Below are 144,179 nucleotides of genomic sequence, written 5' to 3' on the forward strand. Positions count from 1 at the left end.
GCAGAGCAAAGGAAACAGCCAACAAAACAAAGAGGCAACCCACGGAATGGGAGAAGATATTCGCAAATGACAGCACAGACAAAGGGCTGATATCCAAGATCTATAAAGAACTCCTCCAACTCAACACACACAAAAAAGGTAGCTTTTTTTTTTTAGATTTTATTTATTTATTTGACAGAGAGAGAGAGAGAGTGCGTGCACAAGCAGAGGGAGCAGCAGAGGCAGAGGGAGAAGCAGGAAATCTGCTGAGCAGGGAGCCTGATGTGGGACTCGATCCCAGGACTCTGGGATCATGACCTGAGCTGAAGGCAGATTCCTAATGAACTGAGCCACCCAGGTGCCCTGGTAGCTTTATTTTAACTAGCTTTATTGAGGTATAATTTATAAACAATAAAATTCACAAATTATAATGTGATGAGTCTTGACAATTGAATACAGTTGAGTAATTGTCATTACATTCAAGACCTAGAACACTTCCACCACTCCAGAAAGTTTCCTCATGCCCCTTGAAGTGAGTCTCTTACACCCACACTGGGTCCTTGGCAACCACTGACATGTATCTTGTCACAATAATATAACTTCTAGAATTTCATATAGGTGGAATTGTATAGTATATAGTCTTTTATGATTTTTACTCAGCTTAATGTTTTTGAAATTACCCATGTTTTTGTTTGTTTCAGTAGTGTTCTTTTGTATAGATGTACAAGTTTGTTCATCCATTCACCAGCTCATGGCTGTTTCCAGGTTTTGGCTGTAATAAAGGAAGCTATTATAAACATTCACATGACAAGTCTTTGTGTGAACATGTTTTCATTTCTCTTGGGCAAATTCCAAGAGTAGAATTGCTGGGTCATGTTGTAAATATATGTTTAACTTTATAAAATTTTGCCCATCTGTTTTATAAAGTGGTTATACCATTTTGCATTCCCACCAGCAATGTATTCAAGTTTTAGTAGTTGTCACACATCCTCAACAACACTCGACATTATACATTTTTAAAATTTTAGCCAGTGAATGGTAACTTGTAAAAATTACATCTTCTAATTGATTTTGCTACCACATAGGACTATTTTTTAAAGATTTATTTATTTGAGAAATAGAGAGAGAGAAAGAGAGAGAGAGAGAGAGAGTATGCATGCATGGGAGGGGCAGAAGGAGAGGAAAACAATCTCAAGCAGACTCCCTGCTGAGTGCAAAGTTCAGAGCTGGACCTTATGACCCTGAGATCAGACTTGAGCCAAAACGAAGTGTCAGACATTAAACTGACTGAGCCACCCAGGCACCCCAACTACTTTATAGGACTATTAGTGATTTTTTTAATTTAAAATCAATTAGCCAACATATAGTACATTAGTCTCAGTGTTCAACAATTTATCAGTTGCTTATAACACCAAGTGCTCATCATGTCATATTACCAGTTTTTGAAAAACATCTTCTATGCAGCAACCTTGATTAACTCCTAAAATAGTTAAAATTATTTGTCTGAAAATTCTCTTTTGTTTTCTGTGTAGCCAGTTAGATAACACATGAATAATGATACTTTCTTTCTTTCCAATACTTAAATATATTTCTATTCCTTGTCTTATTGAATTGATAATGATCTTTCCAATGCAATGTTAAATAGTAATTTTGAGAGGGGGTACCTTCTCCAGTACGAAAATGCTTCTGAAGTTTCTGCATTAAGTGTACTGTTTATTGTGAGTTTTAGTAAATGTCCTTTGTCAGAATAAACTTTTCCCTTTATTCTTGAGTTGTTTAGGGGTGTTTTTTGTCCATAGAGAGATGCTGAATTTCATTTAATTTTTTAAATCCACTGAGATGAGTACATATTGTTTTTCTTTGATCAGCTTAAGTAGTGACTTGTAGTAATGGATTTTCTAAAATTAGACTATCCCTTAATTACTAAAATTAAGCCTATTTGATCATATTGTACTTTTTAAATATATTTGTTAAGTTCAATGAACTGGTATTTTAATTAGGCCTTTTGAGACTTATCAAAAGTGATATTGTAGTATAATATTTCATCTTTGTAACAAGCTTGCCTGGCTTTTGTATCAAGGTTTTACTAAATTCATAAAATGAATTGGACAGCTTTTCTTCTTTTTCTGTTCTCCAGAATATTTTATATAATGGAGAGATTATCTGTTCTTTAGTAGTCTGATAAAACCTACCTCCCTGGGATTGGTGACTTTGATGGCAGAGATGTTGGTTACTAATTTCTTCTTGAATAAAATTGTTGATTTGTATTTTTCTATGGAATTGTACATGTCATCAGAGTTTTCACATTGATCAGCATAAAATATTTTATAGCATACTCTTATTATTTTAAAAATATGAATATTTATTTAATAATGCCTCCATTTTCATTGCTAATAATGGTTATTCAGGTCTTGATTCTTTTTTCACTTACTTAATCTTATCAGAGTATTGCTTATTTATTAAGCTTTTCTAAAAAATTAGGTTTTGGTTTTATTAAGCATTTTTAATTTTTGTTTCCTATTTTATTAATTTTTCTTTTGATATTTATTTCCTTTCTTGTACTTTCTTCTGGTTTGCTTCATGGTTCTTTTCTAACTTCTTGCATCGAATTCTTAATACATTAATATTCAGTTATTTTGTTTCATATGGCACACATTGTGTCACATCAGTTGAAATATCATATCAGTTACACTCTACAATTTGATATATGTCATTAATAATTGTCTGTAGTTAATTTTTTATTCCATTTAGAAGAAATTTTTGTCCAAATACATGGAGATTTTTAAAATAATGCTGCAATAAACATGGAGATGTGTGCATCTTTTCAAATTAGTGTTTTCATTTTCTTTGGGTAAATACTTAGTAGTGAAATTGTTGGATCATATGGGATTTTTTTTTTTTTTTTTTTTTAGAGAGAGAGAGAGAAAAAGAGAGAGAGGAGGGGCAGAGAGAAAGGGAAAGGGAGAATCTTGAGCAGGCTTCATGCCCTGCACAGGGCTCGATCTCATGACCCCGAGATCATGACCTGAGTGACAATCAAGAGTCAGGCACTTATCCAATGAGCCATGCAGGCAACCCTGGATTATATGATATTTCCATTTCTAATTTGGGGGGAAACTCCATACTGTTTTTCACAATGGCTGTATGAGTTTATATTCCCACCAACAATGCACAAGGGTTCCTTTTCCTGTACATCCACTTTTTGGATATTTTTTAGTAACTTTTTTTTATTGCATCTTTACAAGAATGTTATTAATATTATACTGCTTATTTGGAATTTATTGAGACTTCCTTTGATACTTGTGTCCTAGTTTTGTAAATATGATTGAAAATAATATATATTCTATATTTTGGGGCCCAAGATTAGATATGTATTGTGTACGTGTATTAACTCAAACTTCATAATTGTGCTGAAGAGATACTGGGATTGTAACCACCCAATCAGCCAAAGGTGCTCTTTTTTGGTCATTATTACTATTATACATATTATTAGTAAGTCAAAGCCCTGCCCTCAAGATGGCTTAGTTTTGGAGTGTGAAGCATATCAGCCAAAATAAACCCCAAGCAAGAAATACTACAAGTTGAATAGGTCATATTACCTAGGCAAGACCAGTGATACTTAGGAGTCATCCTATTCACCAAGAAAAGCAGTTGCTTCTAGAATGAGCATGTCTTAGTAGCTTTCTTCAGGTCATCTAAGGGAGAATGGTTTGGGGGTAGTGTGAGCAATAATAAAACAAGGCAGGGGTCAGACCTCAGAATCCTTGTTTTAGCTAAGTGGGGCTCTAGGGCCCTAGAGCCTCATGAATTTGAAGAACACATGGCTACTGTTAAAATATTTAAAAATTCTAGACACTACCAAGGGACATTTTCTTAAAATATGTTCCCAGAGATTTTGGTACTTTTCCTATGTGGAATGGTATTTTCTGAAGTATCTGAGCAAGAGGTTGTTGGAAAAGCTCTCTTTCTCCTTCCTGGGTCATTTCAGAAAAGACTCCTAAGAAGAAACCAGATGATACAGTGACCTTCCACTTCCACCTGTACATTTTCTGAAAGAATGAGATGGCAAGACTTTTCAGGGTATTTTCTTTCTTCCTTCCTACCTTCCATTCTCCCTCCCTACTTCCCTCCTTCCCTCCCTCCCTCCCTCCTTCCCTCTTTCTTTCTTCCTTTCCTTTCCTGCTTAAACCTTTTCTTCCCTCCTTCTCTCTTTCTCCAAACCTCACACCCTTTCTTCCTGCCTGCCCGAGTTCCTTATTATTCTTTCTGTTGTGCTTCAGATATGTTTTGTGAGAACTTAATCTAAACAAAATATGTTGCTATTCACTCACTTCAGTGTTCTTCGTACAGTGTCTTGATGTCAGAGAGTACATGAGAAGTCTAGGATTTAAGGAAAGTGAAGTGATCACCCTGATGCAGACTGGTAAAGTAGTTAAAAACACAGGCTCTGGATTCAGTCTTGAGTTTGAAATTCTGACTCTACCCCATCCATATAGGCTGTGTATGAATGACTGAGCTCATCACCACTTCTCTGATACTCCTTTTCCTCATATATAAAATCAATATAAAATTAGGTTGTTGTACCCATAGAATGTGCAATACTAAGAGTGAAACTTCATGTAAACTATGGATTTTGGATTATGATGTGTCAATGTAGGTTCTACAATTGTAACAAATGTACCATTCTGCGGGTGGATGTTGGTAATGTGGAATGCATATGTAGGACCAGAGAGAATATGGGAACCTTCTGTACCTTCCCCTCAGTTTTGCTATGGACCTATAAGTGCTCTAAACACAAAGTCTTAATCTAAAAAAAAAAAACATATATCAGGTTGTTGTGATAACCAAATGAGATAATCTGAGGACTTATTATAGTGTCTGGCATTTAGTAAGCTCACAATAAATGCTAGCTCCCGTCTTCTTTCTTAAAATCATACCTAGTTAGCTCTGCCCTGTTTGAGCTCCACACAAACCCTCTTCAATTCTGCATCAACTATGTACTACAGGCCCTTATTTTTTGTTTAATGTACACTTATTTTTCATGGCTCACTAGTACTGGGAAAGACAAATATAGATGTGACCCACTACCTCAAGGAATTTTAATTTAGTTAGGAATATAACACATGTACACATACATCAAATCAATAGAAAGCAATGGATTTGCAAATGTTGAGTTATAATTCTGGGGGCAGAGGCATCGGAAAAGATCAGATTGGAAATTAATATTGAAGAGGAGGTAGAATATTGACAAAGGAAAGGGGATAGATTACTAACACACTTCTGGACTTTTTGGAGGGTTCAAAAGTAGACATATATGCCCATGGAAAAGTCCAAAGATGTAGTACACACAAATCCATTATTCTTCCCATAAACGTTTATTAAATGCCAACTTGGTCCCAGATACAAGGTTACATAGTTCTGAGACACCTTGATTTTCCCCTCTAAGGCATACAATCTAGTAGAGGAAGAAAGATATGATTGTAAGAAAAGTGGAATAGAATAAGGCAGTTTAGGAGTATAGGATGATTGCATGTTGCAATCATTTGTCCTAAAATTCCAAGGAAAGAGTGATTTTTGATTTTGATTTTGATTTTGATTAGAAATATGAGGAGGAGGATTCTTCACTGATGAAAATTGACAGACTTGTAAATGAGGAAAGTTGTAAGTCTAAAAGGGAGGATATGATATGCAGGGAAGGGAAGAGGAGCTGTAAAAGGTAAGGTCTGAGAGGTTAGATTCTAACTGTAGAGGCCTTGTAGGTTAAGGGATTTGGACTTTATTCTCAGGACAATTAAGAGCTATTGAAGAGTTTGAAGTAGAACAGTCATGTGGTCAGATTTCTGTTTAGACTAATCATAAGGTAGCAGTGTGGAGAATAAACCAGTCAGGGACAAGCCTGGGGACAGTAAGAACAATTAGGAGGATACTGCAATTGTCCAGGCAAATGATAAAATGGAAAAAAGCCTGCTCTAAGACAGAGGAATTCCCAGTATGGTGTCAACATGCAAAATTCTTCTCTATGTCTGGCTGCCTTTAGACTCAAAGCGACTTCACTAGGTTGCACTTGCTTAGATCTTACCCAAACTAACTTGAACATAAGTTTTCCATCAGGAAATAATTCCTCAATGACCCCTTGTGGCCAAGGACTCAAAATTTTTTAGCTGTCTAGGCAATCTGAGGTATGTGAACTGGAGACACAGAACAGAGTAAGGTTTTATGGAGGCCTTAGCCTCCATAAAATATGACTTTTACCACAACTCCAAGCAACCATATGCTCAAAGCCATCTGGGGTCAAATTAGGGAAACCAAAGCTCTGTTTGAAACTTACCCACCTATGGTAACAAGGGATTGACTAGACATTAATAAGACCTTCAAAGAAGGTATATAAGCCCTTCCCAACCATCTCCACATTTTCTTAATATCTTTTGTGTTTACCCAACTACCTCCCCAATTTAATCAATATCTTTTGCTTAAAACTTTGCCCATTCTGCCAAACCTCGATTCTTCTTAGTCTTTGATCTCCAGTTCTCCCCATTCCCTTCATTACTCAGCCATTCCTACCACTCCTTACTCTTTATAGACTTTATTCAAACTACCCACCTCTTTCTAGATACTCTCTTGTGAACCCACTCATCTTGATTCCATTGACTTGAGTCCTAGCCTCACAACTTATATTTCTTGCTGCTTGCTGATAAGCATCCTAGTAATCCAGGGGGTGATATAGTAAAGTGGAAAGAATATAAGCTCTTTGGACAAGTAGACCTGATTCAAGTCCTGTATCCCTCATTCCTTAGCTGTGTGACCTTGAGTGGGTTACTTACCCATTTTTAATTACAATATTATTATCCATAAAATGGGAGCAACAATTATACCGACATTACAGAGTTCTTGTCAGGTTTATGAAACAACAGATTTAGCATTTAGCACATGGAAAAAACTCAATAAATGTCAATTAATTTTTTATGTTATTTTATTTTATTTTATTTCTCCAGTGTTCCAAGATTCATTGTTTATGCACCAGACCCAGTGCTCCATGCAATATGCTCCCTCCTTAATACCCACAACCAGGCTTACCCAACCCCCCACACTCCTTCCCTCTAAAACCCTCAGTTTCTGAGTCTCTCATATTTTGTTCCCCCCTCTGATTTCCCCCAACTCACTTCTCCGCTCCAACTCAATGTCCTCAGTGTTATTCCTTATATTCCACAAGTAAGTGAAACCATATGACAGTTGACTTTCTCTACTTGATTTATTTCACTGAGCATAATCTCCTCCAGTCCTGTCATTGTTGATACAAAAGTTGGGTAGTCATCCTTTCTGATGGGGGCATATTATTCTGTTGTATATATGGGCCATAGCTTCTTTATCCATTCATCTGTTGAAGGGCATCTTGGCTCTTTCCACAGTTTGGTGACTGTGGCCATTGCTGCTATGAACTTTGGGGTACAGATGGCCCTTCTTTTCCCTGCATCTGTATCTTTGGGGTAAACACCCAGTAGTGCAATTGCAGAATTGCTCTATTCTTATTTTTTTATTTTTTAAAAGATTTTATTTATTTATTTGACACAGAGAGAGAGAGAGAGATCACAAGTAGGCAGAGAGGCAGACAAAGAGAGAGGGGGAAGCAGGCTCCCTGCTGAGCAGAGAGCCCGATGCGGGGCTCAATCCCAGGATCCTGAGGTCATGACCTGAACCGAAGGCAGAGGCTTTTCCCACTGAGCTACCCAGGGGCCCCAATGAAGCTCTATTTTTAATTTCTTAAGGGACCTTCACACTGTTTTCCAATATGGCTGCACCAACTTGCATTCCCACCAACAGTGTAAGAGGGTTCCCCTTAATCTACATCCTCTCTAACAACTTGTTGTTTTCTGTCCTGTTAATTCTTGCCATTTTAACTGGTGTAAGGTGGTATCTCAGTGTGGTTTTGATTTGAATTTCCTTGATGGCTAATGAGGATGAATATTTTTTCATGTGTCTGTTAGCCATTTGTATGTCTTCTTTGCAGAAGTGTCTGCTCATGTCTTCTGCCCATTTTTTGACGTGATTATCTGTTTTTTGGGTGTTGAGTTTGAGGAGTTCTTTATAGATCTTGGATATCGGCCCTTTGTCTATACTGTCATTTGCGAATATCTTCTCCCATTCCGTGGGTTGCCTCTTTGTTTTGTTGACTGTTTCCTTTGCTCTGCAGAAGATTTTGATCTTGAAGTCCCAAAAGTTCATTTTTGCTTTTGTTTCCTTTGCCTTTGGAGACGTGTCCTTTTTTTTTTTTTTTAAGATTTTATTTATTTATTTCACAGACAGAGATCACGAGTAGGCAGAGAGCCAGGCAGAGAGAGAGGGAGAAGCAGTCTCCCTGCCAAGCCAAGAGCCTGATGCGGGGCTCAATCCCAAGACCCTGGGATCATGACCTGAGCCAAAGGCAGAGGCTTTAACCCACTGAGCCACCCAGGCCCCTGGAGACGTGTCTTGAAAGAAGTTGCTGTGGCCGATGTCGAAGAGGTTACTGCCTATGTTCTCCTCTAGGATTCTCATGGATTCCTTCCTCACATGGAGGTCTTTTATGCATTTTGAGTTTATCTTTATGTATGGTGTAAGAGAATGGTTGAGTTTCATTCTTCTACACATAGCTGTCCAATTTTCCCAGCACCATTTATTGAAGAGACTTTTTTCCACTGTATGTTTTTTCCTGATTTGTTGAAGATTATTTGACCATAGAGTTGTATGTCCATATCTGGACTCTCTCTACTCTGTTCTACTGGTCTATGTGTCTGGGATGCAAGGGTAGTTCAACATCCACAAGTCAATCAATGTTATAGAACAAATCAATAATAGACAAGAGAAGAACCACATGGTCCTCCCAATTGATTCAGAAAAAGCATTTGACAAAATACAGCATCCGTTCCTGATTAAAACTCTTAAGAGTATAGGGATGGAGGGAACATTCCTCAACTTCATAAAATCTATGAAAAACCCACAGTGAATATCATTCTCAATGGGGAAAAGCTGACAGCCTTCCCTTTGAGATCAGGAACATGACAAGGATGCCCACTCTCACAACTCTTGTCCAACATGGTATTAGAAGTCCTAGCAACATCAATCAGAAAACAAAAAGAAAGAAAAAGTATTCAAATTGGTAAAGAAGAAGTCAAACTCTCTCTCTTTGCAGATGACATGATACTTTATATGGAAAACCCAAAAGACTCCACCTCCATACTACTAGAACTCATACAGCAATTCAGTAATATGGTAGGATACAAAATCAATGTACAGAAATCAGTTGCTTTCTTATACACTAACAAAGAAAATACAGAAAGGGAAATTAGAGAATCAATTCCATTTACTATAGCACCAAGAACCATAAGATACTTTGGAATAAACCTTACCAAAGAGGTAAATGATCTGTACTTGGGGAACTATAGAACACTCATGAAAGAAATTGAAGAAGACAGAAAATGATGGAAAAGCTTCCCATGCTCATGGACGGGAAGAATAAACATTGTTAAAATGTCTATACTGCCTAGAGCAATCTATACTTTCAACGCCATCCCGATCAAAATTCCACCAGCATTTTTCAAATTGCTGGAACAAACAATCCTAAAATTTGTATGGAACCAGAAAAGACCCTGAATTGCTAAGGAAATGCTGAAAAAGAAAAACAAAGCTGGGAGCATCACGTTGCCTGATTTCAAACTTTACTACAAAGCTGTGATCACCAAGACAGCATAGTACTGGCACAAAAATGAATGTCAATTTAAGTAAAAAGTCATAATTTGTTTCCTTTTTGAATGGGATCTTCTGTCTTCCTTAAGTGAGTTGGAAGCTGACAAAAGATAAATAGCCATAGCTTTCTTCTTGTGATTTGTCTCCACCCTACATCTGGTATAGGACTCTGTATGCAATAGGCATTCAATTAATTTAGTGACCTGATTAAACATGATCCAAAGCCAGAAGTAGAAAATTGGCTATGGGAAAAGAAGTAGGTCTTAGGGGACTGAATCTGTTACAAATTTTAGGGACCAGATTTGCCAGAAAGGGAAAAAAAATTGGAAGCCCTGGACTCAGGATAAAGAGAGAGGGTGGCATCTTGGGGTATCTGGGTGGCTCAGTAGGCTAAGTGTCTGACTTTTGCTTTGGCTAGGGTCATGATCTCATAGATTGTGAGAGCTAGGGTCATGATCTCATGGATTGTGAGAGCAAGCCCCAAGTCTGGCTCCAGCTCAGCTGGGAGTCAGCTTGAAGATTTTCTCCCTCTGCCCTTCCCCCTACTCACTCACATGTGTTCTCTCTCTCCCAAATAAATAAATCTTTAAAAGGGGGGACAACTTGCCTTAAAGTGAAAGAGTGTAATGTAATAGAAAGGGAGTTTCAGAGTCAGTGCTGAATTGAAATTCAAGTTCCACTGCATACAAGCTATGTGACCTTGGGCAAATAACCAAAGCTCTCAGGGTCTCAGAGTCCTCATCTATAAGATGAAGATAATAATACTTGACTTCCAGAGTTATGAAGAGGATTCAAGGCATAATCTATTTAAAATTCCTAGAATAATGCCTGAGATATGATGAGTGGCCAAATAGATGTCTCCTCCCTCTCCTTCTCTTTATTACCTTTTCTTTACCACATTTGATATCATGTAAATCTGAGTGTGGGGAGGGAGAATTGTGAGCCCTTCTTGAGAACACCCCCAAATGTTTCCTTTACATCTTTATTCCTCAGACTGTAGATCATGGGGTTAAGCATGGGGATGACCACTGTGTAGAATATAGAGACCAGCCTGTCTCTGCCTAGTAAGTACTCAGAGGATGGGCGCAAGTAAATGAATGCTGTGGTTCCATAGTACAGGCTGACAGCGGTCAGGTGGGAAGCACAAGTAGAGAATGTCTTGTGTTTTCCCTGGGCTGAGGGTATTCTGATGATAGCCAAGAAGACACATGCATAGGAGACTAGGATGATTATCAGGGACACAGACACATTGAAGGAACCACAGGCAAAGAGGAGAAGTTGGAGGATCCGTGTGTCAGAGCAAGAGAGTTTTAAAAGGGGAGGGATATCGCAGAAATAGTGAGTGATGACATGGGATTTACAGAAGGTCAGAGAAAAGATTGTGCTTGTGAGAAGCACCATGTTCATCAGGCCCACTGCATAGCTGGCAGCCACTAGCTGCAAACAGAACCTTGGGGACATAATGATATGGTAGAGCAGAGGGTTGCAGATGGCCACATAGCGGTCATAGGCCATGGAAGCCAAGAGGAAGAACTCAGTGACAGCAAAGATCACAAAGCAGCTTGTCTGTATTGCACAACCAGAGAAGGAGATTGTCTGGCAACCAGAGAAAAACCCCATCAACATTTTTGGAACTGTGACTGAAGAATAACAGAAGTCAATAAAAGATAGGTTGCTGAGGAAGAAATACATGGGAGTGTGGAGTCGAAGGCTGACCACAATGAGGGCAAGGAGGCCCAGATTTCCCACAGTTGTGATTACATAGATCAGGAAGAAGAGGGCAAAGAATATAGGCTGAAGCTGAGGATCATCAGTGAGGCCCACGAGGAAGAATTCACTCAACTTGCTGTCATTGCCTGCACCTGTTAGGCCACTACAGATCTGTAAAGGGAACGCACATGACAATAGTGAGACATGTATGGCTCAAGTCCTTAAACAGAGACCAGTGGGGTCTGGTCCTGGCTACCTAGGACATAAACATGCTGGATGTGTCGACTATGGCTTCATTCTGCCTTACTCATCTCTTGCCATCCTCCAATCTATTGGATATAAGGTTTAAAGGCAAGAAGATGGAATCTGGAGCCAGAAAAATGGGTCTGAATCTCAACCTGGCTGCTATCATCTCTGTGATCTTGGGCTAGTATCTTAACCGGAGTTTTCTCTGTAAGTGGGATAAAACATCAACCTTGTAAGACTGGTTGTAAAAACTAAAAGTGATGGTGGATGTATGTACAATGTCTAGCAAGGCATGAAAAGAGTAAGTACTTAATGAATTCTAATTTCCTTCCTCCTTCTACACCCTTCTTTTTAACACTGAACCTGTTCTCAGCCAAAGCTTAACTTGAGCATAAAGTCCAGGACAGAAATCTTAAACATGGGAACAACTCTAAAAACTTATTATTTTTTTCATTATCAGTTGTGTGTTTGAGGAACAGCAGGGGATGACTGGAGTGGGGATATCAAACAATGTAATATAAAGGTAAGAGGGCTCTAGGGTCAATTATATTGGTTAGAATCCAATTCTATGACATGCTAGCTGTGTGACCTTGGGTTTAACCTATCTGAGACTCAGTTTCCTTATCTTTAAGATGAGAGTACCAAATACTTCTTACTTCATTAATTCACTGTGAAGATTAAATAAGATAATTCATGTAAAGCACCTAGCTCACAATAAGCATATGGTAAATATTAGCTATTATTATGATTGGAGGAATCTCCTGGTAGGACTGTTCGAACCACACACAAGCCTCTTTCAGATTGTCCCACTTGCACCCTCCAAAGTATCCCTTCCTAACTGAGCTCCTATTACTAATCATTGTATTGAATTCTCCAGTGTGTGTGTTGCAGCAGTAAAAAGGGTAAGAGCTACCACTTTTATCTAATGATTTAAAGATGGAGAAACCCAGAAACCAGGGTCTCTAAAGGGAAAGCAAATTGCCAATAGTTTCCCAGAGATTTGGTATAAATGCTAGAACTGGGACCCAGGTGAACTGTTTACATTATTCCTCCCACTTGGGAGAGATAACAGCCTCTGACCCCTCCTTTTTCAGAAATATGGCATCCATGTCCTTATCAGAACATAGAGGGCTGTTTCGACCATAGCTCTTTGAGAAATCAGAATGTTGAATTCTTTTTAGGGCCATTTCTATCTTTTCTCTTAATCAGGGAGATTGCCAATGTCTAGGTGTATTTTTTTTTTTCATTTAATTGATTGATTATGTTCAGTTTGCCAGCATATAGCAGATCATAAGTTTTTGATGTAGTGTTCAACAATTCATTAGCTGCATATAACACCCAGTGTTGATCACAACACATCCTCCTTAATCCCCATCACCCAGTTATTCCATCTCCCCACCTCCTTCCCTTCTGTAAACCTCAGTTTGCCTAACTGTATTTTAATACTGTTTTTCTTAAGAGCTGGGATAGTGAAGGACCATATTTAGCACTGCACAGAGGATTTACATGATTGGATTTAGAGTCAGAACTCATGGGTTTGAATTCTGACTTGGTATTATTTTAGCTCTACAGGCTTAAGCAAGTCCTTTCTGAATCACAAGAATTTTATCTATAAAATGGGAACAATGGCACTTGTTTTAATGATTCTCACAGGATTGCTGCAAAGATCCAATGAGAGTATGTAGGAAAATACTTGTAAAGTGTGAATATAGTCAGGGTCAATACTCAGAAAGCATGCAATGGGAAAACCAAATCAAGTTTTTAAAACTTGTTTGACAATTATTAAATTGCTCCTCTGGAGCCTGCTCCTCCCTGAAACTTGCCCTGGCACCTTGGTTTTCACAACACTGACCTCCATCTTCTTGTGAGCTCCAAGTCAGACCCTGAAAGAGAAAACTAGATTAACCTCTGGCAACTTGTAAGTAAATGTCTAATGCCCTTCTGCCACTCTCAGGCTGTGCCTGCCTGCTTATAACTGGTGTTCCACTAGAGTCACCTTTATGGCCATCTTTGGGAACTGAAGTTTCCACAATATATAGTATTGGTTGTTAAGTTTTTATATTAATAAAATTTATGTAATATTTTATATTATTATTTTTATATGATAATGACTATATTAATAGCTACCAATAATAAAGCACCTAATAAGTGTCACACATTATACTGGATGATTAATATGAGTTATTTTACTTAATCTTCTCAAAAACCCTAGGAAATAACTATTATCATTCCCATCTTACAAACCAGGCAACAGAGGCTGGGAGCACTGCAATGCTTTGTTCAAGATCTCATATCGGGTTAAATGGCAGAATCTATATTTAAATATATGTCTACAATATTCTAATGCTGTATCAATATATCTAATGTTGTATCAATTCTGTTTTCTCAAAATGTACAGCCATACAATTAAATATTATTGAAGTTTTTTCAGGGGATTTATAAACCTATTCTTTCTTTGTTATTATGCTAATCTTTGAAATAATGAAAATGATTTCTCTTAATTTTACAAATGACGAATCCAAGCTACAAAGAAGTTAGGCAGATTGTTCTTGGGCATGCATGCATTTATTTATTCAACTAATATTCATTGGGTGCTTGGTGTGTTCCAGGCAACGTGATAGGCGCTAGGGGTAATCTCATGGACTTTACAACCTAAAGGAAGATGTGAGCAGTAAACAAACTAATTAAAAATATTAATAAAATTATGAAGAAACTACTACAAGCTAATGAAATAGAAAGAGCTCGGGTGGGGCGCCTGGGTGGCTCAGTGGGTTAAAGCCTCTGCCTTCGGCTCGGGTCATGATCCCAGGGTCCTGGGATCGAGCTCCGCATCGGGCTCTCCGCTCCGTGGAGAGCCTGCTTTCTCCTCGCTCTCTGCCTGCCTCTCTGCCTACTTGTGATCTGTCAAATAAATAAATAAAATCTTAAAAAAAAAAAAAAGAAAGAAAGAGCTCAGGGTTTGGAGGGGCAACATTAGGTAGAGTGGAAGGGAAAGCTTCTCTAAGGAGCTGACTTTAAATCCTGGAATCTGAGTGAAGTGGAGCTAGCCGTACAAAGATCCAGAGTACACACACAGACAGTTAGTGATATCGTCAGGAACAGAGCCAATTTCCCCGAAATTCTACCCAGGGCTACTCTCCCCAGTTCGAAGTAAGAACCAAGTAGAAGCTGATTAGGAATGACGAGTAAACTTTTATCAAACTTTTATCTACAAGCATCCCTGTCCTTTACCACCCACCTTTTTCTTTGTATGCCTCTAGAAGTCACACGTTTTCACCACTTTTCTGTTTCCGTACTCATCCAAAGTGCTTCAGGCCAGCATCAGTTGTTGGGCTCTTTCCAGATGTTCCCTGAACAGGCACAGAAAAACTCATGTGCCCACAACAGTAAAGCCTCTGGAACTAAGCTTCAAGTTATACTCCCTTTCCCAACTCCCTTTTCAAGCTTGGCCATTTCTGTGTAATTGGCAGAATCATTAATATAGCAAAGTTTCAGCCTTCTTGACTGTTCTCCTGAGATGCTGAGAAAAGTAAGCCAAGGGGCTGAGAAGCTGTGACGTCCAAAATGGCCATTCCCAATGGGTTATTTTCACTGACTCACACTGAGAGTTTGGGGACCTTTAGTCACCACTGAGAAGCTTTGGGAACAATTGGAAGAGTTAAATTGACGATGAGATACATTGTGTTACAAACTTTTTAATGTAAAATATATGCTTAGTCATATTAAAAAGTCTTGGCCACAATTAAAATACCAGTTTTTTCCCCAAACATAGGGATTCTAGGAACTATGGATAAATGACCAATACAGAAGATGTTAGTAAGAATGTATTTCTTATTTTATGATCTGTCATATCATCTTGTTTAATCAATCTTTATCCTGATTATAAACTATAAATCACTTTTAAACATCAACAAATTACTTAATTAGTTTTTACACGGTCAATAAAGCCTCTGATTGCCATTCAGTGTTCTAATAAAATACTCTTGTACTTAAGATGTATGTGGTGGTCAGCTGCCTTGTACCATACTTTTTCACTTTTTATTAAACCATGCTTGAGTTGTGAAAGACTGGTTTCTATGCATTTGTCTTATTTTTTCCATTCAATAAATGTTTATCAAACATCTATCATGTCCTGTCATTGTGTTAGGAATTAGAAATACAAAATCAATTGCAAATTAATAATATCCCTAGATACACTTCCTCCTCACTCCCCAGTACATCACACCTGTGAGTGTGTTCACACACACACAAATATAGTCTCTCATTTGGAAAGCAAAAACAGCCTCAATCTCCTTTGGTGCTGGGTCATTAGCAGCTTTTATAGAAAATACAAGTTATTATGCATTTTAAGGCATAAAGCTATTGATTTTAAAGCAAGGAAATTGTTTAAAAAGTAGACTTTATAAAGTCTTTCATGGGCAGATTCATTTAATTCTGTTGCTTGGCTATACAGAATTTTGTAATGACTTTAAATAGAGAAATTATTCCTTTTTTTCAAGTTAGGTTGTAGTACATTAGGTGATATTGGAACCAGTTTATGAGCTTCTGCTATGGTATGATGGGCTGACTCTACGTATTGAAGAACACCATCCCCAAATTTAATTATCCCGGGGCACCATCACTGCATAGGATAAAATGAGTCATTTTGTTCATCACAACTGCAGCCTTTGCGGAAATGTAGGTTATAGGATATCAACTTACTACTCATTAATGCTCAGGGATGGATAAGGTATTGTGCCAGCAGACCAAAGTGGTGCCCAAATGTTTTCATCTAGAAACCTGTATCTCTTTCCCATGTTGTGATATATTAATGGGGATGTCTTTATCCATTGTCACTGCCTGTAGACATTTGAATAACCCAGATGCAATGCCTGTCTCATCCACTACTGATTCCTCAAGCTCTGAGGAGCAATCAGAGGTTTGGAGCAAAATTCTGATGGTGCCATAAAGTGTCTACTTCATAAGGATTCAAATGATGTAATCAGTGCAGTCCCTGCTTTTATTCTCATAGGTATTTACTAGTGAGTAATATGTCATCCCAAACTATTTGATGGGGCAATGAAGTAAAATAGTCCTCCAAATTGTGAGGGTTGTGGATTTATGCCTAGCTGAAAGGATTCCCATCTTCATAATATCAAAGCAGGTGACCTTTCTGACGGTAATTTGTTTATCCATCTGTGCTATGCATTTTGAAAGGACGTGAGGAACAGGCTTGATGATACCCAAATGTGTTTCCCCCTTTTGTATTATGGTATTTATGGCTTGATGGAGGAGTCATCTATCCTGGTGACAGATCCTGGGGGATGTTCTTTCACTGGTCTACAGTGAATGAAGGCAGAAGATCCATCTTCATGGAGCCTGGAATATGGTGAGTTTCACTATTCTCCTTAAAATGAGTGTCCCCCGACCCCACCTTAGTTATGATGTCATCCTGGCCATTTGTTGTCCCAAATGAAAATTTCTCTAACTTCTCCCTGGTTTCTGAATGTGTACTGTGTAGCTCAAAAGTTAGTTTCATGCTACATATTTTTAAAATTTCTTTTCAGTGTTCCAGAATTCATTGTTTATGCACCATACCCAGTGCTCCATGCAATAGTGCCCTCCATAATACCCACCACCAGGCTTACCCAACCGCCCCTCCCCTCCAAAACCCTCAGTTTGTTTCTCAGAGTCCACAGTCTCTGATGGTTCATCTCCCCCTCCAATTTCCCCCAACTCACTTCTCTCGATCTCCCAATGTCCTCCATGTTACTCCTTATGTTCCACAAATAAGCAAAACCATATGATAATTGACTCTCTCAGCTTGACTTATTTCACGTAGCATAAGTTCTTCCAGTCCTGTCCATGTTGATACAAAAGTTGGGTATTCATCCTTTCTGATGGGGGCATAATGTTCTGTTGTATATATGGGCCATAACTTCTTTATCCATTCGTCTGTTGAAGGGCAACTTGGCTCTTTCCACAGTTTGGTGACTGTGGCCATTGCTACTACGAACTTTGGGGTACAAATGGCCCTTCTTTTCACTATATCTGTATCTTTGGGGTAAATACCCAAATAGTGAAATTGCAGGGTCATAGGGAAGCTCTATTTTTAATTTCTTAAGGAATCTCCACACTGTTTTCCGAGGTGGCTGCACCAACTTGCATTTCCACCAACAGTGTAAGAGGGTTCCCCTTTCTCCACATCCTCTCCAACACTTGTTTTCTGTCCTGTAGATTTTGGCCATTCTGACTGGTGTAAGGTGGTATCTCAATATGGTTTTGATTTGAATTTCCCTGATGACTAGTGATGATGAACATTTTCATGTGTCTGTTAGCCATTTGTATGTCTTCATTGGAGAAGTGTCTGCTCATGTCTTTTGCCCATTTTTTGATATGATTATCCGTTTTTTGAGTGTTGAGTTTGAGGATTTCTTTATAGATCTTGGATATCAGCCCTTTGTCTGTGGTGTCATTTGCAAATATCTTCTCCCATTCCGTGGGTTGCCTCTTTGTTTTGTTGACTGTTTCCTTTGCTATGCAGAAGATTTTGATCTTGATGAGGTCCCAAAAGTTCATTTTTGCTTTTGTTTCCTTTGCCTTTGGAGACATGTCTTGAAAGAAGTTGCTGTGGCTGATGTCGAAGAGGTTACTATGTTCTCCTCTAGGATTTTGATAGATTTCTGCCTCATGTGGAGGTCTTTTATGCATTTTGAGTTTATCTTTATGTATGGTGTAAGAGAATGGTCGAGTTTCATTCTTCTATACATAGCTGTCCAATTTTCCCAGCACCATTTATTGAAGAGACTGTCTTTTTTCCACTGTATATTTTTTCCTGCTTTGTCAAAGATTATTTGACCATAAAATTGAGGGCCCATATCTGGGCTCTCTACTCTGTTCCACTGGTCTATGTGTCTGTTTTTGTACCACTACCATGCTACATATTTTTAAAGGAGTAATTGAGTCAGTTAGTATAAGGAAATGTGCTAAATTCAATCACAAAATTTCATGTTATTACAAGTCTATAGGGTAGCTACTATATTTATTTCTATTTTACAGATGGAGAAAGTGAAGCTCAGAGAAAGGAAATGCTCTTCTCAGAATCACATAGATGATATGTACTAATATTACCCAGGTCCTTCTGACTCTACAGTCTAGAAATCAATTTCTGCCATAGCACCTTGAAATCATCTTTTAAAATCCTTATTTGATAATCTGCTCATCCCTTTACTTAAAATCTAATGTTTTTCAATATTAGTTGCACATTAAAATCACCTGGGAGCTTAAAATGTATCATACCCAGATGTCATTCTCAGATTCTGATTTAACTGGTCTGAGGTGGGGCATGTGTAATCGTATTTTTAAAAAACTTCCCAAGTGACTGCAATTTATTACTAGCGTTGAAAACTACAAATTTAGAACTTTGTGCTGTGTTCCTTCTCCTGTTTCCTGATTATAAAGAGCATACTCAACCCTAGTTGATTCTTCACAGGGTCTGAGAAAGACTTCAGAGATTTCACTCAATACAAAAATTAGGGAAAGCTCTTTACACAGTGGTCAGAGACCACTGCCTTCAGATCTTCATAATTTTTTCCTTATCTATAGAATCTTGACTGCCACTGAAACAGTGAGCTGCGATCTTGGATAAACCCAAGGAATCTTATGAAGGCATTTCAGGAGCAACTGCAGACACCATTTGCATCCCTTCCCCACCAGGAGATCTAGACAGACACATCCTTGATCATAATTCTCAAAGCTATGGAGTACTTTTACTGAGGGGTGCTCTTTCTCTTTTATACAACAAACTTTCACTGAACACCTGTATGTTGCAAGAACTGTTAGTGGCTCTCAATTAGAGTGATACTTCCCTTTTAAAGAGCACTTGGAATTATGTGGAAAAAATTTTTAAAGATTTTATTCATTTATTCGACAGAGACTGAGAGCACACAGAGGGAGAGTGAGAGGGAGAAGCAGACTCTTTGCCAATCAGGGATCCTGATGTGGGGCTCAATCCCACATGACCCAAGCCGAAGACAGCTGCCCAACTGAATGAGCCACCCAGGCACCCTATGTGGAAGATTTTTTGATTGTGAAAATAATTAAGAAATAGATATTAAGTCATAGGTAGCGAGGGATGCTAAATGTTCTATTATAATTAAAAGAGTCTTGTGTGATTCTCATAACAAGAATCTTCAAACTCCAAATACACCTTTGTTGAGAAATAACATATAATCCAGGTCTGAGATCCAACTTCTTGCCCTTTTGATGTCAGTGGCTATGATCACCATCATCCTGTTCCTACTGAGACTTTTTAAAGGACTTACAGTCAATTTGTCTGTCAGCAACAATCAAGCCCTTAAGGTACACTGAAGCTTCAACAGGCACTATGTAAAAAGAAAAGAAGACAATCTTCAACAACAGAAAACTCATAATCTTGTTAGAGAGACAAAATATATATTTTTGAATAAGATTTACAGACATTCTTCCAAACAACATGCTAATCAGTAAATATATCAAGCCAAAAGTAGGATGGCGCAATGAAAAGGATATGATCTTCAGAGTCACACAGAATTTGTTTCAAATTCTATTCTCAAAGTTTTATTTTTTATTATTTATTTATTTATTTATTTGACAGACAGAGATCACAAGTAGGCAGAGAGGCAGGCAGAGAGAGAGGAGGAAGCAGGCTCCCTGCTGAGCAGAGAGCCTGATGCAGGGCTCCATCCCAGGATGCTGGGATCATGACCTGAGCTGAAGGCAGAGGCTTTAACCCACTGAGCCACCCAGGCGCCCCTCAAAGTTTTATTTTTGTATGATATTGGGCATGGTACTCAACATCTCTGAGTATCAGTTTTCTAACCCTTAAACTGGGCTTTTTTACCTTGCAGTGTTTAAATCAGTATTATAAATAATTGTCTATACAGCACTTGTAACATAGAAAGTGCTCAGTAAACAGCATTCTCTATCATCAAGAACATTATATAATGAAAAGTATTTGAACAATATTATCAGCCAACTGGAACTAACTGTATTAATAGAACACTCCCCTCAACAATAGCAGAATACATTTAGCAAGACAGACCACACCTTGGGTCATCCAGCAAACCATAACACATTTGAAAATAATTGAAGTCATATAAAGTATGGTCTCTGACCATAACTGATTTAAACTAGAAGGGAATAACAAAAAAATAACCAAAAAAAATCCAATCACTTGGAAATTGAACCACCTAAATAATTCATGGATCATGGAAAAAATCTCAAAGAAAATGAGAAATTATTTGAAATGGAATGAAAATGAAAATGCAACATAAAATTTGTGGATTTCAGTTAAAGTAGTTTTAGAAAGAAAAGTTATAGCATTAAAAGCACGTATAAGAAAATAAGAAAGGTCTCAAATCAATTATGTAAGTATTTGACTTAGGAAATTACTAAAAGAATAACAAATTAGGCCAAAAGCAAGTAAAGGGAAGGAAATAATAAAAAGCATAAATCAATGATTTTTTTAAAGAGAGGAAGAAAATAAATGAAACCAAAGCTTGTTCTTTGAAAATAAGTAATAAAATTGATAATTGCCTAGCAATATTGAAAGGAAAAAGAAGAGAAAATACAAATTGCCAATATCAGTAATGAGAGGATGTTACTATAAACCCTGCAGATATTAAAAAGAAAATAAGGAAATACATTAGGCAATTCTACACATAGAAATTCGACAACTTAGATGAAGTCAGCAACACCTCAAAATCCAAATTAACAGAACTCACTGAAGATTAGATGACCTGAATAGTTCTACAGAATTTGATTTTGTAGTTAAAAATCTGAAAAATACACCTTGAGGCCCAGATCAATTTTACCAAATAATTAAAGAAGTTACAATACCAATCTATTCCAGATTATAGCAGTAAAGTCTTTCTGACTTACTTTATGATACCAACATTACCCGAATACCAAAACCAAAGATAGTGCAAAAAATAAATAAAGAAAGAAAAATAAAAAAGGAAAATAGAAGATAACTCCAAACCAATATCTCTCACGAACATAGAGGCAAAAAACCCTAGCATAATATTTAAAAATTGAAACCAGCAATGTAAATAAAGCAACACAACCAATAGGGATTAATCCAGGAATGCTAAACCGGTTCAATATTCAAAAATCAACCAAATTGATCAATATAATCCATTTTAACTGTCTAAAGAAGAAAAAAACCTACATGATGATATCAATAGATACAGAAATTACTTGAAAAAATAAAACATCCATTCATGATTTTTTAATTTTTTTTCTCCCCATAGCACATACCCTCCCCAATGTCCATCACCCAGCCACCCCATTCCTCCCACCACCCTCCCCTCCAGCAACCTTCTGTTTGTTTCCTGAGATTAAGAGTCTCTTATGGTTTGTCTCTCTCTCTCTGGTTTCACCTTTTTTTTCATTTTCCCCTCCCTTCCCCTATGATGTCTTGTTTCTCAAATTCTTTGTACCAGTGAGATTATATGATAATTGCCTTTCTCGGATTGACTTACTTCACTTAGCATAATACCCTCTAGTCCCATCCACATCGTTGCTAATGGCAATATTGCATTTTTTGATGGCTGCATAGTATTCCATTGTATATATATACCACATCTTCTTTAACTATTCATCTGTTGATGGACATCTAGGCTCTTTCCATAGTTTGGCTATTGTGGACATTGCTGCTATAAACATTTGGGTGCACATGTCCCTTCAGATCACTACATTTGTATCTTTAGGGTAAATACCCAGTAGTGTGATTGCTGGGTTGTAGAGTAGCTCTATTTTCAACTTTTTGAGGAACCTCCATACTGTTTTCCAGGGTGACTGCACCAGCTTGCATTCCCACCAACAATGTAAGATGGTTCCCCTTTCTCCACATCCTCGCCAACACCTGTCTTTTCCTGACTGATTAATTTTAGACATTCTGACTTGTGTCAGGTGGTATCTCACTGTGCTTTTGATTTGTATTTCCCTGATGCCAAGTGATGTTGAGCACTTTTTCATGTGTCTGTTGGGCATCTGGATGTCTTCTTTGCAGAAATGTCTGTTCATGTCCTCTGCCCATTTCTTGATTGGATTATTTGTTCTTTGGGTGTTGAGTTTGATAAGTTCTTTATAGATTTTGGATACTAGCCCTTTATCTGATATGTCATTTGCAAATATCTTCTCCCATTCTTTCAGTTGCTTTTGGTTTTATTGATTATTGTCTTTGCTGTGCAAAAGCTTTTGATCTTGATGAAGTCCCAATAATTCATTTTTTGCCCTTGCTTCCCTTGCCTTTGGCGATGTTTCTAGGAAGAAGTTGCTGTGGCTGAGGTCCAAGAGGCTGCTGCCTGTGTTCTCCTCAAGGATTTTGATGGATTCCTTTCTCACATTGAGGTCTTTCATCCATTTTGAGTCTATTTTTGTGTATGGTGTAAGGAAATGGTCCAGTTTCATTCTTCTGCATGTGGCTGTCCAATTTTCCCAACACCATTTGTTGAAGAGACTGTCTTTTTTTTATTGGACATTCTTTCCTGCTTTGTCAAAAATTAGTTGACCATAGAGTTGAGGATCCATTTCTGGGCTCTCTATTCTGTTCCATTGATCTATGTGTCTGTTTTTGTGCCAGTACCATACTGTCTTGATGATTATAGCTTTGTAATAGAGCTCAAAGTCTGGAATTGTGATTCTGCCAACTTTGGCTTTCTTCTCCAACATTCCTCTGGCTATTTCCATTCATGGTGTAAAAAAAAAAAAAATACTCTAGGGACACCTGGGTGGCTTGGTTGGTTAAGTGTCTGCCTTCACATCAGGTCATGATCCCAGGGTCCTGGGATCTAGTCCCTGATTGGGTTCCTTGCTCAGCAGGGAGCCTCCTTCTCCCTCTGCCTACTGCTCCCTCTGCTTGTGCTCTCTCTCTCTCTCCCTCTCTCTCTCTGGCAAATAAATAAATAAAAGGAAATTTCTTAACCTGATAAGAAGCATCTATGAAAAAATCTATGGCTAATATCATTATGGTGAAGAATTGAATGCTTTCCCTCTAAAATCAGGAACAAGGCAAGGATATCTACTTTCACAACTCCTATTCAACATCGTATTAAAAGTTCTAGTTGACAGAGTAAGATAAGAAATATAAGGAACTCATATTGGAAAGGGAGAAATAGTCCCCACTTATAGACAGTATGATTATCTACTTATAAAATCTCAGGAATGTACAATGAAGACTTCTTAGAACTAATAAATGAGTTTAGCAAGGTCACTGGATTTGGGTCGGTACCCAAGACGTAATTGTATTTTTAAATTCGAGCAATGAAGGGCACCTGGGTGGCGCATTTGGCTGAGTGACTGAGTCTTGATTTTGACTCAGGTCATGATCTCAGTGTCCTAAGATTGAGCCCTGTGTAGGATTCCATGCACAACATGGAATCTGCTGGAGATTCTCTTTCCCTCTCTCTCTTCCCCTCCATCTCATGTTCTCTCTCTCATGCACATGGGAGATAATACATTAAATAAATAAATAATAAATCTTTAAAAAGTAAATTCAAGAAGTGTAGGAGCAACGGAGCACAAAATCGGGACTTTTAAAAAGTCTGCTCCACTGGGAGACATCGATCCAGGGGCTAAACCGGGGGGAAACCCAGGCGGGGTCAGCATAACCCCAGGCCCTGCGGGTCACAGAAGGACCGGGGGTGTCTGAGGGCCATGGAGCTCGCAGGTATTGGAGCGGGGAAGCCGGCTACAGCGACAGAGCCGAGGACTGAGCTCTCATCCCAGTGTTACCTTGTGCCGGTTGCAGGCTGGGTGGGCTCGGAGTGCGGCCGGAGGCCACGGAGAAGAAAGCGACCGGGCGCTTTTCTCCAGGTTCCAGCAATTGACTGCTTTCCTCAAGGCGCGACCGCAGGCCAGGGAGGTGGGGCGGTTGGGCGCTTTTCTCTGGGGGCGCACTGAGGAGCGGAACCCCAAGCTCTCGGCTCCTCCGGGCCAAGAGATTGGGAGGCCGCCATCTTCATTCCCGTCCTCCGGAACTCTACGGAAAGCGCTCAGGGAACAAAAGCTCCCGAAAGCAAACCCGAGCGGATTACTTAGCCCGGCCCCTGGCAAGGGCGGTGCAATTCCGCCTGCGGCAAAGACACTTGAGAATCACTACAACAGGCCCCTCCCCAGAAGATCAACAAGAAACCCATCCAAAACCAACTTCAGTCACCAAGAACAGCGGAATTCCACAGCAGGAGAAAGCAAATCTTATCTGGACAAAATGACAAGGCGGAAAAACTCACCTCAAAAAAAAGAACAAGAGGCCGTACCGAAGGCTGGAGACCTAATCAATACGGACATTGGTAACATGACAGATCTAGAGTTCAGAATGACAATTCTCAAGGTTCTAGCCAGGCTCAAAAAAGGCATAGAAGATATTAGAGAAACCCTCTCCGGAGAGATAAAAGCCCTTTCTGGAGAAATAAAAGAACTAAAATCTAACCAAGTTGAAATTAAAAAAAGCTATTAATGAGGTGCAATCAAAAATGGAAACTCTCACCGCTAGGATAAATGAGGCAGAAGAAAGAATTAGTGACATAGAAGACCAAATGACAGAGAATAAAGAAGCTAAGCAAAAGAGAGACAAACAAATACTGGACCACGAGGAGAGAATTTGAGAGATAAGCGACACCATAAGATGACACAACATTAGAATAATTGGGATTCCAGAAGAAGAAGAAAAAGAGAGGGGAGCAGAAGGTATATTGGAGACAATTATTGGAGAGAATTTCCCTAATATGGCAAAGTAAACAAACATCAAAATCCAGGAGATGCTAAGAACGCCCCTCAAAATCAATAAAAATAGGTCCACACCTCGTCACCTGATAGTAAAATTTACAAGTCTTAGTGACAAAGAGAAAATCCTGAAAGCAGCCCGGGAAAAGAAGTCTGTAACATACAAGGGTAAAAACATTAGATTGGCAGTGGACCTATCCACAGAGACCTGGCAGGCCAGAAAGAACTGGCATGATATATTCAGAGCACTAAACGCGAAAAACATGCAGCCAAGAATACTATATCCGGCTAGGCTATCACTGAAAATAGAAGGAGAGATAAAGAGCTTCCAAGACAAACAAAAGCTGAAAGAATTTGCAAACACCAAACCAGCTCTACAGGAAATATTGAAAGGGGTCCTCTAAGCAAAGAGAGACCCTAAAAGTAGTAGATCAGAAAAAAACAGAGACAATATACAGTAACAGTCACCTTACAGGCAATAAAATGGCAATAAATTCATATCTCTCAATAGTTACCCTGAAGGTTAATGGGCTAAGTGCCCCAATCAAAAGACACAGGGTATCAGAATGGATAAAAAAACAAAACCCATCAATATGCTGCCTATAAGAAATTCATTTTAGACCCGAAGACACCTCCAGATTTAAAGTGAGGCGCTGGAAAACAATGTACCATGCTAATGGACATCAGAAGGAAGCTGGGGTGGCAATCCTTATATCAGATCAATTAGATTTTAAGCCAAAGACTATAATAAGAGATGAGGAAGGACACTATATCATACTCAAAGGGTCTGTCCAACAAGAAGACCTAACAATCTTAAATATCTATGCCCCTAACATGGGAGCAGCCAAATATATAAACCAATTAATAACAAAATCAAAGAAATACATCGACAGTAATACAATAATAGCAGGGGACTTTAATACTCCTCTCACTGAAATGGACAGATCATCTAAGCAAAAGATCAACAAAGAAATAAAGGCCTTAAATGACACACTGGACCAGATGGACATCACAGATATCTTCAGAACATTCCATCCCAAAGCAACAGAATATACATTCCTCTCTAGTGCACATGGAACATTCTCCAGAATAGACCACATCCTGGGTCATAAATCAGGTCTCAATCGGTACCAAAAGATTGAGATCATTCCCTGCATATTTTCAGACCACAATGCTCTGAAGCTAGAACTCAATCACAGGAGGAAATTTGGAAAGAACGCAAATACATGGAGACTAAACAGCATCCTTCTAAAAAATGAATGGGTCAACCAGGAAATTAAAGAAGAATTGAAAAAATTCATGGAAACAAATGATAATGAAAACACAACGTTTCAAAATCTGTGGGACACAACAAAGGCAGTCCTGAGAGGAAAATATATAGCGGTGCAAGCCTTTCTCAAGAAACAAGAAAGGTCTCAAATACACAACCTAACCCTACACCTGAAGGAGCTGGAGAGAGAACAACAAAGAAAGCCTAAACCCAGGAGGAGAAGAGAAATCAGAAAGATCAGAGCAGAAATCAATGAAATGACCCTGCAATTGCACTGCTGGGTATTTACCCCAAAGATACAGATGTAGTGAAAAGAAGGGCCATCTGTACCCCAATGTTTATAGCAGCAATGGCCACGGTCGCCAAACTGTGGAAAGAACCAAGATGCCCTTCAACGGATGAATGGATAAGGAAGATGTGGTCCATATACACTATGGAGTATTATGCCTCCATCAGAAAGGACGAATACCCAACTTTTGTAGCAACATGGACAGGACTGGAAGAGATTATGCTGAGTGAAATAAGTCAAACAGAGAAAGTCAAGTATCATATGGTTTCACTTATTGGTGGAGCATAACAAATAATATAGAGGACAAGGGTAGATGGAGAGGAGAAGGGAATTGAGGGAAATTGGAAGGGGAGGTGAACCATGAGAGACTATGGTCTCTGAAAAACAACCTGAGGGTTTTGAAGGGGCAGGGTGGGAGGGTGGGGGAACCAGGTGGTGGGTATTAGGGAGGGCACAGATTGCATGGAGCACTGGGTGTGGTGAAAAAACAATGAATACTGTTACGCTGAAAATAAATAAAAAATTAAAAAAAAAAAGAAAAAAAGAAAATTCAAAAAAAAAAACAAAAAAAACAAACAAACAAAAAAAAAGAAACTAAAAAAACAATAGAACAAATCAACAAAACTAGGATCTGGTTCTTTGAAAGAATTAACAAGATTGACAAACCCCTGGCCAGACTTATCAAAAAGAAAAGAGAAAGGACCCAAAAAAATAAAATCATGAATGAAAGAGGAGAGATCACAACCAACACCAAAGAAATACAAACAATTATAAGAACATACTATGAGCAACTCTACGCCAACAAATTTGACAATCTGGAAGAAATGGATACATTTCTAGAGACATATAAACTACCACAACTGAACCAGGAAGAAATAGATAACCTGAACAGACCCATAACCAGTAAGGAGATTGAAACAGTCATCAAAAATCTCCAAACAAACAAAAGCCCAGGACCAGATGGCTTCCCAGGGGAATTCTACCAAACACTTAAAGAAGAATTAGTTCCTATTCTCCTGAAACTGTTCCAAAAAATAGAAATGGAAGGAAAACTTCCAAACTCATTCTATGAGGCCAGCATCACCTTGATCCCAAAACCAGACAAGGATCCCATCAAAAAAGAGAATTACAGACCAATATCCTTGATGAACACAGATGCGAAAATTCTCACCAAAATACTGGCCAATAGGATCCAACAGTACATTAAAAGGATTATTCACCAAGACCAAGTGGGATATTCCAGGGCTGCAAGGTTGGTTCAACATCCGCAAATCCATCAATGTGATACAATACATTAATAAAAGAAAGAGTAAGAACCATATGATACTCTCAATAGATGCTGAAAAAGCATTTGACAAAGTGCAGCATCCCTTCCTGATTAAAACTCTTCAAAGTGTAGGGACAGAAGGCACATACCTCAATATTATCAAAGCCATCTATGAAAAACCGACCGCAAATATCATTCTCAAAGGAGAAAAACTGAAATCTTTTCCACTAAGGTCAGGAACACGGCAGGGATGTCCGTTATCACCACTGCTGTTCAACATAGTACTAGAAGTCCTAGCTTCAGCAATCAGACAACAAAAAGAAATTAAAGGCATCCAAATCGGCAAAGAAGAAGTCAAACTATCACTCTTTGCAGATGATATGATACTATATGTGGAAAACCCAAAAGGCTCCACTCCAAAACTGCTAGAACTTATACAGGAATTCAGTAAAGTGTCAGGATATAAAGTCAATGCACAGAAATCAGTCGCATTTCTTTACACTAACAACAAGACAGAAGAAAGAGAAATTGAGGAGTCAGTCCCATTTACAATCGCACCCAAAACCATAAGATACCTAGGAATAAATCTAACCAAAGAGGCAAAGAATCTATACTCAGAAAACTATAAAGTACTCATGAAAGAAATTGAGGAAGACACAAAGAAATGGAAAAATATTCCATGCTCATGGATTAGAAGAACAAATATTGTGAAAATGTCCATTCTACCTAAAGCAATCTACACATTTAATGCAATCCCTATCAAAATCCCATCCATTTTTTTTAAAGAAATAGAACAAATAATCCTAAAATTTATATGGAACCAGATAAGACCTCGAATAGCCAAAGAAATATTGAAAAAGAAAGCCAAAGTCGGTGGCATCACAATTCTGGACTTCAAGCTCTATTACAAAGCTGTCATCATCAAGACAGTATGGTACTGGCACAAAAACAGACATATAGACCAATGGAACAGAATAGAGAGCCCAGAAATAGACCCTCAACTCTATGGTCAACTAATCTTCGACAAAGCAGGAAAGAATATCCAATAGAAAAAAGACAGCCTCTTCAACAAATGGTGCTGGGAAAATTGGACAGCCACATGCAGAAAAATGAAATTGGACTATTTCCTTACACCACACACGAAAATAGACTCAAAATGGATGAAGGACCTCAATGTGAGAAAGGAATCTATCAAAATCCTTGAGGAGAATGCAGGCAGCAACCTCTTTGACCTCAACCGTAGCAACTTCTTTCTAGGAACATCGCCAAAGGCAACAGAAGCAAGGGCAAAAATGAACTATTGGGATTTCATCAAGATCAAAAGCTTTTGCACAGCAAAGGAAACAGTTAACAAAACCAAAAGACAACTGACAGAATGGGAGAAGATATTTGCAAACGACATATCAGATAAAGGGCTAGTATCCAAAATCTATAAAGAGCTTGTCAAACTCAATACCCAAAGAACAAATAAACCAGTCAAGAAATGGGCAGAGGACATGAACAGACATTTCTGCAAAGAAGACATCCAGATGGCCCACAGACACATGAAAAAATGCTCCACATCACTCAGCATCAGGGAAATACAAATCAAAACCACAATGAGATACCACCTCACACCAGTCAGAATGGCTAAAATTAACAAGTCAGGAAATGACAGATGCTGGCGAGGATGCGGAGAGAGGGGAACCCTCCTACACTGCTGGTGGGAATGCAAGCTGGTGCAACCACTCTGGAAAACAGTGTGGAGGTTCCTCAAAAAACTGAAAATAGAGCTACCCTATGACCCAGCAATTGCACTACTGGGTATATATCCTAAAGATACAAACGTGGTGCTCCGAAGGGACATGTGCACCCGAATGTTTATAGCAGCAATGTCCACAATAGCCAAACTGTGGAAAGAGCCTAGATGTCCATCAACAGATGAATGGATAAAGAAGATGTGGTATATATACAGAATGGAATACTATGCAGCCATCAAAAGACATGAAATCTTGCCATTTGTGACGACGTGGATGGAACTAGAGGGTATCATGCTTAGCGAAATAAGTCAATCGGAGAAAGACAACTATCATCTGATCTCTTTTATATGAGGAAGTGGAGATGCAAGGCGGGGGGGGTTGGGGGGAGGTAGGAAAAGAAAAAATGAAAAGATGGGATTGGGAGGGAGACAAACCATAAAAGACTCAATCTCAAAAAACAGTCTGAGGGTTGCTGGGGGGAGGGGGGACGGGAGAGAGTGGTGGGGAAATGGACATTGGGGAGGGTATGTGCTATGATGAGTGCTGTGAAATGTGGAAACCTGGCGATTCACAGACCTGTACCCCTGGGGATAAAAATACATTATATGTTTATTAAAATAAAAAAAGTTTTTAAAAAAGTAAATTCAAGCAATGAACAATGGAAGTCAAAATTACAAATATATATATATATATATATGTATAATAAGATTAAAATAGAGAGGGAGACACACCATAAGAGACTCTTAACTCTAAGAAACAAACTGAAGGTTGTTGGAGGGGAGGTAGATGGGGGGGAGGGGGTACCTGGGTGATGGGCATTAAGGAGGGTACATAATGCGATGAGCACTGGGTGTTATATGCAGCTTATGAATCACTGAAACTAATAATACACTATATGTTAATTAAATTCAATTTAAATAAAAAATATATACATATGTCAATTAAAATACCTCCAAAAATGAAATAGTTAAGTATTAACATTAAAAAACTTGCACAAGATTTGTATGCTAAAAACTACAAAATGCTAAGGAAAGATATCAAAGAAGAGAGAAATAAATTGTGAGACATACCACAAGCATGGATTGGAGGATTCAGTGTAGTAAAGAGACCAAATCTTCCCAAAGTGCAATAGCAATGAAAATCCCAGAATGTTTCCTGTGGTTATCATCAGTATAGACAACAGGAATTTCTAAAACTCTACATGCTAAAATTTATATGAAAGGCCAAAAAAAAAGAGCTAAAACAAGTTTGAGGGCATAAAACAAAGTTAGAGGATTCACACTACTAAGTTTTAAGACTTACTATAAAGCTACAATAGTGAATATGGTGTACATTGGCAAAGAAATGAACACTTGGATGAATGGATAAGAATAGAGTTCAGAAATAGACTCACACAAATGTGACCATTTGATCTTTAACAAAGATGTAAAAGCAGTTCCTTGGAGAAATAAATGGTAGTCTTTTCAACAAATGGAACAAGTGGTCATCCATGTGAAAAGAAAATGAAAAATAGAAATGAATCCTGACCTCAACCTCACAACATATGCAAAGGTTAAATCAAAATAGTGTAAGATGTAAATATAAAACATAAAACTTTCAGAAAACATAGGAGAAAACCTATATAATCTGAGTTTAGGCAAATAGTTCTTAGAAGGGAAACCAAAAGCATGATGTACAAAAAGAAAAAAATAGATGAATAAGTTCTTATTAAAATTAAGAACATTTTCTCTGTCAAAGACCCTGTTATGAAGATGAAAAGACAAACTGAAAATGGGAGAAAATATTTGCACGTCACGTATGCAACAAAGGACTTGTACCCAGGATATAGAAATAATTCTCAAAACTTGATAAGAAACAACCTAATTAGAAAATAGGGAAAAAGCATGAGCAGACATTTCACTGAAGAGAACACGCAGATGGCAAATAAGTATAAGAAATATATTTAACATCATTAGCCCATTAGTCCAATGCAAATTAAAACCAAGATAAAATAACACTACACACCTATCAGAATGTCTTTAAAAATCCTGGAATACAAGTTCTGGTGATGATATGGAGCAACCAAAATTCTTATACATTGCTCTTGGGAATGCAAAATGGTACAGCCACTCTAGAAAACAGATGGGAAGTTTCTTATCATGTTAAACATACACTTACCACGCAACCAAGCAATTGCATTCTTGGTAATTTTTCTTTAAAAAAAAAAGGAAACTTATATTCAGAGAAAAGACCTGTATATGATTGCTTATAGTAGTTTTATTCATAATAATGAAAACCTGGAAACAACCTAAATGTCTTTCAATGGATGAGTGGTGAAACAAACTTTGGTACAAACATACAATGGAATATTATTCAGCCAGAAAAAATGGAAAAAAGGAGGGAGGGAGAGAGGGAGGGAGGGAGGCAGGAAGGAAATAAGGAAGGAAGGAAGGAAGGAAATAAGGAAGGAAGGAAGGAAGGAAGGAAGGAAGGAAGGAAAAGGAAAGGAAAGAAGTGAGGGAGCGAGGAAAGGAAGGAGGAAGGGAAGAAAGAAGGGAAACCTCTGCCTTGGAGGCTTTTACAATCTCAGACAAATGCATATGGAGGTCAAGATGATTCTGATTACCATATTGTTGATGAGACTTTCTAGTGGCAGCATGAAAGGACATGGGAAATAGAGAAACATGAACCAGGGAAACAGTCATTGGATATTTATGGAATGCCATCTGAGCCCAGGCAGTGCATTATTATCCTAGTAATGGGGACTGGTGAACTAAAAATGCATTGCACAACAAAGAAATGTATAAGTGATTGCAGGAGGAAACCAGCCACACAGGGCTTATAGATTAAGTGCATTCATAATAAGTTGAATGTAAAGCAAATAGTCTACCATACATAAAATCATGCTTTCTTTCTGACATCCATTATGACTGGAGAAATGTAGGATTTTTATTTACCTCAGCTAAAACAACATCACATTTCAGTCTCCAAATGGTTGATTCAAAAAGCATGCTGCCTTTATCACTATATGTGAGGTTTAAGTCTCTCACAATCTGTCAGAAGCAAGTTCCAAATGGTCAATCAAGCTACTTTAAATTTCAAGATCTTTTAAAGCACCCTATGATGTTATACCTCCAAGTTAATCCCCATTTGATGGGCATTCTCTCTGATCTCAAGTCAGAAATATTTAGTGCAAAGAGTACAAACTCTGAAAATAGACATAAGAAGATTATAATCCCAGTGGTATCATTATACCATCTGTGTGACCTCGAGATTTAACCTATTTGAGCCTTCTTTTCTTGTATAATGGACTTTGTTTCACGGAATCATGATATATAAGGAACCAGCTATGCTATTGAAGTAGATAGTACAAATTTGTACTTCCACAAATCATGCAGAAATTTCTGAGACTCAGCAGAGACAACAAACCAAGCCCTTACCTGCACATTAATATTTTAATAACAAATATTTGACCAGATCCTTCACCTTCAAGCAAATCTTTCATTAATGGTAGTGTATTAAAAGCAGTGCCTCTGATATGAAATGTGTTACTTCACTGAACTTTATAAAATCTATTAATAGTCTGAAGTAAGGGAATATGTGCAAGCCATTGTTTACTTTTAACAAACTAGTCTAGTGTTACCTCAAAACTTTTAATGAATGTTTCATCTGAACAAGTGGAAAAGAATGATAGATGGAATTTTTTTTCTAAACTTTGTTCTCCAGATATTTTGATTTGATGTCCTTGGTTTTTATTGTCTGCATTTATAAAACCTGCAGTGGAGATTTCAACCAGTAAGAATCACATTCTTTCTCTGGCTGAGGTGTAAACATTAAAACATGAGGGAAAAGAGATACCACCTTCCTGACCCTGTTACATAGTCCCTAGGGTAAATGTAGGGGAGCAGAGCCTGAGGGGAGAAGAGACGACCAGGATGCTGACCATTAATGCATTCTCTTGGTGATCAAACTGGGACATCGGGCATATGCAGTTCAAGGTGGTGACCCAATGGTGCCACAAGGAGTATGCATGGGTGTATGTGTGTTTTCTTAACCCAATATATTGTGGATATTCCAACTTCATACTCTCTTTGAGTTCATTCCAGTCTCTGTGTCTTCATGCTGACCAATTTGCTTATGTGCATTTCCCTTTCCTCTCCTGTCAGTAGTCCAAAATTCTCTTCCTTTAAGCTCCAGCTCAAAATGTTATTCAGAAAAAGTGTCTCTGATTGATCGCTGCTTTCTATGTATACCTATTTTCCTTTCTTTGTCATTTCTGGGATTTATTAACAATCACGGATCTATTTCTACCACAAGTAACTGAATTCAGGACCCTGACTAGATCCTAAGCCCCTCAAGACAATTTCCCATGGCCTTTTTAGTCCTCTCCGTCCAGTTCCACTCTCAAAATTTTATTCACTCTTGGTGTGCACAACTCCATTTCCTCTAGGAGGCTATACTTCTCTCACCAGTATTCTTCAGTCTTTTGGTGGTTCCTCTTCTTCTTCCCAAATTGTAATTTTGGGGGTGCTTTCATTCACTCATTTATATATTAATTTAATTCATAATTACACTTATTATGCACCTACTATGTAACATGGCACAGTCTGTGCATATTATTTATGACTCCCCTCTCTTTCTTTCCCTTCCCTTTGCCCTTTCTTCCTCCCTCCCCTTTCTCTTGCCCTCCACTTCCTTCTTCGCTTCTCCTCTCTTCTACACTTTCCGAAACAGACTCATTCTTAGTCTTTTCTTATAGCTTCAACCAACTTAAAAGAACTAATGATCCCAAATACATAACATCAACTCAAAAGTTTCTCTTCATCTTCAGTCCTGTTTCTGACTGTTTACCTAACATTCTCTCCTGGATATCATAGAGTCATCATAAGATCAAAGTGTCTCAAACCAAATATCTTCTACCTCCTTTAACCTTCTACCAGCCTTCTTCCTGTATCTCCCATTACCATTGTCTAATATTTTGCCAATTCAGTATCATTATTGGCTTCCTTGTGATTACCCCCCATGTATAGTTAGTCACAAAATTTTATTGACTCAAACTTTCAAAAAGCTCTCACATCTGTTTATCCACATCTTTGTCTGTCTCTACTGTTATTGTCTTAGTTCCAGCCTTCATCTTCTCTTATGTGGTGAGTTTAATTATTTTTCTTCCCAGCTCCCTCAAATCTATTCTCCACCTGCTCCTAGAGTTATCTTGCTAAATGGAGTTAACCATGTCATTCTTCTGTTTTGGAAATGCTTAGGATTATCCACTGTATATAATATAAGGTCCACCCAATTGGGCACAACATTTTCAGACCAATACAATCTAGACCCAAATCAGTTTTCCCATTGAACTTCCCATCATTCTCTCCATGTACCTTACACACCAGCTCCACTTAAGCTACAATTCTCCAGCACATGAATATATAATGTAACATGAAATACTCTAATCCTGACTGCATTGTTTTAAGGTATATACAAGCATTTTGAGGGCAAGGACTATGTATTGTTTACCTTTTTTTAAAAATTTTTATTTTTTTATTTCTTTTCAGCGTAACAGTATTCATTGTTTTTGCACCACACCCAGTGCTCCATGCAATCCGTGCCCTCCCTAATACCCACCACCTGGCTCCCCCAACCTCCCACCCCCCGCCCCTTCAAAACCCTCAGGTTGTTTTTCAGAGTCCATAGTCTCTCATGGTTCATCTCCCCTTCCAATTTCCCTCAACTCCCTTCTCCTCTCCATCTACCCTTGTCCTCCATATTATTTGTTATGCTCCACAAATAAGTGAAACCATATGATACTTGACTCTCTCTGCTTGACTTATTTCACTCAGCATTGTTTACCTTTGTAGACCTAGTGTTTGCCATAAGCAGATCTCAGGAAATATTACATAAAGTCATGAGTGAATGATAACCTGAGTTTGAATTCTATTTCTGCCATTCCTTAGCAATGTGACTATTGGCCAGTTACCTAAACTTTTTAAGTTCTAGTTTCCTCATCTGTAAACTGGGCATAGTAATAATTGCCACTCAGTCCGATAGATTTTGAAAGGAGTTCTCGTGTCCCTTTTATGTCTTTTAATCTCTAGATTCTTAGGTCCTCCTCAGGCTTTGGCAGACAGTGGGAGAACCAAGAGAGGGCTGTAGGGCCAAAACCTGAGTAGCAGCTGCAGTGGGCCTGCCTCACAACTGCTACCCAGGCTCTTGAGAACTTTGTATTGTTAACCCTTTGGGCCTGGTTCTTGAGAACCCTATGGATTATTCAACCTCTAACTCTTACCTTCTTGGTTTCTGGGTAAGCAACACAGATTATTCCCCTACCCACCTGTTTCATCTTCTCTGGGCAACCCTTCTTAAGTAGACCACTGATTAGACATAATACACTCACCCATGTCTCAGATGAAATGAGTTTTTAAAGCTTTCCCCATATTGATGGCTCTCTGGTAGACATGTTTCTCTTTTTCAGTTAACACAATGTTTGGCTTGGCACATATAAAGAACTGTTGGACACACGCCTCTATTCTTAGACATTTATATTCTATTCTTGAGGGTTCAACTTGTATGATTTTATTTAGCAACTGTGTCCCCACCCTTGCCTCACATCATCCTATGAGCAAGTGAAAAACCCAGGGACATTTCACACCAATTGCTGTCATGACAAATCATCTTGTATATGTATTGTTGATATTCTGAGTTTCCAAGAAGTACTATGAAATTATTAATTTCCACTCATCATTCCATTCTCTTGATAATAGTTACTGTCATGATTTTATTATCCATCTTTTCAGCTCCTATCCATTTACTCCTGTTTTCTTATACCCAAGCTTGAGTTGTCTGTCTACTTGATTATTTTTCTTTGTCCTCATCCATGTAAACTGTATATTTTTTCTTTAATTTTTTATTCTGGAGTATATACATAACTTAATATTTGCCATTTTAACCATTTCTATGTATACAATTTGGGGCAATTACCAACTCTTTATGTTGAAAATTTTTAAGCCTTTCCAGAAGTACAATAAATGCCTATACACTCTTCACCTACAGTCACTCTTTGCTAACATTTTACCACATTTGCTTACTCCTTCCCTCCCTCCCTCCCTGTTGATATAGATATGGATATAGATATAGATGGATATACTGAATGTTTGTGCCCCCCCATTCATATGTTGAAATCTAACACCCAGTGTGATGATATTAGGAGTGGAGCCTTTGAGAGGCCATTAGGTCATGAGAACAAAGTTATCATGGATGGAATTAGTGCCCTTTATAAGAAGAAACAGGAGACCTTTCTCTCTTTCTGTTTGCTTTCCACCATGTGGGTATACAAACCAGGAAGAGGGCTCTTGCAGAAGCCAACTACGCTGGCACCCTAATCTTGGACTTTCAAGCTTCCAGTACTATGAGAAATTAATTTCCATTGTTTAAGCCACCCAGTTTATGGTATCTTTTTATAGCAGCTGGAAGTGACTAAGACAGAAATACATATTATATGTATGTGTATATGTATTTATGTTGATTACTTACTGCCATTACATGCCCAACACTGTAAAATTATGAAACACGATCCACATCTTTATGCAGTTTTGAAGATCCCTAGATGATTCCGATGCATAATGAGAGTTGACAACCACTGCTATAGAGTATTATTCCTCTCCTCTATTTGAAACCCTAATCTTTTGTGGTCCCCTCTACCCAAACCTGTTTTCATGGCTATGGTGAATTCCATGATCTAGCCTAGGATTCATCTCCTAACACTTTTCATGTCACTCTTCGTAATCTTGTAATGTATTCTCTAAATAAGCAGTGCTGCTTCATAACTTTCTACCTCTTCATGCACTGTATCTTCTGCATGGAATATCCTTCCCTTCAGTATCTGTTAAAGTATTATTCACCATTCAAAATGTAAATGACACCTTTTTCAAGAAATTTTTCCTGAACTTATTGTCTCGGTAGCTGGTAAAAATTTTTACGATTACTTATGAAAAAAATGAACAGTAAACATTTGTTTACACATCTCTCCCCTACTCAAATGTGAAATTATTGATGTTGGGAATGTGCCTTACTTACCTTTGTATCCTCAAAACTTAAACACTAGATCTGACATACAGTAGATGCCTAATACATATTTGTAAACTGAGTTAAATGAATGAATAAATTTTAAAAATGTTTCAACCCTTCTAAGACAGAAAAATGAGGAAGAAAGAATGAGAGATTTTTTTAAAAGGAGCGTTTGTTAGTTGGAAATACTCAGTGAGGGGATCTCTGTCTTTGGAAAGAAGGGATTTTGCCTGGAGAAAACTAGACTGTGCTAAGAAGACTAATTCCATACAGGCAGGCAACCAAGAACAGTCTAGCCAAAGTGTTGATGGATGACAGCTGGAAATATGGCTTGTGAACCAACTAGAAATAACACATCAATCTGAGGTGCAAAATAAATCACTGGGACTCCAAAGGATTTATTCACTTTAGAATCTCACTCTACATGAACATTTAATAAGAACACTTCAAGTTGTTAGAGCATTTTACTACTTTACATTTCACACATTCACATGTATCATATAATCTCATTTAAATATCCCAACGACCCTCTAAGGACAGCATTATCAACCCTGTTTTAGGAAGGGAAAACTGGGGCTATAAAAATTCAACACCTAGCCCAATATCACACAAATGATGAGTGGTAGAGTCAGAACACAAACAGGACTTGAGATAATAAAGGGAGAAGAAATAAGATAAGAAAACAAAAACAGACAAAGTAAAGAAAGAAATCCACAACATACAATTTAAATTTCATTCTGGGGTTTATTAACCCCAAGTTTGTTGGCCTTTTCTCAGTGATAGTAAAGGAAATGTGTCAGAGAAGAGGATGCTCCTAAGCTAAGAGTAATTGATCAATTATCTAATGATGTACCAGTTATAGTGCAAGTCATTTTACATTTCATACCAATGATATCCATGTATGGTAGATATTATTATCCACAATTTTTCAATTAAAAATTTTTATTGACGTGTAGGTGATGCACAATGTTACACTAGTTTCATAGTGATTTGACAGTTTGATACATTATGCTATGCTCACTACAAGTGCAGCTAACCATCTGTCACCATAAAATGCTATTACAATACCACTGACCATATTCCCTATGCTGTACCTTTCATGCCTGTGACTTATTCATTCCATGACTGGAAACCTATACCTCCTACTCCCCTTCACCCATTTTGCACATTCCCCACCTCCCTCCCCTCTGGCAACCATCAGTTTGTTCTCTGTATTCATGAGTATGCTTCTGCCTTATTGTTTGTTTATTTTCTAGAATCCACATATAAGATAAATTATATGGTATTTGTCTGACTTATTTCACTTAAACTAATGCTAAGTCCATCTATGCTGTGATAGATGGCAAGATCTCATCCTTTTTATGTCTGAGTAATATTCCATTGCATATATATACCACATCTTCTTGTATCCATTCATCTATTGAGGGACACTTGGGTTGCTTCCATATCTTGTCTATTGTAAACAATGCTGCAATAAACATAGGGATGTATGTATCTTTTCAAATTAGTGTTTTCATTTTCTTTGGGTAAATACTCAGTAGTGAAATGACTAGATCATATAGTCTTTGTAGTCTTAATTTTTTTGAGGACTCTCCATACTCTTTTCCACAGTGGCTCTTCCAATTTACATTTCCACCAACAGTGCTTGAGAGTTCCTTTTTTTTTAATTTCTTTTTTTTAAGATTTTATTTATTTATTTGATGGACAGAGATCACAAGTGGGCAGAGAGGCAGGCAGAGAGAGAGGAGGAAGCAGGCTCTCTGCTGAGCAGAGAGCCCGATGCGGGACTAGATCCCAGGACACTGGGATCATGACCTGAGCCAAAGGCAGAGGCCTAACCCACTGAGCCACCCAGGTGCCTGAGTGTTCCTTTTTTGCTCATCTTCACCAACACTCACTATTTCTTGTCTTTGATTCTAGCCATTCTGACAGGTGTGAGATGATATCTCATTGTGGCTTTGATTTGCATTTCCCTGATGGTGAGTATTGCTGAGAATCTTTATCCACAGTTTTAAAATGGAGAAAGTGAGACACAGAAAGTTTAAGTAATTTTTGTAAAGGTTTATAAAAGTTAGAGAAAAAAATTTGAACCTGTTCTGTTTAACTCTAAAACCAGTGCCATTTAGATACCATAATATAGTTAATTCCTATTTATTGGTTATATTTAAGAAAATGTTTTATGAAGTGTTGCTTGGATTATGCATTATCTTTTTTATGAAAGTAGGACAGAAAGTTAGAGAAAGAAGGGAACAGTGTTCTTAGCAGGGCTGATGTAATCATGAAAATCAACCTTTTTCAGTCATGAAAAAATGGGACTTGAGTCTTGAGGAATGGGTAAAATTTGTAGCATCAGCTAAGCCAGGGAGAGCATTTCAGGAAAGGGTAACAACCTTGATGAAGGTACTGAGGACAGCAGCACCTGCTGGAGAGTCAGTAAAAAGAGCCCAAGAGTCATGGATGTAATTGATTGTTACTATCTAAGAAATGCAGTATAAACTTCATGGTTTGAGGAGTATGGTCTGCCCCTCGGGATTTTGGGGTTTTGGGAAAATTACTTTCCGGGATGCTAATATCAAGTGAGGGCCTTTCTGGTACAAGGAAATTGAAGTGCTGATTGCTGGACTGTATTATGAAAGGGAGCAAGCCACCAATTAGCCTGGAACAACAGTGATAACTGGTAAATAGGCCTTGAGATAAGAACAAGAGAAGAAATGAGAGATGAGATAAGCGAGCTCTAAAAAAAAAAAAAAAAAAAAAGGACCCCAAATAGGTATATTTTATAGATTTGGGATTTTATTGAAAAAGTAATACATGCACTTTATACAAAAAGTTTCAAAGAGTACAAAATGTATATAACAATGGAAGACAGTCTACCCCCGCACGTAAAACATACGTACATATATACATCTTTCTTTATCATAAAAAGAAGGATATCATATACTCTGTTGTACTTTTTCTTTAATCTCAACAAGTTAAACTTGGAAAGTATTCTATCTTAGCACATGTAAATTGCTTTTATTTCTTGACTGAGTATTATGTCAACATATGAATATACATTATTTAATTATTTCATCCTACAATAATAGGCATTTAGCTCAATCCTAATTTTCCATTGATACAATGTTGTGGTGAATGTTGTATATATATACTTTTACATACTTGTGCAAGTATTTTCATAAAATAAATTTCTAATATGGGAGTTTTTGAGTCAAGAATAAATGCTATTTTCATATTCATATATATTGCAAAATTACACCCTCCAAAGAGTTTGCACCAATTTATAATCCTGTGTACAAGCTACAAATGCCCATCTCTTTATTCTTACCAACACCAGGTGTTACTTAAGTTTCGATCTTTTCCAACCTGATGGAGGAAAACAATGTTTCATTATTGTTTTCATTTACATTGCCTTAATTATTCATAAAGTTAAACACCTTTTTCTGTGTATTTCTTGGCCGTGTGTTGTTGTTGTCTTTTTAGTAAACTGTGCGTTTATGGCCTTTATTCATCTTTCTATGTATGCCTTTTCTTTTTTATCTATTGATTTGTGAGAGATCTTTACAGATTAACAATCCATTGTGAGTCAGATGCATTGAAGATGTTTTTCTAAATTGCTTTTTAACTTGGTTTATTGTATTTCTATGCCAAAAATTTTTTTCATTTTGTATGTAGTCAGATTTATCAAACTTTTTCTTTTTGTTTTCTGGGCTTTGCATCTTCCTTAGAAAGATCTTTTCCACTTCAAGATTGCATATAATTTTTCCATGTTTTCTCCTGGTACCTTTACAATCACTTCTTCCATTTCAGTCCTTAATACTTCTAGAATTTATTTTGTGATAAGTTGGGCAATCTCAATTCCATGGCATTAATTTATTTACTCACACACCAAACTTTTTATTTATTTATTTATTTTTTAAAAGATTTTATCTATTTATCTGACAGACAGATCACAAGTAGGCAGAGAGGCAGGCAGAGAGAGAAGGAAGGAAGCAGGCTCCCCGCCGAGCAGAGAGCCCGATGCGGGGCTCGATCCCAGGACGCCGGGATCATGACCTGAGCCGAAGGCAGCGGCCTTAACCCACCAAGCCACCCAGGTGCCCCATACCAAACTTTTTAAATCGGTATGGATTTATAATGCATTTTAATAGATGGCATATGAAAGTTTTCCTCACACTCCCTCTACCTCCAGCCACTTACTTTTCTCTTTTACTTTGTCTTGTCTAGGGGCACTTGGGTGGCTTAGTTCATTAAGGTGGTTAGTCTGCCTTTCCCTCTCCCTCTGTGTACTCTCTCTCTCAAGTAAATAAATAAAATCTTAAAAAAATGAATTGTCTTGGGTAGTCTCACACTAAACTATATATATATAGTTTATTTATATATATATAATTACAAATTATATATAAGCATATATATTTTAACAGTTAAAAGATACATTGTTACAGTGATTGTTTACTGCTGTTTCAAGATTGAGAATACTCTAGAACCTTTATTTTGAGAGGCATTCACATATACACATCATCCCACAAAAAAAATTAATGCATTTTAAAAGTATAATAGTTTATACATGAAATCCTGGGGATACTTATAATAAATCAAGAGTAAGCTTACCATATTTAATAAATAAAAATACAGGAAGTCTTATTAAATTTTAATTTCAAATAAACAGTGAATTTTGTCCTAATCACTGCACAGGACATATTTACCTAAAGGTTATTTGTTGTTTATCTGAAATTTAAATTTTACTGGGCATGTTCTGTTGGTTTTTTTTTTTTAAGATTTTATTTATTTGCTTGACACAGAGAGAGCACAAGCAGGAGGAGTGGCAGGCAGAGGGAGAGGGAGAAGCGGTCTCCCCGCTGAGCAGAGAGCCTAATGTGGGGCTCAATCTCAGGACCCTAGGATCATGACCTGAGCTGAAAGCAGACACTTAACTGACTGAGCCACCCAGGTATCCTAAATTTGGAAAATTTTTAGCCACCCAGGCACCCCTGGGCATGTTCTGTTCTATAGGCAACCCTAACCAAGAGGAAGATGAGCAGCAGCTTAAAAGTACAAAAGAAAGTTCCATGGATTGATGAATTAACACTTTCTGGTCAGTGGGAATCCCTTAATACAGGCACTTAGACATTGGCTTGAGCAGAGCAATTACAGTTCTGGGGTGTGAATTAAATGAGCTTGTTTTGTCTTCTGGGCTTTGGCTTGAAAAATGAAACTTCTTAAATAAGATGCAAGAGGCTCAATGGATTTGAAGGGCTTTTAGCTTTCTGACTCTGTTTTAGAAGAAAAATCAGTTTAATAGAAATTGAAAATTAGGAGTCAGTTATATGTGTCACACTACAATGAGTTTTGATATATAGGCTTTCTCTTAAGATTAGTGTTTTGAGTTCAAATTATTGGGAAAGTTCCCAAATTGATTTTATTATTTGGAGTTGGTAGGGAAATGCCATTCTTACTAATCACTTCAGATAATAAGTTTAAGTGTAATTCTTTTGATTAATTAAGTCCTTTATTTTTTAGGTGGCCAAGTGATTTGGATCCAAAATTTGGATGTTCTCTAATTCACAAATATTTGCTTACTAAGTTCTTTTCTAAAAATTAACTTTACTTTTGGATCAAACTCCTGTACTTACTGTGTTGTATATTAAGAAAAGCATTGGTTCTGGAGTGAGAAGACCTGGATTAAAGACCCAGATCTGCCTCTTAGTAGCTCTGTACTGTAAATGTGTGGTAAATGGCTTACCATCTTTGACCCCTAGTTTCCTCACTGATGAAACGGGCATAATAATCCCTCCTTCATCAGTATGGGGAATTAAATGAGGTATATAAGCAATGTACATGGCACTTTGTAGATGCTCAATAAATGTCAATTTATTAATAGATACCCAGATATTAAAAATTATATATATTTGGGAAATTATTTCCATTGATATTTTTGTAGAAGGTGTTTTTTTTCTTGTTTTGTTTTGTTTTTTTTTTCCAAAAGGCGGGGAGGAGAGGCAGAGGGAGAGGTAGAGAGAGAATCCCAGGCGGGTTCTATGTCCAGTGCAGAGCCAGAGACAGGGCTTAATCTTACAACCATAAGATCATGACCTGAGCCAAAATCAGAAGTTGGTTGCTTAAAGGACTGAACCACCCAGGCACCCTGAGAATGTGGAATTTTGTTTGATATTTGATTTCTCTTTATTTTTTTTAAAGATTTTATTTATTTATTTGACAGAGGGAGATCACAAGTAGGCAGAGAGGCAGGCAGAGAGAGAGGAGGAAGCAGGCTTCCTGCTGAGCAGAGAGCCCGATGTGGGGCTCGATCCCAGGACCCTGGGATCATGACCTGAGCCGAAGGCAGAGGCTTTAACCCACTGAGCCACCCAGGCACCCCTTGATTTCTCTTTAAAGGCTAATGGGGGGACATGGGGGGACAGTGCCTGGGTATGACTCAGTTGGTTAAGTGTCTGCTTTCAGTTCAGGTCATGATCCCACGGTCCTGGGATCAAACCCCCATTGAGCTCTCTGCTCAGCAGAAAACCTACTTCTCCCTCTGCCTCTACATGCCACTCCCACTGCTTGTGCTCTCTCTCTCTGTGTGTCAAATAAATAAATAAAATCTTTTTTTATTTTTAAAATTTTATTTATTTATTTGTCACAGAGATAGAATGCAAGCAGGAGAAATGGCAGGCAGAGGGAGAAGCAGGCTCCCTGCTGAGCAGAGGCCAGAAGCGGGACTCGATCCCAGGACGCTGGGATCATGACCTGAGCTGAAAGCAGACAATTAACTGACTGACCCACTCAGGTGTCCCAATACATAAAATCTTTAAAAAAATAAAAGTAAAAGCTGATGAGTTCTATAGTCTCACAAATATGGGGAAAAACCAGATAAATATAGTAACCTAATGCTGGTATGCTCAGTATGAAACAAACAAAAAAACTCAAATATATAACAACATGTATCAGTGGGGTTTCTTCTGTAAGGAACTGAATTGTAATAATGATGTTTTCCTTTGCTCGAAAAAAGATTCTAAGAAGATTGTCTTAACTATGGCGGGAAAAAAAAGACCAGATGGACTTGGGGTGAGGGTTGGGGGCGTTGAGCCTCATGACTGTTCTAAGGTGCAACCTTTGAAATGAGCTTATGCTTGGCCACATCAAGTCACAGATGGAGGGCATTTGGTTTTTGCTAGTTTTTTTCTCATTGGAAATTTGTCAAGAACTTGTTATATGCTGTGGAATGGTTAGATGTGGCAAAAAAGCCCAAACACTGTCCCTGGCCCCAGGATTTTTGGATGATTGTTGATGATCTTTAGGAGTAGGAAGGCTACTGGTAAGAATGTATAATATCTGAGAGATGTCCAGGGAAGGATGATGAGGAACAATGCTTCCCAGAGGCAGAAGTTTGAACATCTCATAGATGATCCCTAGTCACTTTCTCCTACATAGGCTCTACTTCCAATTACAGACAATGCTAGGCCTCATTTTCTTCATCTATAGAATGGAGGTGGCATGTGGGGGTGAGAGTGGGGATTGTTAATTAACTCCATGTCTAGTGTGAGAAGAAAATGAGAGAACAGATTTTAGTGTTCTTTGAAAAGGCAAGAAGTACTATGTAAATTCAAGTGCAGTTATTTATCATCATTTACAGTGATAACAATGACAAGGTGATAATCAAGAACCATCAGACATTCTCCTTGATTTAGATGGAAAGTAAAGATGGCTTTGGGGGTCATGCAAGCCTGGGATTTCTTGGGAACTGAAGAAGCAGCAACCTATTCTTTCATCACCTCTTCCTCACCACCCACTGCCTTTTTTTTTTTTTTTTTTCAGTCAAGCTCATGGCCCAGTCCAGGTCAAGGAGTCTTTCTCTGTTAGTGTGTCTGAGAAGGGTATAGTTGTCCTCATATCAATAGCTCTCCTGAGAGGGAACTTCCTAGAAGTTTGAAACCATTCACTTTTTCATTTAAATTGAAAATAAAATTTTATTTCACAGTGAAAAAAGTCCTCTGACTTAGAAACAATGAAGGAAAGATATGTCATCAATCAAATGAAGAGCCTGGACCATCAGATTATTTCTAAAGTTCTCTTCCAGCTCTGACATTTTAACCGAGAGTTCTTGTGACAAAAATCTCAGCTATCTTTCCATTCCAATTGTCCCTTACTCCAAGCCTCTTACTCTGAACTAACTTCCGTTGCCTTCCCTTCCCAGTCTGTCCCAGTTGCCCTAGGTATTTTGATGTACTTCTTTCCAAATGGCAATTCCATCCTTTTCTTCTTCACCTAGCTGAAGCCTATCGAGCCTTTGAGACTGAGTTACCAATGAAAAGAGGAAATGTTGGTCAGGCAGTGTACTAAGTACTTTATCTGTATAATTTTTAACCTTTACATAAGCCTTTTGAGGTGGGCTTCAGTCTTCCCCATTTATAGAAAAGGAAACTGAAGTTCAGAAAGTTTAAGTAACTTGCCAGACATGACAGCTAGTGGCAAAGTTAGAGTTTGATTTCAAGTCTGTCAGTCTCCATAGCTGGGCTTTCAAGCTCAGGAACCGCCTTCCCCAGCCCCAGAGACATTCACCTTCCTCAGATATCCTCAGGTCTTCAAACCAAGCGTCATATTTAATACTATCTTGTAGTAGACTTATTTTAGTTCATATCCTTTCTTTCCAGTTTCTTTTTGAGTTCCCCAAGAGTAAGGACCACAGCTGATTTAACTTTGTATAGCCAGTGGCCAGTGCTGTGATTTGCATGCAAAAGAAACTTGATAAATATTTGTTGATGAGTGGACATCAGATTAATTTTTGTTTGAAACCTGTGTTTGAATATTGTTGAATATGTTTTTATCAGTAGAAGAAAACTGTAGCTAAGATAATTTGTGGGCTGAAGCCATTGTTACCTCTGTTGCTAAGGGAAGTCAGTTACCCTGGGATACTAATTAACTGCAGCTATTGTGGAAATTAAGCCAGCAGCCCCCAGCGGGTTCAGAGAACTGATGGGAGGAGGGAATCTAGAAGGTGTCAAGTAAGAAAGTATCTTTTCTGATTTAAGGAAAAGAGACTAGAGAAGGGGTAGTTTGTACCCTTTCAACACCATCACACCTCTGTGAAGCTCATTTTTCTTCCTTAGTGGGCAAAGAGTTTGTTCCTTATAATTAGCTCAAACAGTGGAGGCAAAGTGAATAGACAGCCTGTGGCTGAGATCAACAGTTTGGTCTTTGCTAGCCATTGAGGGATAAGCGTGTGGGGGACTTTGACGTCAAAGCAGTTCCAAGTCTGAATGGAAAGTACCTGTTGGAAGAGACTTTGACTTTAAGATTCCAGTTGAGCTGATGAAAGGAAAGGAAGAGATCAATAAAGAAAGTAACAGACTCTGGGCATCTATTGCATTTAAAAGAATTATCTATTCTGTTGTCTTAATTGGAGTTCAGCAGTTTTAAGAAAGGTTATTTATTACAGTTTAAGAAAGTTTAACAACAGTTTAAAAAAGATTATTTAAGAAAGAAAGATTTATGATTCCAGAAAAAGTCTGAACAGTGTACTTATTTATCTGCAACATACCCAGAGCTCAAATTTTTGGACTTGACCTCAAGTTGTTCTAACAGACTAGTTCCATCTAGTGATAGTGTACCTAAATTGCAGTTTTTCTGAGAAAACGAAAACGTGGCATTTTTTTTTTCAGCCTAACAGTATTCATTGTTTTTGCACCACACCCAGTGGTCCATGCAATCCGTGCCCTCCCTAATACCCACCACCTGGCTCCCCCAACCTCCCACCCGCCGCCCCTTCAAAACCCTCAGGCTGTTTTTCAGACTCCATAGTCTCTCATGGTTCACCTCCCCTTCCAATTGGAAAACGTGGCTTTTACAAGTGGCCACTGTAGCACTGAAGTCAAGAAATTAAACAGCTGAGCACCAGCTTCGGATATGGCCCTGAACTAGGGAAGTGACACGTGTCTGGGGACGGAAGAGTGAGTGCTTTGCATATTGGCTAAGTGAGAAGATAATAAAATTTTTGATTAACAGCAGGAGGTGAGAGCACCAGGCCTACAGGAAGCATATAAAATAATATTTAAAGACCACAGCAAGTGGGGTTAACTCTCTCCCTACTGACTCATGCTGTTGAAAGTTCTGTACAAGAGCCCTGCTGCATGATAGAGAGCCATGAGAAGGTAAGGGGAAAAATTCCAGAGAGGATTCTGACTGAAATGACAGGAGGACACAATGAAATCTAGCAGCAACATAGCACCCCTCTCTATTAATGAAATAATTTGATAAAGTAATTGTTCAAGTTCATGAGGGTGACACATGATCTTCTTAGCTCCAGATTCACATATTTAAATGCCTGCTGGATTAAGCACTTTACACTCTGAGCATCCAAAACTAAAAAAAGCATCAGGTGAGCCAAGGTACATGTCTGGCAGTCCCCAGCCAGAACTATCTGAGCTAGGAATCAGAGCAACCACACCTTTCAATGAGAGAGAACGCACCAAGTATTGAGCCCAAAATGTCCAGGGTAGATAAGGCCTTCTGTATTTCAGATAGAGGCAAGCTTGAAAGTTCATCCCATACACCGGTTTCATTAAGATTATTGACCTGCAGGTGTAGGCTTTGGGCTGCTGTACCACATTTGGGGAACTAGATCCTGAAAACGCTCTTCAGACATCACAGACATTTTCCTTTCCCATGAATGGATGTAGCTCCACTAGAAGCACAGATTTTTAAACACCTAGTATTTCCTACCTCCACATTCTTCTCCTTAGAGCCACAGCTTCCTGCTCATGCCTGAACTCCACCTCCAACCCATCTCTGGGACAGCCCGTGAGCACCTATGGCCCTCCTGCTGTGACCCAGGCATTCAGCCAATTTTCAAACCCAAGCTTCTAGTGAACACACAGATTTAAAAGTGGATCTTAATTCAGGTTACTCCTAAGTTGCTTGGAGGGAGGGGAGGAGTAGATTGTAGAGGAGTAAGGCTCGCGAATCTGTATCTTAAAAAATTCCTCCAGTTTGTTCGGTTTCAGACAAGATTCTGGACTGGATTATGCTCCAGCACTTCCAGCTCTACGTCACTTAAGAATTTTTCCCAGTTTTATCAGCCTTCACTGATGTTCTACTCCTTTTGAATTCTTGTAATATAAAATCAAGAATTGTGGGCTTTTAAAAGACTCTAGAAACCAATCAGTAAAAGTTACCTGGCACAGAAATCCCCTCCACAGGACATCAATATATGCTCAATACAGACACCTGCCTAACCACCCCTCTTCACTCCTTATGTACCATGGAACCTACCATCTCTTCAGGCAGCTATTCTGGCCTCCATTAATAACCCTAATAGCCAGAAGATCTCCTCTATCCCACTGATCTCAAATCTTCTCACATTACAGCCTGAACCCAAAGGGGAATTGGTAACATTGAAATAAGAACTGTTTAAAATGTTTTCACTTTCTCTGTTTAAGAAGTACTTTGCTGGGATGCCTGGGTAGCTCAGTTGGGTAAGCATCTGCCTTCAGCTCAGGTCATGATTCCAGGGGCCTGGAATCAAGTTCCTGATCGGGCTCCTTGCTCTGCGGGGAACCTGCTTCTCCCTCTGCCTGCTGCTCCCCTTGCTTGTGCTCTCTCTCTCTGACAAATAAATAAAATATTTTTTAAAAAGTACTTTGCTTTGAAAGCAATGCTGTCTCTTAAGAAAAACATTTTGTAGAAATTCTTTTGCTAAAGGAGTTTTATAGTCAGTCTCCTGGGTGTGTGTCCTCTATTAAGGCAATGATCTCAGAATCCTTGCTACCAAAGCCCAAACAAAATGCTAAATTTCTTCAAGTGTCCCTGGACAGGCAGATATATTGGTGGTCAGCTGCAGAGGGCAGCTTGGAAATTGAAATCAATCTGTTTTAGCCTCTGCGCTTTAGCAGCATTTTCTTAAATTTCTCTGTTGCTAGTTGCTAAGGCCCCTTCTGTTGAAAGGGAAATTTGTGCACGTAAACCCCAAGAAACACCTGTCTAGCACAGACCTCTGGAATCATAAATTCACATCAAAGGCGGGAACAGAAAAAAGAGAAATTTGTGGATGGAAAGAATTATCCTTTTACCTTGCAAAAGTCATCAGGAAGGACCCTTGCTTACGCTGGTATAAAATAACGATCCATTTATGAGGATTGAATTGAAAGTTCTTGAGAACCAGAAAGAGTTCCTTGGGGGAAGGAAGGGATGGTTACTGTCATGTTTCATAACTCCAGGGTTATCACTTAACAATTAGAAGGATGTGGAGAAGAAAAAAGAACGGTCCCCTGGTAGTAAATTTTAAAAGGTGTCATGGAGGAGGTCTAGGAAACAGGCTGATACCAGAGCAAGACAAGGAGTGGCTTAGGATAATGAAGTTAGCATGAGGTGGGTGTCTGTATAGAGCTCCACCTCCACAAAAGTCTAGGCAAAGGAATCCAGCAGATTCCAGAAAATGCCAGTGCAGTCCAAGGTACTGGTGTGTTGCCAGGGAAGGTGGAGGTAGTGCTACAGAGTTGACATAGGAACTCAGGGCACCAGGTTATAAGACAAATGTGTAACTGGAGAGGAAAGCAAATCTGGAATGGAAGAACTGAAATTGCTGCTAGGATTTCTGCTCTAAGCAACAACAGTTCAGAAAAGAGTGAAACAGAGCTTGCAGGTGAGGGATTTAGTTGCCTCCTCTGGAGGAACTATAAACAGCCCAGGAATTGAGTTGGGAGCTTATGGGGCTGACCCTGACAGCATTCCTCAGAATCCTTTTGTGCTCCATACAAACTTGAAAACTTGTAATTTTGAATTTTATTAACTACAATAAAAGTTACCAAAATTAACTCCCACAACGCAAAGATAAAATACATAACCAAACCAATTACCACATAAGACAATGAGAAAATTGTCAAAGATCAATTCTGCCCCCCAGAAGCCCCAGACCCAAATTGTTTCATGAGTAAATTCACTGCGATTTTTAAAAATCTTTTTTTCTTTACATCTTAGGACACTTATAAATTTACAAAAATTGCAGATAGTAGAGTTCTCAAATAATCCACACCAGTCTTCTCCTATTTTTAACATGTTACATTATTACTGTGTATTTGTTCAATTAAAGAACCAATATTGATATGTTATTAACTAAAGCCCATATTTTATTCAAAGTTTCTAGTTTTAATTTAATATTATTTTCCTGTTCCATGATATCCCAGCAAAGATACCATATTGCATCTAGTCATCATGTCTCCTTAACCTCTTCCTGGCTGTAATGGTTTCTTAGACTTTCCTCATTTCAGATGATCTTGGCAGTTTTGAGGGATATAGGTCAGGTATTTTGTAGATTGTCTCCGAATTGAAATTTTTCTATACAGTTTTTCTCATGAGTAAACTGGGATTATAGGCTATTAGGAGTGCCATTCACATCACATCACAGTAAGTGTACACACTACCCCATTAATTATCACTGTAGGTATTAACCTTGATTACCTGGCTGCAGTAGTATTTGTCAGGTTTCTCTGCTGCAAACTCACTCTCCCCACTCCCATCTTTTCATACTGTACTCATTGGAAGAAAGTCCCTATGTGCAGCCCGTGCTTAATGGGAAGTAATTTGAAAGTGAAGCATCTATATAAGTTATTTGAAATTCTGTACAGATCTGTCATGTCTTTCTCATATCATGATTCATTCCATCATTTATTTATATGAGTACAAACTCATGGGTATTTTATATTCTGGGTTGTAATCTAATACTACTTTATTTTATAGCTAAAGCATTCCAGCTTTCGACATTGGGAACTCTTATAGTTGGCTCCTATATCCCTTTGACATACCTCCATCATTGTAGGGATTGTTTTTAGTATTTTCCTACTTTCTGACACTACAAGATTCTTCAGGCTCATTTTGTATAATTTCTGTTCCATGTCCTAAAATCAGCAATTTTCCCAGGGAACCCTGATTCCTTTTATTAGAAAATAGTATTAGAAACCAATGTTTGGGTGCTAGGTGTGCTGATGCTACTGGGGTGTCATTGATTGCAGGCCCTCTCACATAAAATAGAAAGTAAATATATGTATTTATACAAACCTGTATCTATCTACACATATCTACACATATCTACAAATATTTCTATATGTAACCATCTGTGTCTAAATTAAACATGAGTTTAGGGAACCTGGGTGGCTCAGTGGGTTAAAGCCTCTGCTTTCGGCTCAGGTCATGATCCCAGGGTCCTGGGATCGAGTCCCGCATCGGGCTCTCTGCTCAGCAGGGAGCCTGCTTCCTCCTCTCTCTCTGCCTGCCTCTCTGCCTACTTGTGATCTCTGTCTGTCAAATAAATAAATAAAATCTTTAAAAAAAAACAAAAAAACATGAGTTTATACCCATGTCTCTGACTCTAATTCATTTGTACATGGATCATTCTGGTCTCTTTTCCTTGCTTATCTGTAAATTCCCACTTCAATGGTGAGAAATGTGGTTCCCACTATGCACCATCCATTTAGTTAATTCATTGTTCAATGCCAGTATACATGTATGGCAGTATCAGAATTGTTAATCTGTATGCCCATGGGACAAAAATTTACTAACTAGAATACAGTGCTTATGTACATTTCATTTTGTTTTAGTGTTACAGACTTTGCCAAAGTTAACTTATGTCAGCCTCTTTTTCCCACACTCCCTTCAGTGGTTTCATATATTGTTAATACAGTTAGATTCCCTTGCCACAGTCTGCATTCTTTTCTGTGATCCCCTGACTTCCTAAATGATTTTTTATCTGCATATATTAAGATTCACTCTATGTCATAAAGTTTTATAGGTTTAGACAAATGCATAGTGTCATGTATCCACCATCACAGTATCACATAGAAGACGTTCATCATTCTAACAAATCCCCTGTGCTTCCCTTACTCAACACTCTCCACCCTCCTGCCCTTCCCTCTCTAGAAACCCTGCCAAACATCTTTCAAACATCTTTTTTTTTTTTGCCTTTTCCAGAATATTACATAACTTTGGAATCATATAATGGGCAGACTTTCCAGGTTGGTTTCTCTCATTTAGGAAACATGCATTTTTAAATTTTTTTTTATTTTTTTATAAACATATAATATATTTTTAGCCCCAGGGGTATAAGTCTGTGAATCGCAGAAACATGCATTTTTAAGATTCATTCATGTGTTTTGTAGTTTGATTTTTTCAATTGCTGAATAATATCCCATTGTATTAATGTACCGTTACTTATCCATTCACTATTGAAGGACATGTAGGTGTTTTCTGGTTTTTAGAAATTGGGAATAATCTGATTTCTTTCAAGGTTTTTTTGTCTTTGGTTTTTCTAAAGTTTTAATATGATACGTCTAGGTGTAATTGTGAGTGTTTTTGTGGGGAGTGTTTCACCTGCTTTGTATTCTCTGATTTTTTAGGTATGTGGTTTGTGTCTGTCATATATTTTGTAAAGGTCTCTGTGTTTATCACTTCAAATGTTTCTTCTGTTCTATTCTCTTTCTTCTCCTCCTGGTATCCCACCTGTGCCAGTGTTACACCCTTTGAAATGGTCCCATAGTTCTTGAGTGTTCTGTTCTATTTTATTAAATTCTTTTCTTTCATTTTAGTTTAGGAAGTTTTTAGTGACTTGTTTTCAAACTAACTGATTTTTCCCCTCAGGCTTATCCAGTCTACTAATGAAACCGTCAAAGTTATTATTCCTGCTACAATATTTTTAACTTCTAGAATTTCCCATTTATTCTTTTATAGAATTTCTATCTTTCTGATTATATTACCCATCTCTTTTTGTATGTTATTTATTTTTTCCCTTTTGAATCCTTAACATATTAATTTATAGTTGTTTTAAATTCCCTTCCTGGTACAAAGGAAACAAAGGCAAAAATGAACTATTGGGACTACATCAAGATAAAAAGCTTCTGCACAGCAAAGGAAACAATCAACAAAACTGAAAGGTAACTTTCGGAATGGGAGAAGATATTTGTAAATGTCATATCTAATAGAGGGTTAGTTTCCAAAATCCATAAAGAACTTATAAAACTCAACACCCATAAAAACCAAATAACCCAGTTAAAAAATGGGCAGAAGTCATGAAAGAAGACATATAGATGGTATTTTATTTCCATATTTCCAAAGAAGACATATAGATGGTTAACAAACACATGAAAAGATCCTTAACATCATTCATCAGGGAAATACAAATCAAAACTACAATGAGATATCACCTCACACATGTGAGAAAGGCTAAAATTCACAACATAGCAAGGAACAGATGTTGAAAAAGATGTAGAGAAAGGGGAACTCTCTTGCACTGTTGGTAGGGATGCAAACTGGTGTAGACACTGTGGAAAACAGTATGGAGGTTTCTCAAAAAGTTAACAATAGATCCAGCAATTGCACTACTAGGTGTTTTCACAAAGGATACAAAAATACCAATTCAAAGGTATACATGCACCTCAAGTTTATAGCAACATTATCAACAATAGCCAAATTATAGAAAAGAACCCAAATGTCTATTGGCTGATGAATGGATAAAGAAGTGTGGTATATGTATACAGTGGAATATTACACAGCCATAAAAAAACAATGAAATCTTGCCATTGCAATGACATGGATGGAGCTCGAGACTTATGCTAAGGGATAAGTCAGTCAGAGAAAGACAAATACTATATGATTTCACTCATATGTGGAATTTAAGAAATAAAACAGGATCATAGAGGAAGGGAGGGAAAAATAAAATAACATGAAATCAGAGAGAGAGAGAGAGACAAACCATAAGATACTCTTAACTATAAGAAACAAACTGGACTGCAGGAGGGGAGATGGGTAGGGGATGGGGTAAATGGCTGATGGGCATTAAGGAGGGCATGAGATGTAATGAGCATTGAGTGTTATATGCAGTTGTCGAATCACTGAACTCTATCTCTGAAACTAGTAATACACTATATGTTAATTAATTGAATTTAAATAAAATAAATATTAAAAATAAAATACCAGAATTACCAGGAAAAAAAGAAACAAAACAAATAAACACAGGGGAAAAAGAGAGCAGCAAACTATAAAATGAACTCTTAACTATAGGGAACAAACTGAAGGTTGCTGGAAGGAGGTGGTTAAATGGGCAATGGGTATTAAGGAGGGCACTGGTTATGATGAGCACTGGGTGCTGTATGTAAGTGATGAATCACTAAATTTTACACTTGAAACTAATGTTGCACTGTGTATTAACTAACTGGATTTTTTAAAACTAACTGGAATTTAAATAAAAACTAAATTAACTATTAAAAAATTTATTCCCTGCCTAGTAACTCTAACATGTGTACCATATCTAAGTTTGGTTCTAGTGCTTGATCTGTCTCTTCGGACTCTGTATTTCCTTGTGTTTCAGCTTGTCATGCAATTTTTTGTTTAAAGTCAGACATGTTGTAGCAGGTAATAGGAGCTGCAGTATGAGACCAGTGAAGTGATTTATATTAATCCTGCTAGGAGTTAGGCTGAAGTTTTTGTTTGCTGTGGGTATAGGTGCCAGAGACCTCAACTTCTTCTGGCATCCTTGTTTTTGTATTGATTTTGGGTTTCCTTAGGTACTGCTATTCAGAGTCTATTTTGCAGCTTTTTAAGATGTAACCCACTGTTATTATACTGACACCTTGTTGGTGTGGTGGTAAGGTGTAGAGGATTGATAAGGTTGTGTTATCTTGCTGTTAAATTTTAGTCTTCTAGTGGGTCCATTCTCCAGATTGTAACATTCATAAGTGTATTTTCAGTGGTATTGTTTCCCTCTTTTTGGTGAGACAAGAAGGCTAGAAGGGACTGGAGTAACAAGATTGCCCTTCATCCAACTGGTATAAGGCTCTGGTAAAGTTGCATGCCCTGCATAATAAACACTTGTTACAGAGAATACTCAGGACATATTTCATAAGGATTAGTGTTCTCAGTCAGAGCCACAAAGAGATCTTTCTTAGCTCTTCACCAGAGGAACGAAGGTTCCTGGAAGTAAAATCCATAAAAGAGTGCCCCCCAAGAGTTTTTTACTATCACACGAATCCATACATAACCTCAAGCAATTTGTCAAAATTACCATTTAAGTGTTCCTATCACTTATGGCTCCAGCAGCTTCTGTTCCAGATAAGTAGATCTGGGCTTTGACTTTCAATTCACCTGTTTCTTCAGATTTGGGGGTGATAGTTTGCCCAGAAATGTCAGTTTTCTGATGAGTCTACAAAAAGTCATTGGTTTTTCACTTTATTCAGCTATTTCTTGTTAGGACAAAAGGGATGACTTCTAAGCTCCGAGGAGTCAGTGAGTTGGGGAAATGACAATAGGGCCATTGGCTACAGAGGTCTCCAGCATAGCACACACACACACGCACACACACACATACAAACAAATATTCCTAGTTTTGTCTGCCAGAGGGCACTGAACACACAGATCTTGGTTTCTAAATATCATTCCCTTCTAAAAGGAACCAGGGCTCCTTGGAAAAATGACTAATTCTAGGACTGGAGCAGAAAAAGTACAAGATTATCCTGGAACACCTAGTTGTGTTTGACAAGCAAAGAGGTGATCAAAGAAACGAAGGGAATACGTCCAAAGGACATTGGAGCAAGCCTGAAAGGGCTCCCACTGGACAAACATGGGATAATTTGAGTATCAAAATAAATAAGAATAGTAAAGGATTAAAACCAGTTGAAGAATATAAGAATCTATCTGTAAGTCCATACTGGTGAAACAAAAATGAATTAGTAAAAGTTAAATGGAGGAGAAACAAAAGTTCTTCCTTGGAGTAGAATAAACTAATGAATGTAGAATTAATGATGTAAAGAGAAAATTACCATTTGATTGAAACAGGAATCATTAAGGCAAGTGAGGAGGTGTTCAACTGAAGAGCAGGGTGGTGAAATTGTCTGAGTATCTCCTTACAAAATACATAATGATTACAAAGGGGTAAATGATGACTCCATGTTGGAGAAACTTGGCAGACCCCACCTCACACAAGTAATGAAGATTACCAAGACCACTGGTGGAACAGGGTTGCCATCATATGTTCCCTGATGCTCTGCTTGAAGTACAACATCATTTTGGTGGTTTTACTCCCAAGATTGCATTGCTTGAGTTTGGACAGGAGTGATTACCAAATAGACCAGGTTGAAGGACATCATACAAAATGGAAAATATGCACTTCTTAAACTCTCAAGGTCATAAAAAATGGGAAAAGATTGAGAAAATGTTCTAGACTGAGGGAGAATAAAAATAAATGAAGACTAAATGTAACATGTGATCCTCAACCAGAAAATTAAAAGAGACATTGTTGGACACTTGGACAATTCTTAATAGAATCTATAAATTTTATGGTAGTGGTGTATCAAGGTTGATTTGCCAATTTGGATGGTTCTATTTGTGACTATGAAAAAGAACATACTTGGTTTTGGGAAGTACATGCAGGAGTATTTGGGGATGATTGGGCACAATATCTGAACCATGTTATCAAATCAACTGGTTCATAAAAAGATTAATCATGGTGTGTGTTGTGTGTGTGTATGTGTGTGTGTCTACAGAGAAAGAGAGAAATGGAGCAAATATGCTAAAATGTTAACCATTGGGTAATATAGGTGAAGGGAATACAGGAGTTCTTTGTTCTTTCAACTTTTTAGTAAGGTTGAAGTATTTTAAAATGAATTGTAAAAAAATAAACCTACCACAAAACTTTCTAAGTTAAACCTAAGATCATTAAAATAAATATACTGTAAGATAGAAAAGAATAAGAACTACAAGTTTTGTGAAATCACCTTTTCTATAGCAGAAAAAATGCTATCATGTATTCTGTATTAAGAACTATAATATCATCAAAAATTAATCCAAACTTGTAATTTATTTACCTAAGAATAAACAGACTTTATACTTCAAAATATAGCAGAAATGAGTAAGATGGAGGACACAAAAATGCAAGGTTCATATATAAACATATTTTTATTAACATATAATGTATTATTTGTTTAAACACATTTTTTAAATGTCATGAAGGACAACATTTACAATTGCAACTATAAGAGCAAACAAACAAAAATAGAATCAAGGAATAGACTTAACTAGAAATGTACGGGGAGTCTATAAAGATAATTTAAAACATTGTATTGAGAGGTGCCTGGGTTGCTCAGCCAGGTAAGCATCTGCCTTCAGCTCAGGTCATGATCCCAGGGTCCCGGAATAGAGTCACATGTTAAGCTACCTGCTCAGAGGAGAGCTTGCTTCTCCCTCTCCCTCAGCAGCTCCCCCTGCTTGTGCTCTCTTGCTCTTTATTTCTTTCTCTGTCAAATAAACAAATAAAATCTTTAAAATAAATAAATAAGATAAAATAAAATAAGCCAGTAACAGAAAGACAAATGTTGCTTGATTCCACTTACATGAGGCATCTAAAGTAGTTAAAATAATAGAGGCAGGGGCACCTGGGTGGCTCAGTGGGTTAAAACCTCTGCCTTTGGCTCAGGTCATGATCTCAGGGTCCTGGGATCAAGCCCCACATCGGGCTCTCTGCTCAGCAGGTAGCCTGCTTCCCCCTCTCTCTCTGCCTGCCTCTCTGCCTACTTGTGATCTCTGTCTGTCAAATAAATAAATAAATCTTAAAAAAAATAATAGAGGCATAAAATAGAATGGTAGTTTCCAGGGTCTGGGAATTAGGAGAAATGGGGAGCTGCTGCTCAATATGTATAAAATTTTAGTTAGGGGCACCTAGATGGCTCAGTGGGTTAAGCCTCTGCCTTTGGCCCAGGTCATGATCTCAGGGTCCTGGGATTGAGCCCTGCATCGGGCTTTCTGCTCAGCAGGAAGTCTGCTTCCCTTCCTCTCTCTCTGCCTGCCTCTCCACTTACTTGTGATCTCTCTCTCTGTCAAATAAATAAATCTTTAAAAAATAATAAAAAAATAAAATTTAGGTAGATTAGAAAAAAACACTGTAATAAATCAAAATGGAATTCTAAAAAATGTTCAAGTAACAGAAAGGAAATCAGGGAGAAATAAACAAAAAGTATAAATAAAATGTCATAATCCTTAACGTAATGGTAATTACATTAAATGTAAATGGTAAAGCACAGAAATTAAAAGACAGATTTGCAGACTGAAGTAAAAAAAAATGACCCAAATGTATGGTATTTATAAGAAACTTCCTTCAACTATAAGAAACTTCATTTAACTATAACAGTATAAGGTAGGTTGAAAGTAAAAAGATGGAAAAAGTTACACTATGCTAAATGAATCAAAAGAAAGCAGAGATGCTGTTATTATAACTTCAGAGCTAAGAAAGTTACCAGTGACAGAAAGTGACATTACATAATGATAAAAAGGTCATTCACAAAATATAGTAACCCTACATATATACACCCCAAATAAAGAGGTACAAAATATGTAAAGCCAAAGCTGTAGAATAGAAAGGAGAAATAGACAGATCCACAAGTATAGCTGGAGACTTCAATACCTCTGTCAGTAATTGATAGAACAAGCAGGCAGAAAACCACTAAGGACATAGATGACCTGAATAGCACTCTAACTGACATTTATAGAATACTCTGCCCAACAGACATTCACCAAAATAGACCATATCATGGGCCATAAAAGTGATATCAACAAATTTAAAATAATTGAAATCATACAGATATGTACTTTAACCATAATGGAATCAATATAGGAAAAAATCATAAAAGTAACACAAAATTACTCAAACACTGGAAAACTAAACAATACCCTTCTAAATAATTCATTGGTCAAAGAGGTACATTGAAATGAATGAAATAAAATATCCTATATCAAAATTTGTAGGAGCCAGCTAATAGAGTATTAGGTGGAAATTTATAGCATAAATGTTAATTTTTACACAATGGAAAAGTCTCAAATCAATAATATAAGCTCCCACCACAAGAAACTAAAAACAGAAGAGTAAAATAAATCTAAAGCAAGCATAAAGATAGAAATAGTAAAGACACAAGCAAAAGCCAACAAAATTGAAAACAGAAAAAACATTACAAAAAATCAATGAAACAAAAACTTATTTCAAAAATAATAATATAATAAAATTATAATATTAAACATTTTATATTTATATAATAAAACAACAGAAAAACTTATAAGATTTCTATACAGAGAAAAACTCTACTCTAATCAAACTTTAAAATAAAAAACTGAGGGAAATATTTGCAACACCTATCACAGGGCTGATTTCCTTAACATTTAAAAAGTTTCTATCTGTCCTCAAGAAAAGGAAAAACAACCTAATTTAAAAATGGGAAAAAGAAAACAAATAACAATTCACAGAAAAGGAAAAATGTCTTTAAATATGACAACTGTAAAACCAAGATTAAGAGGCTTGATAATACAGTACATGGACAAAAACATGTGAAAAATAACCCACATATATTGTTGGTAGAGGTGTAAATTCTTTGAAGTTTTTTTTTTGTTATCTTCTGGGTTTTTTTTTTTTTGCTCAGGAACTCTGGTTTGATGAATTAATCTTGCGGATATACTACACATATTTTCAAAGGTTTATGTGCAAAAGTATTTATTGCAGTAGCAAAAGATGGAAAACAACTTAAATATCTATTAATAGGGAACTGATTCTATTATTGTGCATTCATGCTACAAAATACCATGTAGTCATTAATCAAAGAATGAGATATCGCTACATCATTTGATGTGGTGGATTGAATACATGTTCAAAAATTCTTGTCACTCCAGACAAAAGACTCAAAATGTGTGCTACCACCTTTTCAACCTAGCTGGGATTTGGGGACTGCTTTGATGAATAGAATGCAGTGGAAATGATGATGCATCTACTGGGTGTTTACCCCAAAGATACAGATGTAGTGAAAAGAAGGGCCATATGCACCTCAATGTTCATAGCAGCAATGTCCACAATAGCCAAACTGTGGAAAGAGCCAAGATGCCCTTCAACAGACAAATGGATAAAGAAGATATGGTCCATATATATAATGGAATATTACTCAGCCATCAGAAAGGATGAATACCCAACTTTTTCATCAACTTGGATGGGACTGGAGGAGATTATATTGATTGAAATAAGTCAAGCAGAGAATGTCAATTATCATATGGTTTCACTTACTTGTGGAGCATAGGAATAGCATGAAGGACATTAGAAGAAGGAAGGGAAAAATGAAGAGGGGGAAATCGGAGGGGGAGACGAATGATCAGAGACTGTAGACTCTGAGAAACAAACTGAAGGTTTTAGAGGGTAGGGAGTGGAGGGATGGGTCGGCCTGATGGTGGGTATTAAGGAGGGCATGTATTGCATGGAGCACTGGGTGTTATATGTAAACAGTGAATCTTGGAACAATACATCAAAAACTAATGACATACTGTATGGTAACTAAAATAATAAAAAATTAAAAAAAAAAAAGAAATGATGGCTCATGACTTCAGAAGCTAGGTTAGAAAAGGTCATATAGCTTCTGCTGGTTTTCCTCAAAACAATTGCTCTAGGAGCATTCAGTCACCATGCATGAAGTCTGTCTGCCATGAAGCCAACATAATGGTGGGGGGTGGAGGAGAAGGAAGAGAAGAGTGGAAAAAAAGGGACAGAGACAGAGACACAAACAGACAGAGAGGGAAGGACATATACCTGAAGAGGAATCAGTCTTTGTCCCCCCATGTCAGGCTTAGAAATGATGAAGCCTTGAGATAGAAAACTATTCTACCACAAATCACCATCTCATAGCAACCATATAAGGGATCTTGAGTGCAGACTGCCTATTGGAGTCCAGTCAGCCCCAAATCCATGATCATGATAAGTTGTTGTTATTATTTTATGTCACTCTTTTGAAATTTTCTCCTATGCCTGTACAGATAACTGAAATAGCTGATAAAGAACATTCTCAAAAGTATAATTTTAAGTGAAAAAATTAAGGTGCAGAACAGTGTGTACAGTGAAGTTTTTATGTTTTTCCAAAGGCATGTTTTTATGTATTTATAACATACAAGGCTGAACAAAGTGCATAAGAATAGCTAGTTGCCTCTTTGAAGGGAAAATGGAGGACTAGAGACAGGTGGGTGAGAGAGAAATGTTTAACTGTATAACACTACCATTTAAAAATTCTTTATCATATGCATGTGGTATTTAAAAATAATTTTTAAATTTACTTTGTATCATATGAAGCAAAGATAGAATTTGTTTAAAAGTAGAACTCACTCAGGATGCCTGGGTGGCTCAGTTGGTTAAGCAGCTGCCTTCGGCTCAGGTCATGATCCCAGCGTCCTGGGATCGAGTCCCACATCGGGCTCCTTGCTCGGCAGGGAGCCTGCTTCTCCCTCTGCCTGCCACTCTGTCTGCTTGTGCTCACTCTCACTCCTCTCTCTCTCTCTGACAAATAAATAAATCTTTAAAAAAAAAAAAGTAGAACTCACTTTTATGAAGCAAACATTCCATTATTTCTTTCTGGTTAGAAATGTCAGTCTCAGGGAGTCTTCCCATGGTTTCTAAAAGGACACTGTAATAACATCTAGTCAGAACTAGAGAGACTGCTCCTTTTTAAAAATAACAATGTTAATTTTTAAGATTTTATTTATTTATTTCAGAGAGAGAGAGTGCATGTGTAAGCATGAGTGGGGGGAGGGGCAGAGGGAAAGGGAAAAGCAGACTCCCTGCTGAACAGTGCCCCCCTTCCCAATACCAGGGCTCAATCCCAGGACTCAGGTCATGAACTGAGCCAAAAGCAGATGCTTAACCAACTGAACCACCCAGGTTCCCCCCAAATAAACAACTTTAAATAGATAAAATTCACATATTTAGATACAACTCAGCTATTTAAATTGTACAATTCAATGATTTTTACTATATTATCAGAGTTATGCAACCATCATCACAAAGAGTTTTTAGAATATTTTCATCATCCCTCCCCAAAATCCTTGTAGCCATTAGCAGTTACTCCTGATTCTACTCTCCCCAGCCCCAGAAAACCACTAATATAATTTTTGTCTCTATAGATTTACCTATTCTGGACATTTCATTTAAATGGAATCATAGAAATACATTGTCTTCTGTGATTGGCTTCTTTTGTTTAGTATAATGATTTCAAGATTCATCTATGTTATAGCACATAACAGTACTTCATTTTTGGGGCACCTGGGTGGCTCAGTGGGTTAAAGCCGCTGCCTTCGGCTCAGGTCATGATCCCATCGTCCTGGGATCGAGCCCCGCATCAGGCTCTCTGCTCAGCAGGGAGCCTGCTTCCTCCCTTCTCTCTCTGCCTGCCTCTATGCCTACTTGTGATCTGTCTGTCAAATAAATAAATAAAATCTTTAAAAAAAAAAAAAACAAAAAAACAGTACTTCATTTTTTATTACCAAATAATATTCTATTATATGGATATTCCATATTTTGTTTATCTATCCATCATTTGATTGACATTTGAACTATTTCTGCATTTTGGCTATTATGCCCATGAATAAAACTGCTTTGAACTTTCATGAACAAGTTTATGTGCAGATGTATGTTTTGAATTATCTTAGATATATACCTAGGAGTAGAATTCCTGGTTTATATCATAATTCTGTTGAAACTTTTGAGAGACTGCCAGACTGTTTTCCAAAGTGGATATAAAATGGAACCATTTTATATCCCATTAGCAAGGTATGAGAATTCCAATGTCTCCATATTCTTACCATTACTCATTATTTTATGTCTGTTTAATTATAAACAACCTAGTGAGTGTAGAGTGATACATCTCATATATCTTTATATATTCTGGATATTTATTTATTTATTTATTTATTTTTTTAAGATTTTATTTATTTATTTGTCAGAGAGAGTGAGCACAGGCAGACAGAGAGGCAGGCAGAGGCAGAGGGAGAAGCAGGCTCCCTGCTGAGCAAGGAGCCCGATGTGGGACTCGATCCCAGGACCCTGGGATCATGACCTGAGCCGAAGGCAGCCGCTTAACCAACTGAGCCACCCAGGTGTCCCTATATTCTGGATATTTAGATGAGACCCTTATCAGACATATAATTTGCAATTTTTTTCTCTCATTCTATGGATTGCCTTTTCGTTTTTTTCCTCTTTTTTTCCAAGTCTTTATTTAAATTCCAGTTAGTTAACATAAAGTGTAATATTTGATTCTGGAGCAGAATGTAGTGATTCATCACTTACATACAACACCCAGTGTTCATCACAAGTGCCTTTTCAACTTCAATTTCAATTTCAATTTACTGATTGATTTCTAAATTAATTTTAATGATTTATTTGATAATTGTGCTTGTTAAAAGTTAGAGTTAAGAGTATAAGAGATAAGGAGTGCAGACTATGAACTCATACATACCTGAATTTGGTTCGTGATATTAATTGATTCTTTTCTACCAACAAACTAGAAAGTAATTTTGTGTAGATATCTATCCTTCTGAAATGCTCACCCAACCATAGTTTTAAGGAAAAATCTTTATTATTCCAGTCATAGTGACTTGATACATATTGTCACTGACTGATGAGAGTGATAATGAGACAGTTCTTATTATTTTAACAGATTTATTAAGGCATAACTCAAATGTCATATAATGCACTCATTTAAAGTGTACAATTAATTGATTTTTAGTATATTCACTGTTGTGCAACTATCACCACAATATGCTTTTAGTACATTCTTATCACCCCAAAAAGAAAACTTGTATACATATGTCAATCCCAATTCCATCTCTCCCACTGGCAACAATGAATCTACTTTCTGTCTCTATAGATATACCTATTGTGGACATTTCATATAAGTGGAATTATACAATATGCATCCTTTTGTATCTGGCTCCTTTCATTTAGTATGATGCTTTCAGGATTCATCTATACTGTAACAGGTATCAGTACATATTTTTATGTACTGATGGAGATTTAGATTTTTGTCTTTTGTCTATTATAGATAATGTTTCTATGAAACTACATTTACAAGTTTTTGTGTGGACATATATTTTCATTTTTCTGCGTGACTTAGAAGTGCAAATGCTGGGTCATATGGTAACTCTATGTTTAACCTACCAAGAAACTATTTTTCACAATGACTACACCATTTTTACATTTGCACCAGAAGTTTATGAAGTTTTCAATTTCTTCACATCCTTGCCAATAAACTGATCATTAAAGGAATTAACATGGACCTTGACACAAAGGAAATTTATGAGAAAGAGAAGTGATGAAGGGATCAGGAAACAGACAAAAAGGATTGGAAGGCAGTTAGCTTCAAAAAAAACAAGACTTCAAGAAGTTTAGATATTAAGTCTGTCTAGATTCAAAACCCCTGCTCTTTCCACTATATTATTTCTATATGAGAAACAGAAGACAGAAATAAGGGAAAAGTGACGTTAGAGAAAAAAAGATAAGAAAATGACTAGTGAAATTATCCTTTCTCTATTGAAGCAGAAATAACAAAGTCCCCATTTAGCCACTGGACATGGGAAATCATATGTGACCTTTGAAGAAAGAATGATTCATTCTTTTTCCTGGTTTGAAGCTATGCTCTCGCTTCAGCTACTACCTTGCTACTATCACCTCCAATCAGGTACAAAGGAGTAGCAACATCTTATCCAAGACCTTGCTTCTCCCTGCTTGGGATTTCCCACTCACATGAGCTGTATGGTTTGGAAAATGCCTTGCTTGTATTCCTGGAGCCTGAGACTAGAACATCACAGGCTTAATGTTGAAAGATATTACACGTGGTATTTGTGTCTTGTGAGTAAGGAAGTGGAGGTCATATCCTCCAGTTAAGAAGTATTTTAATTCCTCTACCCACTGGATCTTTTTAATAAAACTGAGTTGCAAAGTTTCCCAAAGTTTTCTCCTGTTAGTGGTCATTGTTATTGCTTCTTATTTACTCCACTGGGTAAATAAAGACCTACTGCCTGGCATTAAGTGTAAGTTTTACTAGTAGCGGCAATTTTTTTTCATGAAATATCTTTTTGTGTAACATTATATTATTGAGTTCCCACAACGATCCAGAAAGAAACTGTGATTACCTCTGGGTTATGTACGAGGAAACTGAGGCAATTTTGTCTTTGGCTTGATCATAAGATCAAGTTAAAAATAAGTATATATTGTTGGACAAACCAAAGAACTCTCAACACTTAAGAGAATACCTATTGGAGGTAGGTGGAAGGGAGGGTAGGTAGATGTAGGGTTTTCAAAGCTGGCAACTATCAAGTAGAATGGAAATAGCCACTTATACAAATGGTTTAGACTAATGATTCCCAGCATGTTCCATGTTATGACACATTATTTTTTTCTAATTTTACTAATTCCCTAAAACAATATATGGGTTCTTAAAAGTAATTAAAGTAGAATTAAATGCTATGTTAATTAAACATTGCTTTAAATGAATTTTAAATGATGTGAATTGGTCTTACTCCTTGGGATAACTGTAAATTGTCTATCCTGATTTTATGACAACCCAGATTATTATTAGGAGTTGAAACTAGAAGGCTGAACCAAAATATGTATCAGATCCCTGAGTTTGTATCTTAGGAAGTCTGTCCCAGATGACTTTTGGGAGTTATGGAAAGAAATTCCAGTGTGCTGGCAAAGTTCCTTCTAAGAATAACTGACACTCCTCAGATTTACCTTTATTTTTAGCCCTTTTCTTTGGACTACTCATACTCTTCTGTATTATTGCTGTAGTAGGGAAACTGGCTAGTCATCTTCATTGGGGTCATCCCCATTTATCTCTCTGTCCTGCTTAGGTTTCTCCATTCACTGTGCACATGGCCAGGGTCTTGTCCAACCTGTTCTCCAAGCACCAGGGGGACCATCAACTCCAGTGTCTTTACCAGTCCGTACATTCTACCTTCTGTCCTGCAACTTCCACTACGGACTACTTTTGTGATATTCCTCCTTTGGTGGAGCTGGTATGCTTTCCTCCTCTGTGACTTGAAAGCCTTTAATTACCTGCACTGCATCCATAAATATTCATCATCCTCATCATCCTCAGAAGGCTCTTGGCTCCAGGGCAAGCACAAGTCCTTCTTACTCTGGTCTCCCTCTTGATTGCTCTCAGCCTAGGTTACAGAACTAGGACTCTTTTTTGCTTTCCCACCTCTGTCTATGGGATGGACACTCACTGAGTTGGCACAGGATAGTTTTATTGCTCTACACCAAGATATTATGCACATTAAACTCCAAAATCTGAGGGAAAATGTCTGGTAAATTCTTTCAGAACATCAGCCCTTTCTTTTCTCTACCCGTTCAAATGGAAGTTTCATTTAAGGCCTTTGTGTTCACATGAGATTTGATCATAGGAGTTAATTTTTCCTGGTAACTTCATTTAGTCTGGCCTCCTATTTATGCATTTAACAAAATCCAGTCAGATTCCAAGTTATGTATTTTATTTCTTTCTTTAAGCACATTGATAGAAGCTATTGTTAGCTATATGCTCTTTCTATCAGTCCTTTCAAATTTCTTTGTTAACCTGAAACTGAAAAATCCTAGAAGAGAACACAGACAATAACCTCTTTGACATCAGGCACAGCAACTTCTTTCTAGATATGTCTCCTGAGGGGAGGGAAACAAAAGCAAAAATAAACTATTGGGACTACATCAAAGCAAAAAGCTTCTGCACAGTGAAGGAAACAATCAACAAAACTAAAAGGCAACCTTCCAAATGGGAGAAGATATTAGCAAATGACATATTAATACAGGGTTAGTATCCAAAATATATAAAGAACTTATAAAACAACATACAAAAGAGGAATAATTCAATTTAAAAATGGGCTGAAGACATGAACAGAAATTTTTCCAAAGAACATATCTAGATGGCAAACAGACATGTGAGAAGATGTTCAATATTACTTATCCTCAGAGAAATGGAAATCAAAACTACAATGAGATATCACCTCACACCTGTCAGAATGGCCAAAATAAAAAAAAAAAAAGAAATAACAGGTGTTGGCAAGGATTCAGAGAAAGGGGGAACCCTCTTGCACTGTTGGTGGGGATGCAAACTGTTGCAGCCACTGTGGTAAAGAGGATGGAAGTTCCTCAAAAACTTAAAAGTAGAACTACCCACCATGATCTTTCTAGGTATTTACCCGAAGAATATGAAAGTACCAGTTCAAGGGGATATATGCACCCCAGTGCTTATAGCAGCAGTATCTATAATAGCCAAATTATGGAAAGTGTCCATTGACTGATGAATAGATAAAGAGGGATGGGTGAAATAGGTAATGGGGATTAAGGAGGGTACCCAGCGATGAGCACTAGGTGATGTATGGAAGTGTTGAATCCTTATATTATATACCTGAAAAGAATATTATACTTTATGTTAACTAACTGGAATTTAAATAAAAACTTAAAAAAACAATTAATCATAAGAGTTCATCCATACACTAAAGTATATTTATGGAACCATTAGACTTGAGGAAGAATGCTTTTTGACATGCATATTTTTTCTAACATAGTTTTACGTGAAAAGAATATGGTAGAAAATAGTATTACATTATTATTTTACTACAAATACAATTATACACACATGTGCATAGACACATACGCATGTATTAAAAAGCATGAGACCAAAAGTATGTACACGAAAGTGTTTGTAGTTATCTCTAGGTGCTGATATGTATTTCTGTAGCTTCTTCATATTTTCTAATTTCTCAATACTTAGCATGTAATTCTTTTATAATTAGGAAAAAAGTAATTTTAGATAATTGAATTAGTTATCCAGCATATGTGGAAAAGGTGGCAATTCTTAATGAAGACAAATCAACATCTTTATTGTTGGTTTGAATTGAGGTTACATTTTTTTAAGTAGGAACTTATCTCTAATGCTAAAACACGAGTCAGTGGGACCTTACTGAGTTTGAAATTCATTTTACATATCACTTTTCAGGAAAATATCATAGAGTAAAACCCATTTCTATTTGACTTTTTCTTTAAGTGCTTAAGCATTTTCTTCTCTGAGGCCTATATTTTATGCTCCCCAAGAGAAGGGCTTTTATTTCCTTTGGCACATCTCACCTCTCTCCCCATTCTCTTCTCTATGCTTCTATACTGCCTCGAATCAGTTTGTACACAGCATGTGGACTCATAAAACATTTATTGATGGACTTGCTTATTTCTATTCTCCATTAATCCCAGACTAGCCCTGTTCTTAGTATTGTACAAAATAGATTCAGCCTCTCTGCTGTCACTGCTTAATGCTCTGAGTCCCTGTACTCTACTCGTGCAATGTGAGATGGGCCTCAGCTAGTTCCAGCTTCCAGGACTGCCCCTGACCAGGTCTCTGCAAGAATAGCTGGAGAAGCCCACTCACCAAGTGAAACTGACTGCAACCCATCCTGAGTGTAGGCTGAGGATGACGGGTGTGAAGATGTGCTGAGAGCTCCCTGGGTAGCAAGGCTCAGCTTCTCTAGCAACTTTGAGTGGCAGATGCAGAAAGAGGTCAATGATTATCTTCTTATAACACCTGAGGAGACAGAGTCACTTCCTTAACTTATAGGTTCTCCTGAGCTTACGATCCCTCATCCTCCCACTGGTAGAAGTCTTGCTCCCTTTAGAAGGACTGGCCTAGGTTCCACTGGCTTCAAATCTTGTTCTGAATCCAAGTCCCCATTGAACATCCATGACCCCAATAGGTGGCCTTAGGGCAGCAGGATTGAGATGGGGACACCAGAAATTACCCTGGATAGTCTTTCTCATTAACCCAATAACCAGGAATGACTATTTATAAGACAAGGAGGATATCCCCTTCTTGAAAGCTTGTGGGAGAAGCAGCAGAACTAGATGTGAGGTCCCCAATGCTGAATTTGATAGTCCTGAGACTGTGTGTTAAGACCTAATACTGATTTCAATGGGTCCTGAGTCTGTGAAAGTAAAAACTGTAAATTCTGCCAGTGACAACTGACTGGGCTCTCTCAGTTTGTGCAAATCTAGTGGAGTTCCCCTTAAGCTAGAAAGGTCATTTGAGACTCAAATCTGATTACATGCTGTGCAAGCTGGGTAAATACCATTTGGAACACAGCCCTGCAGAAGATCCAGGGAAAACAAAACCCAATGCCTATACTGGATATCTGAAAAATGTGGGATCCTAGGAGCAAAAAATGATAATAAAAAAACTTACTGGGGTGCCTGGGTGGCTCAGTGGGTTAAAGTCTCTGCCTTCAGCTCAGGTCATGATCCCAGGGTCCTGGGATTGAGCCCCATGTTGGGCTCCCTGCTTAGCGGAGAGCCTGCTTCTCCCTCTCCCTCTGCCTGCCTCTCTGCCTACTTGTGCTCTATCTCTCTGTCAAATAAATAAATAAAATTTTTAAAAATAAAAACTTACTGGATATATACTATGTCTGAACACCATTCTGACCAATGCACAAGCCATTACCTCATATAAACCTCACAACAACCTTGGGAGATAGATAATCTTATCATTCCCATTGTATAGGTGAGGAAATTGAGATATAGAAAACTTAAGTAACTTGTCTATGGTCAAAGAGTTCAGAAGTGAGAGAGGTGGGTCTCAGAGTATGGCAGTCTGATTCAGAGCTTGTATTCATGGACATGTGTTCAGTATGATGGTACAGGACAGTGCTCAGAATGACCTTGTACTTGGGGGTTAATGTCACTGTATTAAATTTTTAATAATTTAATAATTTGCCCAGTGGTTGCTACAAACCTTCACTCTCAGTAACCTGAGCAAGAGCCTTAGGAGTACTGGGGTTAGACAGCATGCACTACAACATTTCAAGGTTGTTTGCTTTAATAGCCATCCTGACCCCAGGGTAGTATTGCCATGGTGCATTTGACATATGACTCAGTAGAGCTGATCCATTGTCCACCCTGACCCAGGTACCTAGCACATCCTGCTACAGAGGTTGCCCTACCCATGGTGGCCATTTGTCCACCATGGGTTGGAGCAGCTGGCCCATGGGAAGGGGATATGACTAGCTTAACTTACTCACTATCTGTCCAGCAGTTGGTGGGAGGAGGAAACTGGCCAGGGGACCATGCACGTGTGCTTTGAGTCACAGGATAGAATCACCGGGCACCTGTGTAGGGCTGCACTTGCCCTGCAAGTATCCCTGTGCCTGAGAGGGTGTGATATTACATAGCAAATTGAAAGCATCATGACAGATTGAGAGAGAGACTGCAATAGAAAGGGGAAAACTCTATATTTGAGTACCTTAAATGGGACTCCTTTTTGCTTTTTGAATACAGGACTTCACATTTACATTTTGCCATGGACCTACAAATTATTTGGCCAGTCCTAACTGCAAGGACTGTCTATTAAAGTATTTTAGTATTCCCTGGGGTCCACCACCTCTCACATAGAAATTATGAAGATGATGAGGTTGTAGCTCTCTCTACTCTTGCTGGAGCTGTTCAGAGGGTAGGAGACATAGCTGCTTGCCAAGGAGATAGATCTTGAGTCAATGTGTACTGTTTGATCTAGTCTAATGAGGCCCATTTCATCCCACACTCTCAGCTGTGTTAAGTGTCTCATATCCTGAGAGGGGCCTAAGAAAATATGGTGAGAGATGATAATCTGGAGTATGAATCAGAAGACCTGAATTCTAAATCTGCCTCTGCCACTGACAAACTGAGTGATTTCCAGAATGTTGCTCTCCCTTGGGGACACTGTTTCCTCATATGTGAAAAGAGCAGTTTTGATTATCCTAGTGTTTCCAGATTGTTGTTGAGGTTCTAGAGAGGTGCTTCACAGAGGTAGAGGTGAGTGCTTGGCAATGGAGTTAGAGTTATAGGCAACTCACACTGATTTCAGCTAAGCCTGTCCTATTTTGATGTTTTATATATTTTTGTTCTGCATTTGAATTCACTTAAAGAAATAATTTCAATGTTTAAAAAAATTAAAACCCCTTATTCTCAATGATCTCTGTGAGCCCTTCTACCTCTGATTTCTGATTCTGAAACTCTTTAACCTTGAATCCTACAAATAGGATGGTTTTTCTTCCAGGAGCATCTGCCATGTGCTTGGTTGGACCCATTACCAGAGAAGGACAGAAATCCAGGGAGGACAAGTGTTTGAAGGGAAAGCACCTGGGTGTATAGAGTTGAACGGACAATAAAGAAGAGATTCAGATTCTCTATTGTGGATTGAATGTCAAGCAAAAACCTCCAAAAAACAAGAGATTCAGCTAGAAGCCCATGGTCCAAAAGGTAAGATTTTCTACCTTTCTTCCATTACACAATAGGATATAACAATACTTGGTGGAAAAAATGACCTGGATAAGTAAAAAGGTTTGTTGTAAATGAATTTCAGCTTGACTAATGTTTTTTGAACCTTTACTTGGTACCAGACTCTATGCTAAACCTTGGTTGGGAGATGAAAAATTAACCAAATATGGCTCTATCCTTCTGAAAGTTTTCAGTGTATGTAAGCAAAACAGAAATTCTAAAAAATTCAGAGGATTTTATCATAAGGCCAAGTGTCATAATGTTACAGTGGAGGTGCAAAGTGCAACAGGAAACCAGGGTATGAATCCCTACTTCCATCTGAAACATCAGGAAAAGTTACGCAGAAAAGATGGGATTTAAGCTTGGACTTCAAAAAATGGATAGGACTTGGACAGACAAGATATGGAGAGCTTTGCATGCCAAATATAACAGTTTGGAATTTATCTTATCAGTGTGGAGAGTAGAAGGCTGATCTGGTTGGATTTGCATTTAAACTACCGTAGTTGTTATATATAAAGTAGATTTAATAGGATCCAGGTTGGATTCAGAGAGAGAGGGTAAAAGATTATTTTGCTAATCTAGGCAAGAAAGGAGTATGTCATGATCTAGGACAGTGTCAGTGGAGAATAAAGTACTTCAAAAGGAATTTGGGAGGAAGAATTGGCAGGATTTGATAATTGATTGAATGTAGGGAGTTGAAGGTGGAGAAAGTGTCAAAGACTAACTTCAGGCTTTGGGTTTAAGAAACCGGATTGTGTTGTTCACTTACATAGGAAACAAGGGGAAAGGAAGAGCAGGGTTAGAAGAGTTCAGTTTTTAAACATTAAATTTGAAGCTCTTGAGGAACTTTTCAAGGGGAGGTTCCATCTGGTAGTTGGATATAAGGATCTGGGCTCTAAGAGGATTAGTTTTACTTGGTAGTAAACCACACTGCCTCACAACTGGGGCTTAGCAGTCTTTGGAAGATGGCTATTAAGGCTAGAAAGCTTTGGGGAATAGAGGCAGAAACAAAGCTACCTTAGGGCGCAAATATTGTGTCTGACCTAGGTATAAATAAATACTTCTTTCTGTTTTTCCTTGCAGCCAGAGCCAATTTGATTATTTTCCCCCTAACTAGTTGTTTGATCTTGCTCAGTTTCTCTTCTCTAAGCCTTGGCTTCCTCAACTATAAAAGAAAGATAGTAATTTTTTTAGTCTTCAGGTATAGGACGATATGCTTTTATAGATAGCTTGTTGTTCAATATATTTAGACAAGATAGTAATATCCACAAATTTCATGCACCTTTTCAAATTCTGAGGGCTAGCCATGACTAATAAATTAATTGGGGTTTTACTCACACTTGTGTTGTCTGTTGGTCATATATTCAGGAATACTAATAGGCTTAGCTAGTTTATAATTTGCATACAATAGTCCCTTTAGTATTTACACACACACACACAAAAATCATTGGTATAATTTAGGCCTAGAGTTTCCACTGATCAATGGTCCATTGTCCCTTACAAAGAATCTTTCAAATCCTACTCTAATTAGCAAACTCAATCTGTTGTTTGGCTTAGCATTACTATCTTTTAAGATTTACCCTTATAAATCTCAATAATTACATATGTGAATTAATATATAGTCTCACATTTTATAGCCTCACAGTGGTAGTGATGATGCAGCATTTGGAAAACACACATTCAGGAGTCTTCTGAAAGTCATCCTTTCATGAGGATGAAAGATATGGACTGAACTTAATTCAGCCTAAGGGATACCAAGTAAATCCTCCATATAAATACATGAATAGTAAAGCAAAAGTATTTGCATCTCAGTTGCCATTTATATTTTCTTCTATAATTTATAGTCAAATTACACTATTTTCTAACCTTGTTATCATGGAATTATTTAAACTTATGACTGGGGTTACACCAGTTCACAACTCAAATTGACATATTCATATCCATATACATATTGCCCTCTTTTAAAACATTTCTTGTCAGACAGTTGCTTCAGAAAATACACATTGTTTTGGCCATAACTTCTTATTGTGTTGCTGTTTATCTAAAGAACTACTTCTAAACTCTTAGCCAGAGCAATTCAATTGTTCTTAACAAGGCTTCATTTGCAGGCAAGGAAAACACAGTGAATAGAACTGTAAGCAAGTCTTCATAGAACATGTTACATTCTTGAGACACAAAATGGAAGATTAGGGACTCTGCTTCAATATTTTCCATAAAGGAACTTTCACTTCCTGGTTTCTCAAACTTAAGAGTATTTAACATGGGGATTCAACATTGTATAAAACACTGAAACCATCTGATTTCCTGCCTGGGATCCATGTCGAGAGGGCTGCAAGTTAAATACAAATAGTTGTTCCATAATATAGGTCAACAGCAGTCATGTGGGAATCACACATAGAGAAAGCTTTTTCTTTGCCAGAAGCTGAAGGAATTCCCAGGATCGTCATGAGGACAGACATATAGGCGACAAGGATCACCACAATGGAGGTGACCAAGGTGAATCCCCAACAACCAGTATCTGGGTGACCCAGGGGTCTGAGCAAGCCAGTACCAATAGTGGAGGAATGTCACAGAAGAAGTGGGGAAGGACACATGGTTGACAGAATGATAGTTGTGTGATGGAAGTTGTCACAGAAACCATGTTAACTAATCCCCCAAAGTAGCATCCTGCTATCATGAGGAGACAACAGACTCTAGACATGGTGATATGGGAGAGCAGTGGCTGACAGGTGGCAGTATAGTGGTCATAAGCCATGGAAGCCAAAAGGTTGCATTCAGCAGAGGCAAAGATTATGAACAAGCCCATTTGAGTTATGCATCCAAGGAAAGAAACGGCCTACAATTTAGATAACAAATTTGCTAAAGTCTTTGGTATTGTAATGGAAGAGAAACAGACATCAAGAAGGGAAAGGGGGTGCCTGGGTGGCTCAGTGGGTTAAAGCCTCTGCCTTCAGCTCAGGTGATGATCCCAGGGTCCTGGGATCAAGCCCCACATCGGGCTTTCTGCTCAGCAGGGAGCCTGCTTCCCCCCTCTCTCTGTCTGCCTCTCTGCCTACTTGTGATCTCTGTCTGTCAAATAAATAAATAAAATCTTTTTAAAAAAAAAAAGAAAGAAAGAAGTGATAGGTTAGAGGGAAAAAATGTGCATGGAAGTATGGAGGCAGGGACTGACTCTGATCAGAATTACCAGGCCTAGATTCTCCAACACAGGAACAATATAAATGATAAGGAAGACTCCAAATAGCAGGACTCCAAGCTGATGGTTGTCTGCCATGCCAAGAAGGATGAAGTCAGTCACCATGAATGAATTCTCCATCCACACAAGCTGGATATTATTCTTGACGAGTTAAGAGCTCTTTAGACATGTTTTAGTTGAGGAAATAATGGGAAACTGGATGATATGGGTAAAACAGTCCCACTCAAAACATATCAATCCACAATACTCTCCAGCCCTTCCCCTCATCTATATTCTCACTTTATTTTTTAATATTTTATTTTATTTTTTCGGTGTTCCAGGATTCATTGTTTATGCACCACACCCAGTGTGCCATGCAAAACGTGCCCTCCTTAATACCCACCACCAGGCTCACCACCCCCACCCTCCCCTCCAAAACCCTGTTTGTTTCTCAGAGTCCACAGTCTCTCATGCTTCAGTTCCCCCTCCAATTTCCCCCAATTCACTTATCCTTTCCTTCTCCTAATGTCCTCCATGTTATTCCTTATGCTCCACAAGTAAAACCATATGATAATTGACTCTCTCTGCTTGACTTATTTCACTCAGCATAATCTCCTCCAGTCCCATCCATGTTGATACAAAAGTTGGGTATTCATCCTTTCTGATGGAGGCATAATATTCCATTGTATATATGGACCATATCTTCTTTATCCGTTCGTCTGTTGAAAGGCATCTTGACTCTTTCCACAGTTTGGCAACTGTGGTCATTGCTACTATGAACACTGGGACACAAATGGCCCTTTCTTTCACTACATCTGTATTTTGGGGTAATCTTTGGAAGATACCCAGTGAACTACATAACGAGACAACTCTCCCCCTTCAATAATTGTGACATTATTTCTGAAACAGTGGAAGTCATCAATACTTACTATTCTGCTTGAACTATAGAGGGTTTTCTAGAACCTTGATCATTTCTTCACCAGAGATTGTTGCAGAATCAGAATGCCCCTTAATGGCCATCAGAAAGCTAACCCAAGTCTGAAGGTACCATTTGGATCCCATGAATGAAAAACAAAAGGATTAATGCAGCTCCTGGCTGATCATCAGCTTACTGATTCCTTTAACCATGTTTGGAGCAAAGACAATGCATCTGTGCAAAACTAAATATGAATTCCACAAAGACTTGGTGGTTCCACAAAGACTTGTTGGTCAGATCCATCTAAGCAAAGGGCCAGGTCACAAAATGGCTGGAGTTAGATGGTGCTAAGGCTGAGTGCATGGACTCTATCTCTCTCTATTGCAGTCACAGGGTATCTCTAATGCTGGCTTACTGCCTCATGCAAATGCCTGGATTTTGCCCTGGATAAAGCACCAGACAAGAGAAGGGATAAGTCCTTGCAGCTCCATCTCCATTTATAGACTTTAAACTAAATTAGAGTCCCTGTGGTTCACTGGATGGTCATCAGTGAGGGGTGTCTGGAAGGGATACCTGTATTTAGTGAAACGTTGGACAAGCAGACCTCGGAGGGCTCCCCCAACTTTGATTAAAAAGAAAAACATGTGTGAGGCAACTTGGTGGCTCAATCGGTTAGGCAATCAACTCTTGATTTTGATTCAGGTCATGATCTCAGGGTCCTGGGAGTGAGCCCTGTGTTGGCTTCACACTCAGTGAGGAGTCTACTTGAGGATTCTCCCTCTCCCTCTCTCTCTGTCCCTCCCCTCTCAAATAAAAAAATCCAAAAAAAAAAAAGAAAGAAAGAAAGAAAAGAAAAGAAAAGAAAAAGAAGAAAGACATGTGTGATTCAAATCACCAGAAAATACAGGTTCTTTATTTGGTATAGTAGTTAAGATGCCCAATCCTGGAGCCATATGGACCTATTTGAATCCTAGCATAGGATATCACTGGTTCTGTGACTTAGGACTTAACCTACCTAAGCTTTAGTTTACTAATCTGTAAAAGAAGGACACTATATAACCTATGTCATGGGGCAATAGTAAAGATTAAATGAAATATTGCAAGTAAAGCACTCAGCGCATATCAGGTGCTCACTGAATTCTACTTTCTTCATTCCTTCATGAGCATGTCTACCTCTGTATTCATTATTTTTTTCACTCCATTTCACCAAATGCAAGTGGAGATATTGTATGTGTACTCTACTACCATTTTAGATCAGCAGAAATGAATTCTAGAAAGACTGGCTAAAATATAATTTTCAATGCTCCACTCTCTAACCATCTCTCAGACCACACATGCATGCACACATACACACATGCACTCTCACACACACTTTGACCAGAGCAGATGAAAGAAACATTTTTTACTTGTGGTAATAATTCACTCTTATTGCTCTATCCTAACTGTTAGAGTTGATTTCTGCTGCTGCTTCTACTGCTGCTACTGCTGCTGCTGCTGCTCAGCACAGCAGACTGCCCAGGGGAACACTGAATAACTTAGGCCTCTAAATAGGGAGATGAGAAGAGAAAATACTGGGATGAATGCAGGTAATGGAAAAAACACTGTTTTCAGTGACAAAAGACATGAGTTCTAGTCCTGGCACTAATTTGTATTGTTTTTCCATGGAAAAGCCACATAACCTCATCCAGCCCCTCATTTTCTCATCTTTAAAACGGAAAAAAAATACCCACTATGCCTCTCTTTTTGGGTTGGCAGGAAGATCAAATAAGATAATGAATGTGAAAGCACTCTGTAAACTCTGAAGGGTGATACAATACACATGGAACGGATCCCTATTATTATTCCATCATGGAAGGTGGGAGAGGGAGGAGGAATGCATCAATATGATCATTTTCTGCTGTGTGCTCCAGCTCCTGCTTACAGAGCTGCACTCTTTGCCCTCCCACTCACCCCCCTACACACACATCATCTGCTCTGCCTCTCTACCGTGAAAGTTTCAGCCTGTGAAGATTTAAACAAACAGCTCTTGACTGCTCACGTACCTTGAATCATAAAAAAGACAGGTTTTCAATGTTAGCTTCATGTTATTGTACCATTTTTAAAATTTTCCCATTTTAGGATAACTTTGTTCCTTGACATGTGCATGTACTATAGGCATTCAATAAATATTAGTTGAATGGATAAATGACTATTATTCTTTAGAACATGACAAAATCTTTTTTTCCTTAAAATAATATTGAATTGCTTTTTCTTCCCAAAGGAAATAACCATAAAAAATTAAGATTTTATTAAGGAAATGATTTTATATACCCCATCTACACATGCCACTGCATGTGTCAATATTGCAGCCAGAATTGGCATATTATTAACTTGACCAATGTGTCTTGTATATCTACTTACTGGAAATAATCAGGCACTCTTTTATTTGTTGAAGAAATAAACTTTTATGTTTAAAAAGTGCACTAATGCATTTATCCCTAGAGGCATGTAAATTTACAGTAATGGTTCTTTAAAAACTTTTTTTTTGTTACCTTTCTTTTCAGTTTTTTGGTTATGTAGTTCACTGGGTATCTTCCAAAAATAGCATAACATTTAGCATTTATACAAAGGTTCACTTATTTAGTTATTCAATACAATTTCAGGGGTGTTTAATAAACACAATCTTCCAAAACATCATATATTTCAACCCAACCATTTCCAGATGAAGAAACAGAAGTTCAAAGAGGTTAAGTGACTTGTCTAAGGTCTCAGAGTGAATTAGTGGCAGAGATAGTGTTGGAATCCAGACCTTCTGACCTAATTCAGTGACCTTTCCGCATCACTATCTTGCTTTCCTCTTAATTTGTTTTCTGCAGTTATTCTGGGTGGGACTTTCACCTTTGGTACACTTATTTTTCAAGTAATAGATTAAAAGTCATCCTCTGTCACCATATTTGAGCTATATGGTCTTGAGCAGATAGCTTGCTCTTTCTGGGTCCTAGTTTCTTCATCAATAAAATAAAGCAACTAGACCAGGTGGCCTCTGAGGCTCTTTTCAGCTTTAAGCTCTAATTTCCCATGGCTCTGTGATTTAAAATGTACACAGATCATTGGTCATTCTCAATATCTGATGGAGGGAAGTTGAAAGAGCAAATTTATTTAGATCCATGAGTCTATGTTATACAAAATACTCTATTTTACTCTGAGATTTCAGCCCTCACAGTGTGAGAAATGTCATATTGGTGTTTTGTCTCTATGGAAGGCACTGAAGGCCACTGAGGCAAGAGTACTGGAGAGATATTTTCCAAGCTTCCTAAACACCTTAAGGCAGAAAGAACTTGGACAAAGATTGGGTCAAAGCATCCAGGTTATATCATATCCTAACCATATAATCTCTAATTGCTCAACCTCTCTACTATCAGTTCCCTTATTTAAAACGGAATATTACCTAACTTAAATGGCTGTTTGAAGATTAAATAAGAAAAAAAATATGGAAAATGCTTAACAGAGATGTAGGTGTTTAATAAATGTTGTTTTGCTTCTGCTTAAAAGTCCATTTTTTATTTCACAATTTCACATATATGAAATGTCCAGACTAGGCAAATCTATAGAGAAATTGGTATATAAAAAGTAGATTAATGGTTGTCAATATCTTGAAAAGTGGTGCAGGAATGATAGGATAGGTTGTTTCATTTGTTTGTATTTTATTAGCTATGTGATTTAATTAAAATTTATGGACTTATACTTTCAATATGTCTAAAACTTTTAACACTTATGCTGCCCAAAACCTTTTCATTGCTTTAGTTCAATGTCCACCATGATTTGATATGCCCATATGGTTACATTTCTCACATTTTCATTTTTTTTAGTTATAAAAATATTCTAAAATTGATTGTGGTAAAAGTTGCACAATTCTAAGTATACTAAAAACCATTTAATGTACATGCATTTGTATGTGTGTGTATAAATTGTATGGTATGTGAATTATATCCCAATAAAACTATTACCATAAAAAAAGTAATCCTGAAGAATACTGGGGGCGGGGGGGATATCCATTAAAAGACAGCCATGTTTGGTGCATCTAAATTCTTCTACTAACTTATAGCAGAGTCACTGAATGAGATCATCAATTTAAAAGTACTTTGAAAAATTTAATGATGATGAAAGAAATGTATTCAAAGGAAATAATAAGATCATAATTGAAGAAATAAAGACCTGAATAAATGGAAAGGGACAGTTCGCTCCCAAATGGCAAGGCTAAAATACAAGAAAGATAAAACTCTTTAAGTGAATATATAGATTTAATGCAATATTAATTAAAAATTCTTCATGGTGTTTTACAGACCATGACACATTTACAGTGAAATTCACCTGGAAGAATAAGAAGACAAAAATGCCAAAAAAATACCATTTTATATAATGATGGTATATAGCTTCTCAGGTTTTAAACCTTATTATAAAGTTATACATATAAAAAAGACATTCTGGCATTGAATTAAAAATGAAGGTGGATCAATGAAATAGCATATTTTAAACAAACAGAGCCAAATTTACCAAAAAAGTCTCCAGTTAACTAGAAAGAACACACACACATGAACACTAACAAATAAATATTGGTGGGGAAACTGTGTATCCATAAGAAGAGAATTGAATTTGATCATATGTCTTTCACATCATATGCTTCAATAAATTCCAGATGGATCAAAAAGTTAGACATACAGGGGCGCCTGGGTGGCTCAATGGGTTAAGCCTCTGCCTTTGGCTCAGGTCATGATCTCAGGGTCCTGGGATTGAGCCCCATGTCAGGCTCTCTGCTCAGCAGGGAGCCTGCTTCCCCCTCTCTGCCTGCCTCTCTGCCTACTTGTGATCTCTGTCTGTCAAATAAATAAATAAAATCTTTTAAAAAAAAAGTTAGACATACAAGTCTAAACTGTGAAACTAGGAAAAAAAAAAACAGAGCAGCCTTGTTTATCTAGCTATTGTAGCCATTGAAAAAATAAAGAGTATCATCGAAACCAAGATAATGTGTTCAAATATATGACAGAAAATCTTGTGCACATTGTACTATAATCAGATGAAGATCAAAAAGCACTCAGAGAGACAAACTGATGGTTTTAGAGGGAAAGGGAGAGGGGAGAGGGGATGGGTGAGCCTGGTGGTAGGTATTAAGAAGGGCATGTATTACATGGAGCACTGGGTGGTATATGTAAACAATGAATCTTGGAACACTACACCAAAAACTAAGGACATATTGTATGGTGACTAATATAACACAATAAATTATGTTTCATAATTTTAAAAAGTCAACAACAGGGGCGCCTGGGTGGCTTATTTGGTTAAGGCCTCGACCTTTGGCTCGGGTCATGATCCCAGGCTCCTGGGATGGAGCCCCGCATCGGGCTCTCTGCTCATCAGGGAACCTGCTTCCCGAATCTCTCTCCCTCTGCCTGCCTCTCTGTCTACTTTTGATCTCTGCCAAATAAATAAATAAAACCTTAAAAAAAAAAGGTCAACAACACTGTTTCATATATATATGAAACAACCAAAAGGGAAAATATATACAATTGAGAACTCTCAAAACACACCAGTCAGAACATATAAATAAATAATGAAACATATGAGATAAATGTATAAAGCTCACTAGATGAGTCATCAAAAAAAATGCACAACAAGCACAACAGGGAACATATTCAGTATATAATCACAGGACAAAATATATGACCTCAGCATAATACGAATTAAAACACAATGTCCCCCAGCTTGGTAGTATACGTGTAATAAACACCACTGTTGGGAAACAGGTCACCACACAAATTGCTGGTGAAATATCTGGAATACATTATGAGAGTGTGTAACTGCTCTTTGCCCAAGTAATTCCATTTGCAGAAATATACACCCAAGGATATATCCCAAAATAAATGAAAATAATGTATGCAAAAATGTTCATTATATTGCTGTTTAAATATTCATCTGCTGTGTATGTATATCTGTAAATCACTTTGTCATATGTTTAGGGGATTCAACTATGTAGAAGACCCAATCCCTGCCGTCAAGTAGCCTATAATATAACAGGGAAGACAACTGTATGTGTAACATGTTCTTTCATGGAAATAAAGACAAAAAGCTACAGGAGCAAAAAAGAACTGATTTTATTCCATGGGGCTGGAGCAGGGTGGAGGTTGGGAAAAGAAAGTTATTATGGAGGGGGTAGCATTGAACCAGAACCTTGAAATGTGAGTAGAGTTTGGTGCAAAATAGGAGTGGTTAAAAGACATTTCATGAAAGATTCCAAATGCTCAATAACTGGAGGCTGGCTAAACACACTACTGGATATTAACAGGGTGGGTGGCTATAAAATCATTAGAATCAACCAAAAGAAATATATTTGTGAAATAACCTCAAGCCACAAAAAAAGCCATGACTGGACCTGAAAAAAAGTCAGACAGGCAGGCACTCAAATTGCTGGATATCCATGTTTGATTCACTAAAGTTGCTCAAGTTTCATAATTTTAAAAAGTCAACAACACTATATAAACGTGAGGGCTAAAGCAAGCCTAAAGCATTGCTGTAATCCTTCTCTGAGATTAAACATTCAGTCAGGAGGGCTGTGAATTTTGGGTTTCTGCAGTATCTTCAGGAAAGTAAGAGTCGCAGTTGCTTGTAGTTACCGTAGGGGGCTGGATTCTGTGCTTCCTTCACTTTCAAATCTATGAATGAACACAAATCATCTCCTATGAACGAGCAGCTTGATGTGCTGCTCCCCACACTCTTCACCCTCTCTCCCCATTACATCCTAGCCTACTAAATCCTCTTCTATTTTAGCAAAGCAATTGCAATGCCCAGTCTCCAAAATCCCTGAGTAATGGGACAGGAGTTAGGAGGACTCAGAACATCTGTCTTGTTTTACTAAGTCTACTGACAGAAAAAACAAAAGCACCTGGGATTGGGAACCTTAGTTTATGTAAGCTTGGAATTCATCAGCTCTGATTTCTGTCTGCTACATTCTTACCCAAATTTATTGTGTGTTCCCTCTGCAGACATAAAATAGAAATGTGAAAGGCAATTTAGTTACTTAAAGAAAAACTTGTCTCCCTGGCTGAAGTTTTTCAAGTTCTAGGCCCCAGGCAGACACATCAAAATAGATCAGTGTTTACTGTACAGCCCAAATCAGTGACTCTCTGTGAAAGGGCCTGCCCCATTGTTTGCTCCCCTTCATTCCAGATGGAAGGATTTTGAGGAAATGCAAAATGCCACAAACTCACCTGCAATGTCTTGTCATTTGTATCAAGGTCATATCTAACATTTAGCACTGTTTTCCCCCAGCGGTTTTTGCTGGCAGGACTGAGGCTATTAGCTTCTTGGACTTCTATCCATATAGCCAGCCACTCATGGGCCAACTGTGTGGTGTTTAACACAAGCAATATATGTCATATAATACAGAATCATTCTCCCCTGAGGGAATCCAGGCTAATTGAAAGCCTACTGTGTAAATAATCTCTCTTTCCATAACTGTACCTTATGTTTCTGTAAGTGTTAAAAAAAAAAAACTCATGCCACTAATTCTTTTCATCCAAATCCCACTCAAATCTAGCACTATACTTTCACTGTTCCAACACCCCTGTGAGATTAGTGGGCCAGTGATGGTACACACTTACACAGCTGGGCTGTTTTGATCAGACCATATCTTCAGGTCCCAAATTAGAAAGAGTAATGGGCAGATGGCCTGAAGAGATGGGCCTGGGCCTCAGCTCTGCCACTAACTAGCTGTCTGATATTTGGCTAATAACTTCCTCTTTCTTGTCCTCAGTTTCCTTATCTGTAAAACAAGATATTAAACTGAATAATTTGCAGTTTTTCCCCACTCCTAAGATTCAGTGAGTTTAAGTTCATAGACATGTTTCAGAGGCAGCCCCCTATGAACAAAATGTAGCATTATAAAGTTGAAAATATATTGGTTTTGCAGTAAAATATACTTGTGCTATTATGTGTCTTGTCTTATATATTGTTTTTCCTCAAGTATCTAATTCTCCCATTTTGATTTGACTAATTTGCTATACAGTTATTTTCATTTTTTCCCTACAGCAGTATCAGATGCTATGACTATAAATATCATTTTAGTAAAATAAGTCAGATTAATTTATGCAGCAGATACTTAACTGAGTGTCTATTATGTCCTAGGCACTAAGGATGCATAGTGAACAAGATAGACAATATCCCTGTTTTCATGAAGCAAGCATACTTGTGGTGGAGACATATAATAAGCAAATATATAAATATATAATGTAATAGAAGTGCTACAAAATAAACACATTGAATGTCATGATGAAAAATTAAAAAAGGGTTTCCAGTTAAAAGCAGTGGATTAGACATTCACATTTATGTATAAATGACCCAAAATAAACTATTTTAGAGGCATAAACCCATGAAGAAAAACAAACAGGAAACATTTATGAAAAGCATTTTAGGAAAAGAAAAGCAAAAAAGCAACTATTAACAGATTGGGAGAACCAAGAAACCTGAATCTTAAAACAACAGTGAGAAAATAAACAACACAATTTGCACCAACGATCTCCCAAAAGGCTGAGATATTGGCAGCATCCAGTCACCACTGGGTACTTCTATAAGTGAGGGTGAAAGTGGGGCTGAAAACATGGGAATTGTTTGAAAGATGGTTTACAGAGCAAGTAAGCCTCCAAATCCCCTCCTCATTTCTTCACAGCAGGGTAATTCTCCTACATGCTTCCTTGTTACAGAAGACTCTTCACAGTGGAGCAATTCCCCTACATAATTCCCTCTTACCAAAGAGTAGAAACTTATTCTGATCATTAAACTAACAAGGTTTTTGGGCTGGGTGACTCAGCTAGAACTCAGTTTGTGATCAAGCTATCTACTGTATGGTGAGACCACAAGACTTCTCCTGTTTAGTTCCCAGAAACCTGCAGCCAAGGCTTGCCCCAGGTAGAAGATTGGAAGGTTATTTTCTGAGAAAATTTGATCACCTTATATAAAATTATCTAAAAATAACTAGAAGTTCACCAACATGGGCCCACCATGACAAAAACTTTTAATTAAAAAAAAAACAACAAAAACTTTTAATCAGCTTTTTTGTGTCCCACTCAAATATAACCAAACATCCAAGGACCCCAAGACATAATTTTTTAGTGTATCATAAGAGGAAGAGATCAAAACAAAAAAGTTAAGAAAGATAACTTAGGGGGGAACATATCTCAGGGAGAGGAAAACTTTCAAAATCACTAAGATCATCAGAAACATAAAAGAAGGTATTATAGTCATTAAAGAAGAATAGTAACTATAAAAAATAAACATTGAATAAAGGAGTTCTTGGATATAAGACACAACAGAAATAAAACTTCAATAGCCATAATGGAAAATAAAGTTGAGGATTTCTCACAAAAACTAGACCAAAGAAACAGAGATAGAAAATAAGAAAAAAAAATTTAATTTAGAAGATCAAATCAGGAGTTCCAACATAGCAATGATGGATTTTCCTAAAAGAGAACAGAGAAAATGAGGAAGAAATTATTTTAAAAACCATTTGAGAAAAATTCCCTGAAGAAATAATTTCTAGATTAAAAGGGGCAATTGAATACCCAGCAAAACTGATGAAAATAGATCCACACTAAGGCATACCACATTGAAATATAAGAACACCGGAGACCAAGAGATTATATCTGAATGACAAAAGTTGAGTAAGAAAGCAAGGAGGAGTAAGGGCCACAGAGATGGCCATAATCATGGCATTGCATAAACTATATCCAATGCATTAAATGCATCTCTCTACTCTAAAAGGATATCAGACACATGAAAAAATGTTCAACATCATTAGCCATCAGGGAAATTCAAATCAAAACCACACTGAGATACACCAGTTAGAATGGCCAAAATTAACAAAGCAGGAAACAACAAATGTTGGCAAGGATGTGGAGAAAAGGGAACTGTCTTACACTGGGATGCAAGCTGGTACAGCCACTTCAGAGAACAATATGGAGGTTTCTCAAAAAGTTGAAAACAGAACTACCCTATGACCCAGCAATTGCACTACTGGGTATTTACCCCAAAGATACAGATGTAGTGAAAAGAAGGGGCACATGCACCCCAATGTTCATAGCAGTAATGTCCACAATAGCCAAACTGTGGAAGGAGCCAAGATGCCCTTCAACAGATGAATGGATAAAGAAGATGTGGTTCATATAGACAAAAGAATATTACTTAGCCATCAGAAGGGATGAATATCCACCATTTGCAGAGACATGAATGGAACTGGAGGGGATTATGCTAAATCAACCAGAGAAAGACAATTATATGGTTTCACTCATATGTGGAACATAAGAAATAGCATGGAGGATCACAGGGGAAGGGGCGCAGAAACTGAAGAGGGTGGGAATTAGAAGGTGAGACAAACCATGAGAGACTATGGACTCTGGGAAACAATCTGAGGGTTTCCGTTGGGGAGGGGGGTTAGCCTGGTGATGTGTATTAAGGAGGGCATGTATTGCAATGAGCACTTGGTGTTCTATGCAAACAATGAATCATGGAACACTACATCAAGAACTAATAATGTACTGTATGGTGACTAACATAATAAAAAAAAAAGAAAAAGTGAATTGGGGCAAAGTGGAGGGGGAGAATCTTGGAACACTGAAAAAATAAAATTAAATTTAAAAAATAGAATAAAAACAAAAAATAGATTACTATAAACCATATATACTAACAAATTGGATAACTTAGGGAAAAAACAGATAATTCCTAAAAATGCACAAGTTACCATGGTTGAATGAATCTTGAATCCAAGAAATAAGAAATCTTAGACCAATAATAAGAATGAAAGTTGATTTTGGAATCAAAAATTGCCCAGCACAGAAAAGCCCAAGACCATATGGTTTCATTGGTGAATTCTACCACATAATTAACAAAATAATAAATGAAAATCTTTATCAAAATCTTACAAATAATAGAATAGAGGAAACACATTCAAAACCATTCCATGAGACCAGTAGTACCCTGATACCAACCCCTGAAGATCTGGACTCTAATGGATTCTCAAGAATATGAACTCAAATTGGTGGCATTAGATTTCCTTTCCTTAGAGATCCCATGGCAGGTCTTGTTTAGGAGATAGTAATTTTCTTAGTCTGCTCAGGCTGCCACAACAAAATAAATTAAACAACAGGAATTTCTTTTCCTCCCAGCTCTAGAAACTGGGAGTGCAAGATTAAGGTGCCAGCATGGTTGATTTCTAATGAGAGCACTCTTCCTGGCTTGCAAACAACCACTTTCTTCTTGTGTCCTCACATACGGAAAGAGAGCACTCTCTGGTATCTCTTCTTTTGAAGAGAGTATAAGAATTTTCAGGGGCAGGGGTACACAATTCAGTCCACAGCGGTAATGAAACTTGCAGAGCAAAGAGGCAAAGGGTCAGGCAGTACTAAATGATACACAGTTGAGTGAATAGAGTCTACAATCATATTCCTTCCAGATTTATCTGTCTATGGAGCTCACTAAAGTACTCTATCCAACTCCCAGCACTTTCCTCTCCATCCTCCCACTCTTCCAAACCACCATGTGATAAAGATAAAGACTACTGTACTCTAAAATCATCTGATGGGATCAAGTTTCATAGACAGAAAAGGAATTCCTTTGTGTTTAATAGATAATAAAGCCAATATCTATATTAAGGAAGTAATATGTCCAAAGCCACTCTGAAAATAAGGTTTCAAGCCAGAATTGAGACACAAAGCTCTTGTATCCCAACAAAATATTATTTTCCTTCTACAGACTTAGCTAATGTTCTAAGAGACCAATGCCTCAGGTTGGTTCTGAGAGAATTCAACATATATTTAAGGGCTGCTAAAATGCTGGGTCACTGTGACACTTAGTCTGATTTTAACTGTTCAGTTCCATCTTCCTGGACATTCTATCAAGTAACTGAAAATCAGGGAGATCCCCTTCCTCCACCAGCCTTAAATTTCATTAAGGAAGAAGTACACTATGTACTTGTTCCCTTGGCACTTCAGGTGGCAAATTTGATCCTTTCCCAGGCCTGTTAGAAACATGCAAGCTCCTTGGTCTCCTGCCAACTGTCTTCAAGGACAGTGTGCTCTCTAAAACCCACATGACAATAAATATTACCTAATATAGACCAGTAATTCCATACCACAGTTGAAAATATCAATATTATTACTAAGATTTGAAGCATTGACTAGAAAATAGTCCCAGTGATCTACAGATTATGACACAGTTACGGGTGTCACCTTCCCAAAACTCATGTTCTCCAAGGAACATTTTATGATAAAAATCCACCTAAATCTGACTACTTAGTTACTCCACTTTGCACTCTATTGCTTACCCTTGTTAAGTTGTTGCTTTGAAAACACTATTGTGGTATTCAGGGTTGTCGGGCAAGTGTGTGCTCTCCCTAACAGACTTGTGAGTTCTATATAGCCGTGTCTGAGTACGGTCTTCAACATCTGTGCTTTATGTGTTCTAAATTTTCCTTTCTTAATATTTCTTTTTACAGATAGAACAATCTAATATTATGAGGAAGAATAAGAGGTAAGGATTGGCCAAATATGCACCAAATATAGCATACTGAATAGTAAAATGTGACACCATCTGCTATGATTCTCTGCAATGATAGTAGCTAAGTGGTTAAACTTTGATGTCCATGTATTTCCCTCCTTACCCCCCTTCTACAGTCCTTCTATGTCCCAAAGTTTCCCTTATGTAATTGCCAAAAAAACCTTGATAAAGGGGTTAAATTGATGGAGCAGGAACGCCATAGGTAATCAGCCCTTGCTCTCCCACTCTTCTCAGTGTCTCCTTTTTATTTTTTTTTTTCTTGCTGCTAGAGATGTTTGTGGGGGAGGAAGAGAAGAAGGCAAGAGGGAATTTACTGGATCCTCAAGCATTCTCTGCCAACTGGATGAAAGAGAGGAGACCTATGGGTTGCTTCTCTCACTTCATTTCCTCTTCCCTAATCCTAAAGAATAGTTTTCATACTGCCTCCTTCTCCCATTAGTGAAACAATGAATAAATGGATAGTCTGGGTGTTCATCTTGAAGAGGTTTTCAATGAAGTTATAAGCAGAGATTGGCTCTGATTTAGTTGGCAAGCTAACTGCTTCTAGTGTTTTTAAAAAAACTTTTATTATGCAGATTACTTAAAGCTGTGCTTAATCTTTTTCTTTTCTTTCTCCTGTTTCCTCATTTCAAACAGAAACCTACTTCTATAACTACCTCCAGATGAACTTTCTTAGCTACAACACTCTTTTGTAGTAAACCCCCTACTCCCACACACAACATAGACTAAATGATTAGGCAGAATGTAATTTTTTTGTCATGAACTCTCTAAGTGGGCAGGCCCCACACATACTCTCTGGTCACTTGAAATAGGGATGCAGTTCTTTAGGGAGCCTCCAAACAAAGAATTGGAGCCACAAAAGAAAGGACTACTTATTTTGCCAAGTATTTCTGATATTAGTCCTTCCCTGGTAATTGTCAGTCGGCTCTGAACTCCGGTTCTCCCACAACACAAAATCATTCTTGCTGTTCCTCCTAGATGCTGCGGCCAAATATCATTAATCAGCTGGTACACACAAAGACCTTCACAATTATACCCAACCTGTTACCTTCTACCACTATCTCCTGTAGTACAGCCATACCAGACAACTCTAAATTACTGCATACATCATGTACTTTGAGGCCTCACACTTTTCTCCTCTATATCTTTACAATAGGGCTTTGTAAGGACCTATTTTATATTTTTATATTTTAGGAAGAGGCTTTCATTGAGGTTAAACAAAAACCTTGTTGTTTAACCCTTAAACTGTCCCTGCTTCCCTTCCCCCAGGGGCTTCACTTAAAAACAAGTCCCGGAAACCAGCTCCAGGTAACAAAGCCCAGATACAAAGGTGGGTCAGGCCAGGTGGAGACATCTGATCTGTAGGGGGTTGCATACTGTCTCCCTAGCTACCAAGGAGTATGGGCCCCCACCCTTTGGGAACCCTTTTGGCGCCAATCCTAATCAAGGTGTAATAGGCTGATTCAAATGTCTACTAGGGTAGATCATAATTCAATTGGTCACCTAGCATCACTGTGGAGTTTCCTGTGTGTGTTACAATCTCATTGGTCACCTGTGCGTGGCCAGGCCCGACCGCATGGCCTTTGCCCTTAAAAGCTAGACTGTGAAACAGAGAAGGGTCGCCCTCTCTTGTAAGAGGTGAGGCCCCGAACGTTCGGTTAGATTCTTGATGCTTGGCGCGAAATAAAGCTTTGCTTGACCTTTGCTTTGTATCAGTCTCGCTCCTTTAATCACGGACCCGTTAAATGGGCATAACAGGCTTCAAATTGCTTTATATTCTTCAAGACTCATTTAAAAAGTCATTTTCTCTTTAAAGTCTTCCATGACCCCTATTACCAAACCAAATTAATTGTTCTATATATGACTTCTATTCTCCCATTAATTCAATCATTCACAAATTTTTGAGTACCAACTACTTGTCAGGCACTTTGCTAAGCATTGGGAATATAGAAGATGATAGACATGGTCCCCATCCTCATAGAATTTCTAGGATAATAAGAGGGATAAGTAGTTCCAATAAATACTTTTTATACGGAAAGTACAGGTGGCTATGAGATGTCACTGCAAGGATCTGACATAGACTTGAGAAGTCAGAGAAGGTCTATCTGAATAAAAAGTATTTAAATTGAGACCTGAAGTAGGAATGTGAATTAGCCATATACAGAGGGTATTACCTTCCAGACAGAGAATATGAGCGTATGAAAAGACAGCAAGGCAAAGAATTTGGGGGTTTCAAAGAACTGAGAAAAGGAGAGCACAAAATGGGAATTCAGGAGAAGGCCAGGCATTGTAGGCTGAATTAATAATTCTGGACATTATGCTTTATTCTCCACAGGGTGATACATGCTAAGATGGATTGGGCTTGTGCCAATGTCCCCATATGTACAGAACTGAATAAAGTGGGTCTCTGAGAAGAAGGAAAAATAATTCTGGACCTTAAATTAAGAGGAATAGGAAGTCACTAAAAGAGATTACCCTGGGACTATTCAGAGGTAACAAGTTAAGTACAGAGACATGCTAATCTCCTGGAATAGGATGATAAAGAGAAGTAGATGTATTTGAGTGATATTTAAGATTACGGTGACTCACATAACATAATAAAAATTTATTTTAAAAATGAATCTACAGGACTTAAATAAAGGTATCTTAAGAAATAAAGATAGGAGATTTCAAAATGATAAAAATCAATAATGCTATATTTTATTGAGGTAAGGAATAATAGGGAAGGGTCAAAATTGGTTTCAGGCAGTGAGGTGGGTAGACAATGAGTCTGGTTTTGAAAATACTGAATTTAAGGTGCTTATGAGATATACAAGTGAGTATAACAAATAGGTGCATGGTTCTAGAACCCAAAAGAGAGAGTTAAGGATCTTATTTATTTGTCAGAGAGAGAGTAAGAGAGCACAAGCAGGCAGAGTGGCAGGCAGAGGCAGAGAGAGAAGCAGGCTCCCTGCTGAGCAAGGGGCCTGATGTGGGACTCGATCCCAGGACCCCAGGATCATAACCTGAGCTGAAGGTAGTGGCTTAACCGACTGAGCCACCCAGGCATCCCCAAAAGAGAGAGTTAAATTAGGTTTAAGAAACAATCATCAGCATAAGGATGGTTACTGAAGTCATGAAAGTGGATGATTTTAGGGAGAGAGTAGAATGAGCAAAGAAGAACTCTGTGACATCACAACAAACATTAAAATGTTACATGAAGAAGCCACAAAAGGAGATGGAGAAAGAATGGTCAGAGAAATAAAAGGAAAACCAGGGGAGTGAGATTCTCAAAATCCAATGAAAGAGGGTACACCAAGAAAGAAGGCAATCATCTGAGATGAATACTGTTGAGTTGCCAAGAAGGGTGAATTTAGCAGCATGGGTGTCACTGTGACCTTATTGAGAGCTATTTCAGTGGAGTCGTGTGGGGAGGAAGACAGATTGGAGTGGGTCGAGGTGAAGAAATTGAGACAGAAATGTAGGCAATTCAAGAAATTTGTGTTTAATGGTAGGAGTGAGATTGTTCAGTAACTGAGAGGGCTAAGGGATCCAAGAGGGCTTCACTTGTTTGTTTGAACATAGGAGACTATAATATGTTTAAAAGCTGAAAAAAATGCAGTAGAGAAGGATTGCTTGAAGATATAGGAAAGAAATCAACTGATGGCATAAATCTCCTGGGAAAGCAAAAGGGGAAGAGATCCAGAATATAGATGAAGGGACTAGCTTTTTATTAAAAGGAAGGCTATCCCTCCATGATAACATTAAGAAAAAAAAGAGGGTGACTGAAACCTAGAGGTTTGGAGGTAGAGTGAGAAATTAAGAAAATTAAGAAATAAACAGTGAGAAATTCTGCCAGGATTCAGGAGAGGGAGAATGACAGGAGAGAAGTTTGAGAATATATTTTTTGCCAAATTCCCAGAATGCCTTCTTTTTCTAGAGCTCCCCCATGATTACTAGGAGATAATGTAATGCAGTAGTTAAGAAAAGGGAGCAAGAGCAAGAGTTTCTGGTAAGAACCTTGGCTCTACAATCAACTAAGTTGTATGACCTTGTGCAAATCACTTTTTTTTTTCAATTTCCCCATCTGTGAAAAAAAATCATATTTTTACCTCCCTCAATTTTATTATAAAAATTAATTGAGTTAAGGGGCACCTGGGTGGTTTGGCCAGTTAAGTGACCAACTATTGGTTTCAGCTCAGTTCATGATCTCACGGTCGTGAGTTCAAGCCTGCCGTGGGACTCAGTGCTCAGCATGGAGGGTGCTAGAGCTTCTTTCTCTCCCTCTCTTTTTGCCCTTCCCCCACTCATGCACATGCTCGCTCGCTCTCTCTCTCTCCAATAAATAAATAAATAAAATCTTTCAAAAAGTTAATTGAGTTAATATACATGAGGGGTTTAAAACGGTGCCTGACAAATAATAAGCACTCTAGTGTTGCTTTCATTATTACTCCTCTCCAAATATCATCTGAGTCAGTTTGTTATTGGATTACATGGAGATGCAAAGGGAAACTATTAGGTATGAGGGGAAGTGAAGTTTTTCTTCAAAAGTTGTTGATATTTTCATTTTCTAACTAGAGTAAAAATACAACAGGGACATAAGGTTTCATATATATATGTGTGTGTGTGTGTGTGTGTATACACACACATATATATACATACACACACAGTATATATGTATACACACATGGTATATAATCACACAGAGATACACATTATGTAAATGCATGTATTTTATACATATATGTATGGGATATATATTTTACATATATAAATATATTTATATTTACATATTTTTTTTTCAAGAAATCAGTGAATACCGGTATATCACAGTAGGGAGGACTCGGCCCATAGAGGATGGAATTGACAGTGGTTTCTTTCTTTCTTTTTTTTTTTAAGATTTTGTTTATTTATTTGACACAGAGAAAGAGAGATCACAAGTAGGCAGACAGGCAGGCAGAGAGTGAGGCAGAAGCAAGCTCCCTGCTGAGCAGAGAGCCCAATGCAGGGCCCGATCCCAGGGCCCTGAGATCATGACCTGGGCCGAAGGCAGAGGCTTAACCCACTGAGCCACCCAGGTGCCCCTTGACAGTGGTTTCTAATAAGGAGCTTAGAGGATTGCCTTGAGCCCTAGGGTGATCCTTTTCTTTTTTTTTTTTTTTAATTTTTTTTTTTTTTAGGATTTTATTTATTTATTTGACAGAGAGAGATCACAAGCAGATGAAGAGGCAGGCAGAGAGAGAGAGGAGGAAGCAGGCTCCCTGCTGAGCAGAGAGCCCGATGCGGGGCTCGATCCCAGGACCCTGGGATCATGACCTGAGCCGAAGGCAGAAGCCTTAACCCACTGAGCCACCCAGGTGCCCCGGTGATCCTTTTCTAAATACAGCACAGAAATACCACCACCAGTTGAGGTTTTCAATTCTATTCCAGCCCTCTTCTCTTTTTATATTTTAGGAGGAAAAGTTCACATTCATGGCTGGAAAAATCACTGATTTTTTTATGTGGAGATGCTGGAACTGCTTCTTTCTGGAGTAGTTTTGGAAATAGTCACAAAACATCTGGGTAAGTTCCATAGGAGGGGGACCTCAACCTAAATACATAAATGTTTGCTTCCCGCATTTACTGCAAGAGTATTGTGCTTAATTAGTGACTTGGATATAAAGATTGAAAGACTGAAGATACTTACATGTTTGGTTGGAAAATACGGTGCCAGCTTGAGGAGAAGAGAGAATAAACAGTTAAATGGAACAAACTTATATGGTGCCTGGAAGGTCAAATCAGAAATGTGGACTGTCAAACTGTGCTACTACAATTTGCATTAGTGAAAAGCCTAGATTACATGTACGTAATAATATGCCACTTTATTATTTTCAGTACATTCTGTACATATGAAATGACTAAATGTTGCCTAGCAGAGGTCCCACTAGACCTGATCCTGCTTGATTTATAATTAGCACATTTATTTGTTAGTATGCAAATGAGTACTGCTATAGTACTTGGGAAAAATTGTGTTGTTAAGTAAATGCAGCATTCCTCCTGCAGTTTTGCTCCAGCTATTCATTAGTGCTGCAAACCTCTTTTTTTTTTTTTTTTGGAGAGTACAACATTAAATAGCAAACCAGCAGAAGTACGTGAATTTATACAATGGCAGTCCAGTTGTGTTAGACTGGGAAGGTGGTATGAATGCAGGGTAGAGCTTTAAGTAGCAAGTGTGTAAAACAGATCTCACAGCAGCACAGAGAAGGTGCAACTTGGAATAAGCAGGGAAAAATCCTTCCATTTGTAAACCCATTTACTCTCATTTAAACTCACACAGAAGCAAAAACACTTTGGCATCAAGATTCAACATCTAGCTCCATCACTTACTAGCTTTTGACTTTGGTCCAGCAAGCTCTCACGTGCCTAGAACATAGGTTTTGCTCTTCACAAACGTGAAGACATAAGCTGTATAGTGGCAATATAGCATAGTGGCTAAGCAAGAGGGCTCTGAAGTCAGACCAACCAAGCTCAGAATCCTGACCACTACACTAGCTATGTATCATTGTCATCAAGTTATTTAACCCCTTAATCTTTGATTTCTTCATCTGTAAATGGAACATCTTAGTAGCCCTGCTTAACTCAGAGTTGTGGTGAATATTTAATAAGATAATCCACAAAAAGCACTTAGTAAGGTGCCTGCAACATACTAAGCCTTAAATAAACACTAGGTCTTAAAGTGTTAGCCTTAAATATTCTTCATTTTGGCTTATGACCAATCAATTCCGCTATGAATGGTCTTGTTAAAAACGCTAAACATTACCTCTGTGTAGCTTAATTCAATGGACATCTTTACATGATGTTAGCAGCACTTAATTCAGATGACTAATTTCCTTTTTTGAAATGTAAAAACTAAGAAGATTTCAGGAAGATGTGAGGAAGTGTTAATTACTTAAAGGATAAAATTTTGGATCAGGTGTTGGAAGAGGATTGTGGGATCTCTGTCTCTGGAACACTAAGATGTGATCAGCTATACTATCACATGCGTATCGAATACTCAACTGCCCAAAGACAGAAGCTGTATTAAATGTTCTCTGAAGATTTCTTTTTGCTTTTAAAGTCTATGATTTTTCCAAATTATTGAACAATAGCAGCTACTATTTGTGCAGAGACAGCTAAAATATAGACATGGGTATTTAGAATGTGCCCTGCAATTCTCACAAAAACAGTATTCTCCACATTTTAAAATTGATGAAATTGGCTTCGAAAAGCACAAATAACAAAGTCATGAAAATATTGAGTGGTAAATTCAGAATATTAATTTTTTCATTTATTCACTCATTCTTATATAAATCCAACCAATATTTGGGCACCTATCACATGTCAAGCATCATCTTTAGTACTGGACTATAACATTGAACATAGTAGATAAAATTCATGACCTTGTTGGACTTGTATTTTAGTAGGAAGAGAATATGAGCCAGTACTATCTGGTTCCAAGACCTTGATTCAGTTCTATAACCTAGTATAATGTCCTCCAACTAGCTTTTGTGTTATGTTACTGTTGTACAGTGAGGTTGAATTTTCCCCTTTTTAGAGAAAGCAGAACCATGCACCAAGGAAACCAAACTATTTCCAAATTTTTGGACTCACTGTGGGGTCTGAACAGCAGAAGCTTGTTTCTATGCTATTTCTGTGCGTGTATCTGGTCACCATGGTAGGAAACTTACTTATCATCGTGGCTATTATCAATGATGTTCACCTTCATAACCCCATGTACTTCTTCCTTGCCAATCTATCCTTCACTGACATCTGCTTCATAACCACTACAATCCCCAAGATGTTGGTAGACATCCAAAGCAAGAGCCCAACCATCCTTTGCAGGATACCTTACACAAATGTACTTTTTTATGTTGCTGGTGGACCTGGACAATTTCCTCTTGGCAGCCATGGCATATGACCATGGATATTGATCAGAAAAAAATCCCACACTTTTTCTGTGACCTGGTACCCATTTTAAGGCTTGCTTGCTCACTCAAGCCATGACTTGACAATCTTAATTGTTGGGGGAGCAGTTATCTTTATCCCCTTTGCCTTTGTTATTGTCTCCTATGCCCTTATTTGTTGTACTGTACTTGGGATTCCTTCAGCAAAGGGGAAGTGGAAAACACTCTCCACTTGTGGCTCCCATCGCATAGCTGTGGCCCTTTTTATGGATCCATCATTAGGGTGTACTTTCTGTCCTCTTCTCCTACTCAATAGAAAGAGGTAAGGTAGCTGCCATCATGTACACAATTGTAACTCCCATGATGAACCCCTTCATTTATAATCTAAGGAACAAGGACATGAAAGGAGCACTGAGGAGACTATTCAGCAAGAAAACATTTTTCTGGATATGGTAAGCCCTGCCATAAGAGACACCTCTATCAAACTTTTAGCCTTGGATTAGCACATAGAGGGTCCAAAACCTCAGGCTACTGTGCTATTATGGCAGTTTCTTTCTCATCCATTTCCTGCCCCCAATCCAGATTTAAGACTCTAGATGGGATTCATCTCTCCATTAAAAATAACAACAACAATAACAAAACAAAAATATTCCTTTATTCCACAGTTTTTTACCACTTACATATAGTTTTCCCTGAATAAGTTCATGGTTGTATAGTCAGTACTTACTGATTGTTCTCTAATTTTTGTTTTGTGTTTCCCTTTTGTCTCTACCAAACCCTACATGTTAGGTCAATGATGGAAGGAACAAAGGAAGAAAGGAAGGAAGGAAGGAAAGAAGGAGTTGATAATAGCTCATGTATCTTATAGGTAATACCATGTTAGAGTTCACAACTTCCAAACAGTAACTTGATTCTCACAATAACTCCTTGAGTAAACCACCATATCATTCTCACACATGAGATAAGAAAAAAGATGTACTAGTAGAAGAAAAGCAAGCTAAGAGAAAAACAATCACGTCACTTGTCCTGCTCAGAGCTGTACAGAGGTTCTCCACTGAAGATAAAGTTCTTCAGCATTTAAGATCCTCTACCACCTGAACACATTTATATTGCCAGAAGTTTGAACCATCATTCATTAACCCCTCCCTCGCCATCCTGAACACTTTTTTATTCTTTAAGCTGTCTACAGATTTGCATGACTCTTGTCTTGTACATGTTATACCTTTTCCCTGGAATATCTGTTCCACTTCCTTCCTACAGACATTTGATGCTTTTAAAAAGCTCCACCTCATGCCTTACATTCTCTGTGAATTCCTTCATAATTCTCCCATTGCTCTAGGTAAAATTTCCCCTTTCTCTTCTAGGCTCCTGTAGCACTTCATTTTGTTATTGCATTATTTATTGCAATGAATTATAATTATCAGGATATTTGTTGATCTATCCAAGATGTTCCAAGCTTGCTGTGGGGTACAGTGACTAATATTTTTATTTAGGGCCAAGGGCCTTTTTCTTTTTTGCCAAGACCCTTTCTTTGGCTGCAAGCTGACTGATTGAGTTCTGTGTAATCATTCTTGCATAGATCTTACCCTTATACATAATCTTTGACTTCTAGTTTCAGTCTCTTTAAAGTGAAGCAAGAACTTAGAGACACTTGCAAAGCAAGCTAAGTACATAATCCTCCTTGGATAGTTTTTAATTTTGTTCCCAATTATTTACATCTAACTCAATAACAATATTTTTAATGACCTACCTTTATTTAGCTCCTCTAATTCTTAGCTATATGACTTTGGGTAAGTCATTTCACTTATTCAGTCCTCAAACTTCTTCACGTGAAAAATGAGGTTAATAATACCCATCTCAGTGATATTTTTCAGGGATCAAGTCAAATAATGTATATAAAGTGCCTGCACATGTTATATGCTTAACAAATGTGAATACCCTTCTTCCCTTCCTTACATCTTTAGACCTTGAGGGTCCAAAAGATCATTAACTGTGTTCCAAGTCATCTGGAAGTTTACCTCAAAGATCATAGGGATTTAAAAAGCTTTCCAAAAGAAGTAAAGAAGATAACTTGAAAATAAAAATAGATGTGGAAGAATGAGAAGAGTTGTATGAAGAATCAGGAAAGATAAAATAATCCTCAACAAAATATTAGCAAGCTGCATTAAACAATATATCAAAAGGATCATATACTATGATAAAGTGGGATTTATTCCACAGACACAAGGATGGTTCAATATCTGCGAATCAATGTAATACACCACATTAACAAATGAAGAATAAAAAATCATATGTACTGGCACAAAAACAGACACATAGACCAGTGGAACAGAGTAGAGAGCCCAGATATGGATCCTCAACTCTGCGGTCAAAAATCTTTGACAAAGCAGGAAAAAATATACAGTGGAAAAAAGACAGTCTCTTCAATAAATCGTGCTGGGAAAATTGGACAGCTATGTATAGAAGAATGAAACTCGACCATTCTCTTATACCATACACAAAGATAAACTTGAAATGGATAAAAGACCTCAATGTGGGGCAGGAATCCATCAAAATCCTAGAGGAGAACATAGGATGTAACCTCTTTTGATGTGATGATAATCACATCAAAAAATGGGCAGAAGACATGAACAAACACTTCTCCAATGAAGACATACAAATGGCTAACAGACACATGAGAAAATGTCCATCCTCATTAGCCATCAGGGAGATTCAAATCAAAACCACATTGAGATACCACCTTACACCAGTTAGAATGGCCAAAATCAATAAGACAGTAAACAACGTGTGTTGGAGAGGATGTGGAGAAAGGGGAACCCTCTTACACTGTTGGTGGGAATGCAAGTTGGTGCAGCCATTTTGGAAAACAGTGTGGAGATTCTTAAGAAATTAAAAATAGAGCTACCCTATGACCCTGCAATTGCACTACTGGGTAATTACCCCAAAGATACAGATGGAGTGAAAAGAAGGGTCATCTGTACCCCAATGTTCATAGCAGCAATGGCCACAGTCAGCAAACTGTGGAAAGAACCAAGGTGCCCTTCAACAGACGAATGGATAAAGAAGCTATGGTCCATATATACAATGGAATATTATGCCTCCTTCAGAAAGGATGAACACCCAACCTTTGTATCAACGTGGACAGGACTGGAGGAGATTATGCTAAGTGAAATAAGTCAAGCAGACAGAGTCAATCCTATGGTTTCACTTATTTGTGCACCATAAGGAATAACATGGAGGACATTGGGAGGTGGAGAGGGGAAGTGAGTTGGTGGAAATTGGAGGGGGAGACGAACCATGAGAGACTGTGGACTCTGAGAAACAAACTGAGGGTTTTGGAGGGGAGGAGTGTGGGGGTTTGGGTGAGCCTGGTGGTGGATATTAAGGAGGGCATGTATTGTATGGAGCACTGGGTGTGGTGCATAAATGATGAATTTTGGAACACAAAAAATTAAATCAAATTAAATTTAAAAAATCATATGACCATCTCAGCAGATGCACAAGAGCATTTGACAAAATTCAAAATCCATTCATGAGAAAAATTCTCAACAAAGTGGATTGAGAAAGAATGTACCTCAACATAATTAAGGCCATATATGACAAACCCAGTTAACATAGTGTACAGTGAAAAAGTGAAAGCTTTCCTCTACAATCAGGAACAAGACAAGGATGCCCAATCTTGCCACTGTTATTCAACATAGTATTAGAAGTCCTAGCCAGAACAATTAAGAAAGAAAAAGAAATGAAAGGCATCCAAATTAGGGGGAAAAAAAGAAGCAAAACTGGCACTATTTACAGATGACATGATATTATTTATAGACTACCCTAAATAGTCCATCAAAAAACTGTCCAAACTAATAAACTAATTAAGTTGCAGGATACAAAATCAATAAACAAAAATTTGTTGCATTTCTATACACCAATAATAAACTATCAGAAAGAGAAAGAAAGAAAGCAATCCTATTTGCACCAAGAAAGTAAAAATACCTAGGAATAAACTTAATCAAGGAGGTGAAAGATCTATATACTGAAAACTATAAGACATTAATGAAAGAAATTTAAGAAGACATAAATAAATGGAAAGATAATCCATGCTCATGGATTGAAACACTTGATATTGTTAAAATTTCCCATACTACTCAAGTAATCTACAGATTCAATACAATTTCTGGGAGCCTGAAGCAGAGATCCTCCTTTAAAGGTCACCTAGAAAACAGTATTAAGTTGGTATGCAATGGCAAGCAGATCAATCCATTGTCCCAATATATTAGCTCCATAGCCTCTCTTATCTCCTACATAGAACATAGCCTAATGCTGTGTATGCTGCAGAGGCTTTGAGAAATTTTCATACTCTGGCCACAAAATCTAATTTGGGGGAAATTAACCCCAAAAATATTCAAAAGAGAGAGATGATGTTTATTCTTATTTTTTTCAAAATTTATTTATTTATTTATTTGACACAGAGAGAGATCACAAGTAGTCAGAGAGGCAGGCAGAGAGAGAGGGGGAAGCAGGCTCCCTGCTGAGCAGAGAGCCTGATGCAGGACTCAATCCCAGGACCTTGAGATCATGACCTGAGCCAAAGGCAGAGGCTTAACCCACTGAGCCACCCAGGTGCCCCGGGAAACAATGTTTAGTACAAAGTCCTTAATTCTGAAGGTCACTACATTTTCTAACTCACTTGAATTTTTCATACTCCACTATGCAGTTAGTGACAAGTGCTTGGTTTCTGAAGTTCATTCCCTCATTTCATGTACGTTTTTTGAGAACCTTGTCTAGGCCATAAGTGCTTTACACTCTGGTAACAGATATGAAATATACAGTTTCTGCCCAAAAGAAGCTCACAGAGGTGGAGAGAGTCACAATATAGGATAAATAGTAATGTAAGGAACCATATGAGCACTGAGTCCAGGTACGCAGTGACTACATCTACTGCCCTTGTGTGGGACTTTGGGATACAGAGGCTTAAGACTCCCCAAGAGCTCAAACTAGTTTTCACATTGTTTTGGAATGGTCTCATTCTGAGGCAAATGATCTGCTAATTAAATCTGACCATGGAACTAAAATCCTCTATGTCCTCTAACACCTTGTCACACATTTCCTTTACACACAGTACCCTACTTACTTCTGTAGAAAATTTGTGCTTTTCAAACATGCATGTTTGCTTAATATTAGGCAGTTCTGACACACCAAAAGAATGTGCCCCTCAAGCTACTTGAATGCATTTGTATGACAAACAATGTATACACAAAACAATGGGGTGAACCAATAGCCCATGACTATGGAATATTACACAGCCTTCAAAAAGAATAAAATCTTGCTTTTTGCAACCATGTGAATTGTGCTAGAGTATATTAGGCTCAGCAAAATAAGTCAGTCAGAGAAAGACAAACACCATATGATTTCACTCATGTGGAAGTTAAGAAACAAACAGATGAACATATGGGAAAGAAAAAGAAAAAAGAGCCAAGTGCATATCTATCTCTCAGATCACCCCCCCCATCAACTTTTTAAAAAAGTCTGCCTCAGTAGGAAGTCATCCAGGTACCAAAGCACATTATTTAGCAGTATGAGATTACACTGTGGAAAAAGAATGAAGTCTGAGGTTAAGGATACATTTTAATAGGCTCAGTCATGAACACCTATAGTAAGGCTTGCTGATATGAGCTGAATTAATAAGTATATACACAAGAACAATTACCTGTTGTCATGGAGCAATGGTCTGGACTTTGCCACTGGCTTCATGGATAACTTTGCACCATTGTTCTCAAGATTTCCCCGTTTAGAAATTGATATTAAACCAAATCTTTTCAAAGGTTGTTTCTGACCTCAACATTCTATGATTCTCTTTTAGTGGTTTCTTGATAAAAATGTTGCCTAATGCTAATACTTAATATTGGTTCATAATGTTTGTAAAAGAAAGCTAAATAAAGATCTCACTGGAAGAGTTTCTGACTTCTGGTAATCCCAGTCTCTAGGATAACCACTTGTGACAGGAGTAAGACCTCAATGTGGGTTCTCTATTCCTGGAGCCTAATGTGTTCTTTGAACATTATGTTGTATACTGTTTTTAATATTCCTTAGGGAGTAATGCAGAAATTCTAACAAGATGCCAGACTTTATTTAAAAAAATTATACCAATCAGGCAATTACCTCTACTTTATAGCTTTTTTCCTTTTTACCATACAAGAAAGGAAAGGTCTACAGATTTAATTAGTTCAAAGTTTTCAATGTGTATATACAAGAGCATTTTTTTTCTCCTCACCCTTTATGAACCAATCAAAGAATAAGCATTTGAAATCTGAATCCAGGACAACTTAATACAGATCTTCCCAGAGTATTCATAAATTCACCAGGACATGAAAGAGAAAGTAATACAAGAGAAAGTCTATGTATCCACAAAACTGTACCTCTGTTTAGACAGTCATCTCAAATATGTATGTTCAGGGCAAGATAGGAGCCAAACTAGAGAATGTGTTAGCTTGAGTTAAAAAATAAGACCCATATATGCTTAAGTCACAGTGTAAAAACTATATATTGGTGATGATGGTATTAAAATAATTATCTATACCCATACTGATGAGAATTATTCACAAATCTATTAAAATCAAAAAGCACAGCATAGAGAATATAGCCAATAATATTGTAATAACTATGTATGGTGACAGATGGTGACTACATTTATTATCATGGTGAGTGTTTCATAATGTATGTAATTGTTGAATCACTGTGTTGTATACCTGAAACTAATATTGTATGTTGACTATATTCAATTAAAAGTTAAAACAGGAATGATTGGTGGAATGTATTCCGAAAGAAGGCTTTATGGAATATCAGGAAAATACGATGCCACAAACAAATGAATAAACAAACAAAAAGCAGAATCAGACCTGTAAATACAGAGAATAAACTGATGCTTGCCAAAGGGAAGAGGAGGCAGAGGGAGTAAACAAAATGGGTGAAGGGGACTGAGAGATACAGGCTTCCAGTTATAGAATGAAAAATTCATGGGGATGACAAGTAAAGCATAGGGAATATAGCCAATGATATTATAATAGTTTTGTAGGGTGATATATGGGAGCTACATTTGTGGTGAGAATAGCATAATATATAGAGAAGTTGATTCACTGTGTTGAACAACTGAAACTAATGTAATGGTGTGTGTCAACTATACTCAGTAAAACTTTTATAAAAAGAGAAAATATCATTCCATTGAAAGCTGTTGGAAATATGGCAGCATATGTATGAATCTAAACTTTAAAAAGAGTTAAATATCTGAAAGCAGGAGGTTCAGAATTACTTGTGCAATAGGATTTCCCAAGTAAAGGGACATCCAAAAAGTCATAGAAGTTTCCTTGAAAGTGTGGACACCTCCTCACATGTATGGAACATCAGCTAAAGAGAAGGTTCAGGGCAGCTTCACACTCATAAAAGAAAGAAGAATCGTGCAGGCATTTTAGCTCAAAGGGCACCCCAACTTTACTTGGCTGTGTTGGAAAAACATACCCACAAAGGGAGAACAAGCCCCCTAGAGAGAAAGAGCTGAAAGAAGGGACAAAGGTAAGAGAATGTAAGTGCTCAGAACCGATCCCAAGGAACGTTATGACTCTGGGCAGGTGAACGGAGTACCCATTTATGTCTGCCATCTCTCTCTCTCTCTCTCTCTCTCTCTGCCTACTCACATTCAGGCCATCTCCCTAGCAAAACCCTGTTCATGAGAGAAAACCCCTAGGATTATGCTCACTACAGTACAAAGACTAATCCCAGGTCCCTGAGAGTCCTGAGAGTTGCTGGGGGCAGGAAGGAGAGAAGTGAGGAGACAGAAGGGGAGGGAGGAGGATAGCATGATGGCTAACAAAGGTGACACTGCTGGATTCAGCTGAAGGACTCTGGTGCAACTGGGAGATGTGGGGGCAAGATGTCTCCCCCTCTACCTTCATCTGGCTGGGACTGTGCCCGATGACCACCACTCTTTCAAAAAATGTCCCGTTACAAACAAGGGCCAATGTTCCCGCTACGCTAACAAGAGCTAAGTGATGCAGTGGACAAAACACAGATGCTGTCCCTGGCTCAACCTCTCTTCGATAACGATAATTTGCCACATCAACTTACCTTGCCAGGCACGAAGCTTCAGAGGATTAGCTATTAAAAGAAAGACATTTTCTCGCTCATTACAACCTGCAATGTAAAACGTCCAGAGACGCAAAGAGTCCTGTTTTCACCATTAAAGTAGAAATTATTTCCGGTGGCTTTAGGAGAAAATGCAATTATTTTCCTTCCTGTCACAGAGTTTCCACACTCACCTAGAGATGAGAGTATCCTATTAAAATGGCCTCATCTTCCTTTGAATGATGCCAACAAATGACCTTCCCTGATCTGGGGATGGGGGGGTCCCCTGAGTCCTCGGCCCCTGGGATACCAGTTCACCCGGGGGCAGAGGTAATTAGACAGTGCTGAGTCACTGCCACTCACGTGCCAGTGGCCGGAAGAAAAAACTCTTCAGAGAGAAAAATGAACAATTCAGGCAGAGCCCACCTATTTTGCCAATGGCCAGAACCCACTCAGGCCAGCTTGCTACAGGCTTCATCAGTGCTCTACTCCTGGAGAGGTCCAGTGGAGTCCCCTAGGAAGCCCTGCTTAACCACAGCTCTTTCTCCACTTGCCTCCACCACAGAGGAAGACAGACACCTGTAGCTCCACCTGCACGAATTGGAGCTCATTGGCTGCAGGCTCATCTCTCAGCCAACTTGGATGCTGAGTGAAATTGGCCCAGGAGGCAAATGTGACTTCCTGCAAGTTTCACCAGGTTTTGTTTTGTACTGTCATTTGCAAATATCTTCTCCCATTCCGTGGGTTGCCTCTTTGTTTTGTTGACTGTTTCCTTCGCTGTGCAGAAGCTTTTGATCTTGATGAAATCCCAAAAGTTCATTTTCGCTTTTGTTTCCATCGCCTTTGGAGACATGTCTTGAAAGATGTTGCTGTGGCTGATATCAAACAGGTTACTGCCTATGTTCTCCTCTAGGATTCTGATGGATTCCTGTCTCACGTTGAGGTCTTTTATCCATTTCGAGTTTATCTTTGTGTACGGTGTAAGAGAATGGTCGAGTTTCATTCTTCTACATATAGCTGTCCAGTTTTCCCAGCACCATTTATTGAAGAGACTGTCCCCTGAGTAGGGCACATCCTTAGCCCCTGATTCTCTATTCCAAAGAAGAACCCAGTGAGACAGTGTGGATACCTTCACGCAATCTAGTCCTCATAAATTCAAGCTCAACTTTCTGAAGGTGACTGGTTGACACTATCTGGCATCGTGAACAATCGTATCACTACCAAAGATGGATGTCCAGAATGGTTGAGTCAGGAGTCCTTCTCTCCTTACACACATACCTTTTTACCATGATTTTACTTCAGTACTTTTTCCAAAGTTCAGTGAGAATCCATTGTCCTGATATAAGCCTTGCTTCTTAAAAGATAATTCTTGACCTTTCTCTTACATCATACACAAAGATAAACTGGAAATGGGTAGAAAACCTCAATGTGAGGCAGGAATCTATCAAAATCCTAGAGGAGAACATAGTAACTTCTTCAACATCGGCCACAGCAACTTCTTTCAAGATATGTCCCCAAAGGCAAAGGAAACAAAAAGGAAAATGAACTTTGGGGACTTCATCAAGATCAAAATCTTCTGCACAGCAAAGGAAACACTCAACAAAACAAAGAGACAACTCACAGAATGGGAGAAGATATTTGTAAATGACACTACAGACAAAGGACTGATATCCAAGATCTATAAAGAACTACTCAAACTCAACACACACAAAACAGATAATCACATCAAAAAATGGGCAGAAGACATGAACAAACACTTCTCCAATGAAGACATACAAATGGCTAACAGACACATGAAAAAATGTTCATCCTCATTAGCCATCAGGGAGATTCAAATCAAAACCACATTGAGATACCACCTTACACCAGTTAGAATGGCCAAAATCAATAAGATAGTAAATAACAAGTGTTGGAGAGGATGTGGAGAAAGGGGAACCCTCTTACACTGTTGGTGGGAATGCAAGTTGGTGCAGCCACTTTGAAAAACAGTATGGAGATTCTTTAAGAAATTAAAAATAGAGCTACATTATGACCCTGCAATTGCACTGCTCATTATATACCCCAGAGATACAAATGTAGTGAAAAGAAGCGTCATCTGTACCCCCAATGTTCCTAGCAGCAATGGCCACAGTTGCCAAACTGTGAAAAGAGCCAAGATGCCCTTCAACAGACAAATGGATAAAGAAGCTATGGTCCATATATACAATGGAATATTATGCCTCCATCAGAAAGGATGAATACCCAACTTTTTTTTAAAAGATTTTATGTATTTATTTAACAGACAGAGATCACAAGTAGGCAGAGAGGCAGGCAGAGAGAGAGAGAGAGGAGAAGCAGGCTCCCCGCTGAGCAGAGAGCCCGATGTGGGGCTCAATCCCAAGACCCTGGGATCATGACCTGAGCCGAAGGCAGATGCTTTAACCCACTGAGCCACCCAGGTGCCCCAAATACCCAACTTTTATATCAGCATGGATGAGACTGGAGGAGGTAATGCCGAGTGAAATAAGTCAAGCAGAGAGAGTCAATTATCATATGGTTTTACTTACTTGTGGAGCATAAGGAATAACATGGAGGACATTAGAAGAAGGAAAGGATAAGTGAATTGGGGTGAATTGGGGGAAGTTGGGGGGGATGAAGCATGAAGACTGTGAACTCTGAGAAACAAACTGAGGGGTAATTTTGGATGGTGGGGGGTTAAGTGAGCCTGGTGGTGAGTATTAAGGGGGGTGGGGTATTAAGTTAGCCTGGTGGTGGGTATTAAGGAGGGCATGTATTGCATGGAACACTGGGTGTAGTGCATAAACAATGAATCTTGGAACACTGAAAAAATAAAATAAAATAAAATAAAAATAAATAAATATATAAAATCAAGTGAAAAAAGATAATTCTTGTTCAGAGTGGAAAATAGATTCACAGATAAAGCAAGAGAAAAAAATAGAGCTGTACAAAGTTTGGGGCAATATATAATGGTAAGAGAAAGGAACATAGAAAAACATGTCTGTATATAAGACAAATTTGGAGGATGGAGAACACAGTATTTGTTGATGAATTTCAAGAAAAGGCCAAAGGGAAGTGATAGTACAAACATGACTTCCAGTTTTCCAGTTTGAATAACCAATTTTATGCAAGTTCCATTTATAGAGAGATAGGGAAGACTATGATTGCAAACACGTTTTCAGGTGAAAAATCAAGAGTTTCATCAAGCAACTAGCCTGACCATTTTCCTCCACTCATAAATGAAATCTACCAGGAAAACCCATCTTGTTAAGACCAGCTAAGCATGACCCAGTGCTCTCAAAGTGTAGTTCTATATTTTCACTTTTGTGTGGTTTCAGCATAGATTGTGAAGGGAATAAGTCACCTTACTGGTAATACTTGCACAATGACAGATATCTTGGTGCAAATCTGATCCACCATGCAGAAATTTCCAATTAATAAAACAACGGAATATTATTCAGACTTTAAAAAGGAGATTCTGCCATTTGTAACAATATGAATGAAACTGGAAGATGTTATGCTAGGTGAAATATGCCAGACACAGAGAGAAAAATGCTTCATGAACTTACTCATATGCAGATTCTAAAAAAGTCCACTAAATAGATGCAGAGAGAAGAATTTTTATCAGGGCTGGAGAGGTTGGGGAAAATGGGGAGATACTGGTCAAAGTGTATAAAGTTGCAGTCATGAAGGTGACTTAGAAAGATAATGTACAACATGATGGCTATAGTTAATAACATTGTACTGAATACTTGAATACTAGAAATTTGCCAAGAGAGTAGATTCAGGTGCTCTCACCACACACAAACAATGGTAACGGTGAAGAGATATACATATTAATTAGCTTAACTGTAGTAATCATTTCACTGGGTGTATGTGTGTGTGCACAATCTTAAAACATCACCTTTAATATATACAATTTTTATTTTAAAGAACATATGTGAATCATATATACAGAGAGAGATATTTGAGATTTTTCTCTCCTGGTCCATGTATTTCAGGACCATATTTTGAGTATGAGCTTGCCAAGAAAAGATAAGTATTATGCGGTCATTCTAAAGACCACTTAGTGGAAAAAGTTTTCTTTCTGGAATCATCACATAGCAAAAGACCACTATTATTTGACCACCTGCTTCACCAATGTTGCAAGTGCCACTACCTCAGACATCTGTGTATATTATTATAGTTTTCCATGTCAAGCGGGGATTTGTCAAAGCTGTCATTCTTTCAGCCATGTAATAAAAATGTCATGATCTGCTTTCTTCTTAAGTGAGAGATAAGGCCTAGGTTGCCCTGATGCCAAACAATTTAATAAAGTAGAAAATTTGATCAATCAATCAGTCAATCAGTCAATCCTTACATTTCCAGAATAATCAAACTTTTTTTCCATTTAATCATTTCCAGAAAATCAACTTGCTGGGCATAATGTAACCTATTTTTTAATGTCTTGAAGGGACAAGCAGAATTTTTACAGCAACTTTCAGTATGATGATACAAATAATTGAGGCACACAAGTGCCTTTCAAGTTTCCTACTTAACTGGATATTTCAAATAAAAATGTTAATGCTGCTGAAATGAGTTGATAAATGCTCTCAAATCTCCACATCACCATCCACCTCTGGACAATTTTAGTCACCTTCATATTTCAAACTCATAATAGTAATGGAAATCAGACTGGCAATAACATAGATTAACTTTCAGCACATAAAACCCAGTTTCCCATCCCTGACTAATAGGTACGATATGAGACTAATGATTATAGGACATATATGTGAATTATAACTCCTTTCATGTAGTTGTGTTGCACTGAGCTAGTCATGGTCTCTTATTCTTACTCCTTTTGGGCAACAGTATACAGTTGTGAATGATTTTTATGTATTCAGAGTAAGTTTGTCATTGACATGATGAATCTGTCTGTGGCCAGGGCCAGGAGGTGTTTGTCTATCTTTATCTAAATCTGTCTGGCAATCTATTATTCTATCATTGGAAAAGAATGGTCTTGAGGCAGATTACAAAGCTAAATATAATACAAGATATGTATAAAGCCATGAGTAAGGTTAATGTGTAAAGTGTATGTAATAATTTCTATACTGTGGTAAGAAATGACCCTCAAATTGGCTCAGACCTACACAGTACCAGAAGCAAAAGGAGAAATACAGTGATAAGAGTATTTACAAGGATGTCACAAAAATTGATCATGAAAAACATTTTTATTGGTATCAAATCCAGAGAAAAATTTGTGGTGTGGGTCTTTATAAAATTGGAAAACATAGAGAACAATGTCCTCAAAAGCATCCTGGCAGTAAAGCACAGTAAGTAGCTAGTTTCATAGAACTCTTGATGATATACCTCAATGCAAGCTGATAGCTTTAAGTAAAAAAACAATTTCATTAAAATAATTGTACAAAAAGACAAAATAATGTGGTCTAAATATCTAAACCTCCCTGATGGTTTGATTTGACTGCCAAATACAAATCAGAAGAAGAGAAAAGGATGTAACATATTTGGTTTAAGCTTCCATATGTCTCCTTTTTTCCCTTCACAACTCAGCTTTAGAAAAAATATAAGCAACACAAATTAAGACTATACATTCTGATTATCAGTTGGGATAAAGATTTTCCAGGTTATCAGTTAAGGACAAACTTATAAGTTCTAATAGTTGCCTAAATGAGTTTGAGATAGATATCACATCATGAGAATTACATGGTGTTTTACTTATTTCTGAATGGATGACCACATACTGGATTTTCAAAAATATGAGCAAATGGGCTGAAAAGTTCCCAAATTTCTATGATATGACCCAACTTATTTGTTTTTTTTAATTTTAATTTTTACTCCCCATTTTCCCATGCAGCCACTAATCTATTTTCTATCTCCACAGAGTTGCATATTCTAGATATTCATGTAAATTGAATCATATAATATGTGGAGTTTTGAGACTGGCTTCCTTCACATAGCATAATGTTTTCAACATTTATCCATATTGTAGGGTGTATCAGTATTTTATTCTTTTTAATAGACAAAAACTATTCCATTGTGTGAATATACTAAATTGTGTTGATTCATTCTTCAGTTGATGAACATTTGGATTTTCCCATTTCTGTGCTATTATGATTAATATTGCTGTGAACATTTATATACAAGTTTTTGCATGGACATATGTTTCCAATTATCTTGAGTCTATACCTAGAAGTGAAATTGCTGGGTCATATGATAATGCTATGTAAAATTTAGAGAAACTGTCAAGCTATTTTCAAAAGTGAATGTAATATAAGGAATAACATGGAGGACATTAGGAGAAGGAAAGAAAAAGTGAATTTGGGGAAATTGGAGGGGGAGACGAAGTGTGAGAGACTGTGGACTCTGAGAAACAAACTGAGGGTTTTAGAGGGGAGGGGGGTGGGGGATAGCTGAGCCTGGTAGTGGGGATTAAGGAGGGCATGTATTGCATGGAGCACTGGGTGTGGTGCATAAACAATGAATCTTGGAACACTGGAAAAATAAAATAAAATTTTAAAAAGTGAATGTAACATTTTACATTCTCACTAGAATGTAATTTTTTTAAAAATTTATATATAATGTATTTTTTATTAACATATAATGTATTATTTGTTTCAGGGGTACAGGTCTATGATTCATCAGTCTTACACAATTCACAAGGCTCACCATAGCACATACTCTCCCCAGTGTCCATCACCAAGCCACCCCACCCTCCCACCACCCTCCCCTTCAGCAAACTTCAGTTTGTTTCCTGAGATTAAGAGTTTCTTATAGTTTGTCTCCCTCCCTGGTCCCATCATGTTTCATTTTTCCATCCCTTCCCCTATGATCCTCTGTCTTGTTTCTCAAATTCCTCATATCAGTGAGATCATATGATAATTATCTTTCTCTGATTGACTTATTTCACTTAGTGTAATACCCTCTAGTCCTATCCACGTCGTTGCTAGTGGCAAGATATTGGGGTTTTGATGGCTGCATGATATTCCACTGTATATATACACCACACCTTCTTGATCCATTGATCTGTTGATGGACATCTAGGCTCTTTCCATAGCTTGGCTATTGTGGATATTGTTGCAATAAACATTCAGGTGCACGTGCCCTTTCGGATCACTACATTTGTATATTAGGGTAAATACCCAGTAGTGCAATTGCTGGGTTGTAGGGTAGCTCTCTTTCCAACTTTCTGAGGGACCTCCATACTTTTTTCCAGAGTGGTTGCACTAGCTCGCATTCCCACCAATAGTGTAGGAGAGTTCCCCTTTCTCTGCATCCTTACCAACAGTTGTGGTTTCCTGACTGGTTAATTTTAGCCATTCTGACTGACAAGAGGTGGTATCTCACTGAGGTTTGGATTTGTATTTTCCTGATGCCAAGTGATGTTGAATACTTTTTCATGTGTCTGTTGGCCATCTGGATGTCTTCTTTGCAAAAATGTCTGTTCATGTCTTCTGCCCATTTCTTGATTGGATTATTTGTTCTTTGGGTGTTGAGTTTGATAAGTTCCTTATAGATTTTGGGTACTAGCCCTTTATCTGATATGTCATTTGCAAGTATCTTCTCCCATTCTCTCGGTTACCTTTTGGTTTTGTTGACTGTTTCCTTTGCTGTGCAAAAGCTTTTGATCTTAGATGAAGTCCCAATAGTTCATTTTTGGCCTTGCTTCCCTTGCCTTTGGTGATGTTTTTAGGAAGAAGTTGCTGTGACTGAGGTTGAAGAGATTGCTGCCTGTGTTCTCCTCAAGGATTTTGATGGATTCCTTTCTCACATTGAGGTCCTTCATCCATTTTGAGTCTATTTTTGTGTGTGGTGTAAGGAAATGGTCCAGTTTCATTCTTCTGCATGTGGCTGTCCAATTTTCCTAACACCATTTGTTGAAGAGACTCTTTTTTCCATTGGACATTCTTTACTGACTTCATTTTTCTACATCAATTGAGAGGATTCTATGCTTCTTGATCTTTCTTTCATTAATGTATTGTATCACATTGATTGATTTGTGGATGTTGAACCAAACTTGCAGCCCAGGAATAAATCCCACCTGGTGTGGTGAATAATCCTTTTAATACACTGTTGGAGCCTGTTGGCTAGTATTTTGGTGAGAATTTATGCATCCATGTTCATCAGGGATATTAGTTTATAATTCTCCTTTTTGATGGGGTCTGTCTGGTTTGGGGAATCAAGGTAATGCTGGCCTCATAAAATGAGCTTAGAAGTTTTCTTTTTATTTCTATTTTTTGGAATAGTTTCAGGAGAATAGATATTAAGTGTTCTTTAAATGTTTGATAGAATCCCCCAGGATGCCATCAGTCCTTGGGCTCTTGTTTGTTGGGAGATTTTTTTATTACTGCTTCAATTTCTTTTTTTTCTTTTTTTTTTAAAGATTTTATTCATTCATTTGAGAGAGAGGGAGACAGAGAGAGCACAAGCAGGGGGAGAGGCAGAGAGAGGGGAAGAAGTAGACTGCCCCTGTCAGCTGAGAGCCCTATATGGGGCTCAATCCCAAGAGCTGGAGATCATGACCTGAGCCAAAGGCAGACACACAACCATCTGAGCCACCCAGGCACCCCAGTGCTTCAGTTTCTTTACTGGTTATGAATCTGCTCAGGTTTTCTATTTCTTCTCGGTTTAGTTTTGGTAGTTTATACGTCCCTGGGAATGCATCCATTTCTTCCAGATTATCAAATTTGCTGGTGTATAGTTGCTCATAATATGTCCTTATAATTGTTTGTATTTATTTGGTGTTGGTTGTGATCTCTCCTCTTTCACTCATGATTTTATTAGTTTGGGTCCTTTCTCTTTTCTTTTTGATAAGTCTAGCTAAGGGTTTATCAATCTTAATTTTTTCAAAGAACCAGCCCCTAGTTTTATTGATCTGTTCTTACTGTTCTTTTGGCTTCTATTTCATTGATATGTGCTCTGATATTTATTATTTCTCTTCTCCTGCTGGGTTCAGGCTTTATTTGCTGTTCTTTCTCCAGCTCCTTTAGGCGAAGGGTTAGGGTGTATATTTGAGACCTTTCTTGTTTCTTAAGAAAGGCTTGTATTGCTATATACTTTCCTCACAGGACGGCCTTTGCTGTATCCCAAAGATTTTGAGCATTTGTGTTTTCATTTTCCATTGTTTCCACAAATTTTTTTAAGCCTTCTTTAATTTCCTGGTTGACCCATTCATTCTTTAGTAGGATGCTCTTTAGCCTCCATGTATTTGCATTCTTTCCAAATTTCCTCTTGTGGTTGAGTTCTAGTTTCAAAGCATTGTGGTCTAACTATACGCAGGGGATGACCCAATCCTTTGGTACCAGTTCAGACCTCATTTGTGACCCAGGATGTGATGTATTCTGGAGAATTTTCCATGTGCACTAGAGAAGACTGTGTATTCTGTTGCTTTGGGATGGAATGTTTTGGATATACCTGTCATGTCCATCTGGTCCAGTGCATCATTTAAAGCCTTTATTCCTTGTTTGTCCTTTGCTTAGATGATCTCTCCATTGCAGTGAGGGAGGTGTTAGAATCCCATACTATTATTGTATTATTGTTGATGTGTTTCTCTGGTATTGTTATTAATTGGTTCATATAATTGGCTGTTTCCATGTTAGGACATAGATATATAAAATACTTAGATCTTCTTGTTGGACAGACCCTTTAAGTATGATATAATGTCCTTCACCTCTTATTAAAGTCTTTTCGCTTAAAACCTCATTTATCTGATATAAGGATTGCCACCCCAGCTTTCTTTTGATGTCCATTAGCATGGTATATTGTTTTCCACCCCCTCACTTTCAATCTAGAGGTGTCTTTGGATCTAACATGAGTGTCTTGCAGGCAGCATATCGATGGGTCTTGTTTTTTTATCCATTCGGAAACCCTGTGTCTTTTGATTGGGGCACTTAGCCCATTTACATTCAGGGTAACTATTGAAAGATATGAATTTAGTGCCATTGTATTGCCTGTAAGGAGAGTGTTACTGTGTATTGTCTCTGTTCCTTTCTGGTCTGTTACTTTTGGCTCTCTCTTTGCTTAGAGGACACCTTGAATATTTCCTGTAGGGCTGGTTTGGTGTTTGCAAATTGTTTTAGTTTTTGTTTGTCCTTTTATTTTCATTGACAGCCTAGCTGGTTATAGTATTTTGGGCTGCATATTTTTCTCATAGTGCTCTGAATATATCATGCCAATCCTTTCTGGCCTGCCAGGTCTCTGTGGATAGGTCTGCTGCCAACCTAATATTTCTACCATTGTAGGTTACAGAACTCTTGTCCCAAGCTGCTTTCAGGATTTTCTTTGTCTCTGGGACTTGTAAGTTTTACTATTAGATGACGGGGGGAGAAGGGTTGACCTATTTTTATTGATTTTGAGGGAAGAGTTCTCTGTGCCTCCTGGATTTTGATGCCAATTTCCTTTCCAAATTAGGGATGTTCTCCACTATAATTTGCTCCAGTATACCTTCTGCCCCTCTCTCTGCTGCTTCTGGGATTCTAATTATTCTAATATTGTTTCATCTTATGGTATCACTTATCTCTCGAATTCTCCCCCTGTGACCCAATAGTTGCTTATCTCTTTTTCTCAGCTTCTTTATTTTCCATCATTTGGTCTTCTATATCACCAATTCTCTCTTCTTCCTCATTTATTCTAGCAGTAAGAGTCTCCATTTTTTATTGCACCTCATTAATAGCTTTTTTATTTCAACTTGGTTAGATTCTAGTTCTTTTATTTCTCTAGAAAGGGATTCTCTAGTATCTTCAATGCTTTTTTCAAGCCCAGCTAGTATCTTTAAAATCATCATTCTGGGGGCACCTGGGTGGCTCAGTGGGTTAAGGCCTCTGCCTTCGGCTCAGGTCATGATCCCAGGATCCTGGGATCGAGCCCCACATCGGGCTCTCTGCTCAGCAGGGAGCCTGCTTCCTCCTCTCTCTACATGCCTCTCTGCCTACTTGCGATCTCTATCTGTCAAATAAATAAATAAAATCTTTAAAAAAAAGTCATCATTCTGAACTCTAGTTTGACATCTTACTAATGTCCATATTGATTAGGTCCCTGGCAGTCTGTACTGCCTCTTGTTCTTTTTTCTGAGGTGAGTTTTTCCACCTTGTCATTTTGTCCAGAGAAGAATAGATGAATGAAAGAACAAATGGTAAAAGGATAACAGTGACCCCAGAAAAATATACACTAACAAAGCAAAAGAGACCCAAAACAAGGGAGAAAAAAAAAGAAAAAGAAAATATGTGATCAAACTGATGAACAGAACAGAGCCACACACTTGATTTTGGGTGTTGTTTAGTCTGTTAGAAGAAACTGCATCCCATAATTTTAAAGAAAGAAAAACTTATATATACAAATATAAGGGCAAATACAATGAAGGAATGGAATATGACTGTAAAAAGGAAAATTTAAAAAGATTTTAATAAATGAATTGATAAGAAATTGACTGAAAAAGAAAGAAAAAAATTAAAAAAGAAAAAAAAAAGGAGGAAACGTGATCAGGCAGGAGACTAGAACAAAGCCACACACTAGTTTTAGGATATATTTTGGTCTGTTAGAAGAAACTGTATCCCAAAATTTTAAAGAAAGAAAAAACTTATATGTATACAAAAAATAAGGTTAATCTTGGAACACTGAAAAAATAAAAAAAAGTTAAAAAATAAGGTTAAATACAATGAAGGGATTGAATACGACTATAAAAATGAAAATGAAGAAAGAGATTTAAAAAGGTATTGATAAGTTAAGACGTTGGTTAAAATAGGAAAGAGGAGTAATTCAAAAAATCGAAAAAGAAAAAAATTTAAAAAATTAAACTTTTAACTTCAAGGGGCCCCTAGGTGGCTCAGTCATTAAGCATCTGTCTTCAGCTCAGGTCATGATCCCAGGGTCCTGGGATTGAGCCCCACACTGGGCTCCCTGCCCAGCGGGAAGCCTGCTTCTCCCTCTCCCACTCCCCTGCTTGTGTTCCTTCTCTTGCTCTATCTCTTTCTGTCAAATAAATAAATAAAATCTTTTTAAAAATTTAACTTTGAAAGTCTAAAGAATCATGGAGTGGAAAAGCCATCAATTCTCTGTGCTGTATTCCCTAGCTCTGGAGTTATGCAGTTCTTGTTGATCAGTAAATTTGGCCTTGGCTGGATGTTCTTGCTGGTCTTCTGGAGGAAGAGTCTGTTGCAGTGATTCTCAAATGCCTTTGCCTAAAGTGGTATTGCACTGCCCTTGCCAGAGGCTAAGCTAAGTAATCTGCTTAAGTTTGCTCTCCATAGCTTTTTTTCCCTGAAAGCTTTCCGTACAACTTTGGAGGAGGACAATGAAGATGGTAGCCTCCCAATCTGCCCCTGGAGGAGCTGAGAGCTCAGGCATTCCCCTCTTCAGTGAGCCATCGAGAAAAGCAGTCAATCATTCCTGTTGCCCTGGTCTCCAGCTGCACTCCAAGCTCACTCGGCCTGTGATTGAGCATTTCTATCTCTGGCACGTGGCCCTGTTTGGAGTCTCCAAACCCAGCAGATTCCTGCAGCATGCTCCTGTGTTGCTCCTTCCAGTGGGGGAAAAGGGCATTCCCCTATATCTGACACTTGTGGGGTCCCTGTTTGAAAAGTAGTGGCCTGACAGTGCCATGATCACAGTTAATGGCAACCCTGAGCTGAGACCTCCTTTCCTCAGCTCTGTTTTGGCAGCTGGCTTCCCTTGTCCAATACCTGGGAGCTCTGCCACATTCAGGCGCCCTAGGCTTTCTGTGACCCTGAGAGTCCTGAGACCACACTGTGCAGTGAGAGTTCCACCCCCTGATTAGCCACTGGCACAACACCCCTCCATGGAGCAGACTTCTAAAAGTTCCAACCCTGTGCTCTCCTGCTCTATCACTTGCTGGGAGACGGCTGACAGAGGATCCCACCCCCTGTGGTCTATCTTCCCATATATGGCCTCAGATTCACTACTCTGTGTGTCCTACCTTCCAGAAAATAGTCGCTTTTCTGTTCATAGAATTGCTGCTATTCTTTTCTTCTATCTCCCATTGAGTTTGTAGATGTTCAGAACGTTTTGGTAACTATCTAGCTGACTTCCTGGGACCAGACAAAATTTAGGTCTCCTGCTCCTCTGCTATCTTGCTCCTCCTCCCCTCTCTAGATAATGTTTAGAATTCAAATGCCTTCAACCTTGCCAACACATGATATTCTGTCTTTTTATTGTAGCCATTCTAGTAGGCGTGAAGTGGCATCTCACTGTGATTATTACTTGTACTTCCTTAATGACCAATGAGGTTAATCATCTTTTCACATGCTTACTGGCCATTTGCATATCTTCTTCACAAAAATGTCTACTCAAATCCCTGGCACATTTGTAATTGGGTTATTTGTATTTTTATTAATGAGCTGTAAAATTTCTTTATATAGTCTCTTTTTATATATGCACAGTATATTCAAATTAGGCTACTGAGTTGGGGAAAAGTATTTACTTTTTTTAATTATGTTCAGTTAGCCAATACATAGTACATCATTAGTTTTTGATGTAGCATTCAATGATTCATTAGTTGCATATAACACCCGGGGCTCATCACAACACATGCTTTATATATTCTTGATACAAGTTCCTTAATTGATATATGCTATTTGATAATATTTTCTTTAATTCTGTCCACTGTCTTTCTAACTTTCTTGATGGTATTCTTTGAAGCACAAATATTTTCAATTCTGACTAAGTAGAATTTACCTAGTTTTTGTTGTTGATGATGCTGTTGACTGTGCTTTTAGTCCCATATCTAATAAGCCATTACATATTCCATGGTTGTAAAGATCTACACCTGAGTTTCTATCTAAAATTTTTATAGATTTGCTATTATGATAAAAGCTTTTAATCACTTTTTAACTTTTCAGTTAATTTTTGTAGATAATGTGAAATAACAATCTAGTTTCATTCTTTTCCATGTGGATAACCATCCAGTTGTTCGAGTACTATTTGTTGAGAGATTACTCTTTCCCTCATTGAATTCTCTTGACACATTTGCAAAAAAAAAATAATAAATTATAGAAGTATGAGTTTATTTCTGGACTCTCAATTGCACACCATTGATCTATATGTCTATATTTATGCAAGTACCATACTGTCTTACTATTACTGTAGCATTATAATAAGTTTTAAAATTTAGAAGTTTGAGTCTTCCAACTTTCTTATTATTTTTCAGATTCCGTTGGTTGTTATGGGTCTCTTGGACTTCCATATGAATTTTATGAGCATTTTCTCAATTTCTGCAAAAGTGAAAGGTGGGATTTTGAGGAGGATTGCATTGAATCTGTGGATCAATTTGTGGAGTACTGCCATCTTAATAATAGTTTTCCTATCCATGAACCATTTATTTAAATGTTTTAAAATTACTTTCAGTGATGTTTTGCAGTTTTCATATATAAGTAGTGCACATATTTTAAAAGTTATTCCTAAGACAATTGTTGGTGAGGATGTGAAGAAAGGGGAACCCTCTTACACTGTTGGTGGGAATGCAAGCTAGTACAGCCACTTTGGAAAGCAGTATGGAGGTTCCTGAAGACATTAAAAATACAGCTACCCTACAACCCAGAAATTGCACTACTGGGTATTTACCCCAAAGATACAGATGTAGTGAGAAGAAGGGGCACATTCACCCCAGTGTTCATAGCAGCAATGTCCACAATAGCTAAACTGTGGAAGGAGCTGAGCTGCCCTTCAACAGATGAATGGATAAAGAAGACATGGTTCATGTATACAATAGAATATTACTCAGCCATCAGAAAGGATGAATACCCACCGTTTGCATCAATGTGGATGGAACTGGAAGGAATTATGCTAAGTGAAATAAGTCAAGCAGAGAAAGACTATTGTCATATGGTTTCACTCATATGTGGAACATAAGGAATAGGACATTAAGGGAAGGAAGGTGAAACTGAAGTGGGGGGATCAGAGAGGGAGAAAAACCATGAGAAACTATGGACTGGGGAAAAAACTGAGGGTTTCAGAGGGGAGGAGTTGGGGGGGGTGAGGTAGCCAGGTGATGGGTATTAAGGAGGGTATGTGTTATAATGAGCAGTGGGTGTTATATGCAATTAATGAATCACTGAACACTACATCAAAAAATAATGATGCACTGTATGGTGGCTAACTTAACATAATAAAAAAAGGCTATCCCTAAGAATCTTTTTTCTCATACTATTTCAAACAGAATTATTTTCTTATTTAATTTTCAATTTTTATTGCTAGTGTATAGAAATACAATTGATTTTGTGCATTAATGTTGATACCTGTAAACTTGCTGGACATATTTACTAGATCTAATAGTTTTTGTGCTTTCCCTAGTATTTGCTATATGCAAGATCATATTACCCATGAATAGAGGTACTTTTTCTTCTATTCCTATTTTATGCTATTTTTTAATTTAAATTCAATTAGCCAATGCTATTTTATTTCACTTTCTTCCCTAAATGTCCTGGCTAGAAGCTTCAATGCAATGTTGAATAGAAGCAGAGAGGAAACATTCTTTCTTGTTCCTAATCTTATGGGGAAAGCTTTCATTAAGTATGATGTTACCTGTGAGTTTTTTGTAATGCCCTTTATTGGGTTAAGAAAGTTTCTTTCTGTTAATAATTTATAGAGCAGTTTTTTATCATAAGAGGAGGTTGTATTTTGTCAAATACATTCTCTGTATCTATTGAGATGATCTTGTGATTTTTGTCCTTTTTCTTTCAATATTATGTACTACTTTGTTATATTTTTTATGATGAGCCACTCTTGCATTCATGGGATAAACCTCATGTAGTTATGTTGTATAATCCTTTTTATATGAGGCCAAATTTTGATATCAGTAAATCAATAGGCAAACAGTTTATGGAACAAACTAGATAGCCCAGAAATAGACCTGTATATGTATAGTCAGCTGATCTTTGACAAAGGAGAAAAGGTAGTCTTTTTAACAAATGGTGATGGAAAAATTTGATATCCACATGTAAAGAAAAAAAAAATCTAGACAAAGACCTTAAGGTTTTCACACACACACACACACACACACACACACAAAATCAACTCAAAATAGACTAAAATACAAAACACAAAACTATAAAATTCCTAAAAGGTATTAAGAGTAAATCTAGGTGACATTGGGTTTCACAATGACTTTCTAGATATAACACCAAAAGTATGATCCATGAAAGAAATAATTGATAAGCTGGAATTCATTAAAATTAAAAACTTTTTCTTAACATTGAAAGACTATGTTAAGAGAATGAGAAGACAAACTATGAACTGGATAAAATTTTTGAAAAAGACACATGTGGTAAAGGAGTGTTTTCCAAAATACACAAAGATCTCTCAAACCTCAACAATAAGAAAACAATGTGGTTAAAAATGGGCCAAAGATTTTAACAGACACCTCACCAAAGAGGATATACAATGAAAAATAAACATTTGAAAAGATGCTCCATATCATATGTTATCTGGAGAATGCAAATTAAAAGAACAATGGGGGGCATCTGGGTGGCTCAGTCAGTTAAGCAGCTGCCTTTGGCTCAGGTCATGATACCAGAGTCCTGGATTCGAGCCCCACATTGGGCTCCCTGCTCAGTAGAGAGACTGCTTCTCCCTCTCCCTCTGCCTGCTGCTCTGCTTAATTGTGCTCTCTCTATCTCTCTGTCAAATAAATAATAAATAAAATCTTTAAAAAAAATAAATACAAGAAAAATGATATAGCACTACACTCATACTGGAATGGCCAAAATCTGGAATGCTGATAACACCAAATACTGATGAAGATAAGGAGCAAGAGGAACATTTATTTGTTGCTGGTGAGAATGCAAAATTACATAGCCACTTGGCAAGGGAAACAAAAGCAAAAATGAACTATTGGGACTTCATCAAGATAAAAAGCTTCTGCACAGCATAGGAAAAAATAAACAAAACTAAAAGGCATCCTATAGAATGGGAGAAGATATTTGCAAATGGTATAGGATAAAGGGCTAATATCCAAAATCTATAAAGAACTTATAAAACTCAACACCCCAAAAATGAATAATCCAGTTAAGAAATGGGCAGAAGACATGAATAGACATTCCTCCAAAGAATACATACAAATGACCAACAGACATGAAAAAAATGCTCAACATCACTTGGCATCAGGGAAGTACAAATCAAAACACAATGAACTACTACATCACATCTGTCAGAATGGCTAAAATTAACAACACAAGAAACAACAGGTGTTGGAGAGAATGGGGAGAAATGGGAATGGAAGCTGGTGTAGCCACTCTGAAAAGCAGTATGGAGGTTCCTTAAAGTTAAAAATAGAACTACTCTATGACCCAGGTATTTATCCAAAGGATACAAAAATATTGATTCAAAGAGGCACGTGCATCCCAATATTTATAGCAGCACTGCCAACAATAACCAAATTATGGAAAGAGCCCAAATGTTTATCAACTGATGAATTGATAAAGATGTGGTAAGTATGTATTATGGAATATTACTCATCTATGAAAAAGAATGAAATCTTACCATTAGCAACAATCTGTATGGAACTAGAGGGTATTACATTAAGTGACATTAGTCAGTCAGAGAAAGACAAATACCGTAGTATTTCAGTCATATGTGGAATTTGAGAAACAAAACAAATGAACATAGGGAAAGGGAAAGAAAAATAAAATAAGATAAATACAGAGAGAGAGGCAAACCATAAGAGACTCTTAACTCTAGGAAACAAACTGAGGGTTGCTGGAGGGTAAGGGGTGTGGGATGGGCTATAAGGGTGATGGGCATTAAGGAGGGCACATGTTGTGATGAGCACTGGGTATTATATGTAAGTGATAAATCACTAAATTCTACTCCCAAAACTACAGTATATGCTAGCTAGCTTGAATTTAAACAAAATATTGGAAGAAAAAACAAACAAAAATGGAATAGCTGTTTGGAAGATAGTTTGACAGTTTCTTATAAACCTAACCATACTCTTACAACACAAGCTAGAAGTTGTATTTCTTAGTATTTACCCAAAAGAGATAAAAACTTATGTTCACACAAATTTTAATATTTTATTCATAATCACCAAAACTAAGAAGCAGTCAAGACGTCTTTTATAGGTAAATGAATAAACAAACTGTGGTATATCCATACAATGGAAAATTATTAAGCAATAGAAATAAATGAGCTATCAAGCCACTAAGGGACAGGGAAGTACCTCAAATGTATATTGTTAAGTGAGAAAAATCAGTCTGCAAAGGCTAGTTACTATATGATTTCAACTACATAACATTCTGGGAATGAGAAAATGTTGGAGACAGAAAAAGATCAGTGTTTGCCAAGGTCTGCAGACAGGAGGGATGGATAAATAGATGGAGTACAGGAGATTTTTAGTGCAATGGAACTACTCTGTATTATACTGCAATTGTGGGTATGTCATTATACATTTGTCAAGACCAAAGAATGTGCACTAAAAGCAAACCTTAATGTAAATTATGGATTTTAGTTAATAATAATATATGAATATTTGCTCATCAATTGTAGCAAATGTGCCATATTAATGTAAAATGTTAATAATATGGGAAATTGTGTATGGAGGGGTGATGGGGTATATGATAACTGCACATTCTGCTCAATTTTTCTGTAAACCTAAAACTTATTAAAATAGTGTATTCATTTAAAAATGTAATGCAATTTGAAAACTATGGTAATAAAACATATCACTAGTTATTTTGCGTGGAAAATTTACAAAGCAAGTGTTACTAATTACCCACTATTGTCACAAAATTCTCAAAAACCAAAGCTACTGTAGAACAACCAGTTTAAAGCAAAGGCAAGAAAATGTAACTTTTTTGTGAATGTCCCATTTTACAGTCATCTCAATCTCTATCTGCATATATTTTTAATGCCCTCCAATGATACTTTGTTGTACTATACAAGACTATTATACAAAAGACATTTAAATGCTGGAAGACTACTACTAAAAATAATGGTTTGGGATAAAGCCATTACCACTGAGAGTAATTAGCAGGACCAATGTCTATTGAAACCACTCTTAGTTTTCTGCAATAAAACTAAATCATCTGTATGTAGATGGATGTTTATCCTTCTCCTTTTTATGATAGGGTTCATGAATCCAAATTATCCAATGTGGCATCCAGTTATTAAGGCAGTAACCTCTTCGATATCAGCCACAGCAACTTCTTTCAAGATATGTCTCCAAAGGCAAAGGAAACAAAAGCAAAAATGAATTTTGGGGACTTCATCAAGATCAAAAGCTTCTGCATGGCAAAGGAAATAGTCAACAAAACAAAGAAGCAACCCACGGAATGGGAGAAGATATTCGCAAATGACAGTACAGACAAAAGGCTGATATCCAGGATCTATAAAGATCTCCTCAAACTCAACACACACAAAACAGATAATCATGTCAAAAAATGGGCAGAAGACATGAACAGACACTTCTCCAATGAAGACGTACAAATGGCTAACAGACACATGAGAAAATGTCCATCCTCATTAGCCATCAGGGCGATTCAAATCAAAACCACATTGAGATACCACCTTACACCAGTTAGAATGGCCAAAGTTAACAAGATAGTAAACAACGTGTGTTGGAGAGGATGTGGAGAAAGGGGAACCCTCTTACACTGTTGGTGGGAATGCAAGTTGGTACAGCCTCTTTGGAAAAAAGTATGGAGATTCCTCAGGAAATTAAAAATAGAGCTACCCTATGACCCTGCAATTACACTACTGTGTATTTACCCCAAAGATACTGATGTAGTGAAAAGAAGGGCCATCTGTACCCCAATGTTCATAGCAACAATGGCCACAGTCACCAAACTGTGGAAAGAACCAAGATGCCCTTCAACGGACAAATGGATAAAGAAGATATGGTCCATATATACTGTGGAGTATTATGCCTCCATTAGAAAGGATGAATACCCAACTTTTGTATCAACATGGACGGGACTGGAAGAGATTATGCTGAGTGAAATAAGTCAAGTATAGAGAGTCATATGGTTATCATATGGTTTCACTTATTTGTGGAGCATAAGAAATAACATGGAGGACACAGGGAGATGGAAAGGAGAAGGGAGTTGGGGGAAATTGGAGGGGGAGACAAACCATGAGTGATTATGGACTCTGAAAAACAATCTGAGGGTTTTGAAGGATCAGGGGGTGGGAGATTGGGTGAGCTTGGTGGTGGGTATTATGGAGGGCACGTATTGCATGGAACACTGGGTGTGGCACATAAACAATGAATTCTGGTACACTGAAAAGAAATTTTAAAAAAATTTTTTAAAAAGACATAATTTTAAAACAAAGAATGGCCAAAACACATGCCACCTAATTCTGTTCAAAATTGTTATGTATCTGTCAAAAAACTGTTTTTTTACTGATTTCTGACTTTCTTAATGGTACTACAGTAGAGGTTCTATAGAAGAATCACTAGTCAGGGTTCTATATAGTGTTCATATACTTGAAGTCATATACAATTTCTTTCTAGATGTCACAAGCTAAATTATGATCAATAAGGGAGTGGATAATCCCACAAGGTGATAAGGAATATGAAATTTGTCACCAATGTATAACCATACTGAGACCCTACTTGTTCTTCATATAAAACATTTGCCTGAGGGGCACCTGGGTGGCTCAGTCAGTTAAACATCTGACTCTTGGTTTCAGCACAGGTAATGATCTCATGGGTCATGGAACCCATCCCTGAGTCAGGCTCTGTGCTCAGTGGGGTGTCTGCTTGGGATGTTCTCCCTCTCCCTATTTCTCTGCCCTTCCCCCTGCTCTCTCTCTCTCTTTCTCTCTCTGTCTAAAATAAATAAATAGATCTTTTAAAAATTTTTGCCTGAGAATCACAGATTTGAATTTTCTCAAGAAGACTGGCATACATTGTTGACAGACTGCTAATAAGGTCTATCATTTGGGTTTATAATGAAGCTACTCTAAAATAATTTAATAGTCTACACTCTGAGCCCCCAAAATGAGAGTCTAGTGGTAAAGTTATAAAAGAAAACAAATTGCAAGTATTTGAGACCATTACTCAGAAATAAACAGTTTGGAGTTGAAAATTTTTATTAGGTACTTTATTTAATTGAAACTACAAAATTATTTGTACATGATGATAAAGTATTATTGATACAGTGTAAATTAAGATGATCGAAGAATCTAAAATCAAGGAAAAGTTTGTGGTCATAGACCAGAGAGAATTAAATGAGCTGTATGGAGACACTATTCTTACTTTTGAACCAACAGAGCTAAAAGTATATAAGTCAATGACCAGCTATATTTAATCATTCTTTTTTAAAAAAGATTTATTTATTGTGAGAGAAAGAGAGAGCATGGGGGTGGGCAGTGGGAGAGGGAGAGAGAGCATCTCAAGTGACTCTTCACCAAGTGCTGAGCTCCATGCAGGGTCCAATCTCACAACACTAAGATCACTACCTGAGCCAAAACTGAGTCAGACACTTAACCGACTGTACCACCAAGCACCCCTATATCTTAAGGTTATGAGAACTTACATAAGACCCTGTCCAGTGGCCCTGCACCACCTGGCTTCTTTAACTATAGATAATAAAGTTCATCATGGGTGTTATCATGCTGTAAATGACAGACCCTAAATATTCTTAAATGTGTAAGTTCTCCATTAAAAATGGTGGACAGACGCAAATCTTAATGTACAGAGTGAGAAATCTCTATGTCTTCCTTCAACTCAGTAAATCCTTAGGTTGGCTATAATAATGAAAATTATGGAGATGAGGACTCAGTAAATCCTTAGGTTGGCTATAATAATGAAAATTATGGAGATGAGGACTGTGATCAAGAAGTTGAGCTGCAGATTGGAAGTTCAAAAATGTGCAAGATAAAACTAAAAATAGGAGGATATCACAGAAGATGTTGTTCACCACACTGGACCTATACAATAAGAGCCAAAATTTGGCAATTGATGTTGGTATTGAAATACATATTCTCTCATTGTAACAAGCAGTCACCAGTGATTTTTTTTTTAATTAGTTAATGTGAATACTGAGTACAGAGCGAGTTGCAAATGATGCCTAACAATGGCAGTTCTTGGAGATCAAGAGCTAAAATTCTGTAGCAAAGACAATGAACAAACTAAGTTTTGACACATCAAAGCAATGAGGTAACCTTAACCTGAAACAGAATGTATAACTGCTCTCCGTAGGAAAATTAGTGAGGAATAAGGAGTTGAGCAAGAACAGGTAGGCAAGAAATGAGTATATGATAGTGAGGAGTTTAGGACTGATAGTGATGAAAAAGACTAAGCTCAGAAAACACATGCAGAAAGAGATACACAGGAATTTCTGTGGCTCAAATATGTCAGAAATTCCTGGAAGCATGAAATCACCGAATTTCTGTTATTTCCTTCCATCAAATTAGAATTCAATGTCAGATAAACATAATCTGATCATCTTCATCAATACTAATGAAACTAGGATATAGGCACTTAAATCAGCCAAGTGAAGATCTAATTCCTAGTTTCTTGACCTTCTAAGTCTGTATGTGACTAAATTAAATAATTTCTCTAAGCCATAGCTGTCTTATCTACCAAATGATGTGAACAGGTTTTGACAAAAATTAAATGAAATAATATAATATATGTAATATTGTTTGAATATTGCTTGACACATAGTAGTTTCTCAATAAATAGTTGTCATGAAAAAGATTATATCACTATCACTTTATTAACACAGTCTCTTTAATTAAAAAAGCACCAAAAACCACATACACACACCAAAAAAAGCACAGAAGCACACACTGAGCAAGGCTAGACCGTGTGAAAAAGGATGGAAAACTGTCTTGCCTTCAAACAGATTACAGCTTAAGACACTCACAATGTTGGGGAAGGTCACTGACAAGGCATGACCACCAGCTGATCTGTGAGCTGGACTTGGGCAATCTGAGGCTTCTAATTCCATCCCCGTCTTTGGAATGTGGGTTCCACTTGCCTTTCCCATTGCCAGAGGCTGAGATAGTGATGTGGTGTTGAGAATACCTGCACAGTACATTTGAATGAACCCAGTTAAGGCCTCTCTGTTAAGGTCTCTCTTAAACTTTAAAGATTTGGCAGGTGGGTGTAAAGGATACATTCACCTTGCTGACACCCAAGAGAAGCCTCATGTGTAAGTTCCCTTTGCTTATTAAAATTGCCACACCAACCTGGAGTAGTCTCTCTTTCTTCAGTCTCTCCCTGCCCTCAGAGTACAGGGATCAGTTTCAGATTACACCCAGGGAAGCTCAAGACAGCTACAAACCAATACACAATGATGCACAGAACTTAATACAAGACTGACATCAGAACTCACCATCAAGCATAATTTTCCCAAGGATCCAGATTACAACACAATGACCCCTGCAATGCTTTTATCCTGTGCCACTGGCAGGGTTAGCTACTTTTGTCATTAAACCTCTAAGCTCTACTGTAGCTCTCTGCGTGAGAAGCCTAAGTGCACCTCTGGGTGTACTGCAGCCAGGTGCAAATGGAGGACCTATACAAATACATTTAGAAAATAGGAGGCAAGGAGGGAACACTTGATTGTAGGACTAATAAGAAATAGGACTAATCCTAGCAGTCAACTCCTCCTCTGTGTTTATCGCATGCTACTGGTTGTTAATGTCACTAGCTGATTTAATAAATACTTTGATAAATGTCTGCTGATATCTGGGATGTCTTTTTGTGGGAGGATAGCGTCCCATCTTCCCCGCTTCTATTCATTTGTATTCACAGTGCATTGGTTGAGTATCTATTTTTATAAAGCACTTGGCTAGGCATTGTGGTAGGCTAGAGGAAGAACAAGACACTGTTCCTACCTTCAAGGACCTGAGAATTAATTAGAGGAGGTAAGACATGAATGCAAAGCTCACTAGGGGAGAGTAAAGTGGGGGGTGTTCTAATAATGCTAAGGAACCACATGATGAACGGTGAGAAAGGACAAAGAATGGGTTTAGAAGGCCTTGAAGGAAGTTAATATTTGCATGTGTGATTGTTTGAGAGGATCATTTCAGACATAAAGAAAAAGACAGGAGCAGAAAACTATGGGACATGTTGTAGGGGGAGGAAGGAAATAACCAGATAAGGCTGAAACTCAGGGTCTGAACGACGGTACGTCAGAGGTTGAATTTAGAAATACTGCAGTCTTGAATGTCATGTTAAAGGATTGAAATAAGTTTTGGTAGGTAACAAGTCACCAGTGAAGATTTCAGTGCATAAAATGACACAGAGGTATGCATTTGGAAAGCTAATATAGCAACAACAAGGAGAATGGATTAGAAGCCAGAAAGTCTCAAGACAAAGAAAATACACATGCACAGGTTACTGGCATCTTCAATGGCCTAGTGAAAGCTTATGAGACTGTGAACAAGGAGATTAGAAGTGGGAAGAGAAAGAAAATGGCAAAGTTAAGAGATGCTGAAGATGCATAATTGCCGGGCTTTGACAATGGATGGGATGTGAGGAACATGACAGATGAGGGTGACAAATAGGACTGATGCTTTCAGCATGGCCAAATGGAAAGATTGCAATACCATTAATGCAGACAAGAAACACAAAAAGAAGAAAAAAATATGGGAGGTGTTGATGATGTTTTTGATTTTGAACACTGCCCTGCAAAGGAGCACTTCAAACTTTAAGGTACTTGTGAATCACCCAAGGATTTTGCAAAAATGAATATTGATCCATTAGGTGAGGAGTGAGGTCTGAGATTCTACAATTCTAACAAGTAAATAGGCAAGTCAAAGTCACTGTCCCACAGACCAGTTTAAGATGACAAGACTGCAAAGGATGGCTAGCCCAGAAGTCAGGGAAAAAATGAGGAAAATAAGGCAGGCCTGTCTAGGAGCTGTGCCAAGAAATCACTTTGAGGATGTTAACAAAAATCCATATAGAAGGAAAAACAACATTATGTAGGACAAATATATTTTTAAAAAATTAAACCCAATTATTTAAGTGCTTTCAATTTTTCTTGCTACACACCCAGGGTATCCATATACACATATGCATACTCACTACTCGCATTCAAAAACACACACACGTACAAACACAACAACATGCAACTTTTCTACTCATTACCTTCATTCCCAAACAGAAACCTCTCATAAACTCTTATGTGTCCTGCATAGGCCAGTATTCTATATAAACAAATTAAGGTGGAGAACAGAGATTTTAATGCTCCTTCAAAAATAACATATTCACACATGAGTGAGTTTAACTTGTTCTTTCTCCTCCAACTCTCACTCCTAACTTCATGATAACTTTAATCATATGATCAAATCATTTCATCCTTGTTAATGCTCAGAGGGACAAGAGCATCACCTCTACATGGCACCCCTTCACTAGTCAGTAAGAGAACATTTCTGTCGGGTATACTATTTAGCATGACATAATACAAGTTAATTATTTTGCTAGCTTTATATCTTCTCCAAAGAATTTGGTTAGCCTAACTTATATGGGGAGACACATCTAAATCTTACTTAATGGACAGGGAATGTACAGTGATACAACATGAACTCTTGGCTGGGTACGACTTCTCAGAGAAAGCATGGATTTTCTTTTGACCAAGAAGTTGGCTTCTCTGCCATCCAAAAAAAAAAAAAAAAAGAACATCGGAACAGCCAAGATGCCTGCTGTGCAAATGTCCTCCCTCACTAGTCTCTGAAGTCTCTAATCTGTGGTGACTTTCACACAAAGTCTAAAACCTTCCATCCTCAGTCACCTGGGAAGCTGCGATGTTAACTGCCAAGGACCTGCGTGACACTAAAGCTGAAACCAAAGGGCAAAAAGAGGCTCCATGTGGATAAGCAAACAGGGCCAGTGGGAAGCCCATCCCAGGCATATAATGTGAGTTTGTGAGAGGAAATGCAGGGCCTCACAGGTGGAATTTGCCCTGGCCCTTACTTTTCAGGATGTTCCCTGCAAGTTCTCAGCAGAGGAAATGGCAGGAGTGACGAGCCTATTTCTAAAGCCCTTTCCAACAACCTTCAGACTTCACACATTCAGACTGTACTTAGAAATACCAATCAACTGCCAGTCCCTTTAGGAGCCTTCCAAACGAGCCACCTTTCAAAGAAATAATTGGAAGCAGGCTGAGAAAACAGCAGGCACTCGATAAATGCTTCTATGAATGAGTAAGTGAAATGAATGAATGTATGAGAGAGTGAATGAAAAGCCCGCAAACTCCAGAGCCTAAATCTGTAAATGACCAGAAAAGTATATTTCCTGAGGGAACTATTTCATCTCAATTCGAAAATACTAATTTCTGGCCTCCAAGAGTGCGTGTAATATATTTTCTCTTTCAGTCGATCCACATTTATAATACTAGCTTTTCCAGACAAAGTCTACCATAGGAAAAAGAAACAAAAAACTGTTAACTTTTTCATGTCCTCTGCCTGAGCCCTTGAATCTGATTGATACCAATGTGAAACCTGGTCCTCTGGCATTGGTTCAATGCTGCAGCCACTCAGCGACATTTTAGTTACATTAGACTTGGTCCGTCCTCATCAAAAGTCATAAGCCCCAGGTGGATTCAAGAGGGACCCAAAATAGGAAAGAGAATACATTCTTCTGTGCTGCTATGCAAACTTATTTTCCATGGTTAATATGATTTTGTACAAAGTTGATTGCTTGTCTTCACTGAGCAGTGGGAATATTCCTCCAATAAATTATTGTGAAGTGCAGAAATACATAAATTATGAGCTTTAATTTCTACAAAAGTAAATAAAAGCTTCATGAGATGACCATGGGAGTCCTTCCTAAGAATCATTTTAAATGACTTTAATAGATTATTTTAGGACCAAAAACAAAATAGCATTTAGAAATTCATTTTCATTCATAACATTGAAAGAAAATTAAAAACAAGAGCTCAAATATGTCTTTGTTAAAAAAATAGTTCATGTTAACTACTGAGGACATTAAATTCCAGCTAACTCCATAAGAAGTCATTAGTGGGGAGAAAGAATACATGATTCTATTAAAAACTGTTGGAAATATGGCAGCATATGTATGAATCTAAACTTAAAAAAGAGTTAAATATCTGAAAGCAGGAGGTTCAGAATTACTTGTGCAATAGGATTTCCCAAGTAAAGGGACATCCAAAAAGTCATAGAAGTTTCCTTGAAAATGTGGATACCTCCTCACATGTATGGAACATCAGCTAAAGAGAAGGTTCAGGGCAGCTTCACACTCATAAAAGAAAGAAGAATTGTGCAGGCATTTTAGCTCAAAGGGCACCCCAACTTTACTCGGCTGTGTTGGAAAAACATACCAACAAAGGGAAAACAAGCCCCCTAGAGAGAAAGAGCTGAAAGAAGGGACAAAGGTAAGAGAATGCAAGTGCTCAGAACCGGTCCCAAGGAACGTTATGACTCTGGGCAGGTGAACGGAGTACCCATTTATGTCTGCCATCTCCCTCTGTCTCTCAATCTCTCTCTCTCTCTCTCTCTCTCTCTCTCTCTCTCTGCCTACTCACATTCAAGCCATCTCCCTAGCAAAACCCTGCTCATGAGAGAAAACCCCTAGGATTATGCTCACTACAGTACAAAGACTAATCCCAGGTCCCTGAGAGTCCTGAGAGTTGCTGGGGGCAGGAAGGAGAGAAGTGAGGAGACAGAAGGGGAGGGAGGAGGATAGCATGATGGCTAACAAAGGTGACACTGCTGGATTCAGCTGAAGGACTCTGGTGCAACTGGGAGATGTGGGGGCAAGATGTCTCCCCCTCTACCTTCATCTGGCTGGGACTGTGCCCGATGACCACCACTCTTTCAAAAAATGTCCCGTTACAAACAAGGGCCAATGTTCCCGCTACGCTAACAAGAGCTAAGTGATGCAGTGGACAAAACACAGATGCTGTCCCTGGCTCAACCTCTCTTCGATAACGATAATTTGCCACATCAACTTACCTTGCCAGGCACGAAGCTTCAGAGGATTAGCTATTAAAAGAAAGACATTTTCTCGCTCATTACAACCTGCAATGTAAAACGTCCAGAGACGCAAAGAGTCCTGTTTTCACCATTAAAGTAGAAATTATTTCCGGTGGCTTTAGGAGAAAATGCAATTATTTTCCTTCCTGTCACAGAGTTTCCACACTCACCTAGAGATGAGAGTATCCTATTAAAATGGCCTCATCTTCCTTTGAATGATGCCAACAAATGACCTTCCCTGATCTGGGGATGGGGGGGTCCCCTGAGTCCTCGGCCCCTGGGATACCAGTTCACCCGGGGGCAGAGGTAATTAGACAGTGCTGAGTCACTGCCACTCACGTGCCAGTGGCCGGAAGAAAAAACTCTTCAGAGAGAAAAATGAACAATTCAGGCAGAGCCCACCTATTTTGCCAATGGCCAGAACCCACTCAGGCCAGCTTGCTACAGGCTTCATCAGTGCTCTACTCCTGGAGAGGTCCAGTGGAGTCCCCTAGGAAGCCCTGCTTAACCACAGCTCTTTCTCCACTTGCCTCCACCACAGAGGAAGACAGACACCTGTAGCTCCACCTGCACGAATTGGAGCTCATTGGCTGCAGGCTCATCTCTCAGCCAACTTGGATGCTGAGTGAAATTGGCCCAGGAGGCAAATGTGACTTCCTGCAAGTTTCACCAGGTTTTGTTTTGTACTGTCATTTGCAAATATCTTCTCCCATTCCGTGGGTTGCCTCTTTGTTTTGTTGACTGTTTCCTTCGCTGTGCAGAAGCTTTTGATCTTGATGAAATCCCAAAAGTTCATTTTCGCTTTTGTTTCCATCGCCTTTGGAGACATGTCTTGAAAGATGTTGCTGTGGCTGATATCAAACAGGTTACTGCCTATGTTCTCCTCTAGGATTCTGATGGATTCCTGTCTCACGTTGAGGTCTTTTATCCATTTCGAGTTTATCTTTGTGTACGGTGTAAGAGAATGGTCGAGTTTCATTCTTCTACATATAGCTGTCCAGTTTTCCCAGCACCATTTATTGAAGAGACTGTCCCCTGAGTAGGGCACATCCTTAGCCCCTGATTCTCTATTCCAAAGAAGAACCCAGTGAGACAGTGTGGATACCTTCACGCAATCTAGTCCTCATAAATTCAAGCTCAACTTTCTGAAGGTGACTGGTTGACACTATCTGGCATCGTGAACAATCGTATCATCACCAAAGATGGATGTCCAGAATGGTTGAGTCAGGAGTCCTTCTCTCCTTACACACATACCTTTTTACCATGATTTTACTTCAGTACTTTTTCCAAAGTTCAGTGAGAATCCACTGTCCTCATGTAAGCCTAGCAGTGATGTTTCCTGATTTATATATATATGTACTACATACATATATACACACACAAGATTCAATTTATTTTTTATTTATTTATTTGAGAGATAGCAAGAGAGAGCATGGAGGGGTGCACAGGTAGAGGGAGAAGCAGACTCCATGTTGAGCAGGAAGCCCACAGCAGGGCCCCATCCCAGAACCCCAGGATCGTGACATGAGGTGAAGGCAGATGTCCACTCAGGTACCCCGTGTTTTATATTTCTAATATCACTTTTTTGTGTGTAAAGGATGCTATTTTTAATGCATATATTGATTTTTTCCTCTCTATTTATTCTAATTCTATTAACCAACATATAGTACATCATTAGTTTTTAATGTAGTATTCAATGATTCACTAGTTGTGTGTGTAACACCCATTGCTTTTTATTTTTTATTTTTTTATTTTTTATTTTTAAATTTTTTAATAAAAATATAATGTGTACCCCAGGGGTACAGGTCTGTGACTCACCAGGTTTACACATTTCACAGCACTCATCATAGCACATACCTTCCCCAATGTCCATATCCCCACCACCCTCTCCCGTCCCCACTCCCCCCAGCAACCCTCAGTCTGTTTTTTGAGATTGAGTCTTTTATGGTTTGTCTCCCTCCCGATCCCATCTTCTTTCATTTTTTCTTCTTTTCCTATTTTCCAACCCCCCCATGTTGCATCTCCACTTCCTCATATCAGGGAGATCATATGATAGTTGTCTTTTTACAACTGACTCACTTCGCTAAGCATAACACCCTCTAGTTCCATCCACGTCGTCGCAAATGGCAAGATTTCATTTCTTTTGATGGCTGCATAGTATTCCACTGTATGTATGTGTGTGTGTGTGTGTGTGTATACATATATATATATATATGTATATATATATATATATATATATATATATATATACCCCACTTCTTCTTTATCCATTCATCTGTTGATGGACATCTAGGTTCTTTCCATAGTTTGGCTATTGTGGACATTGCTGCTATAAACATTTGGGTGCACGTGCCCCTTCGGAGCACCACGTTTGTATCTTTAGGATATATACCTAGTAGTGCAATCGCTGGGTCATAGGGTAGCTCTATTTTCAGTTTTTTGAGGAACCTCCACACTGTTTTCCAGAGTGGTTGCACCAGCTTGCATTTCTACCAGCAGTGTAGGAGGGTTCCCCTTTCTCCGCATCCTCGCCAGCATCTGTCATTTCCTGACTTGTTAATTTTAGCCATTCTGACTGGTGTGAGGTGGTATCTCATTGTGGTTTTGATTTGTATTTCCCTGATGCCGAGAGATGTGGAGAATTTTTTCATGTATTTGTTGGCCATCTGGATGTCTTCTTTGCAGAAATGTCTGTTCATGTCCTCTGCCCATTTCTTGATTGGATTATTTGTTCTTTGGGTGTTGAGTTTGTTAAGCTCTTTATAGATTTTGGATACTAGCCCTTTATCTGATATGTCGTTTGCAAATATCTTCTTCCATTCTGTCAGTTGTCTTTTGGTTTTATTAACAGTTTCCTTTGCTGTGCAAAAGCTTTTGAGCTTGATGAAGTCCCAATAGTTCATTTTTGCCCTTGCTTCCCTTGCCTTTGGCGATGTTCCTAGGAAGAAGTTGCTGTGACTGAGGTCAAGGAGGTTGCTGCCTGTGTTCTCCTCAAGGATTTTGATGGATTCCTTTCTCACATTGAGGTCCTTCATCCATTTTGAGTCTATTTCTACCAAACATTTAAAGAAGAATTAATTCCTATTCTCCTGAAACTGTTCCAAAAAATAGAAATGGAAGGAAAACTTCCAAACTCATTTTATGAGGCCAGCATCACCTTGATCCCAAAACCAGACAAGGATCCCACCAAAAAAGAGAATTACAGACCAATATCCTTGATGAACACAGATGTGAAAATTCTCACCAAAATACTAGCCAATAGGATCCAACAGTACATTAAAAGGATTATTCACCACGACCAAGTGGGGTTTATTCCAGGGCTGCAAGGTTGGTTCAACATCTGCAAATCAATCAATGTGATACAATACATTAATAAAAGAAAGAGCAAGAACAATATGATACTCTCAATAGATGCTGAAAAAGCATTTGACAAAGTGCAGCATCCCTTCCTGATTAAAACTCTTCAAAGTGTAGGGATAGAAGGCACATACCTCAATATTATCAAAGCCATCTATGAAAAACCCACTGCAAATATCATTCTCAATGGAGAAAAACTGAGAGCTTTTCCGCTAAGGTCAGGAACACGGCAGGGATGTCCATTATCACCACTGTTATTCAACATAGTACTAGAAGTCCTAGCCTCAGCAATCAGACAACAAAATGAAATTAAAGGCATCTAAATCGGCAAAGAAGAAGTCAAACTATCACTCTTTGCAGATGATATGATACTATATGTGGAAAACCCAAAAGACTCCACTCCAAAACTGCTAGAACTTGTACAGGAATTCAGTAAAGTGTCAGGATATAAAGTCAATGCACAGAAGTCAGTTGCATTTCTTTACACCAACAGGACAGAAGAAAGAGAAATTAAGGAGTCAATCCCATTTACAATTGCACGCAAAACCATAAGATACCTAGGAATAAACCTAACCAAAGAGGCAAAGAATCTATACTCAGAAAACTATAAAGTACTCATGAAAGAAATTGAGGAAGACACAAAGAAATGGAAAAATGTTCCATGCTCCTGGATTGGAAGAACAAATATTGTGAAAATGTCTATTTTACCTAAAGCAATCTACACATTTAATGCAACCCCTACCAAAATCCCATCCATTTTTTTCAAAGAAATAGAACAAATAATCTTAAAATTTATATGGAACCAGAAAAGACCTCGAATAGCCAAAGGAATATTGAAAAAGAAAGCCAAAGTTGGTGGCATCACAATTCCAGACTTCAAGCTCTATTACAAAGCTGTCATCATCAAGACAGTAAGGTACTGGCACAAAAACAGACACATAGATCAATGGAACAGAATAGAAAGCCGAGAAATAGACCCTCAACTCTATGGTCAACTAATCTTTGACAAAGCAGGAAGGAATGTCCAATGGAAGAAAGACAGACTCTTCAACAAATGGTGCTGGGAAAATTGGACAGCCACATGCAGAAAAATGAAATTGGACCACTTCCTTACACCACACACCCATTGCTTTTTAAAAGAGAGTTACCACTAAGAGGATGCAAAGGAGCTTCTAAAGGATATATTTCAGGAAGAAGAAGAATTATTCCAGAAGTAATGTTTGTGGTGCAAGAATAATGGTAAGCAAATAAAATGGTAACCATACGTGCAAATAAGTAGTATTACTCTATGGGTCAGAAATAAAATATCGGTCAACAGGAGTAAATTGGAGACTAGATAATCCAAATTAAAATGTATTGTTTTTAGAGAAGAATTGAGATTTTTTTAATGTCAGATTTTGTTAAGGTAAATAAGTGTGGGAAAATATAAAGGTAATGACTAAAATGATGGTAATAAACTTACAACTTCCAAACAACCGGAAAAAAATAGAAATAGGATAAGAGAAAAAATAAACACAGAGAAGCATTCAATAAATACACACACTGTAGTAGAAAAAAAGAGAATGTGAAAAGTTAAACAAATTGAAGCCCAAAAATGCAACTGTGTAAACATTTTCAAATATATCAATATGAATAAAAAATATACATGGACCAAATTGGCAGTGAAAGAATTTTTCACATCAGATATGAAGACAAGAAACCCAATATCTGTGCTGCTACATGCAGGGGGCCTCAGTCGGTTAAGCATTTGCCTTCAGCTCAGGTCATGATCCCAGTGTCCTGGGACCAAGTCCTGTGTTAGGCTCCCTGCTCCACATGGAAGCTGCTTCTGCCTCTCCCTCTGCCCCTCTCCACCCCTGCTCATGCTCCCTCTCTCTCACTTTCTCTACCTCAAATAAATAAATAAATCTTTTAAAAAATTCATACACATAAAGCATAAAGGCATGGATACTTTGAAAGTAAAATGGTGGACAAAGATATACCAGGGTGGCACCTGGGTGGCTCAATGGGTTAAGCCTCTGCCTTCGGCTCAGGTCATGATCCCAGGGTACTGGGATCAAGCCCCACATCGGGCTCTCTGCTCAGCGGGGAGCCTGCTTCCCCCCCACCCCGCCCCACCTGCCTCTCTGCCTACTTGTGCTCTCTGTCTGTCAAATAAATAAATAAAATATTTTTTTTAAAAAGATATACCAGGTAAATACTAACCAAGAAACGTATCTATGTTACTACTAAGCAATTAAGCATTTAAGAAAAAAAAATCACTAGTGAAAGAGAAGTTTATCACATAATATAATACTTAGTCTACCAGCACAGTAAACGGTGCTGAGCTTTCATAAAACTTCAAAATGTATAAAGCAAAAACTAATTGCTATGCAGGACAAATGAATAATCCTGACATCATACTGTTAAGATTTCAGTATCACTTTTCTTGATTATTGAGATAATTTATTATTACAGCTAATTCAGATAAAAATAATCATTAATGATCTGTAAAATGCAGTGAGTAAGCTTAACGTAATCAGCATAAATTTAGTTCTGCACCCAATAATTAGAAAATATCAATTATTCTCATACCTACATAAGACATTTATAAATATTGATTATACTAAGGAGTAAAGAAAGTCAAGTTCCAGATATTGCTACTTGACTAAAACACAATGAAGTTAGATGTCAATAACCTAGAAAAAGTTGCTTAATTCCCTTACGTTTGGAAATTTCAAAGCAAGTTTCTAAGTCATAGATTAAAGAAAAATAACAATGGAAGTTTTAAAATACTTAGAACTAAGTAATAATTAAATGCTTCATATAATATTTGTTAGATGTAGATGAACTGATGCTCAGAATCAAAGAGATTGCCTTGTATGTTTTTATTAAAAAATTAGATCAATTAATTAGGTTAATTAATTTACTTAATTTACCTCAGAATTAATATCCTAAACATCTAACTTAAGAAATGTGGATAAAGGGACGCCTGGGTGGCTCAGTCAGTTAGGCATCTTACTCTATTTCGGCACAGGTCTTAAGGTCCTGTAATCGAGCCCTAAGTCAGGCTCCCTGCTCTGTGGGAACTCTGCTTGTCTCCCTCTTCCTCTACTCTTCCCTGTCCTTCTCCCTGCCCTTCCCTCTCCTCACTCTCTCTTTCTCTCAGATAAATAAATAAATATTTTTTTTAATTTGGATAAACAACAAGAGAAGAATATAATAAAGGAAGCAGGTAACAAGGATAAGAACAATAAAAATGAAATAGAAAAGAGAGATAAAAAGAGAGAATGTATGAAACCAAAGACTGCTTCCTTGGAAAGATTAATAAAATTGGAAGTCCTTTGGTAAAATTTATCCAAACAAAATATAGAAGGCAAAAAGTACAATTCTGTAATTGAAAAGTCAGTCATCGCTACAGATATGGCACAGATTAAAAGTATAATAAGATAATACCATGAACAACTTTATGCTAAAAAATAAAACTTAGACAAATAGACAAAGTCCTAGTCACATATTGATTACAAAAATGTGTTAAAACGTGTTAGAGTTATACAGTCCTAATAGTCCAATAAAATAAAACTGAAGCAGGGATTGAGACACTCCCCACAAAGAAAATGCCACACCCAAATTTTTTGCTGGTGTTTTCTGCCAAAATATCAAGGATCAGAAAATAGGAATATTCCCTAACTCATTCTGTGAAGTTATTACAGTCATTCTATCTAAACCAGAGAAAGAAAAGACGAAAAGTTAAAATCATAGGCCATTCTCACTGGCATAAATTTAAATTTTTTTAATTAAAAAAGAGTTAATTGAGTCAAAAAATACATAAAAATACTAATATGCTATGACCAACCTGAAATGATCCCAAGAAGTCAAGAACACTTGGCTTTAAAAAGTCACTAAGTATTGTTAACTATATTATCATATTAACCCCCAGGTAGGAAATGAAAAATTCATCCTGAACTTGCACTTGGTTCCATGTGGAATGAATTTGCACCCCACTGACAATCATTCATTCATTCATTCAATATTCAAGTTAATTGTGCAAAAATAGATCTTGAAGAATATTGGCTGACTTAAGGAGCACTCAGTTTCTTTGGGGAGATCTTTACATAAATATATCATTGTAATGTCATGTAATATATAGATATCTGTTAGAGATACACATAGACTATTCTAAGAAACAGGGCAAAAAGATGCCTAGTGTAGAGTCAGGGAAGCCATGTTTGAGTTGGTGGTGCCTAAACTGGAATTTATCTTAAAGAATGCGTGTAGTGGTATGCCTGGCTAGCTCAGTTGGTAGCGTATGTGACTCTTGATCTCATGGTTGTGTGTTCAAGCCCCATGTTGGATATGGAGCCTACCTTAAAAATAAAATAAAATAAGTGTAAAAAAAAAGAAAGCAAAGACATGAAAACAACCTAACTAACCATCTGCAGGTGAATGGATAAAGAGAATATATATTGTATAGTGAAATATTATTCAGCCTTAAAAAGGAAAGATATCCTGCCATTTGTGACAATACAGATGGATCTGGAGGACATTATGCTAAATGAAATAGGCTAGACACAGAAAGACAAATATTGTATTATTTCACTTACATAAGAAATCTAAAATAGTCAAAACTCATAGAAGCAGAGAGTGGAATAGTAGTTGCCAGAAGTTGGGTGGAGAGGGAAATGGGGTGGTAATAAATAAATGATATAACATTTCAGTTATGTAAGATAAATAAGTTTTGGAGATCTACTGCACAGCATAGTACTTATAGCTAACAGTACTATATTGCATACTTAAAATTTGCTAAGAGAGTAGATCTTGAGTGTTTTTAACACAAACATAAATAATAATAACAATAATAATTAAAATAATAATTGAGTAAGAGAAAAATTCAGGGCATGATAGATATGTCTATAAGCCTTAATAATAATGAAAGTTTCATAAGTATATACTTATCCCCAAACTTATCAAGTTGTATAAATTATATATGTAAGTAATTTATGTCAATCATAAAAAATAAAGTGACAAAAAAAATAAAGTGACAATTTGTAAAAAAAAAAAAAAAGTGTGGATGGGAGCAGAGAGAAACAACATGATAGAATAACATTGTAGTGAAAAACCATATGGTGTGTGTGAGATAGAAGTGATAAAGCCATTTGTTATTGTTGGAGCTCAAAGTATGATACACTGAGGGGGTAAAAGCTATGTTTACAGAGACAATCAGAAGTATATCATGGAGGAGTAATAGCAAAGAACTTGGATTTCATTCTGCTAATATTATGCATTATAATAATAGATTCTCTAATACTGAGCCATCATTGCATTCTGGGAATGAGCTCCACTTGTGCTTGCTTTATTCTATAAGCTAAATTTTTATTTAGGATATTAGCATCAATATTCATGAGTAAGATTGATATGTGGGCTTTTTTTATTTTATTACATCTTTGTCAGATTTTGGTATTGGTTATGTACCGGTTTAGTAAAACATTGAAAACTTTTTTCTCAGTCTATGTGAGTGGTTTTCAGACTTTTATGTGCATATGAATCACTTCAGAAGCTTGATAAGAGTACAGATTCCCAGACTTCACTTACAGAGGCTGTAATTCAACATGTCTGAGTTAGAAAAGCAATTTTGAACATCTCAGGTGCTCTTGAATCAGATATTTTAATGGCCAGACTTTTTTAAAAAAATGTTGTATGCTCTGGGCCAGTGTGAATAACTTTGGAGTTAACTTTTTTTTTAGAGATTTTATTTATTTATTTATTTGGCAGACGGAGATCACAAGTAGGCAGAGAGGCAGGCAGAGAGAGAGGGGGAAGCAGGCTCCCCGCTGAGCAGAGAGCCCGACGCGGGGCTTGATCCCAGGACCCTGGGATCATGACCTGAGCCAAAAGCAGAGGCTTTAACCCACTGAGCCATCCAGGCTCCCCGAGTTAACTCTTTTTTAAAGGTTTCAAGGAGGGGCATCTTGGCTGGTTCAGTAAGTGGAGCATGTGACTCTTGATCTCAGGGTTTTAAGTTCGAGCCCCATATTGAATGCAGAGATTATTAAAAATAAAAAATCTTTAAAATAAATTTAAAAAAACCAGGTTTGATGGAATTCATTTGTGAAAGTTCTTAGGCCTTTTAGGTGAGTTCTAGCTCAACTCTTTTTAGGTGAGTTCTAGCTCAACTCTTTTTAGGTGAGTTCTAGCTCAACTTTTTTTCTATGGTAATTTTTCTGTTTAGATTGCCTATGTCTTCAGGGTTTAATTTTATTGATGTATATTTTCCAAGAAAACCATCCATTGCAGTCAGGTTTTCAATTGTGTCTTCTAAGATTTGACCTAAGTATTATTATTTTTTTAGATGTTCAAAAACTTTTAATGAAAACCATTTTGCATATTCAATTCAGAAGGTTTTTAAAAAATTTTTGACCTATGTATTATTATTATGATTTCATCAATATCTATAACTGTTTCATCATTGTAATTCCTAATTTTATGAGTGATGTTATTACTGTTAGTTTCCAGATACTATAAGATGTTGGTTTTTCCTCTTTCATCCAAGATGTTTAAGAAGTTTTTTTAATTTCAATAAATCTTAATAAAAAATTATAACATACATAAAAATTAAAGACACAGATTTTGGTGAATTTTCACAAAGTGAATACACTCCTTAACCAATATCAGATCAAGAAATGCAACATTATCCATATCCCACAAGACCCTAGAAGTGTTCTTTCCCGATCACTATATCTTCTCCACAATAGTAACTACTGTCATGAACCCTAACACAATATATGTGCCTATTCTTCTCTCTCTGCTTTCTTTTATCCAACATTATCCTTTTAAGGCTCATCCATATCCTGGTATATAGCAATGTCTCCACTGCTGTATAATAGTCTATGAAAAGCATTTCTTATATCCAGTTGAATATTCTTTGTATTATTTTTATTAATTTTTATTTTTTATTCTTGTAAGAGCACTTAACATGAGATCTATTAACAAATTTTTAAGTATACAATATAGTACTGTAAACTACAGGTACTATATTGTACAGTAGATCTCTAGAACTCACTCATCTTGCGTAATAAAACTTTATACCCATTAAACAACTCCCCATTTCCCCTCTCACACAGCCCCTGGAAACCATCATTCCATTCTTTGCTTCTAGGAGTTTGACTATTTTAGATACCTTGTATAAGTGGAATCATGCAATATTTGTCCCATGTCTGCCTTATTTTGCTTAGCATAATGTCCTCAGCTCCATTCATGTTGCTACATTTGGCAGGATTGGCTTTTTTTAAAAATAAATAATATTACTGATTCTACTTTTTGTTTACTTGTTTATTCTTTTTTTTTTTTCTATTCCACATGTAAGTGAAATCATTTGGTATTTGTCTTTCTCTGTCTGACTTATTTCACTTAGCATTATACCCTTTAGGTCCACCCATGTTGTCACAAATGGCAAGATCTCATCCTTTGTGTGTATATACCACATTTTCTTTTTTTATTAAGATATAATTGACATCTGGTATAAGTTTAAGACATACAATGTATTCATTTGGTACATTTAAATATTACAATATGATTACCAGTGTAATATTTGGATTAGCTAACACCTCTATCACATCACATAATTATCATTTTTATTGTATACCACATTTGCTTTATTCATTCATCTGTCAATGGACATTTAGATTGTTTCCATATCTTGGTTATTGTGAATAATGCTGCAAAGAACATGGGAATGCAGATACCTCCTCAAGATCCTGATTTTCTTTTACTTAAAAAAAAAAAAAAAAGATTTATTTGAGAGAGAGCTGTAGAAGGGGTGGAAGAAAGAATCTTTTTTTTTTTTTTCAAGAGAAAGAATCTTAAGCAGATTCTATGCTAAGCACAGAGCCCAACTTGGGGCTGGATCTCATGACTGTGAGATCATGACCTGAGCCAAAACCAAGAGTTGGATGCTTAACTAACTATGCTGCTCAGGCACTCCTCAAGAACCTGATTTTAGTTCTTTTAGATATATAGACCCAAAAGTGAGATTGCTACATCACATGGTAATTCTTTTTTTTTTTTAATTTTTAAAAGATTTTTTGAGAAACCTCCATACTGTTTTCCATAGTGGCTGTACCAATCTACATTCCCACCAACAGTGCAC

General features: G+C 37.7%; 1 protein-coding gene and 2 pseudogenes across 3 annotated transcripts; 1 reads left to right on the plus strand and 2 right to left on the minus strand.

The window, feature by feature from the left end:
• Positions 1-10,605: 10,605 nt before the first annotated feature.
• LOC308337478 (olfactory receptor 5AP2-like) lies at positions 10,606-66,779 on the minus strand (the record flags this gene model as incomplete). Its single annotated transcript, XM_080795574.1, has 2 exons — positions 10,606-11,580; positions 66,723-66,779. The coding sequence occupies 2 exons, from the start codon at positions 66,777-66,779 to the stop codon at positions 10,606-10,608; spliced, it is 1,032 nt and encodes a 343-aa protein (XP_080651700.1).
• A 7,527-nt stretch (positions 66,780-74,306) lies between these two features.
• Positions 74,307-75,436, minus strand: LOC308337479 (olfactory receptor 5J3-like; annotated as a pseudogene). Its single transcript has 2 exons — positions 75,255-75,436; positions 74,307-75,038 (listed from the first exon to the last, which is right to left on the minus strand). The product of its transcript is annotated as an olfactory receptor 5J3-like (transcript).
• A 16,714-nt stretch (positions 75,437-92,150) lies between these two features.
• On the plus strand, positions 92,151-97,147 carry LOC308337480 (olfactory receptor 1S1-like; annotated as a pseudogene). Its single transcript has 2 exons — positions 92,151-92,280; positions 96,318-97,147. The product of its transcript is annotated as an olfactory receptor 1S1-like (transcript).
• Positions 97,148-144,179: the final 47,032 nt, after the last annotated feature.

Source organism: Martes martes (assembly GCF_963455335.1).
Source record: "Martes martes genome assembly, chromosome: X".
Lineage (NCBI taxonomy): Eukaryota > Metazoa > Chordata > Mammalia > Carnivora > Mustelidae > Martes > Martes martes.